Source organism: Acomys minous (assembly GCF_964271855.1).
Source record: "Acomys minous genome assembly, chromosome: 17".
Classification (NCBI taxonomy): Eukaryota; Metazoa; Chordata; class Mammalia; order Rodentia; family Muridae; genus Acomys; species Acomys minous.
In genome coordinates, this window is record NC_140500.1 from 4152229 (window position 1) to 4296407 (window position 144179).

At 48.4% G+C, this 144179-nt stretch overlaps 1 protein-coding gene and 1 pseudogene across 6 annotated transcripts; both read right to left on the reverse strand.

Moving 5' to 3' along the window:
- Positions 1–9441: 9441 nt before the first annotated feature.
- On the reverse strand, positions 9442–80812 carry RASSF8 (Ras association domain family member 8). 5 transcript variants are annotated; one of them, XM_084765823.1, is made up of 6 exons: positions 80566–80812; positions 50675–50769; positions 20521–20702; positions 14587–15476; positions 13749–13893; positions 9442–13356 (listed from the first exon to the last, which is right to left on the reverse strand). In XM_084765823.1, exons 3-6 carry the CDS (start codon positions 20621–20623, stop codon positions 13235–13237), a joined length of 1260 nt encoding a protein of 419 aa, XP_084621949.1. In that variant the 5' UTR covers positions 20624–20702; positions 50675–50769; positions 80566–80812; the 3' UTR covers positions 9442–13234. The 5 variants fall into 5 exon arrangements, with proteins under 5 accessions (XP_084621949.1, XP_084621947.1, XP_084621946.1 ...); XM_084765821.1 differs by lacking the exons at positions 50675–50769; positions 80566–80812 and adding exons at positions 70485–70587; positions 70704–70788; XM_084765820.1 differs by lacking the exon at positions 50675–50769 and having other exon boundaries at positions 80566–80811.
- Positions 80562–90050, reverse strand: LOC311588865 (large ribosomal subunit protein eL21-like; annotated as a pseudogene). The gene is made up of 2 exons: positions 89567–90050; positions 80562–81022 (listed from the first exon to the last, which is right to left on the reverse strand). The product of its transcript is annotated as a large ribosomal subunit protein eL21-like (transcript).
- Between the last annotated feature and the right edge of the window lie 54129 nt (positions 90051–144179).

Here is a 144179-nt window from a genome sequence, read left to right on the forward strand (position 1 = left end):
AAGTGCTCCTTCTGAGTTATGCTCCAGCAGTGCCCACGTGAAGCATCTCTGGTGTACTCACACTTATTCATGCTTGTGAAATTACATTAATACACAGCAACCAAGCTATTGGGTTTGGGCTAACAGTATTAATCTGAATATCCATAGTACCTCTTGGGATCATGCCTAGAATTCAGTAAGCATTTAAGAGGGTGTGTGTGTGTGTGTGTGTGTGTGTGTGTGTGTGTGTGTGTGTGTAGCACCTTGTGGGAGGAGTGTGGTAGAGTAAGTGACAGTGACAGTGACAGTGACAGTGACAGGCCCCAGAAACCCTCTTCTTCATGTAGCAGCTGTGGCCTCTGAGTGACTGCAGACACGAGATGGATCTTCACTGCCTCCTCCAGGCACGCTGTGGTAATGCACGCTGTGATAATGCACGCTGTGGTAATGCACGCTGTGGTAATGCATGCCGTGATAATGCACGCTGTGATAATGCACGCTGTGATAATGCACGCTGTGATAATACCACGAGGATCTTAGGGCACGCCAGGAAAGTGATTCTATACTATATAATGTATATATGCATATGCATATATATATATTCCCTAATTTAAATATGTAAGAAAGGGCCTGGGATATGGCTCCATAGCCTTAGGTTGCAACCTTAGAACTTCCTAAAAAGCAGAAAGCTGGGCCCAGCCTGGTGGTGCAGGATCAGCATCCAGTTTTCCTAGGAGGCTGAGGCAGGATGTCAGGAGCTGCCTGGGCTAGAGTAAGTTCAAAGCCAACCTGGGAAGCTTAGCAAAATCCTGTCTCTTTCCTTTCCTTCCTTCCTTCCTTCCTTTCTCTCTCTCTCTCTCTCTCTCTCTCTCTCTCTCTCTCTCTTTTTGTTGTTGTTGTTGTTTTTGTTTTTTGAGACAGGGTTTCAGGGTTTCTCTGTGTAGCCTTGGCTGTTGTAGACTCACTTTGAAGATCAGGCTGCCCTCGAATTCACAGAGATCTGCCTGCCTCTGCCTCCCAGAGTGCTGGGACTAAAGTCTTGTGTCACCAGGCTGGCTGTGAAACTCTGTCTCAAAAATAAAAGTACGAAGAGATCTGGAGACGCAGCTAGCTCCGTGCAGCTCCAAGAGCATCTGCTGAGCATCCACAAACTCCAAGTTCCATCTTCCCGCATCATAGAGTTAAACAAACAGAAAAACAAACAGAAACCACAAATAAAGAAGAAATAAAAGCGAAGAGGATCATGTTGGAACACAAACCACAGTGGCATTCTCCAGAGGAGACAGCGAGGACATGTTGGAGTTTAAGAGACACAGGAATGGGGCCTGGAGAGGTGGCTCAGAGGTTAAAAGCACTGACTTCCAGAGGTCCTGAGTTCAATTCCCAGCAACCACATGGTGGCTCATAACCATCTAGAATGAGATCTGGTGCTCTCTTCTGGCCTGTAGGTGTACATGCAGGCAGAGCACTATATACATAATAATAAATACATAAATCTTAAAGAGGGGGAAAAAGACCCAGGAATCTTCTCCCTGATTCCTATTGACTGCTGCTCTGCTCCAGGTGACAACTGCCAACTGCCCCAGCTGTGGTGATGTGTTTTCTGAGAATCTCTGGGAATCCAGAACTGACCTGCTGGCTCAGTTCCACAAGCTGAGCCACGGCTGGTGACAGAAGCATCCAGGACACTGGCATAGTGGAATGCACTGGAAATGCCAGCACTTCAAGGGCTGAGACTGGAGGGCACAGCTCTGAAACCTACCCAGGAGGCCGAGTGTGGCACTGTCCCCAGAATCCAAGGACTAAATGTGAAAGTAGTTTGGTGGTAGATGTGCGTGCGCGTGCGCTAACAGCCCAATGTTGCATGCTCTCCTTAACTCACTCCATAGTGCTATTCCTGAACTCAATTTTATTCAATCATCCTAAAAATATTTTGTGCTTATATGTATAGTAAGGTGGTATTTTTAAAAGTCTGAAGACTTAGAACAATAGCTTTCTCTTGGTTTTTGAGACAGGGTCCCATGTAGCCCAGGCTAGCCTTCAGCTCCACCCCCTACACCTCCCCTTGGTCAGATTGGCAGTCATCACCAGCTACTGCTAGGCTTTACTGAAACACAAATCTTTTACATTTAAAGATCCTACAAGATGTGACTTCGTGGCCTATGACGACCTATGACACATTCGCTTCTTAAAACATGCTCACTGATATTTCTTCACTGGTAATGGACCGACTTAAGTCCTTGGCATAAGCAGACCATCAACACATCAGGAGAATTCTTGCAAACAGCATCCTTTGTGGGTATGGAGGCCGCCTGTGCTCAGACTGGTTCACTGGCTTTGGAGCCCTGACCAGTTGACTGTCGATAGCTGCTGCCCCCTAGTGTAGGATTATTGGCTACTGCGGGCACTGAGTTCTTGAGCCACCTAGGGAGCCTTACTGAGGAAAGAAAATAAAGGAAATAATAAAAATAATCGAGGCATTTCCAATGTATTAGTCTTTCTGAATGAGTGCTTAGATTTCCTGGAGGAATGGCTGTTAAGTGCTTTTCTATAATTTAAGTCTGCCTGTCTCTGTCTCATCCCAGCTTTTTGTTTTTGTTTTTGTTTTTAAGCTAGGCCAGCCATGAATTTTGCAGGACTCATAGCTGATGGAAAAGGAAATGGTGCCACTGACAGTGTAAAGCACCCTGGCTTCTCTCTGCACTCTCGGCATAGTGTTTTAAAATCAGCAGTTTCAAATGTGAATCTAGAAAAAATTTAAAATATTGAATCAATCTACTCACCTTACATAGTGCCAGTCCGTGTGAACAGAAGAGCAAGTGACCTCTCATGACAAGCAGGAAGGGTCACAGGAAGCCCTATCCAATTCCATTTTGGTCTCTCTCTTCAGCATAACTGGCTGGCAAAGCCATGAGAGTGAAGGGGCCGTGACAGGGCTCCTCATCTTTGTGTCTCTTGGGCTAGAGTGTTGTGTTGTGTGCAAGTTCTGGTTCTATAGGGGCCGGTGGCTTTCCCACAGTGACCTCATGCCTGAAGCCTACTGTCCGTGATACTGGGACATCAAGAATTCGATATGTTGACAAGAGGTAAGGGGTGGCAGATGCGTGGGTCACGTAGGTTGCCTCTTGCTGGTGTCCCTCTGCCCCAAGAGGCTTCCCTTATACAGCACAGATGACGGTGACAGGCTAATGGTGAAGCAATTGCAGGGTCCTTCTGAGGGCCTTGGATATGTGTAGAGGTTGTGTGGCTGCAAACCTGATCTCAGGTGACTAAGTCAGCTCCGTAAAATACAATCGGAATCTGACGTGAGGGCTGATTGTGTCTGGCTAGAACAATGCGGGGAGTGTTTTCTTCCTGACCAGCTGGTAGTCACAGGCCTGGGCAGGAATGGGGACCCACTCCATGGCCGGAGCCACAGGATTGTGTCCTGACCTCCATGACGCCCTGCCTGTGTTCGGGCTCAAGTACAGCACCCACCATTTTGAGGTGGGAATAGAGAAGGCAAAGTGGAGGAATAGTGAGTGAATGCATGCTCACCACAGTTTCATTTATTTCTTATTTTTGGGGTTTTGAGACAGAATCTCACGGTGTAGCTCTGGCTAGCCTGGAACTCACTGTTAGACAAGGCTCACCGACTCAGAGATCTGCCTGTCTCTGCCGGCTGGGTGCCAGGATTTGAAAGCACACACCACCATGGCTGCATTTCAGTGCAGTTTTAAAGGACTAGAAAACAGAAAGCTCCCTACCGCACAGAAGCCAAACACACACACACACACACACACACACACACACACACACACACACACACACACACACACGTCTATCGTCTATTTACCATCTTTAATTTCTCTTTTGTCTACCATCTATCAGTCTATCAATTATCTATCTGTATATCGTCTGTCTACCATCTATAGTCTTCTGCCTAACACCTGTCACTCACCTGTTTAGCCATCCCCTGTTTTCTAGTCACCTGGATGTATATTACATTGTGTCTGTTTTTTAGAATGCGCCCTCTAGTAACGGCCCACCCCCCTCCTTAGTGCAGATTGGCAGCTGCTCCCTCTCAGGTGATCAGTGTCTCTGCCTTACCAGATCCTCTGTCTCTTCCTTGTTTGCTGCCCCTGGTCTGTAGTGAACTCTGTGTCTGGGTGGCTTGCATTTCTGGAGCTCTTTCTTCTTTGATGTGGGTCTGTATTTCCAAGTGGTGTCTCCTTCCGTCTGAACATTTTCTTGTAGTGCAGGTCTCACAGCGACAAAGTTCTTTCAGCTTTGTTTAGTCCTTGGTTGTGTTTTGAAAGACAGTGATGACCTTTACAGTCGGCCGGAAGTCAGATCCAGCGTCAGCGCCCTGCCCGGGAAGAAAAGGTCTATTTTGGTTTACAGTTCACAGGGACGCGGTTCATCACAGTGGGAAGCCCATGTGCAGGGAAGGGGCATGACTGTACCCCAAGGTCACACTGTACCCCAAGTCTAGAAGCAGAGAAAGGACAGGAAGTGAAACCGGATGTAAAATCTCAGGGCCCTCCCCCAGTGACACACTTCCTTCAGTGAGGCTCCAAACCTTCCAGAGCAGTCGCACCAGCCGGGAGCCACTTACTCAAACACATGAGCCCGTGGGGGACATTTTACAGTCAAACTGCAACATGAACACAGACCATCGTCCTCTGCAGGGGGTGTTGGTTGGGTAAGTTTTAAAGGAAATCAAGGATGAGGCAGAGAGGACAGAGAAGGAAACAGGGTTTTGTTTTAAAGTGTGATCGTAACACCGTCGTCTTTCACGGAAGACCTGTGTGTACAGTAACTGATCTCTGTGGAGATGTGGGGAAGGACACATCATCACAGATCAGGAAGCTCAGCTAGTCACACACCTTTAAAACAACAACACGTGCTAACAGGGACAGGTGCCTTGGGGTGAGGACAGGACTACTTTTCAGGCCTGGGAGATTCTTAACTCGATGACTATGCCAAATCTGTCCCAGGTGCTGTCAGCAGCAGGCGTCATCCTAGACCCTGGTACTGTTCATACCCCAGCTTTATTCATCTTATTTTCTTTTGCCATCTTCATGGGTAAGCATGTGTGTGTGTGTGTGTGTGTGTGTGTGTGTGTGTGTGTGTGTGTGTGAGCACTTGTGTATGTTCATGTGTGTGTGGTGTACATGTGTGCATGTGTACCTGTGTGTGTGTGTGAGCACATGTTGTGTATGTGCACATGTGAGTGCTTGTGTATGTATGTGGCGCACATGTTTGTGAGTATGTGTGAGTGAGTGTGTGTGTGTGTGTGTGTGTGTGTGTGTGTGTGTGTGTGTACATGCATGCACAGATAGGTTCTTGTGGTGGTCCAGGTCCAATGATTCTGTCAGAAGTCTTAACTAAAAATGAAGACTTGAGGTACTAATTCACAATGAAAAAGGAAGAAGGCAACATGTTGGATACAGTTAAGGTTTTTAAAGATATATAAGTTAAAATCAGAATACTTACATTTATAGCATAACTTCTCCCAATATGATTCGTGATGTAAATTAAAAAGAAGAAAGCTTTTAAGTGAAATTCAGAGTCTGAAGACAAATCCTGCACTTTAAGAGAGTGGGAATCTGTGGGCGATTGTGTCACTGGACTCAGGGAGACAGCCTGAGCCCTGACAAGCCAGGTCAGCTATTGGTCCCGTGGCCACACTGGGAAGAGGGATCTGGTGGCTCCCACCCCACGCCATCTCCAGGGTCTTAATGTAACGTTAGGTTTTGACTAGAGGAGCAGGCTTGTGCACATACAGGCAGCCCTGGCTCAGGTGCACGCTGCCGCCCTGGCCTTTATTCTCCTCTCTGTAAGGCAGTCTAAACAACGTGACTCTTTTTTCGGAAGAAAAGCTTACCGCTCCCAGCCCCCGCTGGCCCAGGCTTCAGGCTTTCTCTCCTTCCAGTTTGAGATTTCTAGGGGAGTTCTAATTTCTTGGGGTCCCCTGCTTCAATAGTCCCATAGCCAAAGCAAGGGGCACAAGTGTGTCTTTAGAACATTTCTACCGGGCCAGGCAGGTTGAGCCACAAGATAGAGCATTGGTCCCATGTAAAACCCAGAGGATTTCTAGGTCCAAAGATAGTCAGTCTCCCTGCAGAGGGCACCAGATGACCAGACACCAGAACCTGCTGCCCTGCGGCGGGAAGTCCTGGGAGGGAGCCTCTGTGAACAGATTCCTGGAGGACGGTGGCAGCTGGGGATCTGGGGGGCACTGACTCAGTGTCTGCCTTTCCCTGTGAGGTCCATGCAGACAAAGTCCTAGCTCTCTCTGTACACAATCTCCATGCGTCAGCAACCGAGGGCTTCCAGATAGAGGGCTGATGACAGAGGTTGAGGAGAGGGTATCAGGAGTAGAGGTGGCAGACAGAAAAGGCGTGACGTCACATAGAAGAGGAACGTAGACATTTATTTGGACAAGCGTATCTATTCTTACTTTATGACACTGCCCTCAGGTCGTAGCTCCATGTCTCTAGGCCAAAGGCAGAAGCCCATATTAGGAATGAGAGCCGATTCTGAAGAGTCTACCGAGAAATGCAAACTCACCCATCTCCAACCTGAGCGTCTGCGCCTGAGAGTCCCAGCAGAGAAGTAGGTAAAAGCAGAGAGGACGGTCTTCGAATACGCTGTGAGGCAAGGCCACAGGGTCATAGGCAGAGCAGGACCTTCTGTAGTCAGGCAGACTGCTTGCAAGTAGGTGGGGTGAGTGAGCACCAGAAAACATGTAACAGGAGTTAAAGGGCCCGGGCCTCAGTCGGCCGTTGTCCTCTGTGTGCCTCGCCTCCTTGTGTCCTCCACCACCGGGCTATTGCCAGAACACTGAAGATGGGGGAGAGGCCAGCTGGAGTGTGCCATGGGACCAGTGAGAGCAAAAACCTGTTGTCTCATGTCAAGGGATGTGACGGGCGCGTTTCCTCATCTGCAGCCAACAGGACCCACTCATCCGTGTTAGTACATGTACATCTTTCTAAGGCACATGTATACACCAGTGCCTGGGACAGGGATGAGGAAAACAGCCTGAAGTCCACCCTGCTATTTCCCTGGCAACTCACAACCAGCTGTAACTACAGTTCCAGGGCATCTAGCTCCGTCTCTGGCCTCTTTGGGCACCAGGTACACATTTGGTGCATATACATATATGCAGGCACAACACTCATACACGTAATTTTTTAAAAAAGTTTTTGTTTTTTGTTTTTAAAAGGCTGTCTGATTTCACTTGGTACCAAGTGCCTTTACATGTAACCTTGGCATCCCTGACACAGGTTCTCAAGAGCTTGCGCTGAAGCCCTCACAGGGAGAGGCGCCCAGAGCCCTTGCTGAGGACGGCTGTCTGTCTGTTGAGCGCTCACCTCCCACTGACTCCTCGTTTCCTGGTACTGAGTAGGCACTCTGTGCAGCCTTTTTAATGCGCAAGCTCCTTCCTTAACTCACTCACCACTGGCTAGCTCTAGGCACCTTGTCACTTGACTCTCCCGCGTCTCCACGCTGGCAGCCAGAAGTACCTTCCTTAGCTATTAATCTGAGCATGCCGTCTCCGTGCCTGACGTGTCCGTGACAGTCAGGATATAGCCTGTATTTGTTACTTGAAGAAGGGTTTACTTGGGCCCAAGCTCACAGTGTGTGAGGGGCATCATGGTGCGTGAGTGGCCCTGCGGCAGTGGGAGCTGACTGCTCAAATCCCAGGGGACCAGGAAACAAAGACATAGTGACAAGTGTGCTATACTGTACCTTCCAGGCCCAACCCCCAGTGGCCATGTCTCCCAGCTCGACCCCCACATCCCTGAGTTCTACAGTCTTCTAAAACAAATGTTCACACATAAGAACCTGTGGGCACATTTCACATCCCAGCTCCTTAAATGACAACCAAGGCCTTCATGACCAGGTTGCCTGTCTACCCTGTTCCCTCCTGCCTATCACCATGTAGCCACAGCCACTTGGTCCCTCAGAGTTCTATCCCACCCACACAAGGCCCCACCCCACCCCACCCCACCCCACCCCAGCCAGTGCCAGAGGCCCGCCCGGTTCCTATCACCGTCCCCAGTGCCCTCTTGAGCTGATGGGGAAGCTCTTCCGGCCGTGGCTCCATGGCACTCGATCCTCACCCTTTGGAACTTAACGTGTGGCTGTGAGGTTCACCTTCCTCATGAGAGGGTAGACTCCTGGAGGTGGGGACGCCGTGCCAGGTGCAGTCCAGTCTGGCTGTAAGAGGGACTCACTACATCAACACTCCACGGCATCTCTAGGGCACCCTGCTTGAAGACTGTAAGCAGCCAGGGAGGAGCCGTGTGAACAGCGGCCACTGTTACACGTGCTCTAGAAGGGAACACGGGTCATCAAAAGTCTGAAGTCTCCCAACTGGGAGACAGAGCTCCTCCAACAAGCTGTTCATTTCTCTTTGCTTTTATATCACGCTGTGACTGAGGCATATTTTCTTAGCCTAGGCGTAGCCTCCGCTTAACAAAGCATTCCTATGAAGACAGACACACTCGCACATCAGAGGTGGGCGACATACAGGTGCTGTCCTCTGAGGGCCCCAGCAGCTTCACCGGGACACAGGGATGCACTGTCTGGAAGATCTGAATTCCAAGGTGGCCAGCTCCTCATCCACTGTGGCTTCTATGTAGTTTTTGGGATGACTTTACTCATGAGACACCCCCCTCATCCCTCCCTCAGTGAGCACTGTAGGGTTCCTGTCTTAAAGCCTTCTTACATGGGCTGGAGAGATGGCTCAGAGGTTAAGAGCACTGGCTGCTCTTCCAAAGGTCCTGAGTTCAATTCCCAGCAACCACATGGTGGCTCATAACCATCTAGAATGTGATCTGGTGCCCTCTTCTGGCCTGCAGGTGTACATGCAGGCAGAAGACTGTATACATAATAAATAAATAATTTTTAAAAAGCCTTCTCAGAGTTAGGGATACAAACCAACAGAATCTTGTTTGCATGTTGGAGATAAGGGGTGGGGTATTAGTTTCTTGTAAGTTTAATGAAGCAGCTACATTTTTTTCTTACTTTTTGTGTGTATAGTGTGTACCCATGTACACATCCATGTTTGGAGGCCAGAGGTCAATGCAGGTACCGTTCTCTGTCAATCTCCATCTCCCACTGAACTTGGAACTTGTTTTGGCTCAGCTGGTTGCCCAGTGAGCCCAACGGGTCCGCTTGTCTCTGACCTGAGGCCACTGGTGTGTGCCATGTTTGTTTCACAGAGGCGCTGAGGACCTGACGCCAACTGCCATTTGTGCAGCAGGTATTTTACCCACCAAGCATTCCTGGGCCGACCTGCTATCTTCTGAGCAATAGATAATCCTTCAGGTTAATGCAACATTTAGAGAAATGGCCCTTTACAAAAAATCACTGATATATAAACCTACTTCATTTGACATCTTTCAAAGGAAACGAAGTTATATCTTAAAGCATGAAGTATATAAGAAAGCAACAATTGTACTGCCCCAATGAATCTCGAAAATTTATTATTTGGGAGAATATCAGATATTGATCTTTTGCTTTATAACTCATAATAACCAGAAAATATACATTTTGAAACGAAGTCAAAAGAAAATAATTACATATAGTACATATTACAGATTTCTTATTTATACATCAGCAAAGCAGTACTAAAAGCATCTTTATGGCCCACAATCAGCAAATGTGGACATTTTTCTGTCTAACGCTGAAGCAACTCAAATCCTTCTAGGTCAGTGAGGAGACACTGTGCAACACCCTGAAGGGCTATCGCCACGCCTGGCTGTAACCCTGTATTTTTCATTCTTTCCCTCCCCCTTATGTATGCACATATTTATTGCCTTTAGAGTTCTGCTGGTTTAATAGTATACTAAATAGCCATCTACAGCCATTTGGTTTCTAAAAATATATATATATATAAAACGCATGGAAAGGTGCTGTCCTGGCATTGAAGGAGCGCTGGGGAAGTGCGGAGCAGCAACACTGAGTAAATACTGATGGCCGCGCTGTGCCTTGACACGGCTGACAGCCTCCTCCTGGGCCTTAACACCATGGCAGACAGTACGAACATGAGACTTAAAAACACTGATGTGGTACAGAAGGAACACTCATGAGCTAGCTTCACCTCAGCATCCGCTAGTCAAGACAGGCTTGTGTCGGAGGAGGATATAAATTAAGGCCTAATCCATCGAAGGCAACGTCCAGTGCTAACTGTACTTCCCCGTGCGTGCCTGAAAGCGGCTGTTTGTCATTTCCTCAATCTACTAAAGTCCTAACTTGGAAGGGTGTTCTCAGAAACCATCGTAAGTCTGAGCTGTGTTGTCACAGGACTGCATTGCCCCTTTTGCTGTGGAGCAGTGCTCGCCTGCTGTCTACACCGCTACACCCCACATCTCATACCACGGGCTTTACCACGTCACCCTATGAACCATGCTGGGCGGGGCTCTTGCTTACGACTGACTGACTATAGGAGCTGCTGAGCTGCCCACCAATAACTGTGCATTCAGAGGGCAGCTTCTACCAACACCAGCTGAAGCCGCATATATAAAAACGTCCCTGTTCACTGAGACAAAAAGGAACGTTAACAGCCAAAACATAAAGGAAATGAAAAAACAAAACACACAAAAAACTGAGGTAACCCACTGTGGGTGATTCTCTGAGAGTGAAGAGGCTCCAGAGGTTAAATAGACCAATGATATTCAAATGATTCATTGGTAAGAAAAAAACTTGTAATATATTTTATCTGTAGAAAAACCACATAATATAGTCTGCAGTAGTAATTTAAAAGACATAAAAATTTGTCATCTAATTTATTATTTAGAACCTGGATATTTTACATTTGGTATTTTTTTTTTAATACCATTGCCTGCACCCCTCTGAGATGTAACCAAAGATAGAGTTAGAAGCCAATTGATTTGTAGTCACAATAGGTAAAAACGGTCACAGTCGACTAAAATATTTTCAGATGTTCCTACAGAAATTAGTTGTTTTCTCTAGCTAAAAATTGATTTAGAAAACATTTGACAGTGGTGTGCTTGCAGAAGTCCTGTAACTGGTGACACGTCACAGCTGCTCAGCCTGTTTGTGAGTTTGCACAGCTGTGCCCCGCCCTCCCGCCCAGCCTCTAGGGAGGCAGTGGTTCTGTGTATGAGCAGGCCTAGATAGCAGCCCGTAGCTTCCAAGTTCTGACATTGTCAGAGAAGTTAACTGTGACGTGGTGGAAAGCCAGGACTGCTGGGAGGCAGTTCACAACCGTGCGAGCTGCGCACCGTGTGCTGGCAGAGCCTCACACTAGACCCATGCTATCCTGGAATTCCCCACGCAACTTAGGGTAGCATGGGTCTTGTGGCAAGTGTCCTGCCTCAGCCTCCTAGGGATGAGCTACAGGCGTGAGCCGCCATGTCCAGCTTCATCTTTCATTTCTTGTAGAGCGGAACCCACCTACAGCTAACATTTTGGTTTATATGGAAGACAATCCATCGTGCGTTGTTTGTGGTTAAGGTCTCAATTTAGCTGAACAACAAAATGACTCGGTATAGCAAAGAGTCTTTGATAAGGCATGTATGTTCGTGTGGAGTCACCACAGTCACAAAGAGCTACAAGTTACTTTGACTTTGAATTATTAGTTTTAAATATATAGATAGGTATGAAATACGTTACAAATCTTAAGCAAATGTGTACAGGCGGCGGTTATTTCAGTAAGACTAACTTACTCCTTAAGTCATCTGCAGAGCAGTGAGGGCAAGATTGACTGGCTAAGTCTGAGGACCCGAGGGCAGCATTGCAGCTGAGGTGCTGTTTATGTGGGCGAGAAGGCAGCGCTGCTTGGCTTTCAGCTCTCTAGAGGTGTCTGTTATGTCACAGCCGTTCCTCAATCTTTTCCCTGGATGCCAGCTTCATCAAACATTCATTAAACCCAAAGTAAGTTGGATGTGTTCACACACCCAGAGCTATCTTTAGTGTTATCACGGCATTGCCATATTAACTTGCTATTGTTTTATTGCATATAAATAATACAGAGGGCGCATTCTCTTTAGAATTAAAAACTACTTTAAGTTTCAGATGAAGCCTTAGTTACATTGTACCAAATTTACTCAGAGAGACAGGAAGGGCTGCAAGGCATCTGATAACCCCTGTCTAAATGTTACTGGTGAGTGTAGCTAGGTCACTGCTCAGGAGAAAAGCCCGGACTCGTTTTTTTGGCTTTACGCACAAATGATACAAATATAAAGGGAGACTAATATCCTATAGAATAAAATTTACAAATAAAAAAATACTCTGACTTTAGCTTTATCTCCTTGGTAAAAACTACCTGACTGCAGTGTCCTCTGCCTTCACCTCCACGACCAGAGACAACAGGCAGTCCATGTTTTGAATTAGGGCTAGAGGCAGTTACCCTGGCTCTGCGTGGCACGGGCTACACGGAGGAAGTGGGTTGTTCTGAAATGCATCACCTGGTGTGTGATCCCAAGTACACCAACCCAGTCCCCAGGGAACTCTCCTCCTCACACTATGCCGCTCACGAGGGAGGACCCGCGGGAGGAGCCAGCAAGGCAGGAGGACCTCACAGAGCGCACCAGGAAACTCACGGGCAGTCTCAACTCCACCGCCGACAATCTCGGATCACAAACCTCATTACAGGTATTTCTGTGACGCCACGCGGCAGTTTATGCTTGGAAATACTGTAAAGGAATGATTAACTTCCCGACTAGAAAGCAGGCTGACTTATCTTATGTAAGCGAGGGTGAGGAGAGGCTCCCGCGTGCAGCAGGGTCCGCTGAAGTCAGTCTGGGTGGTGCAGGGCCCCATGAGGCTTGCGTAGCTGTCCATGAGCAAAGCTCGGATGGAGTCTGCCAACATGCACACAGCCAGAATGCCACACTACTTAACATAATTAAGTCACTGGGTAGGTATTAATAAAATATTAAACAGTAACATTCATACTTTAATCAATTACATGGAATAAATTAAACTAAGCGGTCACATAACTACTCTTAATTCAGGGTTTATTCATGTATAAACATAGATTAATACTTTCTTAATGCTCTAAAAATGCTACAAATAAAAAACAAAGGCTTTGCATTCCAGCTGCTGGACGACATGTCAATACTGCGAAGTGTGAACAGGCTCCATGATCAGCATCAGGGCACAGGGCATGGCTCCGGGTGGTTTGGGACTGGGAGACAGGACACGCGGCTTGTGAACAGACCCTCTGTTCGGCTGGCACAAACTGAAGGATTTTCCCATCCACAGTGTCTTTGCGGATCCTTCCCCCAAGACAGAGTTATACATAGATGCCTTCAGGATTAAAGCCGGAGGAGACGGGGTTCTGCAGAATACGGAGATTACTGGGGAGCTGCCGGGATGAACCAGGTCGCTTCAGGGACCCAGACTGAAATGGCGCCTCTAAACAGGAAACAGACAGTCATCTGGTGACCTGGCTAACCAGAAAATGTGTCAGCTTCCTGCCCCAAAGAACTAGGGAGATCAGACTGCACTGGTAAGTGCAGCTGGAGGCCCGCCCAGAAAGGAGACAGCAGTTGCCAAAGGCCAGACAGAGCGCCTGGCCTGCTGCTTCTCCCAGCGTCTGAGGCCACAGTGCACAGGCTGGGAGTTTCAGCTACAGAACAGATGAGAAAGGAGACTTGGAGAGGAGGGGAAATCAGGAGAAGGGAAGATGCAAACTAACATAGCCCACATTTATACATTCACATTTGTGCCTGGGTAAACAGGTCCAGAAAGAAGCAGTTTAGAGTAAACAACGGGACCATGCGAGGGCAAACGAAGGCAGGCCTTACCTGGCTCTATGTCTGCCTGGGAGGCTTCTATTTCAGTGGGCTCGGCCGGCAGCACGGTGACCTTTGTCCCTGTCTGCTGGATGAACTGCTGGAGGTTGACTTGACGCAACTCTTTGGTCAACTGCTCCAATTCCTGTTCCTTGTCCTGGTTGGAAACAGTGGTTACTGTGTAACTGGGGCTGGGTAGGTAGGGCTGTCTCAGGGGAGGGAGATGAGGGGGGGGGCCTGCTTTCAGGACTCTAGACACACCTGGCTCACATGGCTCTAGTTGCCAAAGCGGGCACTGCGCCCTCCTCTGAGGCATGAGGCTTCCCTCTGATAGTACCACAGACTCATATATGTAAATGTATGTTCTTTTTGTTTGTTTGTTTGTTTGTTTTAAGACAGGGTTTCTGTGTGTAGCCTTGGCTGTCCTGGACTTGCTCTGTAGTCCAGGGTGGCCTCAGATTCACAGGGATCCGCTTGCCTCTGCCTCCCAAGTGCTGGGATTAAAGGCCGCGCCACCACGCCCAGCTAAATGCTAAATGTAACCTCTGTCACAAAGAAATACTGGTTTCCCTGCACACCGCTGCTGCAACAGTCTTGCTGATCTGGTCACATGTTTCCCTCTTAGACACTTTATAACTGACTGCAAATTAATAGCCACTTGGCTCACAAGAGTTAGAGCTCTTAAGTTTTGAGAAGATGTTGGGAGTTTTATCTACTGCCATTTATTTTATAGCACGAGGGAAGCTCGACTCTCATGGACTTCTCTTAAGCCTGTGACAGACAGGCCTGGGCCACAGAGCATCCCTGGGTCCTTTCGTGAAAGCTGCCTTCACACAGACGATGCCCTTACCTGTAGCCGCCTGGTGGCCTGCCCCAGAGACCGCTCTACGGCTCGGATGCCGTTCTCCAGCCTCAGGCTCTGCTGCCCCTGAAGGTCCATCTCCCCCTTGACCTTCTCAATCTTCCCTTTCACCTCGTCCTCGCTGACCTGCGCCTCCTGCACTTGGCGCTGCAGCCTCTCCACCTGGAGGCCGCCCTCCATGGCGCGGATCCGCAGCAGGTGTTCCTTCAGCTGCTGCTCGCAGTCCGCCACTTTCTGCCGCATCTCCTCAAGCTGGTCCTGCAGCTGCTTCTCGTTCTCCTGCTCGATCTGTAGCTCGTTCTCCCAAAACTCTTCCTCCTCGATCTCCACATCGTTTCTTTTGATCCTCTGCTCCAGGCGGACGATCTCCTCTTCCAGGCTGGAGCTGTACTTTTGCTCCCAGAACCGTATCTCTGCTTCGCTGGACTCGAGCTGCCTCTCGATGGCCTGCAGCTTCCCTGTCTGCAGCCGGACCAGCCTCCTGAGCTCCTCCGAGGTCGTCCTGCAGCCTCCCAGCACCTTCTGCCGAAACTCAGTCTCCTTACCTTTCCCGAAAATGTCCACCAAGCCCTTGGCGCCCCCCGTGAAGGTGAGGGACTTCCTTTTAGGCTCCCTCCGTTTGATTGACTTGTCCACCTGAGGCCGCAGCTTGGCCAACGGGGGCAGGCTTTGCCGGTACAACGTTCTTTCAGGAATCCGGGCCACACTGTCCGAGGTGGGTCTCTCACTGAGAGATGGCCCAGTCCGACGCAAGATGAGCTGTACGTCGCTGGCGTACTGTCCCCACTTGTTTAAGGATATGATGGGGTTTTCCTGAGGTGCCAAGTGCCTTTCAGTATCTCTCCATTTTTCTATAAGGGTGTACCTTCCGGTTCGACCTAGACAGGAAATAGGAGCGTACACAGTCACAGTGGAGCATATAATGACACAGAATGCAACAAGTGTACGTCTGGCAGATGTTGTCAGTCAGTACCAGAAGGTCCAGCCCAGCCTGCCTGTGGCAGCTTCAGACAGCACCAACCCCCCCCCCCCCCCAAAGCTGTGGAGCACACTTATAGATCTGATCCGTAAGCATCCTTTTCGCTTGCTCAGTAACTCGACTCTCTAGTTCCCTTGACTGAGATAACTTATATGTTATCTTATCTTATATTATATGGTCAAATGTCTAAGTGTTCAGAACTTCTGAGATACTGAACAAAGAAAACCATAGAGAAGGCCTCCCCTCACAGCAAAGATGGGCGGGTCCCAGGAGCTAACTAGAGCTTCTAAACTAGCAGATTTTCATTGTGTCAGCTTCCTCAGGAGAGAGCCAGAGTCAGGGGAGAACTGCTCCTGCTCCCTGCAGGGTCAGGCCTCAGAGCTCCCGGAAGGCTCTGCAGACCTATAGCTTCACGCCACTGGGAGCTGCCCAGTGAAGACGACTCTTTGAAATAACTTTCTGTGAAAAGGGTCTGAAGAATGTTGATAATAATAGTTTTAAAAGTTCTTTTTTAAAAAAGCAGATTTTTGTTTTGTTTTGTTTTGTTTTTCTAGATAGGGTTTCTCTGTGTGTAGCCCTGGCTGTTCTTGAACTCACTCTGCAGACCAGGCTGGCTTGAATTCAGAGATCCTGCTTGCCTCTGGCTCTCAAGAAGGCATGTGTCACCATGGCCTGGCTTATATTTTATATTTTATTATTAAAGACAAACCACAAAAATTATTTAAATAAAAATATGCTATACCTACTAATTAGAGAATTGAAATAAACTTTTCTAAGACAATATAGGGCCAGTAAGATGGCTCAGTGGGTAAAGATGCCTGCCACCAAGCCTGGTGACCTCTGGGACCCACATGGTAGAAACAAAAAACTGATTCCTGCAGAGTATTTCTGTAGCTTTGGCATATTTATTGCCCACATAAATAAATAAACAAGTAAATAAATAAATAAATAAATAAATAAATGTAATAAAAAAAAAAGAAAAAAGCAATATAACATTATAGGTATGAACACACTTCCTAGACATTTTAATTTAAGGTAGGTGCTGTTTTGCTTGTTAGACGTGTGCACTGGGGGCTGAAGAGAGGTGTGAGTTGGTGAAATAGCCGCCCATAAATGGAAGTGCCCGAGCTTGGGGCCCAGAACCCACAGTGAAGTCAAGGACAACAAGGATGCCTGTGGTCCCTGTGGGATCTGGCGCAAACAAGTGGAGAGTGTGTGAGAAACGGCATGCGAGGCTGTCCTCTGACCTCCGCACACAGAGGTAGTATGTGTGTGCACGTGTGGATCATCCCCCACTAGTTACTCTTGTGTAAGGGAAAGGCCAGCCCTGCCATCAGCAACTCGAGCTGCACGCAGAGCAGCATCAGCAGTGTTTTCTTCATCGCTGCAGCAGTGCTCGGGGCATCTGGAGGTGTGGCTCAGAGCACTCTCCTGGCAATCGGAGGCAGAACACGAAGAGTGCAGAGTGCCTAAACTAATGTGGCTCTATGTCTCTCGGTTGGTGTCTACCCATCCAGTTATCTAGCTCAGAACAACCAGTTTGTGCTGGTTGTTAAACCAGGGTGACGTAAGTGATGGCAGATGAAGCACTGGTCATAGCTCTGAGTAGGCGGAGCTGCTAGAGCAGCAGGGAGGAGCACAGCTGCAGGACAGCCACAGGCCGGTCACTTCTCAGATGAGCACTGCATTCAATTAAGTATTTATGATACAGAGTGACTTTTTAGGTCACATGTGAAGTCACATCATACAACATCTATTTTCAAGTTTTCAGCTTTTCAAAGCAGGCCTTGAAATGAGTTATTGGGAAAGGAAAGACAGGCCGGGCATGGTGGCGCACGCCTGTAATCCCAGCACTCGGGCAGCAGAGGCAGATGGATCTCTGTGAGTTCGAGGCCAGCCTGGTCTACAAAGTGAGTTCCAGGACAGACAAGGCTACACACACACACACACACACACACACACACACACACACACACACACAGAGAGAGAGAGAGAGAGAGAGAGAGAGAGAGAGAGAGACACAGAGAGAGAGAGAGAGAGAGACAGAGAGAGAGAGAGAGAGAGAGACAGAGAGAGAGAGAGAGACAGACACACACACACACACACACACACACACAGAGAGAGAGAGAGAGAGAGAGAGAGAGAGAGAGAGAGAGAGAGAGAGAGAGAGAATAGAGTGGTTGGCTCAGTTAAAACATGCATTCACAGGTTAAGTACATTCTTCATGTAAATGAAGAAATACACCTGGTGAATAGAACATGTTTTCTCCATGGAATTCCCTGAAGAAAGCATGGTTATCATATGAGATGATGCTGTCTAGAGTGCCTGCTCAGAGAGTTTGACCTATGTTGGTGCGTGCCTATCATGCACCTGTCTTGGGTGACCAAGTCAGGAGGACTATCACAGGTCAAGGCCACCAGCCTTGTCTTTAAAAACAACCAAAAAAATAATCCATTAAAAGATAGAAGAAAGTAAATTACTTTAAAAAATATTCAAGAGAAAGTTTGAGCTGCTCTCTTATTTTTCACTGAATTCTGGTTTGTTTCAATCTAACAGACAAGGGAGAATTAATACTGATTTCACTGGGAGAAAAGAAAATGCCTCAAGTTCCCCTTCCACAATTAAGCTCAAGTCTACAATAACAGCCTTGAATGAAAGGTGTTTCATTGGACTGGGAGGCTTAGTATTTCCAGCATTGCTTTAATATAGCGCAGTGCTACAGTGTCGATGGAAAAAAAGATGTCAGTATGAAAACAAAGTACCCTGGTCAACATTTAGCAGCTCTATTACAGTGCTGCAGTGTGCGGGCAACAACTGACCTATTTCAATCTTGAGCTGACTTGACGTGCTTGCAGTATAAACCAGCAAGAAATAAAGTAAACTAGTGACTAGGGGTCCAAGACAAAGAGGAGCGAACACCCAGGACGGAGCTGGCTGCAGGTGATTACTAAACAGATAACCGTTTACAATGCAGACCGAAACCCTGAACACACTGCATGGTTTCGTGGAGACAGAGGGTTTGCCCTTATGCTCCACCCTCTGATGGAGACAGCCTTAGCCAGGGCCGATAATCCCTGTAACTCTGGAGACTGAGGCAGGAGGACCGCAAGTTCACAACTCACCTGAGGTACAGAGTGAGTCCGCAGAGAGTCTGGGTCAGCTGGGGTCCCTGTCTCAGAACAGGAGTTACAAGCAGGTTGGGGACAGAGGGCACTCAGTGCTAAAACATTTGCTTGGCATTCCTGAGTCCTTAGGTTCAACCCCTACTACCACAGAAAAGCTTTTACATGGAGGTATGTATATATACAAACACACATATACTTACAAAAAAAGCTTGAAATAAACTAGAAGGAAAGTTCAACAACACAGGAGGGAAGTCAGACCCAGGAAATGCGGCTAGAAGCATGGACTTGGCAACTTCATCTTCACTGTATTAAAACAATTTTTATAAGTATACATTTCTGCTTAATGACAAACCATAGTATTTAATTTACTTTTTTCTTTTTAAAAAATATTTATTTATTTACTATTATCTATACAGTGCTCTGCCTGCATGTATACCCACAGGCCAGAATAGGGCACCAGGTATCATTACAGATGGTTGTGAGCCACCATGTGGGTGCTGGTAATTGAACTCAGGACCTCTGGAAGAGCAGTCAGTGCCCTTAACCTCTGAGCCATCTCTCCAGCCTCTAATTTACGTTGTTCTTCAACTTTAAATGTATTCAGAAATTGACAGTAAGAGTTTAACTTATGAGGGATTCTGGGAACTAGGAGTCTGCTCTGGCCTGAGCAAACATCTGGAATTAAACAAACAAACAAACAAACAAAAATCATTATTCAGGATAAACATAAGGGGAAGACAGCACAGACTGTCAAGATCAGTAACCCAGGGTACAGCATAGTGTACCACAGGCACAGAGACAAACAAGAGTGCACTGAGCGCTGAACTCTTTAGCACCATGCCTGCCTGCACGCCCCCATGCTCTGCCATGAGGACAACAGAATGAACTTCTGAAACTGTAAGCAGGCCCCAGTTGTTTATAAGAGTGTCTCTTAAAGCCAGGCGGTGATGGCACACACCTTTAATCCCAGCACGCAGGAGGCAGAGGCAGGCAGATCGCTGTGAGTTCAAGGCCAGCCTGGTCTACAAAGTGAGTCCAGGACAGCCAAGACTACACCTGTCTCGGAAACCCTGTCTCGGAAAAACCAAAAATAAATAAATAAAATAATAAAGAGTCTCTCTTGGAACAGTCGCCTTGCTCAGTGTCTTCTCAGCAACAGACACTAGGACAGCCACAAGAGCGAGCTCTGTCACCTCCTTCCCCACGATGACAGGCTGACACCTGGAACGGTGAGACAAAACAGTGTACTCACATGACGTTGTCTGTGTCAGGTGTGTGGCAACAACTAGGTAAAGGTAACTAACACAGAGAACTGGTGCCAATCATGGGGGCAGGCGCTAAATCAGACCGGGTGGCTTTCGCGGCCTTTGGAAGTAGTTTGTGGGACGAACTTGGAAGAGTTTGGAGAAACAGGCTAGAAAGATCTTAAAATGCTGTAAATAAGAGTTAGTGGGTGATTCTGGTAGGGGCTCAGCGGGAATGTGACAGTGGATCAAAGGAGCGAGACTCAGCTGGGAGTCTCTCCTTGGCATAATGTGCTGACTGTCAGGCTTTTGTAGTGTGGCTCCTCCCTCCTACCCCATGCACTCCTGCTACCTTAATGGTCTTTATACCCAGACATCTTAGGTCAAGAAACCTTAGCTGAACCCTCTGAAGCTATGAGCTAAAATATGCGTCCCCTTAAGTTATCTTTCAGGCACTTTCATCAGGACAGTGGGAAAGTGAGAGAACCAGCACCGGCGTGCCAGAGAAGTATCAAGCGCTATTTTTTGTTTGCTTGTTTTTGTTTTTTGTTTTGGCTTGCCAATTTTTACTTACCTATAGCTTGGGCTAAGGCTATTACAACCTCCTGGCAAGTTGTGACTTCAGTGACGCCACACACAATCCTCTGGACTCCGTCCACCCATACTTTAAGCTCCATGGCGCACTTGCCAGTCGCCCGGAGGCCCCGACAGCGGTCATCAGGGCTTCAGGTCATGACTTTGGCTTTGGAAACACAGCTAAAAAAGGTAAAACAGTGTTTTTTAAAATAAAGTAAACTTTCCCCTATATCCTGTGAACGAACTATAAAATGACACCAAATATCTCACTGTGGCTAAAGTCCACGCCTACTTATGGAGCAGAACTCAGCAGGGTAGGTGGCTCCTACTACACACCCCAACCCTGACTCGCACTTTCTTACTCTCAGAATAATGTTTCTGTTTTGTTTTGTTTTGTTGGTTTTCCAAGACAGGGTTTCGCTGTGTAGCCTTTGCTGTCCTGGACTCACTTTGTAGACCAGGCTGGCCTTGAACTCACAGAGATTCACCTGCCTCTGCCTCCCGAGTGCTGGGATTAAAGGGATTAAAATCGCTCATAACAACTTTTAAATTGTGTCCCAGATTTAAAGATTCTTATCTACTTCTTCAACATGCATACTTACGTTCTGTCTCTTTCTCCTGATTGTTTTGTTTGTTTTTTTGGGTTCCTATCATTTCAGAAACCATAAACAATTGAACCCTTTTTAAAATTTAAATAATTTATTCAGATTACATCCTAATTGTTATCCCCTCACTTGTATCTTCCTGTTCCCTCTCCCTTCCCCTTTCACCCTCTTCCCCTCCCCTGGGCCAATTGAACTTTTTTTTTTGTTTTGTTTTTTGTTTTTTGAGACAGGGTTTCCCTGTGTAGCCTTGCCTGTCCTGGACTCACTTTGTAGACCAGGCTGGCCTCGAACTCACAGCAACCCACCTGCCTCTGCCTCCCAAGTGCTGGGATCAAAGGCGTGCGTCACCACCACCCAGCCCATTTTTTTTAAAACATACTTCCTGTGCTATCCTGCTGACCACAGTCCATCCCTGTGTCACACCCCTGCCCTCCCCAGGCCCCTGCTGACCAGGGCTATGAGAGCCAGCTGAAGGATACCATTCCCTCATGTCTTTCTGTCCTTTTCCCACTGCTGGTCTGCTGTCAAAAAAGTCACCCCAACATATAAGACGCAGCCCTCAGCTGTTTACTGCTTACCACTCCCTTAAAAATGATATTACGCACCAACCATAGGTCTTTACTTAGTTAATCCATCCAAATGCACTGTGCTTTTCTATTATAGGCTGGGTGCCACCAGGTTGCTCAAAGTCAAACGCGCTAAGGCCCTAGAAGGAAGCGTCTGCTAAAGTGTCACTAACAGCTGTGCGTGTCTCCGTGTTTACTTGCATTCAGTTAATGATTAAAAGGTCAAAGTGAAACAATCCTTACTCAGACAGGAAAATATGTGGTGGTGTACCAAAAAAGTCTGAGCTGCTGCCAGAGATGGAGCCACGCGCTCTCCTCAAGTCCCAGCGGGCAGCGAGGACCCTCTTCTAGCACCTGCTGCCCTGCTGGTCTGTGCCTTGTGGAGCTGCCCCAGGCACAGCAATGACGGGCCGTCTAGCGTCTGCTGTGACTGAAAGATGCAGGAAATGGACGATGTTCAGATGCAAGCTGAGCGTTTCAACTACAGCATCTAAAACGAGCTACAAACTGTTGTGACAGAGGCTCACAGGACACTGAGCCTAGAAGAGTGGTCACACGGACTTTACAGAGGGCAGGCACTGCCAATAATGACAACTAGCTGTGCACTTACAGAGGCAGCATCTTTGTGAAGACTGTTGAGCAAATTTCACCTTGGGGAACAAGAAGCGAGCACACAAAGAGCTTGTGGCCAAGTGTGGGGCGTGATAACAGACAACAGAGAAACAGGGAGAACCTGTGTTGGATGTAAATCAACAGCTCCACGGTAGCTCACAGAGAAGCAGCCTGCCCACATCTCTGTGGATCATGACCTTCACCACTGAGGCTGGCACACAATCCTCACACCCCGCCCCCACGGCCCCACAGCTGCCTGCCAGGCCTCATATACCAGTGCTACCAGCTAAGGACCGAGTGTTCAGACACGGGCCTGTGGGCAACACTGCACATTTGACCCGCAGAAATGCCTCTGAAGCACCCTGCTGAGACACAGGGTGCAAGCAGTGGAGATGTGCAAGCGATGCCTGCATGTACAGTGGAGATGTGCAAGCGATGCCTGCATGTACAGTGGAGATGTGCAAGCGATGCCTGCATGTACAGTGGAGATGTGCAAGCGATGCCTGCATGTACAGGGGAGATGTGCAAGCGATGCCTGCATGTACAGGGGAGATGTGCAAGCGATGCCTGCATGTACAGGGGAGATGTGCAAGCGATGCCTGCATGTACAGGGGAGATGTGCAAGCGATGCCTGCATGTACAGCGGAGATGTGCAAGCGATGCCTGCATGTACAGCGGAGATGTGCAAGCGATGCCTGCATGTACAGCGGAGATGTGCAAGCGATGCCTGCATGTACAGTGGAGATGTGCAAGCGATGCCTGCATGTACAGGGGAGATGTGCAAGCGATGCCTGCATGTACAGCAGAGATGTGCAAGCGATGCCTCCATGTACAGTGGAGATGTGCAAGAGTGCAAGTTATTTCTATACATGGAAGTGAAAAGTCTTTCAAAAATTAGAAACTTCTGCTATATAGAAAGTCAATAGCAAAAAAAAAAAGCCATTGAATTAAGGGACATTCTAGGTTATGGATCCTGTATCGAAGGACAGCAACAATCTTAAATTTTTTAAAGGATTCAAAATTAAAATTTCTATCACACTTAATATAAAACATTCTGAGTCCAGATAAAGTTATTGGCATACAAATAAACCCTTCTATGAAGAAGGCCCCTTTTTCTTAAACTTTAACAAAGTTCCTATTACATTTAGTGTGTGTGTGTGTGTGTGTGTGTGTGTCTGTCTGTCTGTCTGTCTGTCTGTCTGTCTGTCTGCCTGAGCACTTATGTGTGGTTCTTTTTTACCATAAGTCCCAGGCTCAGGCTGGAAGCTGGCAGCAAGCTCCTTTACAGTAACTCCTTCCTTCAAGTTTTCTGACAAATGTAACTACAAACTTGTTTCTTTTTTTAAAAATTATATCTCTTACTTTAGCACTATGAAGGTCATTCATGTCTTCTCTTTTTTCCAAAGCTCATTCCAGATAGTGTACTTGACACGTCCATCTTCCTAAGCCACACGTGATGCTAACTTCACACCCATACTGAGATCAATTCCACACCTAGTGGGGTTAACAGCAGCCCCTCAACCAGCGTCAGAAGTCTCTGGGAGCCCAGTGCACCAGCCTGTGTTGGGAGCCCAGTGCACCAGCCTGTGTTGGGAGCCCAGTGCATCAGCCTGTGTTGGGAGCCCAGTGCACCAGCCTGTGTTGGGAGCCCAGTGCCTAAGTCTGTGTTGGGAGCCCAGTGCACCAGCCTGTGTTGGGAGCCCAGTGCATTAGTCTGTGTTGGGAGCCCAGTGCACCAGCCTGTGTTGGGAGCCCAGTGCATCAGCCTGTGTTGGGAGCCCAGTGCATTAGTCTGTGTTGGGAGCCCAGTGCACCAGCCTGTGTTGGGAGCCCAGTGCACCAGCCTGTGTTGGGAGCCCAGTGCACCAGCCTGTGTTGGGAGCCCAGTGCACCAGCCTGTGTTGGGAGCCCAGTGCACCAGCCTGTGTTGGGAGCCCAGTGCATTAGTCTGTGTTGGGAGCCCAGTGCACCAGCCTGTGTTGGGAGCCCAGTGCACCAGCCTGTGTTGGGAGCCCAGTGCACCAGCCTGTGTTGGGAGCCCAGTGCACCAGCCTGTGTTGGGAGCCCAGTGCATCAGCCTGTGTTGGGAGCCCAGTGCACCAGCCTGTGTTGGGAGCCCAGTGCATTAGTCTGTGTTGGGAGCCCAGTGCACCAGCCTGTGTTGGGAGCCCAGTGCACCAGCCTGTGTTGGGAGCCCAGTGCACCAGCCTATGTTGGGAGCCCAGTGCACCAGCCTGTGTTGGGAGCCTAGTGCACCAGCCTGTGTTGGGAGCCTAGTGCATTAGCCTGTGTTGGGTTGAAGACAGATGGCTTGGGGTTTACGAGGGGTGCTGCTCCACCATGAAGGCTGGAGTTTGGCTCCTTGCACCATGTTATACAGCTTGCAAACACCTGTAATCCAATGCCTTGGTCTGGCCCCCATGGGTAATCATATACATATGTGTGCATATATTCACTGTGACACACACATACACAAACACATGACAGACAGACACACACATTTTTTAAATGGGTAAGTTTTGCTTCTTGATTAGGGTCTAAGTACAAAGGATTTTCATGTAATAACTATAATTCAAGAATGAGCAAAATATATTTATCTATTTTTAGGAGACAGAAGATTCTAGTAACTGAGGCATGCCCCCAAGCACCTCTGCTTCAAAGTTGCTCTAGCTCCCAGCCCCTTTCTATATACAACTGACATACTAAGTTCATTACTTCTAACCGGCCCAGGTTACTTTCTGGAAGTTGTTCTAATAACCTAAAGGAAGGCGAGAACCACCATGAGATTAGACTCTTGACTCATGGCTGACAGCACCGTCAGAGCACCATCTTCTGGGGACCACGAGTCTGGCATCAAACCCTCAAGAAGGCAGCGGGAGAAGAAAATAGCACAGTGGGTGCTATGAGACAGGGCCACATCCCACCAAGCAATAAAGACAGTGTAATCCACGCTCAGAAACACACGATGGTCCCGGCCCACAGCCTGCAGTGCAAGCGCCTATGGCAAGCAGTTCTCCACGGTCCCCTCTCCCTAGGGGCCAGCGCTAACAGGAAAGCCACTGTTCCACAGAGTGCCACTGTTCTCAGCACATGCATCACCCCCCCTTTTCTCTCCACATCCCCCAACCCATGACATCACTACCTATCAATGAATACCCCAAACAGTTGGCTCTACCTAGTGAGGCCTAGGCTTGGGGAAAGCTAGAGGTTGTCACAGGGTTTTTCCTCTAGGCACGTGGAGAATACTATGGTAGCCTGATTTGTGAGTCCGTGACAAACCAGAGACAGGCCAACTTCCTACGTAAAAGAGGTTTATTTAGTACAAGGTCTGCCCTCTGGTGGGGTGACTATGCAAGGTGCCACCTCGTGGCAAGAGCCAAGCAGAAGGAAGTGACCACATGTCCAACCAGATGTGAAGCAAGGATGTGAGGGTGTTCTGGGGCCTGGTGAGAGTGCTTTAAACGATGCTTGTGCCAGAAATAACTAGGGTCCTTGGAGGAGTGCCTTGATTCCTTTGGAGGGCATCTCCCCTGGGCCCCACCTCTTAAAGGTGCATGGCCTCCCATCATGGCAACCCAGGAGCCATGCCCCCAACACACAAACCTTTGGGGGACACGCAAACCACATCCAAACCCATGGTGGCGTGGCATTCACTGAGACCAAGCAGCTAAGAATCGCAGCAACACATGGCATCAAGCGGCAGCGCTGTGTACTCTTACGGAACAGTGCCCAGTACAGAGATGTCAAGCGAGGCATTTCTGTGCGGAGTCGGCGATGGAGAGTGAGTACCAGTAAGAGAGCTACACATGGTCGCTGCTCACTTCCCTGTTAGCTTTTATTGGCACAAAAACTCTTAAATAAAAGCTAATGCGTTCTTGGGCCCCGTGTTCTGCGGCAGTATTACGGGAGGCCAGCCGTCGTGCAGGCGTTCTGTCAGGGCCAGGGCTCTCAGCCCTGGGAGACGGTGGAGCAGGCAGCCTCTCCCAGCACTACTTCAGAAATGAGATCCCCGTTAGAAGCCCAGAACTCAAGCATCAGTTGACCAGGGTTAGCACTGCACGTGCTACTGCGGGCTCTCTTTTACTACTCACTGTGACCTGCCGTGCGCAAATGTTATGATGCACTTCTGCAAAATCTGCTGGGAAGGCGGCTACGGCTGAAAGGCAGACTGAAGGGCAAAGTGAGTGCAGGACCGATCTGAACACTGCTGTCTTTGAGTGATGTCTAAAATCCCAATGCACTTTCCAAGCCAGACTGCACGCGTGAGAAGGAGGCAGATTCTGTTGGGGTGAACACACTTCCATTCCACTCTACCCAGAAGTGCTCCCCAGTGCTAGAGTTTTGAGGAAGGAACTCAGCAGAGCTGAGAGACCTGGCTTCTGGCAGTGCCCGAGAGCATCTCCACCCTGCCTCGGTGATTTGCAAATTGAACGGGGGTAAGGGCAGTGGGGTATCAGCAACTGTTTAGATGGGAGAACTCTGGAAACAGTTTACTAACAGTATACACACAGTTGATAACACTGAATTTTTAAAAAAAACCACTTTATTGACGTATAACATAATAGAGAAACCCCAAGAATATTAAGTGTGAATTTTGGCCTGTTCACCTCCAAGACCAGGAAGTGTCTTTCTTCTAGTGTCGTCTGTGAAGACGACTACATGACCCCAGTGAGCACACGGTCTGTTGCTGAGCACAGCTCACTCTGGCTGCAGCAGGGCAGTGCACGGTAAATGGACCACAGTGTGCAGGCTTTTCTTGCCACCGACGTGCACTTGGGCTCCTAGAGTAACACTACCACACACGCGCTGCTGTGGATGCCCGCCGGCCCTGCTCTGCCCCTCTGCTTCTACTGGCACTTCTACTTCGGGCTTTTTCAAATGCAAGGACATGTCAGGCCTGCTCAACTCGAGACTCTGCAGCGTCTCCAAACTGCATTTACTCTTTTCTTCCCCCAGGGAATGTTCCTGGCTCTCTGCCTCCAAATTTCACAAACTGAGTCCCTCACCACAGTGACTGACACAGGTGCACACACCATGCGCGTGTGTGGAACCTGGACACTAAGTGTAAGACACCGGGAGGAGGAGCACAGACGCACTGAGAGCTCCGTGTGAGCTCTGGGTAAAGCCAGCGCGAGGGCAGTTAGCATGTTTAGCACCAGAGTCTTTCCTTTGACTCAAACCCCTGGAACAGATGTTAAGCCACTGATGTTATGGTTAGATCCAAGGCAGCATCTAAGGAGCACAGGTCCGCCATGGCTTCCCCTGGAGCTTAAACAAATCAGTTCACCAACACAGGCCACAGGCGCCGCTTTGCTTCTTAAATATTAAGAGAAATGTACAAGCAAATCATGTTTACGGAAGGAATCAAAAAACAATGACAAAAGCTATGTCTTTCGCGTCACTTAGACGTGAAAACATTAACTAGTACTGTAACTGGTGCTACGGAGCTTGTCCTGACAGAGAGCTTCAGATTGTAAACACCAAGCAGCTTCTCCCCCAAGAGTCAGCGAGTCAGAGCTGGCATCAGCAGTGAAGGAGAGCAAGATGCACTCGGCTTTAGGTACAGATGCTCCCAGGACCAGCAGAGTCCTCAGCCACATGAGTAACTCGCCTGCCCAAGGCTCTGCCCTGCTGCTCCTGAGGGGACACAGACTTCACAAGCAAATCTCCTCTCAGTTTCCAGTTGACAAATGATTGTCTGGAATGTTCACATTATATGTGTACTGGTGTGTGCTGTGTGTGTGTGTGTGCATGTATGGCCACGCCTTACACAGGCAGCTACCACAGTCATGGAGCACTCAGGACAATTGGCGGGAAGCAGTTTTCCCTGGACTGCGTGCGCTGTGGGAACTGACCTCAGGCTCTCAGTCTTGGTGGGAGGAGCTTTTACCTGCTAAGCTGTCTCACCAGCCTTGACAGATTCTTATGTTTCCATCTGGCTCTTCTTTAACTAGAGAAAAGATAAATTAACATTCTTTGATTGATATTTATACTTTTCCAGAATAAAGGGAATACTCGCGGCATAGCCCAGGGGAAAGAGAACACATTCTTGTATTTTGGATGATAAACACTGTACACAGTGAGGTGCAAATCGTGGCCCAGTAGGGGCTGAAATGGTCATGCTAGTTGCCATAAAATATTCATTGCTCAGAAAACAATACAAACTCACAGTGCATAAACAAGCAGCCAGCATTGATTTTGTTTTTAAGATCAGTCACTAAAAATTTCAAGAGCTTTACAGTAGCCAGCAACTTACTTTCTCAGTAAGATTCTGCACTAAATAAAAATAGTAAATTAAATTTTGGACATTTTCAACTTCACAGGTATTTCTGTGGAGCCACGCAGCAAACTTAAGTAAGTACTTAAAGGAGAAAAACTGGACACCAAGCATCCAAGCTTCCCTGAGGAGGCAGGATGCTGTTAGACTTGCCATTTTACCCTGGAAGACTGCACTGCAGCCGCCCCCTCCATGCAGATTTGGCTGGACTCATCCCTGGACACATACTCCTTGCTTTCTTAGCTGCCACTTAAACTGGGTTTCCATTATTCCACAGGGATGAGACACTTGTACACACAACACACACTTGCGAACTGCATCATCCAAATGAAATACTGCTCAAGTTTATAAGGGCATCCAATTTAAAAAGACGCCACATTTCTGATCGCCTGGGTTTTCACATATTCACAGTAATAATAATCCACCCAAGATCCCAGGGAAAAGCACAGGCCTCTAGAAAGCAAATCAAATGAAAAAACAAACAAACAAAACAAAACAAAAAACCTTAGACGCTGTACATTTTCAAGGGAAAAGACACACACTGAACAATAAATCTCAGACTGTGGGGGAGAACTCATGCATGCGTATCAGCCATGTACAAGCACATTTGCCACTCGACAGCAGCAAGAAGAGTCAGAAAGTCCTCTCCTGTCCTGACCCCTGCCCCCTGACGCACTGGTAGAAGCTGCAGGTCTTCTGTGCTGCTTCCCCAACCCCGCAGGCAACACAAGGTCAGTAAATCCATTTCCTTCTGTCTGTTGCCCTGAGTTTCTTCCTCCAGGTAAGAGGTCACCTTACCACACCCTCTGCCGTCTCCTCAGCCAATAACCTCCACCACAGAGTGATTCTACCTGGTCACCTTGCAGTGGCACAGCATCTGAGAAAGTTAAGTTGCCTAAGTTTGGGCTCCAGTGCAAAGAACCAGTTATTTGTGCTTAGCTTTTGTTTGTTTGTTTGTTTTTTGTTTTTTTGAGACAGGATTTCTCTGTCTCAACTTCCCTTAAACTGGGTTTCCATTATTTCACAGGGATGAGACGCTTGTACACACAACACACACTTGTGAAATATATCATCCAAATGAAATACTGCTCAAGTTTATAAGGTCATCCAATTTAAAAAGACACCACGTTTCTGATCGCCTGGGTTTTCATATAGTCACAGTAATAATAATTCATCCAAGATCCCAGGGAAAAGCACAGGCCTCTAGAAAGCAAATTACTTGGCTGTCCTTGAACTCGCAGAGATCCGCCTGCCTCTGCCTCCCGAGTGCTGGGATTAAAGGCATGTGCCACCATACCTGGCCTTTGTGCTTAGCTTTTAATCCAGAAATGTTACATTAAGGACGTGACAATTTTCTGATTTCTTTTTTAAATATCAAGACTCCTGCAGCTGGAGAATGGCTGGGTGGGTGAGGGCTCTTGATGTGCAAACATGACAACCTGGGTTCGAATCCCTGGTGCCTTACATAGAAGCCGGTCATGGCCACAGGCGCCTGTGATTCTGGTGCGGTACGAGGACGGGTGGGGGTGGGGCTGCTGGGGCTTGCTTGTCACCAGCTGGCTTCAAGCTCAGTGACAGACTGTCCTGAAGAAGTGAGTGATAGAGCAGGACACACAGTTAATGCACAACCACACACGTGCAACATACCACACACATGAGCAACATACCAATACACACAACAAACATGAAATCAAGACTAATTATATATTTACATTATGAAAACAACTGCTAGCTTCCCACTGTATTACAGAATACTGTTGTTATTAAAAAAATGAAAACCCCAAACCATTCAATTTTACCAATAAAGACTCAGGAGCCAGATGCTGGGGTGAAAACGCAGCTCAGAGAGGCAAAGAAAGCGCCCGCTGACCTTCCTCCTCAGCTCAGAGGAAAAGGCCCCAAGGGCTCACCAGCTCAGCTGACAGCTCAAAGCCCCCAAAGCCCTTTCTTCTAATCCATGCTGTCCATCTTAAATGCCCTTAACTCAAAGCCCCGCCTACTTATTAATTCCAGTCAGCTGCTTTCTTGCTCTGCCTCTTGACCTAGGGTTAACTTTATTTAAAGTGTGTGCTAAGGCTGGCCTAACAACACCTTAACCACCTGTTTACAATAAACAGAAAGTCCTTGGATTAAAGGTGGGTGTTAGGGCTGAACTACGCCAAACAAAAGGTTTGTTTTTCGAGATAGGATCTCTCTGTGTAGCCTTGGCTGTTCTGATCTTTGTAGACCAGGCTGGCCTGGAACTTACAGTGATCCCCCTGCGTCTGCTTCCCAAGTGCTGGGATTAAAGGCGTGCGCCACCACAACTGACAAAAGGCAGGTTTTTACAGTTCACAATCTTGGAGTTCACAGTGGGATCAACTATCCTGCCACAGAATTCTGAGATAATTAACACACACACATATGGAGAGAGAGAGAGAGAGAGAGAGAGAGAGAGAGAGAGAGAGAGAGAGAGAGAGAGAGAAGGCTCATGACTCTGGCCATTCCAGACCCCAGGGAGGGAAACAGGGCCTCTGTACTGATGATGCTGAACGCAAGGGTGCAAGTGATGGAGCTCTCTGCTTACCTCGAGGCCCTCCCAGTAACCCCCCCCCCCCAGGATACTAGCACCACTCTGGGGATCAGCCTTTTTTAGTGGACTTTGGGGGTGCAGGCAGCCAACGTCTACCCTATAGCAAGAATCAAAAAAAGCCCAAAGATTAGAACAACAACAAAGTAAAGCACAGAGACTGTTCTAAAGCCACACTCCTCTATCTGCAGGCCACGGCTGCTTCCTCCAGTGTGACAGGGCTAGGGTGTTGAATCATAGTCTGTATTACTGAAAATGTCACGCCAACCATGGTGGTGTACTCACTTAGCACTGGCACTCAGGACACAGAAGCGGATAGATAGATCACTACAAGTTCCAGGCCAACCTGGTTTACACAGTGAGTTCTAGATCAAAGCCCTAGTATAGGGTCTCAGAACTACACAGTGAGACCCTGCATCAAAACAAACAAACAAACAAACAAATATGTCCGCAGAAGATTCCTTGGAAAGCATCAGCCACCAGTGCTAACTTAACACACTGGAGACCTAACACAGTGGGCACGGGGTTGTTTAACATGAGCATAATTACATCTCCCGCATGAAGTCCTTCCAAACCTGCAGCTTAAAAACTTCGAATGCACTGCCAAGAGCTTAGACAATTTATGTAACATCCACCCACATCCTCTTCAAACAAAAGCCTCCAAAGGACAAACCAAAGGTGCCTCACATGTTCCGTAATGGCCTGAAGGCTAGGCCACAGCATTTGGATATGGACTCTGTCTCTAGTTAGCAACGCTTAGTTCGTTACAGAGCATTTGGGTCACAAGAATGGGGCCTGGCTGTATCTAGACACGTCTAGATTAGGACAGCACACTCCTGAGTGTGCCTGTGAGGACGTAGAGGTGACTGGACAGTGGACAGCAAGAAGGGGTCAGGCCAGCCCTCAATGTGGACTGCATCAGCCAATGCGGGGACCTGGACAGGCCGGCTGGAGGCGGGGGAGCTCTGCCAACAGAGGTGTACACTCTGCTCCTCGGCCGCTTCAAGCTCCTGCCGCCCAGACGTTCTGCCTGGAAGGCCACAGCAACAGGCCACAGGACCAAGAACGAAACCTCTGAAGTTCTCACCCTGACTAAAGATTTCTTCTGGGTATTTTGCCACAGAACAAACAGCTGAGTAACACAGCATCTTTCCATTTCACCTTCGCAAAGTCACAGCTGGAGGACGGCTGACAACTTCACGCACTCACGTATGGCTTTAAAACAAGGCCATATACAAACAGTGCTCGTGTGGTGCGTCTTGGTGGCTTTTTTTCTTTTCTTTTCTTTTCTTTTTAAATGTAATGCTTTGGCTTTGGTAGTGCAAGAATCCAGATGTTTGCTCTGACAGCCTCTGCAGACACACAGGATTAGTGTTAGACATGTAATCTCTGGTTTTGGAGCGCGGCCAAAAAGCGCTCATGTGCTGTTTAATTATGCTGGCACGCCAGGCACTTCAGACATTAACAGGATTTCTCAGCTGATATTCCCATGTGGAGCCTGCTTGCAACAAGCAGGGAGAGCTGAGGAAACTGGACGCTGATGAATTCATTTAGCTCTACGTCTGAATTTTAGGGGCTAGAAGTTCCTCAGGCTGTGGCTAGCAGGAAAAGAGTTCACCGAGAACTGCCGGGAAGCCAGGAGTGGTGGCGCTCGCCCTCAACCTCAGCACCTGGGAGTCAGGAGAAGGTGAATATCTGAATTAAATGTTGGTTTGGTCTACACAGTGATTTCTAGGTCAGCCAGGGCTACACAGAGAGACCTTGGCTCAACAAAACAAAACAAAAATAAAAAATAAAACCTGCTAGGAAAGAAAATGTCTGACTCTTTGCTACACACAGTTGTAGAAATTTCCAATTTTAAAAAATTATATTTTTCCTTTCTCAAAAAATACATGTCTGAGACCATTTTGACAATCACAGAAGGCTCCCAAGAATTCCAGTCTCTGAGGCAGGCACGCTGTGCAAGCGCTGTGTTTTGTATGAGCACTTTGAGCCTCTTTGCCTGAAGGATCATCAAAAATCTCCTACAGATGCAGGAGATACAGACTTAGAGTGCTCGTGTGCATTAATTACCCCAATTTTTCTTACTTCCTTCTTTGAAAAAAAATTAGGTCTCTACATACACAATACCAAACTTGTTAAAAGACTTTTAGAAGTCAACACATGAAAACGAGCAAACCATCCCAAGGAAGGAGGCCCAGGCTGACGAGGAGGCAGAGGCTGTGTCCAAAGAAGAGCAATTCTAGACACAATGTCATCGAAAACCAGAACGCCCGCTGCTTCCTTCCCCAGGGACGTGGGAAGGCTCCACCACAAACGTCCCACGGCTGCTCACACCATAACACAGAAACGTGTCTCACTGAAGCCAACTTGCATGTGCTGCTGTACACGCGAGGTACATAGGGAGTGCTTGCAAGGAGAGCCTGTGTGTGGGCGGAGGGCCCAAAGCACGTCACAGGAATGCAGAGACCTTTTGATCTTAGGCAGCCGCCTTATGCATGTGGTTGAGGCCTCCCGACTACATAAGCTTTTCCATCACAAATCTGACCGCTCACCCCCACAGAGTAAACACCTGTGGACCGAGCCGTTAGGTTTACGGTGGCATCTCTGACTGCCAAGTGTTTGCCATCCTTCCTGCCAATAACAAAGGTTCCAATTTTCATTACCTGTACTTAATACTTGATAGCCGCGGATGCCTCGGCCACTCTCTCATGCTGGTGCTTTACAGATCATTTCTACAGCACTGAAATCTGTGCAGACGTTTGTAGGAGCTGGAGACACTGTACTTGCTGTTCTTCAGAGAATGCAAGTTGGTTCCCAGAACCCTTGCTCCCTGACTCACAATGGCTAGTACCTCCAGTACAGAGACTGGCGCCCTCTGCTGGCCTCCACCGGCAACTGCTGTCTCCCTCTGTGTTACCATGGTCACTGAAATACTGCATTTCTACAAAATAGTATTAACACACTGAAAGCACACTTGTGCAGTCAGTATGTCTTGGGTCGCCAGGAATGGCTAATGGTCCAATACCATGATGGTTAAGTGCTCTCTGGTTCTGGGTTTTTTGTTTGTTTGTTTTTGTGGTATTACACACAGGCTGCATGAGGAGGAAATGAATTCTTGAATCCTTCCAGGTACAATTCCAGAAATACTTACTGATTAGAACTGAATTTTGGAGAAAAATAAAATTCAGAATCACCAATAGCTTAAAAAAATATTTCTCATTCAAATGATAAGTGTTTCTATTGCTCTCGGGTACCGTGGGAGCCTCTGTTCCCTGAGAGCAGCCTGGACTCTTGCAGAGGGGCCAGTACTACACGTGAGCACCATGAGCTACACAGGCCGTTCAATGCAGCACCCCTCCTGGATGAGAGCCTGTAAGAAGCCACTTCCCAATCCTGCTGGAACGTCCTTAAAGCAGATGCACGCACTGGTCCGTTCATTTCAGGTTCCTACAATCCCCCACCCAGGACTGAGAAATAAAAACAATGTGGATTTGTATTTCCACAGAAATGCCTTTGGACCCCAAAACTCTCAATACAGGATGTTTTTCTTATCTCCTGAATAAAACATTATTTTAATCACAGGAAAAAGCTAAGAATAATTTATATTAAGTATATGCCACTACAATTTTATCACCCATAAAACATTTACACATGGGGGCTGGAGAGATGGCTCAGTGGCTACAAGTACTGTCTGCTCTTCCAGAGGTCCTGAGTTCAATTCCTGGCAACCACATGTTGGCTCATAACCATCTGTAATGAGATCTGTTGCCCTCTTCTGGCTTGCTGGCACACATGCAAGCACAATACTGTATATATAATAAATAAATCATTAAAAAAGACATTTATAGTATAATCTATAACCCACAGGAAACATCACTCCTTTACTTCACTTCTATTTAAATTTATTTTCATCTTTGTTTTCAGAAGTATAGGCCTCACTGCGCTTTACTTAACAGCCCCTCCCTTTTTTGTTTTTTGTTTTTTGTTTTTTTTTTTTTTACAAAGTGAGCCACAAGAAACTAAACTGTGAAAGACTGATATGAGACCAAAACTATCAGTCTGCATTTCTGGCAGTCTAAACAAGCTGAGGCCACCACCTTGTAGGACGCAGCCACACGGCAGAAACCCGGTGCAAACACAAGCAGCAGGCCAGGATGCGAGTCAGACAATGTAGTTAGTTCTTTAACCAACAGGGAAAACTGAACCTCTGCTCAGAATGGCGGAAACTGCGGCTGCAATGTTTATAGCTTTATTATTAAACAAGAGTGGCAGAGAGTCAGGCGGGAAGAAATCCTTGGGGTCTGGAATTCAGGCTAACTGTGAACGCAGGGCCCATGTGGCAGACCCAACCCACAGCAAGGGGACAAGAACAGGCCCCGTGTGATTTGCACAGAGGTGAGAGGAACTTTCGCATTAGTCTGTGGCTTGTGGTTTTAGCCACCAGAGGTCACTCTTCCCTAGAAAGATGCAAGACAGCACTGCCAAAGAAAGCCCTTCCAGTCTGAGGAGCTCCCCAACCCTAGCACAGGCATCAGAGAACAGGCAAGCTGAAGGCAGCTGCAGAAGCTGAGAGTCTATGCGGAGCAGGTTAAGCCCAAGCACTGAGGGCAGACGCCAGCGTGTGCAGCATTTCCCTGGCAGCAGAGGTCTGTGGAGCAGCTGCCGAGCCAGTAAGGTAGGACCAATCACAGGCAGTCTTCAGCTAAGGGCTGCAGTTTCTTCAAGACAGGGTTTCTCTGTGTAGCCTTGGCTGTCCTGGACTCTCTTTGTAGACCAGGCTGGCCTCGAACTCACAGAGATCCGCCTGCCTCTGCCTCCCGAGTGCTGGGATTACAGGTGTGCACCACTGCACCCGGCTAGTAATATTTTCTGTTGCTTCATGCAAGTGCCACTTAGCCAGGGCGGCTTCACAGCTCAGCGGGTGTATCTGGCCAAACAGAAGGATGAGGAGCCTGAGGTGGGGGGCGCCTCTAATCCTTAGCACAACTGTGGGGTGTGACTGAGGCAGCGAGTTCCCAGCTCTGAGAGCAGCCTAGGCTACTTATCAAAACCCTGTCTCAAAGCCAAGCCAAAGCCAAACAAAAGCTAGCCACGAGAGCCAAATCTATCAGTGTGCCTCGGCCAAATGTCCCCACCCACCTCACAGACAAAGGTGAGAGTCACCTGTGTTCCACTGTTTCGGGGAAGGTTTAATCTGGCCACAAGCAGGAAGTGCAAGGACTATGACGCCTTTCCAGGACTTAATACACATAACAGCCAGAGAACAATTCAGCTAAGACCCTTTGGTTAGCAAAGGGTTAAACACCACCACCACCACCACCACCACCACCACCACCACACAGTTCCGTGTTTCACCACAAAAAGCCACAAAGGAGCAGGTTCTCCCTGAAGCCCCTGTTTGGGGTGTGCTGCACCCAGCACATTGACAAAGCTTTTACACACCAATGCAACCTCGGCTACCTGGACCGACTTCCTCTACTGCAAACAGGCTGCCCGTTATAGTATCCGGAGGATAGGAAAGGCTTTGAGAAACAAACGCACAGTAACTCTGCTGGGCATGGGGAGGTGAATGAAGTGCATCCTGAAACACGTTGAAACACGCACCCCTGACACAGACAGCTTCAGCTGTGTAATTCACCTTGTTACCTTCAGATAGCACACGCAGCTCTGTCAGTATCTCAAGAACCTATCGCTGCAGGATGTGCCTCCAGCAATACCGGCTTCTCGTCACGTCCCCACAGCTCTGGCTCGCCCTTCGCCCTTCTGTCCTGACTGCCCTGGTCCTTCCCCAGGTACCACCACGTGAGGATGTTCCTTTTGGCTTGAGCACGATTAGTGAATGTCCACGCCCACCCTCCCCTGTCCTTCTCTCTGGTGGTGTCCACTACTGGGGTGTAGGCCATGTGCCCTATATACAATAAGTCCCCGAGAGCGAGGTGGCTGAGGTCTCTGATAAATGTTAGATTTTTATTAATGACTTAATGATTAATGACTTGCAAATCTAACTTCCAGGAAGTTCTCCGCTCCAAGGCCATCAGATCCACACAGCAGCAGCCTCTTTCTTATTTATGAAAGGTCTGAGCTCCCAACTGGCAGATTAGCCATTAAAGTGGCCTTGCTCGGTGAATTCTAGAAAATACAACTTGTGTATACCTACACCAGGCAGATGTTTGCTCATTTCCCAGGGTTCTTAGAGCCCATGCCTTCTCTTCAGGGGTCTACTGGCCCTTCTGTCTTTCTTGCTTAAAGCACAGCATGAGAAACTGCCTGCCCTATCCAGTTTGTTTGATCAACACATCTCCTGAGGTTCACTAGCAGTCCGTGTAAGGCACAGGGCTGGAGTCATTGCCATGATCAAGTTGGGGCTGCCCCCGCCCCAAGCCTCACGCCCGTTAGTATTTGCTTGCTGCTTCCCATTAAAGCCCTAGCCCAAGGCTTATCTAAACCCCCTGAATTTGGGGGTGGTGGAGTGAAGTAGGGATTAAAACACACACAATGACATTTACACCAGGCTTCAACTTCTTTATGTTGTAATTTATCTCTGCTTTAGCAACAACAGCTCAAAGGGCTACGGCGCCTCTGTTTCCTTTTTTTTTTCCCCCTGGTTTTTCGAGACAGGGTCTCTCTATGTATCCTTGGCTGTCCTTGACTCACTTTGTAGACCGGGCTGGCCTCAAATTCGCAGCAATCTGCTTGCCTCTACCTCCCGAGTGCTGGGATTAAAGGCATGTGCCACCGGCTTCTTAAGGGTCTGACGGAAATGAGAGCACCGGCCCGTGATTTCTGTGAGCAGCTTCTTTCACTTAGCACAGCATCGCCGGCTCATCTCAGAGTACCCTGCTTCCCCTTGTCCCCAGCACTTCACTTATCCACTGTCTTTTTGGCACTGAGTGGCTGTCAGGAGCATCTGTGTATAGCTTTCTGTGGAAGTGTGCTAGCCGCACGTAGGCACATACTCAGTAAAACTGCACGTAGGCACATACTCAGTAAAACTGCAGGACCACTTGACTCCATATTGAGGAACCGTCAGGCTGTTTTTCAAAGTGGCTGAGTCAATTTCACATCCCTAACAGTGGTTTTCATTTGTTTGTAGTTGTACCATAGTGACTGTCTGTATTGTATGATACAGGCAGCCTACTCTGCCTTTCGTTTTTATATTGGTTTGTTTTACACCAACTAGATTGTGGGAGTTCTTGCACTGTCTAGTAATAAGACAAATTATTGGCAAACATTTCCATTGCAGAAGGTTCTAGTCACTTTTCTGATGGCACCCTTTGAACCCAACCTTTACTTCTGATGTAGTTTACTCCTCCTCCTGCTGCCCTGGCATTTAGCACACAAGGAACTGCTGTCTGGTCCCCAAGGATTCACACTTTACCTTAAGACTTGTATTTTTCTTCTTTGCTTTAAATCTGTCATTACTTCCATTAGATGCATGAGGTGAGAATCAAGCCACCTTCTTTCTTCTACACACAAACACCTAGTGGGTCCACAACATGGACTGTCCTTATTAGGTCTTCTGCACACAAACACCTAGTGGGTCCACAACATGGACTGTCCTCATCAGGTCTTTAGTTTTTTAAAAATAACATTTAGTAGCATTTGGTGTCCAGCTTCTATAATTTTTGTGAAAATATGCCCCTAAGCACTTTATTCTTTCATAGTGCTATATAAATTTCATTTTGTGATGGTTCCTCACAGTGTACAGAAACACAACTGACTCCATACCTGACATGTAACAACAGTCTTGCAGTGGATCACTTAGGATTTTCTACAGATTGTTCTCCACAGAGGCAGCTCAAGCCTTCCTCTTCCTCTTTGCCTTTACCTCACGCATGTGAGGCCTAAGTCTGCCAGGGTGCAGGGCAAGCCTGGGAAAAGAAAGGCTTCTGGGGAAACTGGGACATGATAAATCAAGTCACTCATGAAGTCATATTCTAAATGACTCAACTGACTGCAAAAAGGCCACCAGCTAACTGGGCTGGGTTAAGCTTGCTAGCATATTGGAAGAGCCTTCTGGTAGGCAGGGCACCACCTGGGTTTGGCTGTGTCCGCCCAAGGTCCAGTTTCTTTAGAGAGTCATGGATGCCCAAAAGGGGCATCAGTAGGCCACAGCCACTTCCTGTGATTCTGAGTTTCACTAAGAAATTAAAGTCACATTTTTGTTTGACTTCTAAGGCTAATAAATAAGATATATATTTGATCTTATCAAACAGTTTTAGCGTTACTATATTTTAGTACATAACTTTTAGGGTTCTTTCCTATTTCTGTTGTTGTTGTTTTAAACTATGTGGATATGTGGTATATTGTGTACAGATGAGTGCATGTGAGTGCAGGTGCCTTAGGAAGCCACAGGCATTGAACCCCCTGGAGCTGCAGCTAACGGGGTGCTGGAAACTGAGCCTGGGTCCTCTAGAAGAATCCATGCTTCAGCAGCTGTGCCATCTCCCCTGCTTGATATTTACTTATTTTAATAAGAAATGCTATAGTACGATTCTTAAAATATCCATATCCTCATGTAATTTAATTAGTTTTAAATGAAAAGATTCTTCTAAAGGTGACCTAGCTCTAGAGCTGATTTCTGTGTCCGCAAGAATGAAGGCCCACTGTGGCCACACCACCCCTGAGGCTCGAGTGATATTTACACTTATGTTCTAGTGACTACAACAAAGAATAGGATGAAGTAATGTAACGCCTTTAAAACACAAAGTTAAAACAATAAAGTTTTATTTTAAAAAATAAAATAAAAAATTGAAAATAAGTGTCTTTTCTGTCAAATACTGTATGTAAACTTTTGCCTACGATAAGAATTCCAATCTTTTTTATCTCCTCCACCTTGAAAGACTTTTTTCTTTTTACAACCAGATCTCATTATAGATGGTTATGAGCCACCAAGTGGCTGCTGGGAACTGAACTCAGGATCTCTCCCACCACCACCTTGCAAACCCTTTATGCAAATATTTAAAGCACCCCACCCCCAAGCTGATAAACCTTTCGCTTATAGAGACACTTGAATGACTTACATGGCCGACTCCTTCTTTCTTCCCTTCATTTCCTTGGCTTGATTCATTATAAATTAGCTAATTGCAGCCGGTCACAGTGGTGCAGTGATCTGCAGTGGTGATCCCAGCACTCTCAGAGGCAAAGGCAGGGGAATCTTTGTGAGTTTGAGGCCAGCCTAGTCTACAAAGCAAGTCCAGAACATCCAAGGCTACAAAACACAACACAACAAAACAAGCAAACAAACAAACAAAAAACCTAGCTAATTGAAAGACTGTGGGTTTGGACCCCAGCCAATGGGGCAGGACAGTCACTACCTGTGTTAGGGTAAAACCCAGTGAACTTCCTGTCCTTGAGCCGGCTAGCAGCTTGGGTCTCGGTGGCTGTGCGCTTCTTGCTAAATAAAAGGAAACCACCTGGCTGAGCTACCTTGTCTTTGGACGCGTGTCTCTTGATCTGTTCCTTTCTAACGCGGCGACTCTCCAGGTCTACAGACACACTCCAACTACAAAACACTAATAAGTTTCCTTAGAACCAGAATAAACTACAGTGCCTAACAATTTGCAAACCACTTACAGACATTACAACAGAAATGAAACCAAGGTGAATGCCTCCGCATCATGAAGGGTCTTTTAGGCATTAGACGTTGCTTTTCTGTGCTCCAACTTAACCCTCTTGCCTATGCTATAGAAATAGGTCTGGACTCCTAAGTATTTTTTTTTGTGGATTGTCACACTGTGTGAAGTTTTGGCAAAGGAACACTGGTGAATGCAGGCCAGGTCCCTCCTTCTGCGGTGCTCACAGCTCAGGAAGCAGGGCGCTATCCCAGGCGTGTAAGCCTTGCAGCATGGCCGGTTATCTGGCACCCAGCTCCTATCTGTGCATGGAGTCTGCAGAGAGCACCTGGGGCGGTGTTCTCATGCGGTGTCTCTGGCAGATTCTGGTAAATTCCATCCAGTGAGCCACAGCTGGGATTTTCCTCTGTGATAGAGTCTTGCCCCAGGAGGCCTCTTCCTCAGCAAGATGACCTTTGCCTCAGTAGTGGTAACTGCTGAGATCAGTCACAGTCTCAGGAGCTCTGGGACCTCTCACTGATTTCCAAGTTCAAATCCCAGGTGATCAGTGGGTCACAGTCTCTCTCCAGTAGAGACTCAGGGAGATGTACCAGTCCTGCAAGTGAGTACATAACAGGAACCTCCAGCTCCTGACTCCTCCTCACGTGCAAAACTGTTAACATAACTATTTACAATTAGCAATAATGATATAAAAATAAAAGCAGCTTTGTGTGTTTTTTAAAAAAACGTTTTCCCTCACTATCCAGATTTTGGTTCTCTTATGAAAACCAGAGGAAAAGCCGGTAGAATGTTGCCTCATTCGGTATTATTAAAGTACAGGGGGAAATGTTCCCACTGAAACAATAAAAATGAAGCAAATTCACTCATAAAGTACATGTCTAGGAAAAAAAAGAGAACTAAGTTAACTTTATAAACCATTAGAAATGAAACTAGAAAAACAAAGGACTCAGCTAAGGAACGGACTTCAGACAGTAATGTCATTATGTCAGGACGATGATGCAAACGCGCGCATCAGTGTAACAGGGTAAACACTAACGCAGAAGGAAGTGGCTTCACGCCATGTCATGTGGACGGACACGGCCAACTGCTATCAAACAACTTAAACCTCTAGCCGGAAGCGAGTGTTGGTGGTTGTTAGAGATGTTAAACTTTTAATGCCCAAGAACTATGTGCTCACTCAACATATGCCTGCACACAACTTCCCAATTTATATGCTGTGGCTTTCCCAACGACAACCATGACATCTAAACAGATGCCCCTGCCATGTCCTAGGGTCCAAACCGGGACATTTAGGAACGGAAAGCAACAATGTTCAGATTAATTAAGATGGCATTGCAAGAAAACAATCTGGACCTGAGGATTATAGTCCAGGATTACTGGGAGATCCTGAAGTCTCGGACCGAACAGGAGCAAATCCTTACTCTACGGGGCCTTATCCTAGCACCTAAAGAGCAAAACAAAGCACCGGCTAGATTTCAGAATCAGAGCGCTTAGTTAGGTAATCCAAAACAAAGTAAAAACCCAACTATACAACAACGAAACTGAGACACCTTCCAGGTCTTCAAAAATTTGAGACAAGCAGTGAGTGAGCAGTCATTCCCCACGGTTCTCAAAGAAAGCACGATGCCCTTCAACTAAAAACGTGGAGTCCATCTTTGGAGAAGGGGCCGCCTGCCTGACAGGAAATCACATGAGTCAAAGGAGGATAATTAGTACTGAGCAAGAATTATAACGCCAGCTGGACACCAAGCCTTGCAAATCCACATTACGCCGAGCCGGTGGCATATGTGGTCAGAGCCCCGGCCCCTGGTTGTGAAGCACTGACAGGCAGGTGCTTATCGATAGAGGAAAAGCTGAAATACGACTGGGAACAGGCAGAGGAAAACTGAAGAACACCACTAACAAGTTATTCCTTTTACTTTCATTTATTTTTACAAAGATATTCAAACAATAATTTCAATTATTTTACAGGTCAGCGTTTCTTTTAATTAAATTTATATCACATGCACATGTGTGTGTGTACGCATGTGCACACACACATACACAAAGCAACATGAAGAAACTGTCCATGTCTTTGCAAACTGAGATGCGTAACAACACAGTGAGGGCAAATCCGAGGGTGACGGGACAGCCAGCTTCCAGGGCCGTGTGTAGTTATTTGGGTTGCATTTCATTTCAGTGTCTTTGTGGCCAAGTGGCCTAACAATGCGAACTTGTTTTGATATCAATTATTTTCTATTTCTAAGTTTCTCTGTCCCTGACGTCAGAAAGTAAAATTGAAGAGTATCTTCTAAACGTTTAAACACCGAGCAATGGACAGGAGCGAGACATTTTCCTGTGGCTATTCCTGTCTCTGGACCCCAACTCTGGCCTTGAGCCCTGCACTGATCCCACAGGGGCGCAGGCCCTTAGATCAAGGGGTCAGAGGAGAGGTTGTGGAGTCTTTCTGACTAAGCATGAAATTTTTTTTTCATTTAATGATTTTTGTTTGTTTGTTTGTTTTGGTTTTTGAGACAGGGTTTCTCTGTGTGGCCCTGGCTGCCCTGGACTCACTTTGTAGACCAGGCTGGCCTCGAACTCACAGCGATCCGCCTGCCTCTGCTTCCCAAGTGCTGGGATTAAAGGGGTGCATCACCACTGCCCAGCAGGTGTTTTTTCATTTAAAATTTGAAAATACTACCTGTAATGAGTAGAGCAACCAAAGCAGTGATATTAATCCTAACAAGATTTCTTTCTTTCTTTTCTTTTTTTTTTTTTTTAACAAGAAAACAATTTTATTTTCATTCACACAAGCCATCCAATCATTTTGGAATTCCATGATAGTCTATGCTTCCTAGCTAACAAGATTTTATATCTTACTTTTATTATTTTTATTTTATCTTGCAGGCTTATGGCCAGTTACTGCTGGCTATATAAAATTATTTTTAAATATCTACTTGAAAAATAAATTTCAAATACATATAAATATAATTTGAAGTAATTTAATTACATATTTATAGCCAAATAAAATATTTTCCACACAGAAGTGACTTTTGAATGCTATTAAAATGGAAATAACTTATATTACTCCCAACTGTCCACCCAGTCAAGGTTTACATAGGAAATGATGTGTTCATTCTCCCTCTACGCCAGAGCAATGATTTGTCTCATTTATTATTTCCCAAACACATTGGCTCAATTTAATGCTCCAGGAGAATCCAAGAGAAAGTTAAATATAGACATATTTACAGCCAAGCATGCCACATGTTTTATATGGCCTACTAAGCCTGACTGTTGAGCTACAGATGTCAAAATTGATGTAGAGAAGGCCCACCATATAACACCATTGATTAGTGCTGTCTGCAAGGGCAGAGCAAGCGCACCTATGGAACGTTTTTTTTACCATCCCTGGTGTACTTGACCCTGCTGCTCACTGGCTGGGTGGCTTCAGACTGTAGGACAGAAATAATAATCCTTAAATTTGTCAACAGCAAATAACAATAAGCATGCATGCTTAAAGCAGGGCTTCTCGTGTCGCCTAAGGGGCAGCCCTTGTCAGTGTTCTCACTGCCAGTTTCATTTCTCGGAGCTGATTAGGGATCGTTCACTGAGACGCCTTGGGACAGAGGTCTCTGCCGAGGCCTCACAGGAAGCCACAGGCAGCTACACCATAGCAGTGTGGTGCACTGCTGCCCTGCGCAGGGCCACAACTGCGCAGAGCCGCAGGGCCACAACTGCATAGAGCCACAGGGCCACAACTGCACAGAGCCACAGGGCCACAACCGCACAGAGCCACAGGGCCACAACCGCACAGAGCCACAGGGCCACAACTGCACAGAGCCGCAGGGCCACAACCGCACAGAGCCACAGGGCCACAACCGCACAGAGCCACAGGGCCACAACCGCACAGAGCCACAGGGCCGCAACCGCACAGAGCCACAGGGCCACAACCGCACAGAGCCACAGGGCCGCAACCGCACAGAGCCACAGGGCCGCAACCGCACAGAGCCACAGGGCCGCAACCGCACAGAGCCACAGGGCCGCAACCGCACAGAGCCACAGGGCCGCAACCGCACAGAGCCACAGGGCCACAACCGCACAGAGCCACAGGGCCACAACCGCACAGAGCCACAGGGCCACAACCGCACAGAGCCACAGGGCCACAACCACACAGAGCCACAGGGCCACAACCGCACAGAGCCACAGGGCCACAACCGCACAGAGCCACAGGGCCACAACCGCACAGAGCCACAGGGCCGCAACCGCACAGAGCCACAGGGCCACAACTGCACAGAGCCACAGGGCCACAACTGCACAGAGCCTCAGGGCCACAACCGCACAGAGCCACAGGGCCACAACTGCACTCACCCAGCCCTCGTCTGAGCTCTTCAAGCAGCGCAGAGCCATGCCATTCACCCTGAGAACCGATGGCTACAGGAACAGAACCATTGTGCTGCTCCTAGGGCTACTTACCTACCTAGCAAGTACGGGATAACGACTGGCAATTACACTCCCTGAGAATTTCTGAGTGTCTCACTGTGGTTCTACTCAATGCCAGCTACGCTGACGGCTTCCAACGCACAAAGCTTGCTTTAGCAACGAAGTGTGTGTTGGAAAACTCTTTAAAAACCAAGATGTCCAGAAACGCTGTCACATGTCACAACCAGCAAGCATGAACATGGCTAAAGAGACACGTGCTTCTGTTATTAAAAGTAACAAGTGTGTCTCCACAGCCAGTGATACCACGGCTCCCCACGCTGTCAGGAGACGTCGCTGCGTGATTACCGACTCTGCTTAACAGAGCAGATCACCACTGCCTGCCTTTCTTCACTTTGAGTGTCCTGAGCTGGGGGAACTGATGGGGAAGCAGAAGGTTGGAAGGCGGGGACCGACAGTCGGCAGACCTGGCTCACGGTGTACTCCAATTGTGGGCTTGGAGTGACCTTGCACACTCACGTGGTGGCTCACTGCTTCATCTACAGGACACTGACACCACTTAAAAGTCTTGAAACTCTGTTCCCCCAGGTGGCAGCGGTACAGACGGAACTAGGAACTGCGAACATGAGAGGGCTGGGGGCGCAGTCTCCAGGCACACCATGCCACAGGAACCCTGCCCCTTCACTGACCTGTGAGAGCCCAAGATGACCGCAGGCCCTGTGGAAAACATGCCTTGACCTTAGGGAAATCTTCACTTTTCAGTCTACACTCCTGGGTCTCGGAGCAGAGACAGGTCAGACTGCACAGCTCTTAAACTCACGCGGAAAGAAACGTCACAAGCCCATGATGTCCAGGAGAAAGCAAGACAGGATGCTCATCACAGTCCATGGCTTTTTACATTTCAACTCACTAATACTATCATCTAAGACTTGCGTGAGCACCATTATGCCCAAGTGGCAGAGGCAGGAGGATGGAGACCATTCTTCAAAGGTCTCAGACCCAGTGCTCAAACACTGCACTCACGGCAGGGCCTGGAGCTTCTCAGTCTGCAGTACTGGGTGTCTGGCAGCTCTGTTAGAGTGCTCGCTGGCTGCCGTGCCAGGCCCTGTCCCGAGTGCTCCAAAGGTGCCGACTGACTTAACCCTCATGAGCACTGCTGCCTGTCTGAAGAGGCCTTCTCAAAGCAGATGCCCGCGGTCGCACTGCACTGCAAGAGAGCCGAGGCTCGAACCCAGACACTCCGGAGCCAGGCACTTAGCTAACGTGCTCCATTGTTCAAAAAAAGAATTAATGTGGCACCACAGGACTTCAAAGAGCCCTTACTCAGTGAGATGGCTCAGTGACGCTGCACACGCCTGGCAGCCTGCACATAATCCCCAGAACCCGTGTCAATTAGAGGAAAAGAATCAGTTCCACACAGCGGTCTCTGGACACGCCCTGCCTCCATCATGTGTGCACACACGCAAATAGTGAGTGAGTAGTAAAACAGGAGCGTTTATGACGGCCTCCTGTGCACTGAGCCTATGAGAAACTCTTTAAACCACCGCATGGAGGTTGATATGTTGGTGTGTTGAGCTACGTAACAAATCAACAACACAAACGCAGTGAGCTCCGAAGGCTGGCAGTCCAGCCCAGGCACTGTCAGCTGTGCTGTGTGTGGCGGACCTGCCTCCCGCTCACAGATGCTGGCAGAAGGGACATGTGACATTGTGTCCATTTCATAAGGGGACTAACTCCGCCCATGACCTCTTAGCATCTGATCACTTCCCGAAGGCCCTGCCTCCTGAGACGAGGAGAGCACGGGGAGTGGTGCAGAGGCCGACAAGCCAGGCTGTCTAGATCGCCTGATTAGATTAGCAGTCTCTCAGGAGAGTGGGCTAGAAGGCAGATAAGAAGGGAGGCCTGGCAGAACAGCCCACTGCTATCAGAAATAGGACTGCTTATCAGGGAAGGGAAAGTCTTCTGGGAAGCAGTTGACTAAGCTTTCTGGAAATTTCCTCAAAGGGTCTGGGCACACACACAGGCCAGAGCCAACATTCACTCTTCTCTCTCTCTCTCTTTTTTTTCCCCCAAGACAGGGTTTCTCTGTGTAGCCCTGGCTGTCCTGGACTCGCTTTGTAGACCAGGTTGGCCTCGAACTCACAGCGATCCGCCTGCCTCTGCCTCCTGAGCGCTGGGTTTAAAGGCGTGCGCCATCACTACCAGGCTAACATTCACTCTTTTCAATGGGGGATCTCTTCCTATGAGCATACAGAAATAGCTAGACATAGCTAAACCAAAGCTTCCAAAACAGTGGGCTATGACCCAATATTTCTAACTTAATGCTGTTAAATAAAGTCCATACAGTGCTGTGTAACTGAATGCAGGGTTCGTGAAAAGCCTGGCAGTAATAAAAGTCTGTGCGTGTGCTCCAAATCAGCTCCAAGTCCGCATGAGCATGAGTTGTTCCTGAAAGTGCTCGTTCATGCTGTGTCACGTGACTTCTCTGCAGCTGAAGCTCTGGACATACAACATGCACACGTGCACACGTAGCAATGCACACGTCACCATGCAATGCACATGTCACCATGCAATGACCTGACCACGAACACCGCCAGACGCACCTCACATGTTCCTACCACACACCAACACTTCTTCTCACTGAACATAATGGTTTAATCGTAGAAAACAATGCCGCTCCTACCTCCATCCCTCATCCCTACCTCTCATAAATCCTTAATTTTATTTTTGGCTCAAGCTCATGCCCTTGCTGCTGCCCGACCCAATCTTCCCCATGACAGAACAAGCCCTCGAGAGTGAAGTCTTCCAGCCTGAGGGCCCGAGAGTCACTGGTAGAGTGGCCCTGGGAGGTCCCGGCATACGGGTGGCCGGAGAAGCGAAGCACAGGCTGGGAGCCAGGACAGCATGCCCACTGCAGGGTCAGCACTGTCTCCACCGCTTTCCTTTCCTCCCTATGAGGTCAAAGGGCACCTACGCAGCTGGCTGGACCATCCCAGCAGGACAGCTTTCTCTTAGTCCCACTCTGCGCATGGGATTCTATTTCTTGTCCCTCTTTGTAGCAAAGCCTCTTGGGTTCTAAGTCAGCACCTGGCACTTTCTCTCAGGCTCGTTTCTGCCAAGCTTTTGCTCCTGATCCTCAATCCAAGTGACTTCCTGGAGCGCAGGTGGAGCTAAGGTGGCTGGTAGCATCTCGACACAACTTGAGGCCTTGGCTGCTGCTATGCAGATCCATTCGCAGCACAGAAGGAGACGAGGAAAGACAGCTACCCGGGAGAGCACTAGACTGAAGGAAAGCCGATGGATCTGTAAGGGAAGAGACGGTACCCACCCCACAGGCCCTTACTTACTCCTCACAGGAGGGCAGACGGTTCTGATCCAGAAGCAAAGTCTAGAAGGAATTCTCCAGTCCCAGACCAGGCTAATCTCAGTCTCAAAACTATCCTCAAGCAAAGAAAGTTCAGCTCCTATGTGGATGTGTCTCAGGGAGAAGACAGAGGGCTGCTGTGGTAGAAGGCCCTGCCTCTCTAAGACTGTGTGTGACAGTGCTGTATGAAATTCTACTTTCCTGGCTGTAGAAACCTCTGGAGATCATCCCAGTGCTCTTTGGAGCAAAACAGAATAGAAGTAACAATAATTAATTATTGCCTCATTTGTCCTTAAGGTGATAGTTATATTTTCTATAAAATTTCCTTTGTAATAAGACAAATTTTCAAATGGTTTGAGTATTAAAACTGCACAGCTGGACAGAATAACTCCTAGTGTGAAGTATCCACCTGCCATTTCAATGAAGAATAACTGAATTAGTAGGATCCTTTGAGAATGAGAAGTGCTAAATGTTTAATTTTAAGATTAAAAAAATTTCCCACACATGCACATACACACAGACAATATTAGTAAGCATAAAAAAGAAAATTAGATCTGGCATGCATGTCATCAATTATAACTTCTCAAAGTTTAGGCAGCTTGTGTGCAAAACAAGAGTCCCTGAGTCACACGAAGTCTCTTGATTAAATGCATGTAAACTTCATCCCTAAATCTTACAAAATAACACTTGACCCACTGAGACACCAATTTATCCACAGCATAGGGAGGCACAAAAGAAAGCACACTCCAAAAGAATATTTAAGGGGAAATAGAAGAAGACCTCGGTTCGTGCCTTTCAGCGTTGAGAGCGCTGCAGTGAACACAGGGCTCTCCCGTGCTGCCGGTTCCTGTGAGTGCTTGTCACACTTGCTGTCTGTCCTCAGAGCACACTGCAGTGCTACACAGAGAACCTAAGGAGCACCACGCAATCGCAGCAGGACGAGCTGCACACAGCTCAGCCATCAGTGCAGCCAAGGCGATCCGCAGAGGTGGAGGGGATTAGCAGCTGTCCACTTGGCAGAACTACACCATCCTGGAGATAAGTGCTATGAACCTCTATCACTGAGGAAGAATTAATGCTAAAAAATGAAGGCTACGGTCTGATTCCTGCACAGCGCCCAACAGTCCCTGTTTTCCCAGCATACTTTTGAGTCAGTCACTAGGGTTGTGCCAAGAGTAACTGAGAATCCTGGTTTGCCTGGAAGAGCAATGTTTATACTTCTTTCTTCCTACCTACCTAGTGCTTGGTCTGAACAACCGCCTCTAGGATAAGAGAATGAAAGTCTTCTAGCATAAAAATATGCGCAGACTATGTCTGGAACAAGGATATGACTTGGGGATAAAGGCCACAATATTTTAATAAAAATAATAACAGTTCTCATTCATTGAATTTTATAAACCAAGCCATATGTTGTACGCATGCATGCACATGCATGCACACACATGCACGCACACACACATATATATAATTTAATTTTCAACGAAACATATTCTTATATCCAATATGTTGAGTGAGAAGACTTAAGGTCTGACAAACAAGGGCCGCTTCATTCTTTAATGAGGAATACTGCATAGTAAGCGATGTGACTTCACACAGGCTGATAATTCCATAGGATATGATACAATGGGCACTTCTTGAGACATCTTGAAGGCAAAGAACTTTTAAAAATGGGGAGGGGGATGGAGAGGGCAGAGAGAGAGAGAGAGAGACAGAGAGACAGAGAGAGACAGAGACAGAGACAGAGCGCACATGTACAAAGCACACATACACTGGGAAAACCGAACAGCACACTAGTGACATCAAAGACAAAGAGGTTCTGACTAACGATAGAGAAGCCTGGACTTAGCAAGGTCATGGAGAACTGTCCAAGTGTTGAAATGAGAGGTTTGTTGTTTGTTGAGGTTTTTTTGTTTGGGGCTTTTATTTTGTTTTGTTTTGTTTTGTTTTGTTTTGTTTTGAGGGAGGGGGGTTCAAGACAGGGTTTGTCTATGTAGCCTGGTTGTCCTGGACCTGCTTTGTAGACCAGGCTGGCCTCAAACTCACAGCAATCTACCTGCCTCTGCCTACCTGAGTGCTAGGATTTAAGATGTGTGCCATCACACCCAACTAAATAAGAGGTTTAAAACAAGTTTCTGTAATCTTTCCAAGTAGCAAGCACAACCTACCTGGGCTCGGAAAGAGAGGGAGTGTGACTGCGCGTTATACAGTCACCCTGGCAGCGCCTGTCTCCTGCATGTTGACAGCCGTGGAAAATGGTTCTCTGTGGATAATGGAAGAACAATAAGGCAACCATTTTTCACACTGTCCACTTTCTATAGGCTCTGACCTGCTGTATTAGTTCACACTGTCCACTTTCTATAGGCTCTGACCTGCTGTATTAGTTCCCACTGTCCACTTTCCATAGGCTCTGACCTGCTGTATTAGTTCCCACTGTCCACTTTCTATAGGCTCTGACCTGCTGTATTAGTTCACACTACACTTTTTATAGGCTCTGACCTGCTGTATTAGTTCACACTGTCACTTTCTATAGGCTCTGACCTGCTGTATTAGTTCACACTACACTTTCTATAGGCTCTGACCTGCTGTATTAGTTCACGCTGTAACGTTTCCATATGCTTGGAGCTACTGGGTCCACACTTTAGACTTTGTAGATACTTGAAACTATTATATCAGGTCACTCTTTACACTTCTTTTATACTTTGAACTACAGATTTACTTTTTTAAATTACAATTTTTAAAAATGTATGACTAATATTTGCCTTGGTGTGGGGGCTTGTTTTCCAGAGTTTAGGAAGAGTACGAAGCAGCCAGTGTGTTGGGACAGCTTCTCTCTGCAGTGACCAATCTTTGCCTTTAGAGGATATAATAAGCAAAACTAAAAAACCGTTTCAAGTGATATAAAATCAAGTTTTACTTAACTTAAAAGTGGTTCATTTGTAACTAACTTCATCTTTTGAAAGAGCAGCCAGGAGCTCTTCCTCCTAGGAACTCATCAGTCCAAGGCTGTGTCCAAGATCAGGACAGATTCTGACACCCCACAAAGACCATAGTTAACCCCAGCCACAAAAGGATAAAGGTCTCTAATCCATTTGTACACTTAGAAAACAGAGCAGCGTGACAGCCGTGTTCAGGAAGAGCACCACAGATAAGGAATTACTCAGGCTTCAAAGGCTCAGAACACTTCCTGAGCCTCTCCTCCAGGGCAAGCCCAGGTGGGTGTGCTCATCCAGACAATGGACTCTGGGGTTGGAGAGGGGAGGACAAGGGACCAGTAAAACAGCCGTCACAATTCACACGCAATCCATGAAGACTGTTTCATTCAGCCCAACGGCAATACCTGAGCACTTAAACACCGGTGACACTGGATACAGCAGGTACAGGGAGAGGGGCAGAGCGGGAGACAGACATCTCTAGCATCTCAATGCCTGTCCCCTCCAAAACGCCTTCAGTCCAGTTCAATGCACTGAAACTAAAGTGCCCTTTAAACAGCACCCAGAGGTGGGGTCCTTAGGAGGTGATCAGGCCTAGAGCACTGCCCTCATGTGTGGATTCGTCTCAGAAGTGGGGTCCCATACAAGGTCCTCCTTTCTGTTTTTCTGTCCTTCTGCCTCCTAGTTAGCATGTGCTTGTGCAGACAGAAGATCCCTACAGGGGCCAGCACCTTGAATTAGAATGCCAAGTCTTAAGTGCTACATTACAGAAACACAAGACAGACTATGCCAGGAGCACTGCTTGGGCACTGGGTCCCTGCCCCTCTCCCCTCACACACAGGCATGCATCACAATGTTAAGATGAACAACATGCAAATCCACATTAGTCTGCCCTCAGGAGCTCAGTCTGTTTGGTCCCATACAAAGTCTGATAGAGTCTCATGTTCAGTTTTGGTAAGTAGCCCATCTCAATAAAATTTATCTCCTTGAAAAAAGAAATGGTTCTTAAAAAAAAAATCATATAATAAAATTTGGGACATCTGGTCAACCTTATGCTTTGTGCCCTTTTAAAAACACCAGTGAACATACATAAGGAGTACAGTGTGGCGTTTCAACATAGGTTCTTCTTATAAAATACTATTAATAGCTCTACATGGCCAGGTGATAAGTGAACTTTACTTCCCCAGCAATGGATTTCTATATACAATTTAAATGAATTCTCCTAGCCATGGATTCTTATGGTTTTAATTATGGGTACATCAGTTATACCAGTTACTAGGTTTTCCTGTGACACTTCAATGCATCCATGTAATGTTGGCTGAGCACGTTCACCCTTGTACACCCTTCTTTGACCTCTCTGTCCTTCCCTCCTCTCCATCCCCAGGGAAGAGTCCTTCTCCTGTCTCTCCTTCATGTCTTTCTTCCCCTAAATTCCACAGGAGAGAAAAATGTTAGAGTCTCTGGGAGTCTGGTTTATTTTACTTACCACGATGATCTTCACTTCTACATATTTTCCTGAAAATGACATAACTTCATTCTTCTTTATGGTATAAAAAACTCCACTGGCACGTGTCCCGGCATGTGGGGTGTGTGTGTTTGTGTGTGTGTCATTTTCTTTATCTATCCATCCACTGATAGACTAATAGCCACCTGGACTGGTTTCTTAACTCTGATATTTGTGAACAGTAAGGCCAAGGGCTCTTCCTCTCCACACATTCTAAAATAAGTGAGCATGTGGCGTGTGGGGTTCACACACCTGCACACCCATAAACTCCACGTTTCTTCTAAGGCATCTATGTTTTTACTCAAAATAATGTTGCTAATGATCTTCATGTTGTAGGGTGCAGTACAGAAGAAAAGAGAAAGGAAAAAAAATCACCTCTTCTGAAGCTATATCCTCCTTTGCACGAACACCTGAAAATGGTGTCTGTCTACATACAGGGTCAAATTACCCTCACTGTACAAGTAAGAACTCCATCCTCCCTGCTCCCATACACCTGTGGCTAAGGAAGACTACAGCACAGCATGCCAGGAATGAAAAACACTAACAAGCTGACAGTAAGTAATTGTCTTTCCTAAACCAGTGGTCCATGAAAACCAAAGTCCAGTATTTTAATATTAGAAATGCACATTAACAAACTGACGACAAACCCTTCATTTCTCATCAAGTCTTCTTTCTTTCACATTTCGTTAAGTAGCAGTTACACTGACATCTCCAAGTCTGAACTCGGGAACTTATCCTATCTTCTCAGCTTTACTCAATGAATGAAGTTTCAAAATGCTAAAACAGACAAACTGTTCTCAGATTTCTAAAACCAGCAATAAAATAATTGGGTCACAAAAGCTTGCTTCTTGGGAAAAGTAAAGATGATGAATGCAATTGAGATGTTTATTGTTGCTGAAATTTTCTAGGCCTGGACGCCAAGCCAAGCGTGTCTTGATGCAAGTTAGTGTGGCAACTTGACCTCCAGAAAACACCTGTTCTACCACATTGTTTCCTATGGAACATCACCTCCAGCCTGTTGGTACAAACTGTAACAGCAAACACTTCTTTACAAACTTTATTCAGAAATACTTTCACCTAACCCTTTAAACCAAATACAAGAATACAAGATATTCTCCACTAAAGCAACATGGAACAGAAAGTGAAACTGAACATGCATGTATGTGCATGTACACAGACACACATACAGACAGACACACAGACTATTCCAAAACCATCTCTCACTACCAGAGGCACAGGACATCACCGCCACACCTTTACCCAGAGATGTCCTGCAGGACGGCTCTGAAGGTTGAGAGGTGACTCCGATACCTTTCTAACACTGTTTACAGGAAGGGGCAAGAGACAGGCCTGTTCGATTCAGAACAGAAAGGAAGATGGGCCCTGTTTTACCAGATCTGTCTCTTCACAGAAATGATCTGCTGGGGGCTGGAGATGGCCTGGCGGCTGAGTCCACACGGTTCTCACAGAGGAGCTGAGCTCAGTTCCCAGTACCCATGTCAGCAGCTTCCAACCACCTGTAGTTGTAGTTCCGGGAGATCCAACACCCTCTTCTGACCCCTACAGGCGCTGTACACGTGTGGTACACATAGATAGACTCGGGCACAGACAAATGCACTAAAATAAAAAGTATATTTTTCTCTTAAAAAAGAAAATATAGGAATTAAAGTTTGTTTTCACTATTTCAAATATATGAACCTGCAAGCTGACTTGAGACAAAGTGAAAATTATTCTCTATCATCACCCTCTAAAAGAGAAATGACTTGAGAAATTATGTCTTCATGGAGAAAATATGATTTAATCGTTATGCTGACTGCAAGACATTAACATTTTTTTAAAAGCCCCATGAAAACATAAACAGTGTTACAGCAAGTGTGACACTGCAGGACTAGTCTGTTGTCCCTCAGAGTTAACAGTAAAACTGGATGCTTCTACACCCAGAAGGCACAGAGACTCTGTGTGCTGCACTACCATGCCATCCACCAGACAGCCTGACAAGGTTTCCGTGTTCAGCTACACCCCGGCTCTGTAGAACCTTCATGAACTAATAGGCAATGCTACATTTTATAAAGAAGGGGGGGAAAGGCAGAAGATAAAGGATTCTTTGTGTTTAACGAAAAATTAAAGAAAACAACACATGGGAAAGGTCTTTAGCAGTTAATTCCAAGTCAGCCATCTAACCCTCATCTGTGCAACCTGAGGTACCCAAAGTGACCCAAACCTAAACCGCTCGAGCCCCTGTGCACACAGCTGGCCACAGTCTTCAGGACAGAACCCACAGGCAAGTGCCGCCACACAGAAAGCAGCTGCCATAGGAAAGGCCTCTGGTCTGATTGCAGAGGCACTGGCTGGGCTGCAGAGTGCTGTCCTCTGGTCCCTTTCCTTCCTACACCCCGGACACACAGCAGGACACATGAACAGGACTTTACAGGCCTTTTGAGCTGGGCTCACCACAATCACTGTCCCCTCTCAACACTTGTCGCCATGTAGGGTTTGCTCCAGTGTTGTAGCAGGTTCTGAGGGGAACTGACCCAGTAAGGAGAGTCAGGAGTTCTACTAGAGGGCTCTGAGGCTGTGTCATTCTAGGGGAAGACTAATTTATGTGAGACCTCTGAGGGTCAGGCAATCGCATAATCTTTGCAAATGAAGGGCTAAGGAATTTATGCCATGGCACGCTGGTTGGTGTCCTTAGAGAGTTCATTCACCTGTAAAATGTGAACAGCTTGGTCCTCAGTGAGTGACTCACTTGCCACAAACAAGGTCAGGCTGCTCTCCCTCCGGAGACTGGTAAGTCACTTACAGGTTTGGGAGACTTAGAAGAGGTGACGGGGCGGGCACACAGAAAGCAAGCTAATAACTTGTGCATAACTTGGTTGTGCACACTAAGGAGTGCTGTGCTCTTCAACTTAACAAAGCTCACAGGACAATTTAGCGTCACCAAGGATAGCACAGGTAACTGTGGAGAAGGACACGGAGCCTTTTGTGCTCTGTGGTAACTCCTCTGCCAGAGCTGCCAGTCAGGCACAGCCATGCTCAGAAGACCCAGGAGTAGCAGTGTCACTCACAAGAGCTAACTTGTTTAGAGACAGATTGGTCAACACAAGCTTGGCCTAAGCATCTTAACACAGTGGCATGGTACCAAGTCACATTGTAGCTCTCATGGTCAGCACATGGCAAAGGACGATCCCTGAGTCCCCAGTGAACCTAGCTATACATGTCTCCCCAGACCTTGAAAGATTTCTCAAAGTCACTGTCCTGGGTGCTAGGCTTCTAGGATGCACAGCAAGCACCAGCTCTGTGACTCACATGGGGCAGGGAACCTAAGCAGGGCCAACCGTGTGAGGTAGTGTGCAGGGCCAACCAGTGCGAGGTAGTGTGCAGGGCCAACTGTGTGAGGTAGTGTGCAGGGCCAGCCAGTGCGAGGTAGTGTGCAGGGCCAGCCAGTGTGAGGTAGTGTGCAGGGCCAGCCAGTGTGAGGTAGTGTGCAGGGCCAACTGTGTGAGGTAGTGTGCAGGGCCAGCCAGTGCGAGGTAGTGTGCAGGGCCAGCCAGTGTGAGGTAGTGTGCAGGGCCAACCAGTGTGAGGTAGTGTGCAGGACCAGCCAGTGTGAGGTAGTGTGCAGGGCCAGCCAGTGCGAGGTAGTGTGCAGGGCCAGCCAGTGTGAGGTAGTGTGCAGGGCCAACCAGTGTGAGGTAGTGTGCAGGACCAACCAGTGTGAGGTAGTGTGCAGGACCAGCCAGTGTGAGGTAGTGTGCAGGGCCAGCAGAGTCACATTGCTATGGGGGGGGGGGGAGCGTGTCGACACAGGCACCTGAAGGTAAACACCTTTGTTAAGAGTAGCAGCCAATTTCTATCTTTAAAATAATAAATTCCCCCATTTTAACGTACAGCCTAAAAAAGCAAGACACACAAGCTATCTTCCCAAGTTCGCCCTTCAGTTAGCTACCTCTCACCTTCTCGGTTATCTGGGTGGGTTTGCATGGCGTCCACCTAACACTCTGCATCTTTGGGAAAGGGATTCAGCTGTTTCTTTAAAGACCACCTACTGGCCCAGAGCTCTTCAGGAAAGGCTTCTCGCCCTCTTTTTCTCAAGCCCAAAGCTCCTTGCAACAGCACAGAGACAGCTTGCACACTACAGAGATGGCTTGCACGGTTACTAGTTAGGCATTTAGAAAACTGCCAGAAGCAAGACCTAAGAATATTGGAGAGGCCTGGAGGGTTAGTTCTAGAGGACAGAAAGGAGACCACGCCATGCTTTCCCTTGGCTAGAATGAATGACCCCCATGGCCTCCCTCGGAAGTGGGGCCCCCTGGCAGCACTCCCTCTGCCCACCCCACTGCCTGGCAGCACTCCCTCTGCCCACCGCACTGCCTGGCAGCACTCCCTCTGCCCACCCCACTGCCTGGCAGCACTCCCTCTGCCCACCGCACTGCCTGGCAGCACTCCCTCTGCCCACCCCACTGCATGGCAGCACTCCCTCTGCCCACCCCACTGCATGGCAGCACTCCCTCTGCCCACCGCACTGCCTGGCAGCACTCCCTCTGCCCACTGCACTGCCTGGCAGCACTCCCTCTGCCCACTGCACTGCCTGGCAGCACTCCCTCTGCCCACCGCACTGCCTGGCAGCCCTCCCTCTGCCCACCCCACTGCCTGGCAGCAATCCCTCTGCCCACCCCACTGCATGGCAGCACTCCCTCTGCCCACCCCACTGCATGGCAGCACTCCCTCTGCCCACCCCACTGCATGGCAGCACTCCCTCTGCCCACCCCACTGCATGGCAGCACTCCCTCTGCCCACCCCACTGCATGGCAGCACTCCCTCTGCCCACCCCACTGCATGGCAGCACTCCCTCTGCCCACTGCACTGCCTGGCAGCACTCCCTCTGACCACCGTACTGCCTGGCAGCACTCCCTCTGACCACCGCACTGCCTGGCAGCACTCCCTCTGACCACCCCACTGCCTGGCAGCAATCCCTCTGCCCACCGCACTGCCTGGCAGCACTCCCTCTGCCCACTGCACTGCCTGGCAGCACTCCCTCTGCCCACCCCACTGCATGGCAGCACTCCCTCTGCCCACCCCACTGCATGGCAGCACTCCCTCTGCCCACCCCACTGCATGGCAGCACTCCCTCTGCCCACCCCACTGCATGGCAGCACTCCCTCTGCCCACCCCACTGCATGGCAGCACTCCCTCTGCCCACCCCACTGCATGGCAGCACTCCCTCTGCCCACCCCACTGCCTGGCAGCACTCCCTCTGCCCACCCCACTGCCTGGCAGCACTCCCTCTGCCCACCGCACTGCCTGGCAGCACTCCCTCTGCCCACCGCACTGCCTGGCAGGACTCCCTCTGCCCACCGCACTGCCTGGCAGCACTCCCTCTGCCCACCGCACTGCCTGGCAGCACTCCCTCTGACCACTGTACTGCCTGGCAGCACTCCCTCTGACCACCGCACTGCCTGGCAGCACTCCCTCTGACCGGTGCACTGCCTGGCAGCACTCCCTCTGCCCACTGCACTGCCTGGCAGCACTCTCTCTGCCCACTGCACTGCCTGGCAGCACTCCCTCTGACCACTGCACTGCCTGGCAGCACTCCCTCTGACCACTGCACTGCCTGGCAGCACTCCCTCTGACCACTGCACTGCCTGGCAGCACTCCCTCTGACCACTGCACTGCCTAAGGCTTCAAGAATGTGAACTGTGAAGGAGTCTCAGCAATCTTGGCAAGAGGACGGGAGCTGACATGATCCACCTCTGCCATATTCACAGATGTCTCTTCATCTATTTATAGAAAGTTAGAGAAAGGCCAGATACTGCCAACCGTTTTTTTTTTTTTTTACCATTTCAAAATATACTCAGACATTAATTACTTTTCTTATGAATAAAAGATACCCTCACCCCACCCCCCAAAAAAGCTAAGAAACAAACCAAAAAACAAAAACTTTAGTTTTTAAAGCCTTAGTCACAAAATCACATGAAATAGCACATGAGGAAGAACTAGACCCCAGTGCAAAACATGTGTATGTGTGCATTCCAGCAGCGGGCGAGGACACGTGAGTCCACGGGTGCCTTCCTGTGGCCGGCTCCAGCCATAGGCTGCTGTCTCCTCAAACCAGTGCCTGACTAAAACTTCACAGCTGGCTCACAAATGTCACTGATTGGCTGGTTTTTTAAAAAGGCATTAATTACATTTACTTCTTCTTTACTCTGTGGGGGGCCAGGGGGCATGAGGCTGAGTGGAATACTCAGGACAACTAAGAGGAGTTGGATCTCTCCATCTAAAACGCGGGCCTCAGGGTGCCAGGCCTGGTGACAAGCACCTTTACCCACTGAGCCATCTCACTAGCCCCTGATTATCCTCTCAAACACTGTTATTATTACAATACAAAGGTATGTTACTGTCTGCTTCCAGTTTTTAAAGAAAAATCACAGGCTACAAAGCATCACAGAGTTTCTGCTTCATGGATGATGTAAGGTGATGTGCCTTTGGCATCCACTAGCCCTACTTACACTTTCCTTCAGGAGACAGTGACACCTGGGATGAAGTGATTTCATGGCCTCAAAATGCAAAGAAAGGAGAGAAAGCTGGGCAGCCAATTAGAATCAACTGGGAAGAGTCTAAGTACCCAGACTAATGTCCACCCTCAGTCAGGCCAGGCTTGGAAGCTCCCTGGAACACAGCCCTGGAACACAGCCCCAGGACACAGCTCCCCAGGACACAGCTCCCCAGGACACAGCTCCCCGGGACACAGCTCCCCAGGACACAGCTCCCCAGGACACAGCTCCCCAGGACACAGCTCCCTGGGACACAGCTCCCTGGGACATAGCTTTCTGACCTAGAGCAAACATGTCCCACTCACCTCTGTTTAAAGCTTCATCTCTTTGTGGCTTTGTTTGCAGGAGAATTTGCCCAGGTGGGAAGTGAACAGTTGAGGAGTTTCTAAAACTTAAGTCACATGCTCTTTGTTTACAAAGTCAGCTCATTACCAGAGCCAGGCATTTCAAATCCAAAGAGATCTCCCAACTCACACATCATCCAGAGCACACTAATGCCCACACAGGCGGGGATTAGCACTGCTTGTTTTTAAACGTCTAGAACTGTGAAACTCTGACCAAGTCCAGGCTGTTTGGGATGGAGCTGGTGCCGTGGGAAGGTGCTTTAGCAGGGCCCTGGGGCAGGCAGAGGATCTCAGAGTTCCTGGGGCATCAGCCACGCCTGTGGACACTATAGCTGCCCTGCCTGCCCAGCCCCCTGCTCCCCCTTCAGCCAGCCCACTTCCCAGACACAAACAGAAAGATAAAATCCTGTTGCTGCACTGCTTTTCAATCTTTCTGCGACTTCCCTTGCAGAAGGCCTGGCAACTGTGAGACTGAATGGAGGCAGTAAGAAATAAGAAACGTAAGCAGGGATGCACAGCACACTGTGTGCTCCCCAAGTCCTTTGTGGCAGGACACGTGCTAAGCTCCCCCCACCTCCTTTCCTGGAGCCACCACCCATTAGGAGAGGAATGGAGGTCAGTAGAAGGTGCCTGCTGGAGACACTGCCCCGCCCCTCCCCCACCATCAGCACTGCGACAGGTGCTCACATGGGGGCTCTGGGGTAAAAGCAAAGAGATAAGCATAAAGGCAGGAGACAGATAAAAGATATCCCACTGGTGAACCCAACATTACCTTAGGGTGCTGGCATGTTCCACCGTGTTCTAAACAATTAACTAGTTTCCTACACTGGCTGCGTGGCACATGCTAATCTTGAACCAATGCCTGATTTCTGATTGGGGGAGGGGGGCATGCTCAGTAAAGCAGCCAGCTTGAAGAGCAGAGTATCTTGAGGTTTAATGCCATTTAAGCCAAGGATCTGTATGTGGCCTGTCTCTGAAAGCTTATCGACTGTCACAGCGCCTGAAGGAGCAAAGGCGGCTCATTAGGTCCTTTCTGGAATTACAACATGCAGCAATTTGGGGTTCTGTTTTGGGGGGTATTCTGTTTTAGCTCTGCTTGAAAGCATACGATGCTATCTGTAATACTGGGGTGTCCCCAGGCTCAGAAGAAAGCTGCTACAGCTCTTTCTTTGCGGCAAGCGACAAAGTGATTCATCTACTGATGAACTTATCCTGTGACACAGGCTTCTCCTCACTTTCTGGTGAGAACAGGTGTGGAGCGGTCACGTTCATAAGGGAGAGTTTCCCAGAAAGTAACAGCCTGTGTCTAAGTAGCCAGCCATGTCTACGTCAGCTGCACCCCTAACAACTCAACAACACAGCATCTAGCCAGGACGCCAGAGTCCAGCAAGGGAGCCAGAGGAAAACGTACTCTCCTGCCCTGTCTCTCCAGGCTGTCAGAGGTGGGTGGCCATGGCCATAGCTGCTATTTTAAATGTGGTTCTGGCCTGGTATAGTCTTTTTAATGTTTAGAACATTGTCTCACACTGCTTAGGAATTCTTAATCTCTTGTTAACTATTGTCCATATCTCCCATTGTGGACTGACTATTGAGTGGATTGACTATTAGCTCAAGTGTTTGAACACATGGTCCCCAGCTGCTATTTATGGCGGTTGTGGGACTTTTAAGGGCACAGCCCTGCTGGAGCGAGCACATCACCGAGGGCCAGTATGAGGGTCCACTTCCTGTTGTTTCTGCTCCCTCTGTACAGAGGAAGTGCTCTTTCTTGTCCTGCCTCCATGCCCTCCCACCAATGTGGACCCCATCCTTCTCTACCCATAAGCCCAAATAAACTCTTCCTTCCTTCAGCTGCTTGTGGTTATATATCACTTTATCACAGCCACAAAGAAGTAAGGACATTTTCAATAAAAACCTCTTCTCCTGCTCAGCGTGGAAAAGACCCACTACACCATATGATCCAGCTTGTCATTTCAGAAGATGGTTCTTCCCCTCCAAAGCAGTGAATACCTGTACAAAGTGGTACTTGCTACTTTCAATTTCATACAATAAAAGATATTTGCCAGGAAACATGTTATTTTTTAAAACCAGTGTTATGCCAGGTGTTGTAGCACACACTTCTAATCCCAGCCCTAAGGAGGCAGAGGCAAGTGAATCTCTGTGAGTTCAAAACCAACCTGGTCTACATAGCGAGTTCCAGGACAGCCAGGGCTGCATAAAGAGACCCTGCCTCAAAAGAAGAAAAAGGGGAAAAAAAGTTATATTACCTTAACCTAGGAATTATTATGGATGCTTAAGAGATTTCTAGTGTATATCCTTGAAACTAGGATTGCTCTACTGCCCACACACACCACAAATCAAATCCAGGAGACACAACCATAGGCTGAAGTTAACAGAAAGATGGCTTTGAAAATTACACCTCCAATATAACCATGGCTCAAGCAGTTCAGGCAGCAACAGCAGACACTCCGGGAAGGCCAGGGTGGTCCCGAGGGTCAGCCTCTGCTTCAGAGACAGATTTCCAAGAAGCAGGGTCCTTCAGCCCATCTGCCTCACTCCGCCTCAATGAGACGGACACCTGCAACTCAAAGTTATAGAGAGAAGCCGTGCAATTTATCACCCAGACAACAGGTGCACACCTGCGGGCGGCTCTCTGCTTTTCCGCATAAGGCCAGATTGATTCCCCCACACCAGTTTTTCCCACCAGGTGCCCCTTTAAGATTGTGTAGCTTGCTGGATGTGGTGGCACACGCCTTTAATCCCAGCACTCGGGAGGCAGAGGCAGGTGGACCGCTGTGAGTTCGAGGCCAGCCTGGTCTATAAAGTAAATCCAGGACAGCCAAGGCTAACAGAAAGACCCTGTCTCAGGGAGAGAAAAAGAAAAGAAAAGATTGTGTAGCTTAAAAAAATGTCCCCAAGCCTCGGAAGCTTAGAGCTCTGACAGCCTAACAAAACGCGCCCGGCACAACCTGGCACGTTTCACCTCCACTCAACTCAGGGTTCTATTATTTAAGTCAACAAACCTGGCTCCTCTGCTGCCTCCACCTAACCAAGCTCAGAGGGATGATGAGGCAAGCTTCGCTGCCCACTCCAGTCAGCCACAGCGCCCACTTTTTAAATGAAATGTTTCGTTAACCGAAGATGACAATCACGCTGCAGTCGGACCTTTTATTTAATGTTGCCTGTAAAGGTCTTGGTTTCCGGCTCTGAAGAAAACGTGTAATTACAGGTGTAACAGCACAATGGTCCAGCTAGCCAAGTGCAGGTTTTTGAGCAGGACACTGTCATCTGCTCAAAAACCTCTCTAAACAAACCCGCTGGGGACGTTCAAGGACACACTCTCTAAGCTTCAGAAAATATGATGAAAATACAAGAACCTAAAGTTGAAATCCCAGATTTCACACCTAAATTTCAGAATGCATCAACCTGCTTTTCCCACGGTGAACCTTAGCCACGGGGTCACCTCTTCCAAGAGAATTTTCCTAATTCCTCTGCCTGCCTGTCTCCCACGCTGCCTATCTGCCCTCTCCCCGGCCAGTCAGCCAAGGCATCTCACCTGGGTGCTGGCCCAGGCACGGTCTATGCCCATCACCCACACGGTGCCCAGGGCACTCGGTGCTCAGCCTCTGTGGCAGAGATGCTGCAGCAGGGAGCAGTGCTCACGACTAATGCTGATGATGAGCTAGCCTTGAGTTAGAACCGTGGTTCTGCCCCACCTCTGCCTATCACTATGGGCAAATTACTGTGGGTCTGGTTTTACAGAAGTTGTTGTAACTTAATATATAAGATACTTAGCACCTGACACGCTGTAAGTATTCAGATGGCATTATAAAAAAAAATGGCCATTTATTGAAGAAAAACATACCAGGGGCTAAAGAGATGGCTCGGTGGTTACAACCTTCAGTTCAGTTGTGAGCATCAGAACTCAGATCCCAGCACCCATGCTGAGCGACTCACAGACCACAATTACCTCTAACTCCAGCTCCAAGGATCAAATGCCTCTTCTGGCCTTCTTGGGCATGCACACACACACACAAGTGTACACACAGACAACACACATGCATACACATACTCATATGTAAATAAACTAAAAATGAATTTAAAATAAAAAGTCTCCATTAGTTACACCCTTCATTTTCTCTGGGTGCTAATTTGTTTGTCACCGGAGCCCCGCGCCTTTATCTTGGGTGCTCTCCTCTGGGCTGCTAGGGCTGTGTTTGTGCTCTTAGGACTCTTCTCACTGTTTCTAGGAGGCACCAATTCTCCTTCTGGTTTCTCTCCTAGCTGGGCCAAGTGCGAGAGCTCCCTGCTGTTGCAGTCTCCTCTCACCCACGCGCTGCAGGACAGCTCATTGGTCCTCAGCCGCCACAGATGTGAGGTCGGCCAAGAGATAACGCTGAGTGAATGCGCTCATTGGTCCTCAGCCGCCACAGATGTGAGGTCAGCCAACAGAAAATGCTGAGTGAATGCGTGGAAGCGCGGCTGAGCTCTCTGTGTGCTGCTGCCCAAACCTGTCCTCCTTCCTTCTAACCACTTTCTAGCGAATCCCCATTAGGACTGAGACAGCACCATCTCTTTTCTGTTCTCCCAAATGGGCTTTGGTTAAACAACATGATACACTGACTGATTCTGTCTCTCCTCAGCCCTGGTGTCCCATTAGGTATAAAACCCTTCCTTGCACCGGGCGTGGTGGCGCGCACCTGTAATCTTAGCACTCAGTAGGCAAAGGCAGGCATATATCTCTGTGACTTCGAGGCCAGCCTGGTCTACAGAGCTGGTTTACAAAGTTCCAAGACAGCCAAGGCTACACAGAGAAACCGTGTCTCAAAAACCAAACAAACAAACAAATCTCCTTCCTTACAGACCCTGAAACATATGCCATTTACAGCACCTGTGACTCCCAGGCCTTCCAGACCGAGGGGAGAGTTGGGACCTTGTCACCAAGGCCACCACAGTGCCAAGCCTGCACAGAGCTGATCCTTTATTTCCTTTAAAGAACTTCTGAGCTTTAGCTGGTGACAACTTGTCATGACTCCCAGAGCCCTCGGAGGCCAGTGGTCCTGACTGCAAAGCCAGGAACGTGCCATACCCCAGCTGCTCCCCAGACAATCTGCGATGGGCCAGCTATGTGACTTCTGAAAAGAGCAGGAAATGCTTGTAAAGCAAGAGTTTCTTTTTTTTCTTTTTTTCTTTTTGTCATACAAATATTTTCATTTGTGGACTTAAGTTGGCAAGTCACGATGCCAAATTAAATTCACTAAGACAACACACCTACTTTGCTAGCTAGCGTTCAGCAAAACACCATCCTGCAAGTTAGGAATGTCACCAACATGAACCACAGTTGTACTGCTGTATTTTCCCAGGAAGTAAAACCAAATGACCAGCTCAGCGACAGAGGTAGACTAGGAACTTAGGCTTCCCTAGCACGGAGGGAAGGTGAATCACAGCTGCTCCCTTGTGTAGCAGGCGGCGTGGCCCTAACTGCAGCCCTTTCCAAACCCTCAAGTGACATCCAGCAGGAATGAACCCACGCGGCTGTCTCACAGATGCCCAGTACCAGGGCTGCTCTGCTTGCTCACTGGTGGGGACTGAGAGTCACTGCCGTGAAAGGCCCCGAGGAAAGAAAAGATCTCTTGGTCCCGCCTCCAACATTGGTGTGGGCTGCTCACTTCAGCTTTGAGCTATTTCTCTAACTGTGAGCAGGCAGATCTCATGAAATGAAAGGCAAGAGCCAGTGGGTAAAGAGCTAACATGCAGAAGAGCCCAAGTGAGGAAAGCCAGCTGGGCAAGAGTGCCAAGCAGGAAACCACGCAGCGGTCTGGAAATCAGTTCTCCTGGTCACCGCTGCAAAGCCAGGCCACTTCCAGGTGTGCACCACCGGAAGGAGGTACAGCGCACCCAGCCTGTGCCACCCACAACGGAGGATTGCATTAGAATTAACATGAGAGGTAATGGAGACCGCCTGGGCCGAGGAGGAAACCGGTGGGACAAAGCCCACACTCCTCAGGATACCGCACAAGACCCTCCACACCTGGCCTGGTCACACCAGCACCCCAAACCCTGAGTGCACGATGCTGTCTCCTGATGCTTCTCCACACGTGCAGTCTTGCGTCTGTGTCTTCGCTGATCCCTAACTGCCCTGGCCAATCAACAGACCTGGCCTGTACAGTCAGGGAAATAAGTTCGGAAAGCGGAAGTGACAGGTCAAGACTATGATCTCCAGGGATGCGCACTGGAGATGAGCTTAGAGACCGGTCACAGCCAGGACCAGCCTGTTCCGTCTCCTCGAGGACGAGACTGGAGGCAGGTCCTCGGGCTGCGGGGGTCTCTCCCCAGCATCCTGCGCATCCACCTTTATACCACGCCCTGACATTGCCACTCCTCTTGTGCCTTTGGCCTCCCACATGTGCTGACTTCTAAGGCACTTCTCTACTCCTTAAGTGTGTAAGTAACACTTACTTAAGTATTTCCTCTACTTTATGGAACTGAAGCAGAGCTTTGCACACGCCACCTAAGCAAATGTTCTACCACTGAGCTGCGCACCCAGCCCAAGCCTCCTGTTTTGGGCAGGGTCTTACTTGGTAGCCGAGGCTGGACACGAACACAGTATGTAGTCCAGGTTGGCAAGCTCAGAGAAGCACTAACCTCCACCCCTGGCTCAGCCTCTGGAATGATGGAATTACTGGTAAACAGCACCCAGCTCGGCTGAGGGCTTTTTGTGTAAGGTGCAGCAGCATTTGCTAAGTGGTATGCTTTCTAAGATGCCGAGGTCCTTCTCTTTGTCAAAACAACTAAGTACAAAAATAGCTTCCTTACCATAGCACGTGTGCCATAAATGTGCACTGAGTAAGCACAACCAAGCTGAGCTCCATACACTGTAGTGACACACTGAGCAGTGCTCCATACACTGTAGTGACACACTGAGCAATGCTCCATACACTGTAGTGACACACTGAGCAGTGCTCCATACACTGTAGTGACACACTGAGCAGTGCTCCATACACTGTAGTGACACACTGAGCAGTGCTCCATACACTGTAGTGACACACTGAGCAGTGCTCCATACACTGTAGTGACACACTGAGCAGTGCTCCATACACTGTAGTGACACACTGAGCAGTGCTCCATACACTGTAGTGACATGCTGAGCAGTGCTACACTGTAGTGACACGCTGAGCAGTGCTCCACTGTAGTGACATACTGAGCAGTGCTCCATACACTGTAGTGACACACTGAGCAATGCTCCATACACTGTAGTGACACACTGAGCAGTGCTCCGATGCCAAGTTAATTCTAATTCAATCTCAACACTTCTCAGGGCACAACTTAAATCAGTAGAAACTTAGCTTTAAACAATGCCAGGAAAAACAACAACCACCCATGGTCTTCATAAATAAGCTTGCTAGTAAACAACATTTAGAAGGTTGCCCTTTGCCTTGGGGCTGGACTATGCCTCTCTGTGCCTGCCACTTTCCCAGGTCCCCAGGCACATGGAACCAGACCACACAGCGCCTGTAGTTTTCCACAGACCCCGTGCCTTCATCCTGTTGCTCTACCTGATGAGAGTCCTCCCAGAAATGTCTTTTCTCCCATCAGGCCTAGCCTGAGTGGCCTTTCCTTTTAAACTTAAGAGGGAACTCTCAAATTTCTCCAGGCTGACTTATTTTTCTAAAGCATTTAGTTCCAGCTCCATGATCCCAGAATCGCTCAGTGGTCTGGCCCCTCCCCCTGGCAGAGCTCCTGGGAGATAAGACGGTTTTCACGATGAGCTAGGGCAGTGCCTGGTGCACCATCAACAGCACACTGTACTGTGAGGCAGAGGCAACCAAGCCCAGGGTACACAGCTGGCCCAGCCAAGTAGCTTGTGCTGTCCATGACTTCTAACGTGCGGACTTTACATGAGGGAAGTGAAGACTGCTTTAGAATTAGCGTGGGTGCAAAGGACTGTCTCGTGTCTTCTGGTACAGCGCATCCTTAGGAAGTACAATTGGTAGAAATGTGGGTGGGAGCAGCTCCCTGTCTTTTAGACTACGGACTACATTTAAACTCCAGGCCCCTCTTGTAGGGAAAATGCTTCAGAGAAAACACCCCACGTTACTACAGCACACCACATCTCAAGCCAGGCTTCCTTCCAGCAGGCACTCCCCTGTGGGCTGACAGGGCACTGCCCACCTCACGGCTGCGCTTTCTCCCTCCCTGTTCTTTCAGTTACTCACCTTCCCACCTGTACCATCGGGGAGGGGGCGGGAAAAGAGTTTAAAAGCAGCTCAAATAAGGCAGAGAATCCGGGAGAGCACAGGGCACACGGATGCTCAGCAGGCATGCTTGCCTTCATGCTTCCTGCCCCACAAGCGCGCTGACCACTCGGGGGCTGTTTGCCACAAATGTATTCAAAGGCAGACCCTGGCATCATCACATGGTTTCACTTTCAGAAGACACAGCTCCTCACCCTCATATGCAGAAGCTGAGCAAATGGAAGGCTGGGCCTGTTTTAGCCCCTTAGTGCTCCTGTGGGTAGGTGGGGGCTGGGGGGTGGGCACTGTAAGCTGCTGGCTTGTGAGCAACAGAAAGTTACGGTTTTGTGGTTTTACTACTTTCTGGCTCACACCATTCAAGTCCTAAGAGGCCACGTCCCCTCCAGCAGCCACATTGTAGAACACAGTCAAGTTCAGGTCTCACCGAGGGCAGGTCATCTCCTGAAGTCAATCCGCAGTCGGTGTACTCGGAAGATAGCATTGTACTTAGCTGACCCTGGAATACGTGAATCTGGGGATCAAAGGGCACATCCTGTCCCTCTGGCCCCAGCAGACATGGCCCACGGCACACTGGGTTTGGTACAGCCCCATCTGTTTTCCAATTCCCTTTTGTATGCCTCATGGCCTAGTCTAACTGGCAACTGCATCTCCAAGCATGTCTAAACTTGCCTCTGTCTCTTGAGGAACAATGCTCGGCCAGGTGGTAGAGCGAGCACACGTGGTCATCAGTCGTGAGGCCCTAGGTTCAGTCCCCAGCACATAAAAATAAACACAGCCAACCAACCAATAAAACAATGCGACAAGTAGCATCTTTCTTCAATTATAAAATATACATTCATTACAGAAAAAAAAAAAGGAAAACAAAGAATAAAAGAACAGGATTAAAAGTCACCAATAACATGAATGTGCAATCTATAATCACACCTGAGTAAGTCGCGTGACCCTGAGTGTGCGAGATCAGGCACTAAGGAATGCAGTAAGATCTTTTTGGTTTTGATTTTGTTTTTCAAAACAGGGTTTCTCTGTGTGTAGCCCTGGCCGTCCTGGACTTAACTTCGTAAACCAGGCTAGCCTTGAACTCACAATGATTTGCCTGCCTCTGCCTCCTAATGCTGGGGTTAAAGGCCTGTGCCTAGCCAGCTACAGCAAGATTGTTTAGAAGTTAAGATTTTTTAGGTCTACATAGATGTCTTAAGTTGATAAAGATGAGATATAATAGATATTGATTTACATTCAGAATCAAGATAGGAAAGATGTTTTCTTCGAGATTGCCAAATACAAATAGCCAAAACACTATGAATGTACCATTTATATAATTCCTGATTGTTTTGTGGTTCTTCATGCTGTTGGCAGTTTACCCTATATGTGTGTGATAATATAAATATATGTGTAAAAAATAAAAATAAAATAAAATGGCAAACAAACAAACAAACAACTATAGCAAGACTCCTGTGAGAACTAAACAGCTGCTGGCCATGGATGTGTGTTCCGGGCAGACATGCAGCATGGTGGGACGATGCTTTCTCGAAGGCGCGTGACCTGCTAGCAGGGAAAACGACATCACGCAGACCTGGAAGCCTCAATCCTGAGCTCTCACGTCTCCACTGCAGACAGAACAGATGCCACTTTGCGAACACGAGGGCTCCCTGGGCGAGCCTCCATGCCCACTAGTCTACAGGTGAGAGTCTGCTGCAGTCAAAGCATCGTTTTGACCAGTTTTACAACCACTGTCGACCCATCATCTGTAACTACAATAAGCTTGCTGCTAAAACAGACACAACATTACAGAAACAAAAGAACTGAGAGACAGCTGAGTAGTGAAACGTGGTTTCGTCCTTCTTCTCCCCTCAGTCTCCCTCCTCTCATAGGAAGGAAGGACCAGGTGACCCTTCTAGGGCCAGGGATGAACTCCACACAGTAGTGATGGACTAGGGCACAAAAGGACAGACAAAGAAACTCTTTCACTCGGGACGTGTGGGCTGATGGTCATCGACAAACATGGAAACGCGGCTCATGTGAGTCTGGGGGCCAGGAAACTAACTGCCCAAGAACAGAAAGACTGGACACAGATGAACACAGCAAAGCCCTCGACGCGCAGCGGGCCAGGAGCAGACCTGGAATCGAGACCACCTAGGGGCTCTGCCAGGCCACAAAAATCAAAACAAAACAAACATGAAGAAGTCTCTGGCCTCAAGAGACTTTCATGCAGACAAAGCTGCTCCACTTTAGGAAAAGGCGCCCCGCAGAACACGCACAGCGAGGGCATCACCGGCTACGAAGCCTCACAGAGCCTACTTACACTCCTTGAACTGCAACGGGGGACTGCGAGCTTACAGCCCGCTTAGTCACTTTGAACTCATGAACAAATGAGCCAAGAGCCCCTCAGAAGTTCACCTGTTTGAAGTGGAGCGCCTCCAAAATTACCGCACGAAGAGTATGAGACGTAGGCACGCATGTGACGCGGTAGGAAGACTGGCTCCCAGGGAACCGGGCGCTCCTGCAAGGGCAAAGCACAGCCAGGCTGGTTTACGGCCACTGAGCAGAAGAGAGGCAGAACCTTTTATTTACATGAACAAACAGCACCGTCTCATTAGCCACCACTGCAAAAGTCACCTTAATTTGGTCCTGCTCCAACTATTAGGCACACAGGATGGATGATGAGGGGCGAGAAGACAGGAAGGTGGGACACCTGCCCACGCTGGGGCAGGCCACGGCCAGCCGTAACCGGTCCTATGTGAAGTACAGAAATGGCGCCGGTAAGTTCTGACTGAGGCCAGCTGGTGAGGAGCTGCCCGCGTCAGTGCCCGGGTGCCCCTTGCTTCCTTACCAGTCAGGCTCCATGCACTGTCATTCTCAACTGAAGGACACTGTCTAACAGGAAGGGGACGGTGGTGCACATCACCGGGCGCCAGCCATGTGGGGCTGTGCTCTCTATATTGTGCATTTACAGAGTACACAGTGTTACTGCTGGAGTGGTGACATTAAATATGCTGGCTTAAAAGTGGAGGAGGGGGAAGAGGGGGAAGTGAAGAAAGGGGAGGAAGAGGAAGAGAGGAGGGGGAGGGGGAGGAGAGGAGGATGAGGAACAGGGGAAGGGAACGGGGAGGGAGAGGAGGGGAGGGGAGGGGGAGGGGAGGGGAGGGGAGGGGAGGGGGAGGGGAGGGGAGGTCCTATGTACATTCCAGAGTTTGAAGGGGCCCTGCAGACACTGGCAGTGCCGTTTTCACAGGTCTGTAAGGCAGGATGAGTGTCAGGTGAGGAGAGTGGGTAGGAGATGATAAATTAGGGTGATGGGGAGGAAAGTTCCTCTGCTGTTCAGGAGCACTGGACGGCTTAGGGTGAGGCTGCAGAGACAAGGAAGCACGCACAGGATGTACCACGCGCTGTGGTGGACGCAGGTAGGAAGGAAGAAGTGCCCCAGGCCGACCCTGAAGAGCTGCCATGAGGCTGGGCAGGCTGGGCTGGGATCTGCTTGCAGAGCACTGGAGAACAGACCAGAGAAAACGGAATGCAGGGTGTGGACCTTCCAGAATCTGATGAATTCTGTACCTCTCCGGACAAAGCAAAGAGAAAAGGCTTGTGGAGAGGCAGGCTCCTGATAGAGGAGACCGCGGCCCATGGACCGCCGTCTCGGTGGCTTACTTGCTGTCTGCGGTCCCCGGCCTAGTCCTGGAAGCTTCTTGCCTCCTTACAGTCTAATCTAGGCCTACAATGTTTTAGCCTCTGACACTTACTGCTGAATAAGCTCACCCTTTCTTGTTCTTCCTGAGCTCTGGGCTAGCTGGTTCACCTCAGCTGTTCTGACTCAAGCTCTTCTCCCAGCTGACTTATTTAATCTGGATTCTCTCAGCCTCAAACTAACTCAGCCATCTGCTCTAATCTCCTGGCTCTGGCTCATCTGATCTTCATCTGAGTTCTCTCTCTGCAATCAGTCTCTCTATTACTGTCCCGGTAAAACTCATTCTCTCCCCGCTCTCCTCCCCTCCCCCCTCCCCTCTCTGCATTGCCCCTTAAGTAGCTTCCCTGTTGGGTGTATCCTACTCTGTCAAATCTTTCTCTGATCTGCCAATTTTTCTGCCACTCAACTAAACATCATTTTCAAACATGGTGCTTCCTTCTACAAACCATTTTTACCTTCATTGTCTGGGATTAAAGGCATGTACCACCATGGCTTTAAGCTTTTCTTTACCTGAAACTTGTTCTATATCAGGCTGGCCTTGAACTCAGATCTGCTTGCCTCTGTCTCCTGGGTTAAAGGTGTGTTTGTAGCCAGGCTCAATGGCGCACACTTGCAATCCAAGCACTCAGGAGACAGAGGCAGGTGGATCTCTGTGAGTTCGAGGCCAGCCTGGTCTACAAAGTGAGTCCAGGACAGTCAAGGCTACACAGAGAAACCCTGTCTCAAAAAAAAAAAAAAGGTGTTTATATTCCATCCAGATCATACAGACCGAGGTGGTCTTTGGATGTGATCTCTTGCCACAGCAGCCATGTTCTGAACTAAAATTCCCCTACAGAAATATGTAAAAGTCTGTCTCCCTTCCCTACCACCTCCCTCTAGCAGTCTGCGCCAACAGAAGCTCTTCGCATTTCTACATCCCCGCTTCGGAAGGGTGTGGGGTTCGGTTCTGACAAATGAACAAATGAAGAAAGGGTGGTACCTAGAAAGAACTTTTTGATGCTTGTTTGTTGAGACATGGTCTTGCTGTGTATGTAGCCCTGGCTGGTCTGAAACTTGCTAGGTACACTGGGCTGGCCTCAAACTCCCAGAGACCCACCTGCCTCAGCCCTGGCTGGTCTGAAACTTGCTAGGTACACTGGGCTGGCCTCAAACTCCTAGAGACCCACCTGCCTCTGCCTCTGACTACAGGCGGGCAGAATAGCACCAGCTAGGAAGAGGTACTTTAAGACAGAAGGCAGGTCAGACTGAAGGCTGCCAACAGCTGGCCGCACGTGGGCTGATGGAGACTTCACGGATCCTGGTGCCCAGGCAGGACATGATTCTCCATGAGAGTGCAAGACTCTTCACAGCTGAGCCCTCTCTCTAGCACTGTCCTGGGCTTCCAACCCAAGTGGACACTTTCTCTAGCACCTGCCTTGAACTATCACACAGTAAACTACAACAGAGGAAAGATAAAACTAAAAAAAGAAAGAAAGAAAGAAAGAAAGAAAGAAAGAAAGAAAGAAAAGAAAATGAAGGCAACAAGGATGGGCAAACTGTGCACCGGTGCACAGCTCTCCCTGACAAGCAGCAAGTGTGTGCGTGACTGGTGTGGTCATCCTCGCTCTCCCTGACAAGAAGCAGCAAGTGTGTGGACTGGTGTGACCATCCTTGCTCTCCCTGACAAGAAGCAGCAAGCGCGTGGACTGGCATGACCGTCCTTGCAACAACAGAGCTTCCCATTCAACAACAATTTTAAAAATAAAATAAAATAAAAAAGGAAGCTTTGAGAAGGGAGGGTTTCCATAAGGTCACGGTGTTATTAAACATGCCCTAAAAACATTATCAAGAACTGAATGAACAGCCAGTGACTAGTAGACAACTGATTGTAGAGGTGGGGCAAGGGAAATGCATCAGACAGGAAACACTCTAGTAAGCAGCGTTAGGGCAACTGGGTTTCTGTATGTAGAAAATGAACCTAGACCCCAACGTACACCGTATAAAAATTAGCTCAAAATAGACCTATGGCGGTCTAAATCTAAAACCCTGGTGCCTTAAAACTTGGAAGAAAACACGGTTGTTACTTTCCATTAACAAGGATGTCTTGAGTGCTACATTATAGAAGCACACTCAGTAAAAGAAAAAATTCACAGGTTAGATTTCACAGAAATGTAGAGCTCTTGCTCTTCAGAAGTCCCTGTTCACAGAGTAAAAGGCAGGCTGCAGCCTGAGGCGCCTCTGTAGAGTATCTACTCAATGAAAAACTGGACCCAAATACACGAAACTTCTCAAAATCCAATCTCAGAACCCGGTAAGACCGTGAACAGGGCTGGGGAGATGGCTCAGCACTGAAGAATACTTCCTACTCTCACAGAGGACCTGGGTTCAGTTCCCAGCACCCGCATGGTGTCTCAGAACCAAGTGTCACTCCAGTGTCAGGGGATACAACACCCTTCTGACCTCAGAGGGCACCAGGCATGCAGGTTGTGCAGACTTACATGCAAGGAGAACACCCATATGTATAAAATAAAATAAAAATACATTTAGAGATGTTCAAGTCAATCATTAGACAACTGTCAATGAAAACTACCAATGAATACCCCAAATACCTAATGAAAAAGCCTAGTTATACCAAGTGCAACAAGACACGTGTGCGCTCACACTGCTCAGAAGGTAAAATGGTGGTGCGCACCTGCTTATAAGCACTGGCTCAACTCTAAGGTGGGAGGGTCAGTTCAAGGCCGGCCAAACACTGCAAAGCAGAAGCAAAACAGATGTGAAAAGGTAGAATCTGCTTGAAAAATATTTTGACAGTTTCTTAAGAAGCCAAGCTCACCGGGAGTGGTGGCGCACGCCTTTAATCCCAGCACTCGGGAGGTAGAAGCAAGTGGATCGCTGTGAGTTTGAGGCCAGCCTGGTCTACAAAGCGATCGCAACACAGCCAAGGCTACACAGAGAAACCCTGTATGGGGCAGGGGGTGGGGGAGGAGCTAAGCTCACATAAGCAGAGGCAATGGCCCAGACGTCTATCAAGAGATGAACAGATAGCAAACTGCAATACAGTTGAACAGTTGGTATGTACTGGAATGTACGTATGTTGTTTGTTTGGGGGCCTGAACTCACTAAATAACTGAGCACGGCCTTGAGTTTCTAATCTTGCAGCTTACACAGAGCTGGAGACGGAGCCAGGGTTGTGCACACTAGGCCAGCGCTCCACCAGCTGAGCCCCACCCCAGCCTTCTTGCTACGCTCACCAATAGGAGCAAACCACCGGACAGTTACTCAGAGGGAGAGGACACAGTCACAGTTCCCATCATCCCAAGTTCCAGAAACGGCAGCTTCTGTACTGACAGGAAGCAGAGGAGGCTGGGAAAGGGATGCACTGTGGGAGAGACACCAGGGAGGACAGTGGACAAGCCCTGCTGCATGTGATAGCGAGGACTTCACACACTACATCAGAGCCTGGAAAACTGCAGTCAGGCACATGCAGGCTGGTTCATGACAACTTTACCCAAGTAAAATTTTGTCTAAAAAGTAAATATAAGGCTGGCAAGATGGCTCAGTGAGTACAGCTGCTTGCACCAAGTTTGATGACCGGGGTTCAATGCCTGGGACTCACATGATAGAAGAACAAGGACTCTTACAAATTGTCCTCTGATGGCCACATATGAGGTTGCCTTGGCCACTCCAAGCAAGCAAGCAAGCAACCAAGCAAGCAAGCATGCATGCAAGTGAACAAAGTGGCAACATAGTTAAAATAAGTAAATGAATGTAACAGAAGTTACTGTGTACTTAAAAATAAGGAAAGTAAAATACAAATAAGCTACTTTGTTTCCTGACAGATTTTAATGCATCTAGTAGTGCAGAAATGGCTACATTTTGACTAAGAATTAGGCAATAAGCCTTATTCCCCAAAGGCATTTCTATTGCAGAGATGCATATAATATACATCTATTCAACTCTCTTAAACAAAAATAAAAAATAAATTCTTGCTTTTCTGACTGATGTCTATCCAATAAAAGGAATCTAATTTTTCAGAATATATATTTTATTTGAAGTATCATTCTATTTTAACTGGTTTTCCAATAATAAAATTACTGCAGTTAAGGATAAATTTAATTTAGCACCTTGGAGCCAATACGAAAGACATTACAATATATATATATCCAGATGTATAAAATATGGAAAAAATTGACTACAACTTCCCTCTTGTTACTATATATATATTTTTCCCCCAAAACAGAGAGTAAAAACTAAGTGCTATTGAGTAAAAGTAAGCTATAATGCATAAAACTTGGGTAGCTATGAAGTTAATTATGTTGAGCTTGGTGGTAATATCTGAATGTATAAAACAACTTAAAAAAATCAATCTACATCTGACATTGGATCTGGGAAATAAATGGTAATAAATAGGATGATGCCAAGACCCTCCAGGCGCTTGTCCAAGTTCCTCTAGGTCGCCAGTGGGGATACACACTCAAGACACCCAAAACCAACCAGGGCACCCAACCACAATAAAGGTGATGTAAATGCCTATGCCGGAGATGTCACTGGTGATGCAAAGGTCCTGGGCCACAGAGCTCCTGCACCAAGCAAGCTACATGCCAGACCCCCTGCCCTAACCGTCCCTGGTTTTTTTCCTGCAGGTTGGTCTGGCTCCTGATGAGCACTAAGACAAAGCTGCACACGGCCCTTCAGAAGGCAGAGCTCACCTTTAGTGGGAAGAGAGAACAAAGGGACTAGTTTCTCCCAGTAAAGCGAAATATGAAAACCTCAGTGTCCTTTTCCTGACCACGCCCTCCTCTTGAGCCAGCGTGGGGCTGCCATGCTGCAGGAGCTCAAAGGCGTCTGAAATTGTCCTCCTCCTCCATCCCAAGGGTGCCCAGAGGAGGCTGTGGAGGCTGTGTGCGGAGTCACTTCCAAAGTCCTCGGTGCACGCCCTGACCAACAAGACAGAAGCTGGGTCACAGCTGCTCCAAGGGCTGAGGAGTGACTCTGAAGGGGAAACCAGACCTTAAGAAGAAGTCGAGAGGCCGTGCAGAAGGGTCTGTGAGAAGAACGTAGCACCAACACAGACGGCACAGGCATCTCGGGGCCACGGACCGAGTCAGGGTCTCCTCCGGAGCAGCAATCCCAACAACGCTTTAAGCTTCCTTGGCCATGGAAGGCCGTGCCTACTTTGGCTAAAATAGGATTCAGTGAGAAAGGAAGACAGAACTTCCCCACCTCCAGGTGGCTCCTGTTGCTCCTCTCCACGACATGCTGGGACACTACTGGGCACCCTTAGGCCCTTCCCTCCTTTTTCTACAGCAGTTTCCGCAGCCTCCTTGGACACCTGGCAGTGAAGAGTCAGTCACACCATCTGTCTGGCACACAACCACGTGGCGCTGTGTAAAACACCAGGCATCGTAGAGTTCTTATTTCCATCCCATAAGCCTGCGCTAATAAAACGTACTTGTTTTAATGCTGTAGTTACAGATGAAGACTGCACACCACAGAGCACGCCAATTCAACGGTGTCTCAATTATATTACTATGCATTTTCCACAAGCCTCAAACACATTGTTTTTACCTCACACCTAGAGGCTGTTTCAGATCATTCACAAAACTGGAACGCAGTAGGGCTGGCTTCACTTTTCTGTCACGAAATACAAATATCGTGGAAACAAGGGCTATTAAGATGTAAACACGCTGGGTGTGGTGGCCGCGCCCACATGCTTTAGTCCCAGCACTCAGCAGGCAGATCTCTGTGAGTTCGAGGCCAGTCATGACTACAGAGCGAGATGCTGTTTCAAAGACGTACATGGAAAGTGGACACTGCACCAGCAGATAGCTACTGAGCACCTCTGTGAACACTAGGGACTGACTGAGAGCAAAGCAGGCGCCACTGCCCTCAAGGCAGGGGCATCAAACAATAAAGCACTGAGTGGTTATAAACTGTGGTAAATTAAGAAGGGTGACTGTCCGTGTGGAAGGAAACACGTTGGGTCTATCAGACATGATAAGGGTGGCCTTCTTCAGGGAAGACTTCCACTAGCTCTCAACGATGAGGTTATTCAAGGAGATGGCAGCTAGGACAACGGCCCTGAAGCCACTCTGCTGGGTAATGGCCAAACGCTGGGAGATATGGGTGAGCAGTGGGACCTTAAGAAACAGGGCGGGAAGGCGGGCTCGGGACTTTATCTCTTACTCCAGGATTCTTGGGAATCTTGAAGGCCACAAAAAAGTGACTTTTTCCTGGTTATTGGTAGAAAACAAGCAGGAGGAGTCAGGGCAGAGCAAGAAAGGCAAGAATGGCTTGAAGCAAATGACAAGACGGCAGAGACTGGAAATCAGACAGGTTTGAAAGAGACGTCGCAGGAAAACTCGACAATACTTTGTGGTCAACTGTTCTGGAGCGCTGATGCACAGAAGAGTGTGGTAAACACGACTCCTTGCTTGGGCGGATGAGTGCAGAAGCGTCTGCAAGGCTGGACGGCCATCAACTAAGTTCTAGAGAAAGTGTGTCCGTTGTTGACTGAGATGTGCTAGGCACTCCTGAGGTACTTGCTCACCGTAGCTTTCTTGTTAACAGTAGAATCCCCGTTTTAAAGGCCGTGAATGTGGATCACAGAGCAGGAGGACCATTGCTGACTTTAATTCCCTGGGTGGCTGCTACAAGGCCTTGCTCCCAAGTCTACAGAACACTAGGGACTGTTTCCACACTCTGAATTCTAAAACCAATTTAGGATTGGAACAAAGTAACAGCCAGGGAGAGTGAGTAGTTGGTACCTTTTTTTTTTTTTTTCTTTTTCTTTTTTGGCTTTTTGAGACAGGGTTTCTGTGTAACAGCTGTCCTGGAACTCTCTCTGTAGAACAAACTGGCCTCGAACTCACAGAGATCCGCCTGCCTCCGCCTCCCAAGTGCTGGGATTAAAGGCATGTGCCACCACCACCGGGCTTTTTTTTTTTTTTTTTTTTTTGGTTTTTCAAGACAGGGTTTCTATATAACCCTGGCTGTCCTGGAGTAGCCTGGAATTCATAGAGATTTGCAAGCCTCTACCTCCCAGACTGCTGGGATTAAAGGTATGCACCACCAACGCCTGGCTAAAAGTCACAAGCTTTAAAAAATGTGAAAACAAAGATGAAAAGAAAAATGCCACAACCATCCAGTAGGATTTTAATTCTGCAATTTCCAAATAAGTCTTTAAAAATGCAGAATTCAGGAACTGTGATTCCTGAAATGACTTGGACACCTCTGTAACTGCTTTTCTCTCCAGGTCACGGACACTAATGGGAAAGCCTTTCCTGTCTTCACCATCCCATGCCTTGGCTTGGCTCTCTACCCACCCCCCAAGCTCTTATGGCCCGGGAAACAGGGCTTGATTGCCTACAGCGATCCCAGTCCACTATGGCCAATCAAGTCTAGAACGGGAAGCACCATCTTGACACTCCTGACGAGAGGACTAAATGACTGAGATTTCGGAAAAGACTTCATTACCTACATCGCAAATTATTGAATGTGCTTCTTTGGTGGAAGAATCATCAAACTGTGCCTAGGCTTACATGGGGTATTGGTCACGTGTAATTTTGCGTTTTAGGGAAAGTTCCCTGTGGAAATACATAAGATCACAAGAATCATATGACCACTAAAAGATAAGGCACAAACCACTTCCCAAACTGATAGTGCAGCTGCCCGGATCCTGGATACCAGCACCTTCCCCTGCAGACATTCGGGACTGACTGCCTCAAGCAAAGAACAGGGTGTTTTGTTTGTTTGTTTGTTTTAAGAAAAAAACACAAGGAAAGCTACCGGGTTTTTCTGCTTCCATAGCACTATAGTATGATCACAACCCCTAGCAACCACAGATGAAAAAAGACTTCTAAAAGAGAAAGAAAAACTACCTAACACCTCCCCCCACACACACACACACACACACACACACACACACACACACACACACACAGAGCAAACATGCACCCCAAAACTGGGCAGAAAAGCAGAGATTGTTACATATTTCGGATACTTCCCCAGGACAAAACAGATCTCAAGAAAAATTGCTGAGCCCCAACCAACCCTAAATCTCTAAGTACTCCGTCTCCGCTATAGGCGGGTTAAAGGGATTTTTTTTTTAACGCAAGGCTTTGATGTGTTGGCAGGGCTGACCTGACAAGCTGGAGTCAGGTAGGAAACGTGCCCTGCATATTTCCTTCTACGCCTCCAAAGATTAGGACCAGTACCGACCAGCGACAACACCCTACGATCGAAGGGCTCAAGATGCCATCCGATGCTGGCAAAGTAGTGGTCCGGCCACCCCGGGCGGCTAGGCGATGCTAGGACAAGGCAACCAGCCACAAGCCGGTCTCCGCCGCCCACCGCCGGGCCGCAGCGGCCTCGCACGCCAAGCCCACCACCCTTAAAGTTGAACCTCCCTGCGACTCGCCCTCCGCAAGTTTCCAGGGTGCAGAACGCAGCCGACTTTGCAAGCCCCCTCTCTTGGCGGCTCGGTTCCCCGGAGGGGCTGGCCACCCGGGAGGCTGAGCGAGGAGGCAAGGCGGCCACGGTTCAAACAAAATGCAAAGCCCTACCAACGGCCACTTTTCCTTTTCCAGAGGAAAAGCTCTCCCTCCAGGCGAGCATCCGATTTCCATCTGGAGAGGGGGCCGGCCAAGGGCCGGCCGTGCATTTCCCTTCCCTACAAAAGTGGCCTCTAAACTCGCTCGCCAAGGACACCGGGAGGGAGGCGACCCCGGGCAGCACCAACTTTCGGGCGGCGGGGCGAGGGCGCGGGGTGACAGCGGGGCCGCGGTGGGCGCGGGCCGGGAAAGTTCTACTTACTGCGCGTCGCAGCCCGTCCTCGGCGTCCCGGTGCGCGGCCCGCGGCGGAGGCCGGGCCCTGGCTGAGCGGCGGCAGCGGCGGCGGCTGGGCGGCCGCGCGGCGACCCTGCGGCGGAGGGAGAGCGAGCGGCGGGGCCGGGGCTGAGGAGGCCGGGCCGCAGGGCGGCGCGCGGAGGGCGAGCCGGCGGAGGAGACGCGCGCAGGGAGGGCGCACGCCGGCCTGGCCGGGGCAGGGAGGGCGGTGCACAGCGGCGCAGAGGAGGAAGGGCGGAGGGAGGGCGGGACCAAGAAGGCCGCGCGGAGCCCCGCAGAGGGGCGGGAGGAGGGCCGCCGGCTCGAGCCGCGGAGGCCGCCCTGGTACTGGGAGGACCAGGCCTGGGAGGCGGGCCGAGGGCCAAGGAGGCGGGACGGAGGGCCAGGAAGGGCGGGCCGAGGGCCAAGGAGGCGGGGCGGAGGGCTGGGGAGGGAGGGCGGAGGGCCCGGGAGGGCGGGGCGGAGGACCGAGGAGGGCGGGCATAGGGCCTTGGAGGCAGGGCGGGGGGGGGGGGTGGGCGAGGGCAAAGGAGGCGGGCTAAGAAGGCAGGTTGGAGAAGAGCCTGAGAGAGTAGATGGTGTGCTGGCTAAGGGCCAGCAGGCTGGCCAAGGGCCGAGGAGGTGGGCCTATGGCCAGAGAGGGCGGGCCGAGGGCCGGGAAAGGCGGGGCGGAGGGACGAGGAGGGCGGGGACGAGGGCGGAGCACACCAGGTGTGGGTGGTCTGTAGGCGGGCCAAGGGTGGAGGAGGCAGCCCCAGAGTGCAGAGTAGAGAGCCAGGGATAGTAGGATAGTGTGCTGGCCAGGGCTGGGAAGGAGAGCCTAGGGGCGAGGAGGGTGGGCTGAGGGCCCGGAAGGAGGGCCTGAATGGCCGGGGAGGCGGGACGAGGGCCAGTGGCTCTGCCCTCTATGGGTCACATGCTGAGGATTGTGGAGTGGTTTTATCCCAGCTCGGATTTCAGATGCAGTAAAGGCAGAGCTAGGTTGTGGGTGGCACTGGGGCCTGTGTGTCCTAGCCTGGCTAAGGTAGCCTTGCCTCCAATCTCACTGGCATAGGGGTCTCCGGGCTTGAGACCCTGCGCCCTCTGTGTCCAGGCCTTCTCAGAGGACTGGTTTGAATAGCTTTTCTTGGGGAGTAGCTGTGACTAGATGTCCACAGACTACGATGACTGTCGCAAGTGAGGAGAAATAAAGATGAGGCGAAGGAATCAGATGTAATAAAGGTTTTGGTTTTGGTTTTGTTTTTTTTAAAGCTGGACTCACTGGAAAGGCCGAGGCAGGAGGATTGTCACAAGTTTGCGACCAGTGTTAGGCTACGTGTCCATACTTAGCGACAGGCAATATCAGACTCCAAAGAGTGAATCAGATGCTGAGAGAGCTGGGCAGAAATTGGAGGGAGTAGGACAGGAATATTGCCAGAAGTTCAAGGCCAGCCTGGGCCACATAGTTTGGTTGCAGGACAGCCTAGGTTACAGAATGACACTGTCAAAAAGGAAAAGGAGCTCTTGCATTCTCCAAGGATTGTTTGAATCGCTGTTCCTCTGAGTCTGTGACTCACGCCAGCACACCATGCCCCCCTTAGCAGCAGGCAATGAAACAAGCAACACACAAGAAAAAGAGAGGGGGGTGGGGAACTGCCAATGAATCAGAGGTGAGTAACGAAAGTTTAGAAAGAGCTGGGCTCAGATTCAAACTACGCACCCACACACCTTTAAAAATAGCCTTTAATCGGCGAAGGCCATCAGGACATTGACCTGGAAATGCAGATTTGTGTGTTGTTTTCACCAATTTTGGGCCCTGCAGTGACTGAAATGGACAAAATTCAGCCTTTTGGCCAGGGTGATACTCACTCACGCTTGCAGAAGATCAGCAGTAGTTATTAATTTGGAAGGTTATTAAACTGGAAAGGGGTTGCATACAGTGGGTGAGATGTGGGAATGCATCACAGTTGTAAAATGTCCCCTTTAGTGTTCTGGCACTCGTGTCTTAACATCACATCGGCATGGCGACCGGTTTCTCGTGGTTTGGGGGACCGCCTTCTTTCTTAAAAGTTTGTTTCCTCTTGGGCTTTGAGCTGTCGTTATTCCCCACCTGGTTGGTTCCTCCACCGCCCATGTAGAATCAAGTGCTAGCTAAGTCTTAAATGGAAGGAGGCATCATTGGAAGATGCTGGTGAGATGCTTAGTCAAATGCAAAATACGAGGAGATAGGATTTAGTGACCCTGTGGGACTGGGGTATCCCCTTGACCCTGCTAGAATCTTTTCACAGGAGTTTCCTGGCCTTAAGGTAAACAGACGCTACCATCTCTTTCCCTTGTCAGTCATCCCCTCACGGGACAGTCCCAGCCGCCTGGCTGATCGCCAAAGCTGAAGAAAAACTCTGACGCCAGTCTGTGCCCACTGCAGCATTTGCAGGGCTTGACCTCTTCTCCTTTGACTGATAACTCTCTCATGGAGGTCTGAAAATGAGTGGGTGACAATGACCTCAGTTTTACCTTGAGTCCAGAGGTGAACAAGTTAACTTACCTGTGACAGCTCACGGGTGTGACCAGAACTGAAGAGAATTAAATGTAAGATGGGTAACAAGCCCACCACTTATAGAACCCTTTCCTAAGACCCAGGCACCCAGTGAGGCGTCTCATCCCCAAACTGGAACACAGATTTATTGACAGCTGCAAAGTCAGTGAGTTTCTTCCCAGTGTGGATAAACAGAGAGATGAGTTCCCAACCATTTAGTTGATGCACACCCCCCCCCACCACCACCTCCCGTGTATGATCCAAATTGTTTTAAGCTTTCTTAGCCCTCTGTACCTGTCAGGCCTTCTTGAGCTGATGCCAAATGCCTTTGGTAGGATTGATAAACAGTTCATACTTCCTGTTTCTGATTCTATTCCTGGAAAAGCACCCAGCTAGACAGAGAACACTTGACACTCTTGTGACGCAATCAGATTGTAGAAAACAACTTGAGGGGAAGGCTTCAGAAGAGAGGCAACTCCGCAGGGAGCTGTGGGAAGGAGAGAGGCACGTTACCAGGTAAGTCAGTCATTCTCAAGCAAGGGAGCAAGAAAAGGTATGGGCCAGGGGAGCGAAGGAGCCCCACACTCTGGTGTCTGTACGGCCTCTCAACAGCTGAGAATCAAGAATTCGGGCACAACCGATATTTTCCGTGAGTGCTGCTGACATAGGGCCTATATTTCTTCTACATAAAATTACAAATAAAAATACTAAAATACCAATAAATCAGGCGGCAGGCTTGGATCATGTCTTGTGACCTTGGACAGTACTTCACTTTTCTCCTGGATATTTTCTGGGACTCTCGAGAACAAAACTGCTAACTTTAGTTCACCGTGAAGATTGACATCCAGCATGTGGCTAAGTGTCAGCCTGTCAGGGTCACCTTAGGAACCACACTGGGATCCTCATTTAACTTTGTTAGCATCCCTTTGCTGACGGAGACCTCAGAGTTCACAAAGCTCCACATCCCATTGCGCAGACAAGGGATTACAGCTCTCCTTTGACAGGGTCCACGCCCATGCAGTCCCATGTAGGCCTTAGCTTTTTTTTCCTGGATGCCTCTCTGCTAACCGCCCCCTTCATGTCTGAAATCTATGTTAAAGTGTGTTTTAATAAACCCTCCATCTCTGCTTTGTATTAGTGTGTCCTGACGTTCTTTCTTGCATCAAGGTCAAGGTTATGGCGTTACCTGAGTGGAGTCCCCAATCCCTCCAGCCGTTGCTGGTTGGTAGCCAGAAAACAATAGCCCTGCCTTCACCACTGCAGACAGTTTCCTATGGCTACTACAGGAAACAGTCACAAACATGATGGCTTAAAACAAGAATTTAGCCAGGTAGTAGTGGCAGCGCACGCCTGTAATCCCAGCACTCAGGGAGGCAGAGGCAGGGGGATCTCTGTGAGTTCGAGGCCAGCCTGGTCTATAAAGTGAATCCAGGACAGCCAGGGCTACACAGAGAAACCCTGTCTCGGGGGTGGGTGGAGAATGTCAGACCTTACAGTCCTGAAGCCTAGAAGTCTAGAGCCAGGGACGGTCCCTGTGTCCCTTCTAAGGTGGGAGAGGGGGACTTGTACACACATGTCAGCAGAACACACATCACTAGAGATCCCTGGCAACTCTCATGTGTCCAGTAGAGTCATTTTGCCAAGTTTACACAGTATGTGCCTAACCCAGCATTTCCCAGACTAGCCCACCAGAGACCATCAACCTGTAAGACCACATTCTGGGGAGTCACTCGGCCATGCTTGGTGTCCCAGATACTCCTCTGTTGCTAGGATGAAATACTCTAACCAAAAGGAACCTAGAGGAGAAACAGGCTTATCTGACTCACACTTGCAAGTCTATCATTGAGGGAAGTCAGGCAGCAACTAACGCACAAACTTGAAAGTAGGCACACTTACAGGCTGAAGTGTGGTTGGCTTTCATTCTTTCTTTCTTTCTTTTTTTTTTTTGGTTTTTTTGTTTGTTTGTTTGTTTTTGTTTTGTTTTTTTGAGACAGGGTTTCTCTGTGTAGCCTTGGCCATCCTGGACTCACTTCCTAGACCAGGCTGGTGCCACCACACCCGGCTCATTCTTTCTTTCTTTCTCTCTTTCTTTCTTTCTTTCTTTCTTTTTTTTTTTTTTTGTTTGTTTTCTCAAGACAGGGTTTCTCTGTGTAGCCTTGGCTATCCTGGACTCCATTTGTAGACCAGTAGACCAGGCTGGCCTCGAATGCACAGAGATTCGCCTGCCTCTGCCTCCTGAGTACTAGGATCACAGATAAAGGCAGCTTTATCATCTGGCTTTCTTATACAGCTCAGGAACAGCCCAGGGGATGGTGCCACCCACAGTGGACTGAGTCCTCCTGTATCAGTTAACTCAGACATGCACACAGACTTATCTGCTCTAGGCAATTCCTCATTCCCCCACACATACCCTCTACCTCCACCCCAGCCCCGCCCTCCACCAGATAACTCCAGCCTATGTCAAACTGGCAAAGCTAAGCAAGACACTCAATGAGGTGACACAGTTGTGAACCATTCTAAACCGGCAGATGCACTCAGACCCAGAAACAGGGCCAGCCAATGGGTCAGAATCCACTAGGGGCAAAGTCCTAGGAACCTGCTTAGTGAAGAAGTCTGGGAAGCAATCCTACAAATGAAAATTGTGTATCATCCTGTCAGGAATCAGTTACGTGATTGACCGTAAGTAACAGGGTTCTTCCCTCCTTTCCCTCAACTTTTACTCCCCTCTATTTCACCTACGATAAACTTCCAACTTCCCAGTCACAGGTGATGGTTCAGTCATGCCCCTGAAATTGTTTGCCTGAACAGTCCCAGTGTCCCCTGGCACCCCGAGTCTGGCCCTTCTTAAAGCCAGGCTCTTGCTGTGTTCTTCTGTCGTACCTGCTGCCAACTCCAACTAGGACCCCAGCTACTGACAAGTGAGTGGTTGGTGACATAATCTGAATAACAGTACTGTATCCTCCTTTTGCTCCTTTCTTTGCTCTTCCTCCTAATGTGTGAGGTATACATTCTTTCAATTAATGAATAAATCACAGTACTGGGATTACAAAATGAACACGATATAGTGTCAAGCTTTCATGAACCCATAGTCCACCAAAGGAAACATAATTTTTAAAAGAGGGATTTGGGAGCCGAGGAGATGGCTCAGCAGTTAAGAGGATATATTGCTCTTTTAGGGAGCCCAAATTCTGTTCCCAGCTCCAACACACTTGGCTCACAAGTGCCTTTAACTACAGATCCTGGAGACCTTCTGCCTTCTGCTGGTCTCCATGGGCACTGCACATAATTAAAAATAAAATCTTTAAAATACATATTTTAGCCGGGCATGGTGGCACACGCCTTTAATTCCAGCATTCAGGAGGCAGAGGCAGGTGGACTGCTGTGACTTCAAGGCCAGCTTGGTCTACAAAGCAAGTCCAGAACTTCTAGGCAGGGATATACACAGAGAAACCCTATCTCAAAATACCCAAAATAAAACCCTTAAAAATATATTTTAAGGAAAATAAGGCAATTGATGGTGGCTGCCCATCCCATTCTGCTTTTCACCTTCTTTCTTGATAACAGAAACCTGGTTTTGTACTCAGCGGAAATATTTCATTTTTATACCCTTCTTTACAGACCTGCATTGCTAGTTAGGCCTAAGATGTGCAGACAAAAGTTGTGTAGGAGGATAACCCCTTTGTTTGCTGGTAGTGGTCTACTGGCTGCATCAAGCCTTATTACCCCCTAAAGCACGGGTGTGATAGCTGTAGCTACCCAACAGTATTGTGGCATCACAGGGGCTCAAAGCCCTGCTAAAGAAAATAACAGGTCAAAAAGAAGAGCCGATCAAATAACCCCCAAACGACTTATCTTTGGATTTCCTTTATGTAAGAGAGAAGTAGCAGGTCTCTTATTATCAGCCAAAGATGTGTCCGAACTAGACAGTTTCAGAAGGATGGGCTGTTCCCTGGAGAAGGGGTGCTGGGAAGGGCTTCCTGGAGACCATAACTGAACATCTAAGTGACGCTCCAGAGGCTGGGAAAGGCGGGCTTTAGAGCTGATGTTCTGCGAATGCCTGAGGTACATCTGAGGAGTCTGGGAAGATGGATATTGACTTAAAGAGTTCCTGGCTTTGATTTAGAAGGGTAGTTTGATATTAAGCATAGGAAATTATGGAAACCTTAGAAATTTGAAGAACTATTAAAAATCCCCTTTCAGGGTTTCATGTAGCCTCAGCTGTGTTGCTAAGGGTGACCCTTCAGGCCCTACCTCCCAAGTGCGGGATACAGATATGCATCATATGCAGTGCTTTTATGTGCAGCTCAGCTTCAAGCCCAGGGTCTTACGCATGTTAGAGCCGCACTCTACCCGGGGAGCCAGGTACTATAAATTTTTGCCTTCATATGCGCTCTTCCTGCTTTGAAAAGAAAACAATAGCCTTTCCTGTATTAATTTTATTAGTTCAAATGTTCAGTCAAAATCAGCAAGAAGAAACCTTAAGAGAATGGTGCCCCACTTTCCTTAAGAGGGGTTGAGTAGGTTTTTTGGTTGATTTCTTGGGCTATAGATGTTTATTTTCATTGGGAATTGGTTATAAGTTACTACTGGTGTTATTCAGAGAGAAAACAAGGTTGGACTCAGGGATGTCTCTCTTTTCCTTTATCTTTCATTCTTAGGTTTGGAGATAGGGGTTAAAAGGAAAGAAGGGAGAATATAGAAATGTATAGGGATGATAGAACAAAAAGTAGATTATTGAATCTACTCCTCAACTTAATGCTTTAACTGCTACTCACAAAGTTATTTTTAATTCATTGGTATAGAATTTTGTATATTGATGCAAAATAATTTTAATTTTGATATATTGGTACAGAATTCAAATTTAAGATTATTTTCACACACATTATATATAATACATATAATATATATACGTTTCTACTCTAATATGAAGTACTATACCCATACAATTCAATTATAACACAAGGTTTACTTCCAATACTTTGAAAGTGCTATTTCAGGCTGCTTAGGATAATTAAGTAGTAAAAGTTAATTGTTAGTTGGTCAAGTCATGGTTACGTCAATTACCAGTCTATTTTTATCACATGAATATATACTCTAGATTTAACAGATAGATAGGACTCTATAGAAAGACAAGGTAAAATAGTTAGGTAATGTCTTCAAAACCTCAGAGATTTAAAGATGTTTTTATTATTCTAAAGATTCATTGACAATAAGACGGGTTGACTCCTGGCGACATCCAGCCTACCTCAAAGAAGATGATGAGCATCAATAAACCTCCTTATGGAGATGGCTTCAAATGTGGCAAACAAGCCACTGGGCAAAATGTCCCCCTTTTGGCTACTGACAGAATTCTGCCTAACAATGGGCAAGCTTGGTTGCAGGCAGAGTTAACAGTCAAACTCTGCCAAGACAGGGTAAGCAAGTCCTCAATAGATCCTGCCTCACAAATATGTCTGTCAGATATGATGGGCCAGAAGGCTGAAGATGATGCTCCAATGTTATAAAGAGTGTTAGGTGACTGCTCAGGCAGTAAGCTGTTCCCTGTCATCTTCTCATTTTGGAAGCTGCTAACCTGCACTCCATGTATACTCAGGTTAATTAATTTTATTCCTTCTCAAATCTCTCATAGTGTTGAAGACCAGATAGTTTAGTTTTACAATTAGGCTTAGTTGTTTAGGGGTTAAGATGTTTTTAGGTCTAGATAGATGTTTTACATTGGTAATGATGAGATATGATAGATATTGATTTACATTCAGAATTTTATATGCACCAAGATAGAAAAAATGTTTTCTTCAAGGTTGCCAAATACAAATAGCCAAAACACTAAGAATATAATATTTATAAAATTCCTAATTGTTTCATTGTTCTTCTTGCTATAGGTAGTTTATTGTATATATGCGTAATAATGTAAATGTATATGTAAAAAAAGAAAAATAAAAAAATAAAAAGTTCAGTCATTTCGTTCAGAGTGTGTAAACAGAGACATTCAGAGATCCTCCATCCTCAGCCAGGGTTGTCATGCCTTCCACTGTAACCATAGTTGTAAGTTAGAAGGAAAAGAAATATCTCCTACCCTTGTCAGTGTGCGTGTTAAACAAGTAAGCGTGGCAGGTCCCAGCCCTTGGGAAAGCCCTCCTGACCCGCCGAAGGCTGGGGCAACCTCTGGATGTTGAGGTGTACTTAACCAATGTAAAGTCTGTGGAGAAAAATCAATATCTCTTATACCTAGGACTTTAACACTGACAAATAGTTTCTTCTTAAAAATCAAAGTTCATTGCGGGGCATGATGGCAAACGCCATTGATCCCGGCACTCAGGAGGCTGAGGCAGGCAGATCTCTAAGAGTTTAAGGCCAGGCTGGTCTATATAGTGAGTTCTAGGCCAGTGATACACAGTGAGACTCCGCCTCAGAAGAATTTTTGTCACAGTGCAGGTCCTTGCTTTCTGTCTGTACCTGAGGCCCTGAGTTCACATGGAACCGGCTCCAGCAGCTCAGGTGCCTCCGTGTCAGTCCTCACACAGTGGGCTGCTCTGGGTGGAGCAGGCTGGAGCTTCAGCTGAACCCAAGTGCCCTTCTCCTTGGCTTCTTTCACCTTCTGGCCATTTCCCTCACCCGCCTCAGGAAGCCGTCGCTGCTCTTAGCAGGCTTCATGTGCCTGTACGCACGTTAATGCTCTTGGCAAGAATCCTGCCCTTAACCTGCTTGCTCACAATGACGCCCACAGCATGCTGGGTGACGCTGTAGACTCTTCCGGTTTTGCCGTGGTAACCCTTATGGGGCATTCCTTTTTGAACAATGTCCATTCCCTTGATGCCTACGATATTACCCTTTTTGTAGATTCGCATGTGTGAAGCCAAAGGAACAACTCCATGTTTCCTAAAAGGCTTAGAGAAAAGGTAGAGCGAGCGCCCCTCCTCTTCCCCTTTGTGTTTGTCATTTTGGCGAATTACAAGTAGATGGCTGCCCTGGCCAAAAGAAAAGGAAAAAAAATTAAATTACTAACAACAGCTTTTGTAGTGGAAGTTTTAGTGTCATTAAAAACTCAGCCGGGGCGTGGTTGTGCACGCCTGTAATCCCAGCACTCGGGAAGCTGAGGCAGACAGACTGCTGTGAGTTCGAGGCCAGCCTGGTCTACAAAGTGAGTCCAGGACAGCCAGGGCTACACAGAGAAACCCTGTCTCGAAAAAAAAAAAACCAAAAAACAACTCAGTTATGCTATGTAAAAATGTCTTTGTTTTAATCCCAGGTGTGGGATATGGGGCCCACGATTCAGACTGTCCGCAACAGCAGAGTATTTGCCTCCTGCTGGCTCAAGAGGGGCTCTCTGTCAGCTGCAAATAGTTTAACTCTGAGAGAGAATAAATGCCGGAGCTCAGAGCATGTGTGTATGTATGTGTGTGTGTGTGTGTGTCTGAGGAAGGATGCTGGTGCTCCCCACTGCTGCTCCTGCCAAGAAGAAGCTGGAAATCTCCTGAGCAGAAGCTTGCGCTTGTCCCAAGGAACCCAAGGACCCTAGCCAGCAGGAAGTAGCTAAGGAGAGCTCCGCCCCCTCTCCCCTCTAACCTTCTTTCTCACCTTCCTGGTGTTGGGGTATTGGAAGGGGTTGGGGTAGAAAAGGGGGAAAGAGACATAAGAAACAGCAATAGATTAAAATCAAGTTAAAGAAATAGCGCCAACGGGCACTAACCATCCCCCAGGAATAATAGGTCAGGAAGACAAAAGTCGATGTGTGTTTGTCAAGCTGTGAAGTACACATGGAAAAATAAAATAAAACATAAGCTACAAATAGAAACTGTAACAGCTTAAACCAAAAGGAACCTGTCCAAATGTATTTAAAAAATGGGATTTAAAAACACAGGGCCCTTCTTTAGGTGGAAGTTACTTAAGACAATAATCCCATGGAAATGAAAGGGCCTTGGGTCTTTCATTATGAGCTGGGGACGGATTTGGGATTAAGATGGGGCCTTCCACAAGGACCTATTTTAGGATCTGAATACCGTGGGGAGACAGTAAAAGGGACCAGATGTCTCTGAAGATGCACCCCGGTAAACACAGACAGTCCAGTCAGCTCCGCAGCACCCTTTCCAGCCTGATGCTGCTCTCCAATCTCCCCACACCACCTCTGCAATACTGGAGCTGAGTTTCGTAATCATGACCCTGGTGTGACTTCTGAGTCACGGCAGGAAGACTGAATTACGTCCTGCTTTGCCTTCGTGTAGTTAATTATAGTTTTATTAGTTGCAAGCTAGGAAATCCATCTGTCTGACAGCACTGCTGGACTGACCAGCGCCTTCTCATCAGAAGCCCAGCTGTCACCAACAGCCAAGTTTACAGGTCATGGAGGGAAAGCCTGAAAAGCCAGGACAGCACAACAGATTTTAAACTGGGGGGGGGGGGGTGGCTATCAGGACACGAGTCATTATCGGGGCATAGTGTAATCATCCCGTCATGTTTTTAAAGAACTGTCACAGATGTGCTTGTTACTAATAAACGGTGGATAGCTGATTCCTTTAATAACTATCACACCTCATGTGTTGTCATGAGAGACAGCAGGAGCATGTTTAAAAACACTCTTAAGAGCACGTTTCACATGCACTCACACAGACATAGGCACGTGCCTTAATAAAGGGAGAAAGAGAGAGAGAGAGAGAGAGAGAGAGAGAGAGAGAGAGAGAGAGGGAGGGAGGGAGGTGGGGGAGAGGGAGGGAGTAGAACAGTCAACTGGGAAGGTGAGCTGCAGTGGCATGTGGAAAGCGGTGCCTGGCGCATGCGCTTTCTGGACCTAGGATTCACTACTCTCTGGATGCTCTCACGGTGAGGGAAAGTTGTCATCAGAGAAAGTGACTGAAGTTTCTATTCCAGTATACTCTGTGCTTGGCCCTGATAACAAAGCTTTGGCCCGAGCTGGGGCGGGGGAGGGGGGAGAGGGGACTTTTCGGCGATGCAGCAGCTTTCTTGTCATCCCTGCTCCTGTAAGTAACCCCACACAAATGCAGTGGTTTGTCATGTTGGACTGTGGTGCAGTCATTACGTTGGTCAGCCCCAGGTTCCCTTTCTGGGGTGAGTAGAGCTGTGTGCTGTGTCTCCCCAGAAGTCTCTCATGGTCAAAGAGAGAAATTCACCCGAACGCACGGTAGAATTTAGGTAAGGTTTTAGGACAGCCCTGCCCTAGGCACATGATATTAATAGTTTCTGATTCTATTATGCACTTCATTAACTTCCTGGAGAGAGTGGGTGAGTTTCCTGTGTTTCCTGTTTCACTTTTGGGGAAATCTGTCATACTTGCATACACATAACGATGTATTTCTGGGTGGGGCCACATGTTAACATGAAGCTCGCTGGCCTCACATACAGTGTCTACACAGAATCTGGAGATGACCAAAGACAGTACTGTGAGCAGCTTCCACCAGGAGACAGCCTGCATAGCTGACGGATCAGACAATACCAGTTGTGAAACCTCACTGACGACCGCGAGAAGCTCTGGACTCAGGCTCTTCTCAGATCGGAGGTTCTTGGGTTCAGGATGGTTAATCTGTGTTAACTCCCAAGCATTGTTTTCCAACGACATCATTAGCTTGTGTGTTCTGTCGGCTGCTGGAGCTTTACGGCAAATGCATGGACAGAGCTGGGAGCCCAAGACGAGGTAGCCTTATGTTGCTGGTTGCCTTGCAGCTGGAGAGGCGGCTCAGACCGGAAGAGAACCCGTTGCTCTTGCAGAGGTCCTGACTTTGATCCTCAGCACCAGCAAGACAGCTCAGATCAGTCTGCAACTCTAGTTCCCGGGGATTGGATACCCTCTTCTTCGCCGCCTCGAGCAACGCACACATCCGGCACAAATACACACATTCAGGTGAATATTCAAACACATAAAATAAAAATAAACACTCTTTTTAAAAGCCTGGGACATTCACACAGGTCACGGGCATATAAAGTCAGGGAAGAACAGAGCACCACTTGCTGCTTGGCTCTCCATGGGAAGCAAGTCATTTCTGCCCAGCGGGATTTCAGGAAGGAAGCCAAGCAAAGGAAACACTTTTCTTCTCAAGGCAAAGAAAAATGTTTTTCATTTTTGCCTTTAAAATTGTTGCCATTTGATAGTCTCCGGGGATGTCTTAGTTCAAACAAACCCACTATTTATGAGGATGCAAGTGTCCAGAATCAAAGACAGAGTAAGATGGGTGCCACCCTCCTCATTTGTAATGAGAGCGCACTAGTGACCGGGCTGTGGAGATCTCTACAAGTCAGATCAAATCCTGACCAACTGGCCACACTATGCAGATGCAAATAATGGGATAAGTAGTAGCTTTTAGAAAAATGCTTTAAGTTAAAAAAACAAAACAAAACAAAACAAACCAGCCTGGTCTACAAAGTGAGTCTAGGACAGCCAAGGCTACACAGAGAAACCCTGTCAGGGGGTGAGGGGAGGAGGGAACCAAATCAAACCAAACCAAACCAAAACATAAATTCCAGCACGAGAGCTGAAATTTCAGGAATGAATACTGGCAGTCAACACTGGAGCCTGGAGCTGCACAGGGGAAAACCTGGGAGGTCAATGGTGGTACTGGTCAAGGGGGAGGGGGGGTTAATTAAGGTATTTCTGGGACACTGGAATCGGAAAAAGGAAAGGTTTTTTTTCCCCTTCACATAGGCATTCTATTACATGAACTCATGAATGCATTTAGAATGTATTTTAGACATATTGTATGATTAATATGGATGAATAAAACATAAACCTCTGGCCGTGAGGGAAAACAGATTGCATTTGATCCCCTAACTTGCTAGCACAAGCAGTTATGAAGATAGGGAGGTAATGTGAGGAGGGCACATGGGCTTAGAAGAGGTGGAAGGCCGTGGGTGCTGGACTGACATCCATCTGGAGCACGGACACCCCACTGGCCTTTTCGGTTATTCCAACCTACTTTCTAGTAGCCAGAGGGATGCTAAGTATGAACGGCGCCTGAGTAAGATTTTTAGCTAAATAGATAAAAAGCAAATTCATGAATATTTCAGAGCTCTCTCTAGAAACCAGGGCCTGAGTGAGATGAACATCGGGAGGCAGAACATCTGAGGACGAAGACTTGCTTTTTTTTTTTTTTAAGGATTTATTTATTATGTATACAGTGTTCTGCTTGTATGTGCGCCTGCATGCCAGAAGGGGGCACCAGAGCACATTACGGATGGTTGCTGGGAACTGAACTCAGGACTTCCAGAAGAGCAGTCAGTGCTCTTAACTGCTGAGCCATCTCTCCAGCCCCTTCACCCCTCCCAGCTACCCAAAGTGCGTCCTTGAAGGAGGAAGGGGAAACAGCAGACTGGAAAGTGCGTGCTTATCCTGGAAGGCTTGGTGCCGACTTTGAGCAATTTGACCTGTTTGGGCCTCCTTGGCCTCTGCAACTGTAACAGCAGGATGGAAGTGAGACAGGGTGGTTGAGGGTGAGCTGCTTCACACGGCGTGTGCTCTCTAGGCATGCGCATCACTCGCTTCTCTTTCCCGAAACCAAACACCTGACACTGAGCAGTCTTCGAAGGGATGGTCTTCTTTGTCTCCGAGTGTGAGCAGATGAGTCCACCGTGGGAAGGAAGCGTGGGGGTGGGGGACGTGCATGGCAGCTGCTTGGGGTTAGGCTCTGAAGTCAGGGAGAGAGCACCTACTGCTCATGCGCCGCCTGCCCACAAAGATGAACAGGCCAGCTTGCTAGCCTCGGGCTACCTACTGCAGCCAGTGACGTCTGGTTGGAAGCAGCGCTTTTGTTGAGGTACTATCCCTTACTCAGCGATGGGATGATGGGATGGGGGTAAGTCCAGAAACCAAGCATCTTAGTTAGGACCAAGGGAAGAACAGGCTTCTGCCCAGGTGATGATTCACAGAGGCACAGAGGCAAAGGAGCAGCAGATATCCGCCGGGTCCCGGCCTCCTCCGCCCCACCCTCCCTCAGCCAGGCTGTGTCAATGAGACAGAACCATTTCTTCTGTCTGTGTGTGTTTGGGTTCTTTTTCTTTTTTGTTCATTACAATGAGAAGTGAAAGACCAGCAACCTAGCTCTGCAGCGCGTCATTGTCATTATTGCAAAAAAGAACACTTTAGGAAGAATCTGAGCACAGATGCGTCCCCACTGTGCGGAGTGAGAGCTCTGTGTGGTGGGACAGTTGCTGGACAAGGATGATGATGATGATGATGACGACGATGATGATGATGATGATGATGACGACGATGATGTGGGGGGGACAGTGGGTTCCTCTGTTAACTGAGAAGGCCCGTTTCTCCTTATGCTGGGTTGGCTAAGGGTGTCAGACCATATGGGGAAACTTTGAAAGTCATACTGAAGACTTTTAAAAAATTATTTACAGCTGGTATGTGTGTATGCGAGGGAGCACAGTAAAGAAATTGCTGATGTGGTTGCTTCATTATTGGGGAAAGGTTTTTATTGTTAATAAGAAAGAGAAAATATTCAGGACCATCGGAAGAGTGTGGAATAGAGAAAAAGGGAAGTGATCTGGACATGGCCGGGGCTCTCTGCAAGAGGGCATCATGGGGGAGGAGAGCAGAGATAGTGAGGTAGAGAGCAGAGGAGAGAGATGTCAGGAAGAAGCAAGAATAGCAAGAGGGTCATAGGAGACTGAGCAGCTGGGGGAGGGGAGGATCAGCAGGCTAGTGGTAGATTTTGAAATCTATAACATATAAACAGGTACTTGTGAGTAGGGACGGAGGGAGCCTAGGGGCCAGCACAGGCCTTGATATATTGACAGGCACCACACGTAGCCCCGTGTCCCTTCTCCAGAGGTAAGAGGAACTGCCCCTTTGGCAGATGGGAAACGGTTTCACAGGCCCTAAGAAATGCTGGCTTTTATACCCCACCATCAGCCCTTCCCTAGCCCAGCTGGCTCACTCCCTGATACATGGACACCTTGAAGCCTGGCTGTGTGGAATGTTGAAGGCTGACCCAGCTAGCCATGCCCGCAAAGTGCAGCAGCTATGTGAGGGAGCAGCACAGCACCACGCAGACATGGCCCGTGGGCCCTGCTCCTGAGGAACCAGAGGCTGGAAAACTCAGAATCAAACACTATTGTCCCGGGGAGACATTGGGAAGCCATGGTGTCCATGCCTTCTTTCTCTAGGGAAGAGAGCGCTCCACAGATAAACGTTCTCACTCATGTCCTTCCAGCAAATGTCAGTAGCCTGCTCAGCATAATCTGAATTTCCCTCAAATAGAATGGAAATAAACACAAAACAGTCTGGGGCTGGAAAGACAGCTCAGCAACTAATGAGTACTGGCTGCTCTTGCAGAGGACCCAGGTTCTGTTCCGAGCACTCCCATGGTGGCTCACACCTTCCAAAACTTCAGTTCCCAGGAACCTGACACTGTCTTCTAAACTCCTCAGGCACCAGGCATGTACCTGGTGTACACACACACACACACACACACACACACACACACACACACACACACAGCACTCATACACAAAATTTTTAAAAATTTAAAATCCCTTCTTTACTCGTGTTTTCTCTCTGTACGTGTCTCTCACTGACTTAATTCACAGCACTTTATGCCTTATCTTACTAATTTATTTTTTTTTTGTAAAATAATAATACAATAGCTCAAATGAGAACTCTTGCTGGGAGGATCTGGGCTTGTCTTAGCTGTCTCTATAGTCACAGAGAGCAAGAGCATAAGATTATGGAGTTTGCAGGCAGCCAACGGGAGAGTCCCTGTTTATTTTCACAAGTAAAGGGGTCTTTGTTCCGTGCTCGCGCTTCAGAGGCGGCCTGTCGCTGACCTTGAGGACACGTTATGGATTTCCACGCACAGTTAGATCGAGCTCAGCTTTGACAGCCACTGGAGGCCATTTCTGAGGGGCTGCCGGTGTCCCTGACTATAGAAGGCTCAATTGTCAGGAGAGAAGTTCAGAGTCTTTGCAGCCAGACGCAGAGGGCACTCCTCCAGAGCGCAGTATTTAAGGCAGGACTTTCCTCAAGAACAGGGATCTTCAGAAGCCATGTTGAGAGCAGTATGGGGTTTACCACAAGAAAAAAGGGTGCGAACGTAAGTGAAATATGCGAAGACATTTGGTCCATTTGCTTGGGCCTCTGGAAGAGCAGCTTTGTTTTCCTGGAGCTTTGTTTTAAACTACTACAGTGAGACCCTTTTGTGTTCGAGTGTTGAGCTATTTCCTTTTCCCTACTGTTAGTCTACGGCTGTTCTGGGAGCTGACAGGAAAACGAAAGCTGTCCTCTCTCTGAGTTGCTTTTGCCGATGGCCACCCCCTCTCTACACCCCTTGCATGCTGCCTCTTTAATCTGACCCAGGCAGTGTAGGCAGTCATCAGATTCCCCTGTGGTCCCAGACCAGGAGCGCTCAACTCAGCCCTCGGCTCTCTGTGAGGGACGGACACGGGACTTCACAGACATGGCTCGCATGCCCAGCCCCACAGCTCTCGTCTTTTCCTGCCCACTCCTGGCTCGCTGGCTCCGCTCTCAACTCTGTCCTTCTTTCTTCTCCGGGAAGTGTAGAAGAGGCCCACAGGAGGCTTTCCAATCCTCTCCTGCATTCGCTTCCCCAACTCAACTGTTGCACAGGGTTCTAAGAGGCAATCGCATTAAACAAACAAACAACAAACAAACAAACAAACAAACAAAACCCAAAACAGCCTTTGGCAATTTCATACACAGTATACGTTCAGATCAGGTCAGATCTACCCAACCATCCTTCTGCCTTCAACTCCTCTGCACCTGGTCCAACTCCCAACTTCATGCCCCACCCCCTTTGAATCCAATTAGCTCTGCCTAGCTCAGGACCCTCCTTTGGAGCCAGGGGGACCTAGGAGGGAGCTATACCATTGAAGAAAACAGCTAATGGCCGCTCAGCTAGGGCGGGGCCTCAGGCACCTGTTTCCGCTCCCCTACCTGGCCTGTTGCCCAATGTGCCTGTCCTTGTCAACAACCACAGCTACTGTGCATCCACTGGTGCAACGGGCCTGACCAGAAAACATCTCACAACAATCGTCCCCCACCTCTGCCTCTCACATTCTTCTAGTATGTTCCCTGAGCCTTGTGGGAGGGGTTGGGGTGATATAGATGCGACTTTAGGGCAGAGCTCTCCATGGTGGCTTACGCTGTGAGCCCCGGCACTAACCACTACCGTCCCACAAAGAAGCCCCTCTGATGAGGGGTGAAGGGTCCCCGCTCTGTGGTTGGGTATAGGATAAATATCTAGGAGGGGGTCTAATATAGAAACAACCACACTTGACTTGTGATAAACCTTGAAGGAGAGAGCCATATGTTCTGGTGCTTTTGAACTAAAGAGCTCTGCCTAAGCTCTCTGAAAATTCACTCTTGTTCGCTGTTTATTTCCTCCCCGAAGCCCTCTGTGCCTTCCCTAATTGTCACCTATTAAGAAATGCAGTACAAATGATTTCTACTTAACTGCTTTTCCATTTGGGGCACTAAAGTACAACACTGTCTTTTATTTTGTATTGAGGATGAACCACATGAGGTAAAGGAGTCTGTTTGAAACAACTTTGGTACACAGCCAGCTTTCTATGAGAAGATGAATTCCCAGCTTTTAGAACGTGGTTCATTTTAGCATGGCTATGTCCTCTGAGCTTTTGGTAACTAAAATCTTTTGATGTAGTGATGTTAAGTCAGAGACGACTGCCTCGGGAGTGGACCGGCTTGTTTCTCGTATCTCACTGTGTGGGCACGGCTTCTCAGATACTTGGCCATATGCAAGGCTGGTTATTGTTAGTTTCTTGCAGCCAAGCAGCACACAATCACCTCAACTTTCTACTCTGTCTGTCCTCTCTTGTGTGAGCATAGAGAGCGACCTTCTGGATTCTCTTTTGAGGCCTGGCGTGGTCATGTGAGCAGATATTGGTCATTAGATTTGAGGAGCTGGTGGATTTGTGCCTCATCTTTGTGCGAGGTGAGCCCGGGCCAGGAACTCATGTGTGCCAGTCAGCCCTCATGGTGACTGGCCAACAGAGCCGAGTCAGCTACGGTAAGGCAGAGGAGCCGCCAGCCTGGGCCGCTTGACTGAAGCCGCCACAGACCTATCTGAGGCTGTTACCAAGGAGACAAATAAACTTCATTGTTTAGAAAAGGTTCTATTTTTAATCTATATGTAATAATTACCCACACTCCTGGGGTACGGTGTGGCATTTTAATGCCTGTATAAAATATGCAGTGGTCAAATTGTCGTAATACCATATGTGATGCCTCAAACACGCACCAGCTCTCTGTGGTGAGATGTCTGTCACCCCTGTCCAGCTGTTGTGAGATGCCCAGTGAATTGCTACTGGCCTGAGTCAGCTGCCAGACCTCATCTCCCTCTCTCTGGATGCACCAGTGTCCCCTGGCCCCTCCCCACTATCCTCCCTCTCTGCTGAGACCTATTTTACTCTCTAGTTTGATGACATCACTATTTTTGTGCCTACATGTGATACTTGTTTGACTTTGTGAGTTTTTTGGACCAGTAGCATTTGGGATGCTCTTACAGAACCTTGGCCTAGTGCACTACTATGAAAATAGTTAATGAAATATCCTGTTGTGTTTTATCTCAGTAAGAATGGCCAATGAGCTCAGGGGTCAAACTGTGTAAGCAAAAGTCAATTTCCAGAAAGCAGGACTCCCTAGGGGACTGGAGAGAGGCCCTGGGGCACCACAAGGAGACCAACAGAGGGCTCAGAGGGGCCTAATGAGATTGAAGTATCTCCCAAGCACCATGCATGGACTGGACCTAGCCTCCCCCGCCTCCCCCGATGTAGCGATGGGCAGCTCAGGCTTCATATGGGTCCTCTAGTAAGGGGAGTGGGGGTGTCTCTGACAGGGACTCCATTACCGGCTTTTTTTTATCTCACTGCCCCATGGTGTGACTGCCTTGCTGGGCCACAGGGAAAGAGGGCACACACAGTCCTCATGTGACTTGGTGATCTGGGGTAGGCTGGAAGTGGGGCTCCCCTTTTCTCAGAATAAGGGAGAGGGGTGGGGAAGAGGGAGGGGAGGGTAGGGCTGGGAGGTGAGGAGAGATGGAGCTATGACCAGGATGTATGTAAAGTGAATAAATAAATTAATTAAATTAAAAAGAAAAGAGTTCTTATCACTCTTTCAGAGGACTTGATTCAGTCAAGTGGCTACAGCTGCCTGTAACTCCCACTGCAGGTGACCTAACACCCTGTTCTGGCCATCTCAGGCACTGGCACACACATGCCATGGCACGCATACACACATGCCGTGGCACGCATGCACCCATGCACATGTGTATGCACGGGAGCACACACAGTGACAGTCTAAAAAAAGTCTTCAAATTAAAAATCTCACAGAGATTAGTTTTAAAATTAAGTTGGAATGAAGGTAAACTTGTGACTTTGTTCACACTCAGTCTTGGTCCTAGCTCATGGTACAGGTTAGAAACCATGGAATATTTTGCTTGTATAATTATTGGTTTGCTTTGTTTTTCTCACACATCAAAATAACATAAGTGATGACTTCCTGTGAAGTTTTTAAAAATTAAGATAGACGAGAACAAAACAACATAACAAACAAGAAAGAGAAAAATCTGCAAAGGAGGCCAAAGTGCCCTTCCTGTGAGGAAAACAAAAGTTAGAAATCAGTGCAAATGCTACCTAGTCATTAAACACCTGACAAGAAGGAGCTTAAAGGTTAACTTGGGCTCTCAGTTTTTTGGAATACAGTCCACTGAGGTGGGAAAGCTATGGCCGCCAAAGGCCTGTGCTGGGTAGAGCACAGATGGAGCTCCTTACCACTCCTCAGATCAGGAAACTGAGGGGGATGAAAGCCACTGCTCTGCTGGGGTTTTCCTTTGCTCCTTTAATCCAGTCCAAAATTCTAACCGCTTCAGTTCATCCTCTTTGGAAATGATCTCTCTGAGGTTTGCCTCACTACTGTCCTAGGTACTTGTTAATCCTGTCGATTGGCATTCAGACTTAAGCTTCACAGAACTAGAGACCAGGGCACCTGTCATCACCCACGCTCAAGATTAAAGTGTTAGAGCATTAGTACAGCAAGGGACCAGTCAGTCTTCAGGGCAGGTATCGCGGAGGCTGTCAGAGAACAGAGGAGCTGTATCTGACTGTGGTCGCTGGGGACAGACCACAAAGGGGAAGCCTCCCCCGATGGGCAGAGCTGAAACCCAGCAAACCTAAACAGTGACTCATCTCACTGGCTTTAGCTCACCAGGTCCCTGTCCCTCCCTCTCAGAGAAACAGACTGAATGCATAATAGCTCTGAAACACTCCCTTGAGAACTCGCCTCCGACTAACTCATAAAAACTAAGAGCTTTTCATTACAACTTGAGTGAGTGACTTGTTCTGCCTCCTCCTGTAGTGCTCACCCTGAATGGCAAAGGGTGACACTGCCCCAAACTTCACCCGTTTGATGTTAGGTCATAGTTGACCCAGGAATGTCTACACATTTTTTCTGGTTTAAAGATTAATTTTTAGTGTTTTGAGAACAATGGAAAGTGTCTAATAAATACCCAAACTATTTAATTATCAGAGATATCTAGGCATTAGATAACATTACTTAAGTACGAACAGATGGGAAAATACGTTGAGTAAGTTAAATACAAAAGCTTGTATTATTGGATTTATTTCAGAGGATTAAAAAATATCTTTGTTTTTGCAGATTCCATTTCATCTTGCCTCCTGCCTCTCACCCCCTGCCGCCCTCTCACTGTTACCACCCCTAAACATTTGTTTCAGATATTAGGCAAAAAATAGGAAGGAAAATCCACATATTCCAGAAAGTAACTAATTCCCTGATCTTCATGACAAGAGTGCTCACTCTCTTACTGAGAAACAAATTGGGTGACAATTTTAGGGTAATTAAGTCAGTAGATACTTTTCAAGTTGAAAACCATTTTTTTTAAATTAATGTGACCTATAGTATCTTGTGATGAAATATCGTCTACTTATTCATTAAGAACAAAACACTAAGACTTACAGAACCATGAATGGCTCTGTACAAGAGCTGCTAGGGCTGTAACAACAACAACAACAACAACAACAACAACAACAACAACAACAACAAAACCCTGATAAACTAAATTAAAACAAAGTTACAAAGTTGCCAAATTATCATGACATCACACCATAATTAGGGAGTACTAAAGACCTACAAAAGAGAAACATAGAGTTTCATTTTAAGTCCTTTAAGGGTCTAAGCGTTACTCTCTTGTCTGGCCAGGGAGGCATAGGACCTGGAGGCGTTAGGCAACTGAGGATGCTTTTAGTAATGGGCTGGTCCTCACAGAAGAGGGTGAGCATCAGAGCAGCCAGGAGCCCTGGAGCTGGATGAGTCAGGCAACAGTTATCCAAGTTGCCTGTGCGTCTGCGTACCCCGAGGGCTCGGAACCTCAGGTTCCTGGCTTCGGCCTCCAGAGTTCCTGACTCAGTGGGTCTTCTGTGTGTCTATCGCTTGCTCAGAAGTCACTGACGCTATTGACACCGTGAGCACCTGAGGAGTCACTCATTTGGGGCAATTTCTGGAGCTGGAAGTGTGAGTAAGAGAGTGCTGATGAAGCGAGGCAGAGGACGCCGCTGCCCTGGTGTCACTCCTGTTGCTCTGATGAAGTGCCCTGACACGAGGAGAAAGGTCACAGCTCCAGATCCCAGGCTGTCACCGTGGGGAAGTCAAGGCGGTGGCAGGAGTGGGAAACAGCTGGTCGCATCGTGTGCACAGTCAAGGCCAGAGAGAGAAGGGATGTGTACATACCACGCCCATAAAGCAGCAACACCAGGAGGAGAAACTTGACGATGCTGAAAAAAGTGCCAGATGGGAGTAGAGGTGAGGGCAGCAGTGAAGCACGCCAGGAAAGAGTCCCCGAGCTGTAAGCTGCTTATGGGAGACAGGCAGCCAGACAGCTGGAAAGGGAGTTGCCCCGCTTGTGGCTGATTGTGCCTTGGGGGGGATAATGTGGCTTAGGACACTGCGGCTATGAGCTTGTTAGCAGTGCCTCTCAGAAGGAGGCACAGTCCTCCCTTGGTCCTGGCCAGGTGGACACAGGCCTCTTGCCTCAGAGGCCTGCTTCTCCCATGTGTGAGACAACAGGAATATGTGCTCTCCTGTCAGGCACGAAAGGTCGGGCTCCACGGACTCTGCAAAGGGGCGAAGAGTCCAAGAGCGTTGCACGGAAGCATCCAGAGAAAGGAGACACACGCAGGACGGGGAACGAGAGTCCTCTCCTCATAGACGGGTTAAAAGCACATTGTCCCATTCTAAAGTCTGCTGTCTTTGACTGATTCTAGAAAGAAAGGCCGCCACAGACCGAGGAGTAGGAGATGATGTGTGCTGGCGTAGTATGCATGTGATCTAGGCACTCGGGAAGCTGAGGCAGGAGGATTGCTCTTTTTCTAGACCCAAAGCAGATAAAGACAGCGAGCCAAGCTCCTCTGCAAGGAAGATGCCAATGAAGAACCTTCCTGTGTATGAGCATGGTGGCTTGAAGAACAGGTGTCTGCTGCCTCTGAGACCTCAGCAGTGGCCTAGCAAGTGGTTGGGGCACTATCCCAAGGAGAGGTTTCTTGGTGTAAAATTCGTACATGTTTCCCTGATAATTTCACTTTAATTATAAACATGTGGTAGCAGAGTGCATAATAACAGATTCTTTCCTCTGTGTGCATTTGTGTGTGTGTGTGTGTGTGTGTGTGTATGTGTGCGTGTGTGTGTGTGTGTGTGTGTGTGTGTGTGTGTGAGAGAGAGAGAGAGAGAGAGAGAGAGAGAGAGAGAGAGAGAGAGAGAGAGAGAGAGTGCAGTATATGGAGGCAGAATCAACAGAGAGCATCATTCCTCAGAAGGGATCCAACTTGCCTTTTTGTCAGGCAGGGTCTCTGGCTGAGCCCCGGGGCCCACGTCCCTGGGCTACGCTGGGCTGGCTTGCTAGCCAGCTACAGGGAACTCTCAGGCTCTGGCTCCCTAGTGCTGGGACTGAACTCAGGTTGTCACACTTCCAGGATGAGCATTTTATGTACTGAGCCGACTTCCCAGCACGGTCATTTTAATTTTCATATACCCATGTCTATTATTTAGCCTTTAGAAAATGGTTCAGGTTGAAATTCAGACGCACTCTGAAGGAAAAACAATAAACTAACAAACAAAATCATCGTACTGAAATAGAACATGTGGCCAGACATGAACTGCTAACAGTTGCTCACATGAGGTCATCAAAGGTTTGGATTCCAGTCCCCAAAGTTGTCAGAGCCATTCAAAAGTCCATGGTGGTACAGCTGTTTTCTGAGGAGCACCAGGGCCTGGCAGCTCCCCCTCATCACTTGTTACCTGGAGAGACCACCTACACACAGCATGAGATCACCTATACACACAGTGTGAGATCACCCACACACAGTGTGATCACCCACACGCACAGTATGAGGTCACCTCCATACACAGTGTGAGATCACCCACACACAGTGTGAGATCACCCACACACACAGTGTGAGGTCACCCACATACACAGTGTGAGATCACTGCATGCACAGTGTGAGATCACCCACACACAGTGTGAGATCACCTACACACACACACAGTGTGAGATCACCCACACACACACAGTGTGAGATCACCCCCACACACACAGTGTGAGATCACCCACACACACAGTGTGAGATCACCCACACACACACAGTGTGAGATCACCCACACACACAGTGTGAGATCACCTACACACACACAGTGTGAGATCACCCACACACACAGTGTGAGATCACCCACACACACAGTGTGAGATCACCCACACACACACAGTGTGAGATCACCCACACACACAGCGTGAGATCACCCACACACACACAGCGTGAGATCACCCACACACACACAGTGTGAGATCACCCACACACACACAGTGTGAGATCACCCACACACACAGTGTGAGATCACCCACACACACAGTGTGAGGTCACCCACATACACAGTGTGAGATCACTACATGCACAGTGTGAGATCACCTACACACACACAGTGTGAGATCACCCACACACACAGTGTGAGATCACCCACACACACAGTGTGAGGTCACCCACATACACAGTGTGAGATCACTACATGCACAGTGTGAGATCACCCACACACACAGTGTGAGATCACCCACACACACAGTGTGAGATCACCCACACACACACAGTGTGAGATCACCCACACATACAGTGTGAGATCACCCACACACACACAGTGTGAGATCACCCACACACACACAGTGTGAGATCACCCACACACACACAGTGTGAGATCACCCACACACACAGTGTGAGATCACACACACACACAGCGTGAGATCACCCACACACACACAGCGTGAGATCACCCCCACACACACAGTGTGAGATCACCCACACACACACAGTGTGAGATCACCCACACACACAGTGTGAGATCACCCACACACACAGTGTGAGATCACCCACACACACAGCGTGAGATCACCCACACACACACAGTGTGAGATCACCCACACACACACAGTGTGAGATCACCCACACACACAGTGTGAGATCACCCACACACACAGTGTGAGATCACCCACACACACAGTGTGAGATCACCCACACACACACAGTGTGAGATCACCCACACACACAGCGTGAGATCACCCACACACACACAGTGTGAGATCACCCACACACACACAGTGTGAGATCACCCCCCCACACAGTGTGAGATCACCCACACACACAGCGTGAGATCACCCACACACACACAGCGTGAGATCACCCACACACACACAGTGTGAGATCACCCACACACACAGTGTGAGATCACCCACACACACAGTGTGAGATCACCCACACACACAGTGTGAGATCACCCACATACACAGTGTGAGATCACCCACACACACACAGTGTGAGATCACCCACACACACAGTGTGAGATCACCCACACACACAGTGTGAGATCACCCACACACACACAGTGTGAGATCACTCACACACACAGTGTGAGATCACCTACACACACACAGTGTGAGATCACCCCCACACACACAGTGTGAGATCACCTACACACACAGTGTGAGATCACCCACACACAGTGAATGAATGGCCTTTAGTTGGTCGTTGTGGAATCCCCCTGGAAGCACACATGAAACTGGTGTTTAGCCTGCGCTGTTACCTGTTACCACTGACTCCGAGTGCTTTGTGCTAAGGTCCAGGCCCACAGACTTCACCCCAGCGGGTGGCGTTTTATACACCTGCCAGACTCTGTGATTTTGATATCATTTAAAGCGAAATGTTTGAAGTCTGGCCACCCTTGCTAGGAGCTCGGAAGGGAAACAAAGCTTCCCAGGAGTTAAATTTGTGGAAGTGGACGCAGAGCACTATCTTCCTTACCATTGCCACTGCTGGGAAGAAATCCTCTGACAAGAGCCTCATCGGGAAAGAGAGGGCTGGCTTTGGCTTTCAGGGCCAGGCAGGGCGTGGTGGCAAGGAGGTCACAGAGCTGGAGGGCACTGTTCACTCGGGAGCCACGTTAAATGGGGAGGGCTCCCTCTGCTCAGCTGGCTCTGTCCTGAGCACTCTGCCCACTACACACGCACAGGGGACAGCTCCACCCGTGTTCACCGCGGGCCTCCTGTTTTAGTGAACCTCATGATGACACGGGAACACGGGCGCAGCCAGGACTTGTGTCCTGTTTGACTGAGGCCTGATCCCAGTGGCCTGCCTGCCCCCAGGACCCACCTGTTAAAGGCTCCGTCCGTGACCTTCTCCCAGCACGAAACTGAGGACCAAACCTCACACATAGGCCACTTCCAGGGACCTAATCTAACCAGGGCATCGCCGTGTTTGCCAGACACTGTTAGGACCACATGCTGCACCCCTGACCTTGTGAGGGTGAGATGTTGCTTCACCTTCCTCACAGTGTGGTTTGGAAAACATGTTAGTTTAGTTTATGTGTGTGGGTGGTGTGTTTTGTGTGCATCGGTTTACACCGCGTTGAGGCCAGAAGAGGTCGTCAAACCCCTAAAATTGGAGTTAGGGACACTAGTTAGTGCCTGCATGGGTGCTGGGAGCTGACCTCATCACCAGGAAGAGCGGCAAGTGCCCCTAACCACTGAGCAATCGCCTCAGTTTCAAGTATACTTGAAAAAACTTTAAAAAAAATGTATGTATGTATGCATGTTTCTATGTGTGTGTGTACTATGTGTACATGTGCTGTGTGTGCGTATGCTATGTGCATGTGTATGCTTTGTGTGTGTGTATGCCCTGTGTGAGTGTATACTATGTGTGAGTATATGCCACATGTGTATGTTTGTGTGTGTGTATGCTACGTATGGGTGTGTGTGTATGCTATGTGTGTGTGTATGCTATGTGAGTGTATGCTATCTGTGTGAGTGTGTATGCTATGTGTGTGTATGCTAGCTATGTGTATGTGTGTGGCCCAAGGCCAGAAGACAGCATTTGATCCTTTGGCTCCCCCGGGACTGGAATTTCAGGCCTTTTTGAGTGCTGGGAACTGAACTCAATTCTTCTGGAAGCTGGACCAGTGCTCGTCAGTTGCTGAGCCGCCTCTTCATCCCCAGGAGGTTCCTTCTGACTCTTTTTCAAAACTCTAGGAGAGCAGCTGGCTGCGTCCTCACACCCCAGCCCGTCCGTCATGAGTCCAGTGGCAGTCTCTGTGGTAACCTGGGCTGTGTGCCCTGTTGTAAGCAACTCAAGCCCTTTGAAAAAGACGTATTATGACAAACAATAATGTCGATACGTTAACTGGCTCTGTTGCTTTTAATTACAGACCTAGGGGAACAGGACTGACTTGCAATGCTGTGAGCTGAGTACCCAACTCATGCCTGTGTGACGTGACTTTAACTGCCCTGCCTTAAGTGCGGGTGAAATCTTTCTGTGTTTCTTTTTCATGTAGGGTTATGGTAGCACAACAGTAAGTTCAACCTTCCATAAGCTGAATCTAAGGACATCTACGTTTACAGGTATATTGCTGTGATAAAGCAGTGTGATCAAGGTAGAAGGGTTAATTTGTTGGGGCTTATGGTCGCAGAGGGACAGGAGTCTATGATCCTTGTGACGGGGACGCTTGGTAAGCGCAGCAGCAGGAGCACAGCTGGGAGCTTATACCGCAAACACACAGGAAGTACACACTAGAAATGGTGGAGGGTTTTGAAAGTTTAAACCCTCCCCAGGGGTAGTCTCCCTCCAGCAAGGCCTCCTATGCCTCTCGGAGCAAGGCCAGTGACGGGGCACCAAGAGGTCAACTGTCTGAGACTATGGGGACAGCTCACTCTAACTGCCACAGTAATTTTCTTTAGCTGCCCTATCCCTATGAAATTGTTGTTACCTTTGTCTATGTGCTGTGTTTTTATTTAAGTTGTGTGTGTGTGTGTGTGTGTGTGTGTGTGTGTGTGTGTGTGTGTTATGTGGTGAGTATGTGTGAGATGTGGTCCTTGGGCTGTGGTCCTGGAGATTAGAACTCGGGTCCTGAGACCTGCAGAATAACCGACCTTACGCACTGAGCATCACTTCGCCCTGTATTATAGGCCGGGTTTTCTTTTAATTCCATGAAATATTTTTTAAACATTGTCAGTGCAAGGCTTACAAGAGACTGCTTGACATTACTTAAAAATTTAATATTTCCAGCCATGTACACTTACACACACCTGTAATCCCAGCACTCTAGGAGGCAGAGGCAGGCGGATCTCTGTGAGTTCAAGGCCAGCCTGGTCTACAAAATGAATCCAGGACAGGCAAGGCTACACAGAGAAACCCTGTCTCAAGAAAAAGAAAGAAAGAAAGAAAACAGATAAACAAAAAGTTCAATATTTCCAGACAGATCACTGGCAAGCATGCCTGAGACATGAGGCTATTATGCGCCCCACTTGTCTCGCTTGCTGCCTGATCAAGTCTGTGGGTTAGTTTTATGACTAATATTTTTAAGTATCATTGCCAATTTCCTTGTGATATCTTAACTTTTTGTCTCTTAGTATCTTCTAGAGATTTTACAAAAAGTATTCACATGAATTCTAATGGTTGTTTTATTTTTATTATTTATTTATTTTTGTTTTCTTCAAGACAGGGTTTCTCTGTGTATCCTTGCCTGTGCTGAACTCACTTTGTAGACCAGGCTAGTTTCAAACTCACAGTGATCCACCTGCCTCTGCTGGGATTAAAGGCATGTGCTACCATGCCTGGCACTAATGTTTTTTTTTTCTTGAGACAGGGTTTCTCTGTGTAGCCTTGGCAATCCTGGACTCACTTTGTAGACCAGGCTGGCCTCGAACTCACAGCGATCCACCTGCCTCTGCCTCCCGAGTGCTGGGATTAAAGGCGTGCGCCACCACACCCGGCTTAATGGTTGTTTTTTAAACCAAACTTTAGATAAGTTCATTTTTTTTTTCATTAACTGAGTTGACTCTTCTTGGTGATATGAAGACACAAAGCCAGGAAAATATCATAACTAGTTTTGAATGTATCTTGATTTTATTCTAACTGCACACTTTTAAATTTATATTTCTAAAGGAAAAAAACCTGCCTTTTATAACTAGATGCTTTAAGAATAAGTAAATAATCTTGTTTTCCATTAAATTTTTACCCATAAAGTTTTATCCATTGATAGTTTTCCTTTTTTCCCCTATTTTCTAAAATGTTATTTATTTGGGCTGGAGAGATGTCCCGGTGGTTAAGAGCACTTGCTGCACTTGCAGAGGACAAAGTTCAATGCCACAATTCAATTGTGGAGTCTCACAACCATCAGCAGCTCCAGCTGCAGGGACCCCTGTGCCCTCCTCGCCCTCCTCTGGTGTCGGTGGTGTCAGGCATGCAAGTGGTGCACACACACACAGGAGGCAAAATACTCACACATATAAAAAATAATAACAACGTTTTACTTTTTAATTTGTGTGATTTATGTGCACGGGTGTGCCTGTGTGAGTTATGTGCTACAAGTTTCTGACTCAGGTATGTGCTGGTGTGATTACAGACATGAGGATTCTTTTTCATTTCATGAAGGTTGAAGTTTGCTGATAAAATGTTCAGATTGCCCTGGCCCCGCCCCCTTGGAAAGGATCCATCTGTGCCCTGCTCATCCTCATCCTTTGCTTGGGCAGTTCTTCATTGAGAGATAGGATGCCTCACTCTGCGCACATCCCTAACCCATTTCTTCAGGCACCTACATTTCCTGTTATTATGTTTTATAACTCCCCCATTTTTGTGTATGGGTGTGTTACACATGCATGTGTACACATGGGTGAGCACACGTGTGTGTGGAGCACATACATGGGTGTGCTCACACATGTGGAGGACCAGTGCTGATTTCAGGGATTGTCCATCCCCCAAGGTCTCTCAGTCAACCCCAGAGGCCTCTGACATGGCTTCGTCTTCCTGGCCACCTGGTCCTGGGGAGTCTCTGTCTCTGCCTTTGGGGCTTTAATTACAGTCAGGCCGCCATGCTTACCTGGTGTTTATGTGTGTCCCAGGCAGCTAAACTGTCCTCACACTTGCGAGGTAAGTCCTTCAAGCACTGAGCTCTCTCCCCAGTCCCACATCAATCCTCTTAATGTAGCATGTCGCCAATGGTGTGGCCAGTGAGCGTGCCTGGAGCTGCCTTTCTCAAAGTATTTCTAGATCCTTCCAGAATAGATAGATGAGTGGGTGTATGACAGACAGACAGACAGACAGATTATGGATCAACCATATCGATGGCCTCCATTTCTAGACTATTACTAAGGACACAAGATGATCAGGCCTTTCCAGTGAGTACATATGAGCCGCACACACACACTCATTTCCACATTTAAAAAAGGAGAACACTTGAAGTATTCTTATCACGTATCCACATCATTTCAGCACGTAGCCCATGTAAAGAGTCACGAGATGTATTGCTGAGGTGGATCGCTGTGAGTTCGAGGCCAGCCTGGTCTACAAAGTGAGTCCAGGACAGCCAAGGTGACACAGAGAAACCCTGTCTCAAAAAAGAAACAAACAAACAACAACAAAAAAGAGTCACGAGACATTATACCTCCCTCTACATGTCACACTAAACAGCACATGCTTAGTTTGGTGCAGTCACATGGCAAGTTTTGAGCAGCTGCACATGGCTCTTGGCCCCCACGTCGGACAGCACGGTCCTGTCTTTATGTTTTTTGAATATTTCCCTTCTTTCCTCAACAGCAAACAACTTGGGATGAGTTTTCTGCGGGCCCAAAATACACAGGCTGTGGCCTCGCATGGCTGGTCCATATAACTGAAAAGCAAACCTGTGGTTTAGCGTCTACCATGGAGTTTTACCGTTTTAGGCCAGAAACATGCTGTGACCGCCACCAGTCTTGAGCACACAGCTCCGTGAGCTTTAATGCTGCACACACCTAGAGCCTACATCTCTTTCCCTTCCCTCACCCGGGCCACCTACCCGGTCCTCTTCCGGGGCCCGCTCTGGGTCACTGGTAAATCATCAACTCACCTTCTCCTTGTCTCGGTGCAGAGGGTGTTTTTCCTCAAGCCTTACATAAAAGTAACCACACTTCCCTTCTTTGTAGGCGTGTCAATCTGCTTTTAAGTTTTATTTGGTTTTGATTATTTTTGTATTCATGTGTGTGCATGTGAGTGCAGGGCCCATGCAGGCAAGAGGAGGGGCTTGGATTCCCCTGGAGCTGGGGTCACAGGTGGTTTGTGAGCCACCTGATGTGGGTGCTGGGAGCCAAACTCGGGGCCTCTGCAAGATCTGCCTTTAACCACGAGGCACCTCTCCAGTCCCTAGCTCCTTTCTCTCAGTGGAAGGTTGTGAGACTTGTCCATATTGCATGTATTGATAACGTATTCCTCTGCCATTGGGAGGAAACTGGCATCAATACACGCAGTTTGCTCACCCAGATCCCTGTGAATAACGCTGAGCTCTATACAGTTGGGTTACCATGCCTATCCCTCTAACAGCAGTCAGGATTTGGTTGTGAAACGGCCCCCACTGGCTCACGGGTTTGGACACTGGGTCCCCAGCGGGGGTGCTGCTGTTTGGGGGAAGATGTAGAGTGAGGAGAAATAGGTCACTGGACCCTGAAGGTAACAGCACAGGCCTGCTTCTGGCTTCAGTCTTTCACTCCCTGGTCTGCCAAGATGTGAGCAGGCAGCTGCCACAGGCTCCCAGCTGCCCACAGCTGTCTGCTACCTGCCTCCCACCACACGGTGGGATAGCACCTCTCAAACTGTGAGCCGACACAAATCCTGAGAGTCATGTACCTGTCAGGAATGTGTGCACAGAGACAAGAAAAGCCATGTAGACAGGCACCTTCACCGTAGACTTTGCATGGGTACATGCATGTTTGCATTTATTTGGGGCAAAATCCTGGGAAAACAATTAGTCATAGGCTAGATACAACACTTTTAATATATTTGACTAAACTTTATTGATCTTTAAATATTTGCAGCAACGTTTTATCTGCAGTGTAACTAGCAGAACATCTAAATGTTATTTGTTTTATTATTGAAAAGCTGGAGGAAGGAAGGACACACAACAGATTAATCTGAACGAATCTGCTGAAGGTCATTTTCTAGGCTGGGAAACCAGAGTGTTCAGTGTTGCTCCCAGACTGCAGATTATTATGGAGCAGAGGAAATGGGGGTGGGGAGGACAGAGGATGTGGGTCAAAAGTTTTCATTTTGGCCCAAGATTGGCCATTGCTAGGAGTGACCAAAGAGCATTTTGGAGTGATAAATACAGGATGACTGGCAAGCATCATGGGGGCCCCCAGAGGGGAGGAATGGAGAAAAACGACTTCCAGAATGCTAATTACTGTGGTTTGGGGGAAATTGTCACTATTTAATTAAAATGGAGAATTCTTCAAAATGCTGTGGCCCTGGCCAACAACTTAGGATAGTTCTTCTGTGGGCAAAGTGCCTCGCTAGGATGGCATATTCTTCCTTCCATGTCCATAGCCTTGTCCCCCACGTCTCTCCCTCTCTGTGCTCAGCTTGGTCACATCCTTCTGCTGTGTCACTGCCCAGCACTGTGACCTAGGGCCCAGTCCCTGAAGAGCACCAGAAGCCTTCTCACTCTCCTCTTATGTACTTGCTTGTCAGTGATGACAGACATGGGCAGGTTTGGTTGAATGGATAATGGTTGGCAACATGTGCAAGGTCCACAGAGAGCTAAACTAAGGAGTCCAGTTGTCTTATATTTAAATTCACCGGAACTCATTTTCTGGGGCAAACACTTTGCTTAAGCTAAAAACAAAAGTCACATTCAATCTGGATGAAGAGAGAAATTAATTAGGCCGTAGGAGTCAGAGTGAGTATGGTTGAGATGAGCAGTGGGCGTCTGTGGGGGGATCCCCAGGATCTACAGTGGATGGACAGTGGAGTCTGTGGGGGATCCCCAGGATCTACAGTGGATGGACAGTGGAGTCTGTGGGGGATCCCCAGGATCTACAGTGGATGGACAGTGGAGTCTGTGGGGGATCCCCAGGTCTACAGTGGATGGACAGTGGAGTCTGTGGGGGATCCCCGGGGTCTACAGTGGATGGACAGTGGAGTCTGTGGGGGATCCCCGGGGTCTACAGTGGATGGACAGTGGAGTCTGTGGGGGATCCCCAGGATCTACAGTGGATGGACAGTGGAGTCTGTGGGGGATCCCCAGGATCTGCAGTGGATGGACAGTGGAGTCTGTGGGGGATCCCCAGGATCTACAGTGGATGGACAGTGGAGTCTGTGGGGGATCCCCGGGGTCTACAGTGGATGGACAGTGGAGTCTGTGGGGGATCCCCAGGATCTGCAGTGGATGGACAGTGGAGTCTGTGGGGGATCCCCAGGATCTGCAGTGGATGGACAGTGGAGTCTGTGGGGGATCCCCGGGATCTACAGTGGATGGACAGTGGAGTCTGTGGGGGATCCCCAGGATCTACAGTGGAAGGACAGTGGAGTCTGTGGGGGATCCCCGGGATCTACAGTGGATGGACAGTGGAGTCTGTGGGGGATCCCCGGGGTCTGCAGTGGATGGACAGTGGAGTCTGTGGGGGATCCCCAGGGTCTGCAGTGGATGGACAGTGGAGTCTGTGGGGGATCCCCGGGGTCTACAGTGGATGGACAGTGGAGTCTGTGGGGGATCCCCGGGGTCTACAGTGGATGGACAGTGGAGTCTGTGGGGGATCCCCAGGATCTACAGTGGATGGACAGTGGAGTCTGTGGGGGATCCCCAGGGTCTGCAGTGGATGGACAGTGGAGTCTGTGGGGGATCCCCAGGTCTACAGTGGATGGACAGTGGAGTCTGTGGGGGATCCCCAGGTCTACAGTGGATGGACAGTGGAGTCTGTGGGGGATCCCTGGGGTCTACAGTGGATGGACAGTGGAGTCTGTGGGGGATCCCTGGGGTCTACAGTGGATGGACAGTGGAGTCTGTGGGGGATCCCCAGGATCTACAGTGGATGGACAGTGGAGTCTGTGGGGGATCCCCGGCATCTACAGTGGATGGACAGTGGAGTCTGTGGGGGATCCCCGGGATCTACAGTGGATGGACAGTGGAGTCTGTGGGGGATCCCCGGGGTCTACAGTGGATGGACAGTGGAGTCTGTTGGGGATCCCCAGGACCTACAGTGGATGGACAGTGGAGTCTGTGGGGGATCCCCAGGATCTACAGTGGATGGACAGTGGAGTCTGTGGGGGATCCCCGGGGTCTACAGTGGATGGACAGTGGAGTCTGTGGGGGATCCCCGGCATCTGCAGTGGATGGACAGTGGAGTCTGTGGGGGATCCCCAGGATCTACAGTGGATGGACAGTGGAGTCTGTGGGGGATCCCCGGCATCTACAGTGGATGGACAGTGGAGTCTGTGGGGGATCCCCGGGATCTACAGTGGATGGACAGTGGAGTCTGTGGGGGATCCCCAGGGTCTACAGTGGATGGACAGTGGAGTCTGTGGGGGATCCCCGGGGTCTACAGTGGATGGACAGTGGAGTCTGTGGGGGATCCCCGGGATCTACAGTGGATGGACAGTGGAGTCTGTGGTTTCAGAACCCAAACACAGTGCCCAGGCACCTAAATGAAAGAGCTGGACCAGTGAACAAGGGGACAGGGGTCAGCAGGTGCTGTGCCCCTTCCCAGGGGTGTCTCTACCCAAGGAGAATGCCAGAGTACTAGGTCAGATGGAGCCATGATTTAGACATAAATTTAATCATTTGGCCATGTTTTTAAGTATCCATGGTAACTGGCTAATCTCTTCCCATGTCTGGGTTAGTCTTAAGGGGAAAAGGCTGCTAGAAGCACAGCAGGACTACAGGCTTGCACACAGGAATGAGAGTGCCATGGCAGCATTGTCAGGCAAGACAGCTTTATTGCCTGTGTTCCCGGCTGCTGCCCTAAAACGTGTCCTAAGCCCTCACTTGCAGGGCTGAGATGCTATGGAGCTCAGTCTTCACCTGTTCCTGTGGGATTGTAATTGCTAGGCCATGGGAGACAGAACGCAACAGTTACCACAGCCAAGATGCCCCACAGGCCTGCTGGAGGCTCAGGATGACTCGTCCTGTCTGGCCGGGTGTGCCTCACTTCTGTCACCTCAGACAGTGCGTTCCTGAAGTGTCATAAGCAGCAAACACCACATTCCCACGACAGCTCTGGGACAGACCTTCGTCTGGAGCACCAAAACACAGGGAGAGCAGGTGCCAGCAAGGCAAAGTTGTGGGTTTTTGTTTTTTCCCAAATTCATTCCTGCTGCCTTTTTTATTATAAACAACCTTGAGTTTTGATTCTAGGACATTTTATTCCTCGTAAAAGTTAAACCACAGCCTGTCCCCTCTGCTGGTCTCCGTCCCCCCTTTTCCTTCTCTGGCCTAGACACATTTCTAATCAATCTGATTATGAACCAGCAGTTTTTAATCTCAAGAATAATATAGCTTAGGATGAAAAAAGCATTTAAAAATCTCAAAAAACCAAAACACAAAACCTGAATGTCGGGCCGGGCATGGTGGTGCACGCCTTTAATCCCAGCACTCGGGAGGCAGAGGCAGGTGGATCGCTGTGAGTTCGAGGCCACCCTGGTCTACAAAGTGAGTCCAGGACAGCCAAGGCTACACAGAGAAACCCTGTCTTGAAAAACAAAAACAAACAAACAAACAAACAAACAAAAAACCCTGTACGTCCATACATTCATTATGAATCAATGTTCTTCCAAAAGAAAGCTTTTTTTAAGCTCTAATAAGGACAAGTATTTTAAGCTGAAGTAAAGCCGATGTGTCACGTTCACGGAGCACGAGCTCTTCTACTGGTCTGGAAAACCTGTGAGGAGAAGCGCAGCAGAGGAAACATCTGTGCCTTGTGCCACCGTCACCAAGCTGTGCCAATATGAACTGTCCTGGTCACCAAGCCAGCCGTGTGCACGTGGTGCTTTGTTCATATTAATATAGTCAGGGAATTAGAGACGTTGACATTAATCTTAGAAATGAGGAAGGCCCTGTTCCTTCCAACCCAGAGGTCTGCTTCTCAGTTTGCACATTCACATACAACCCGTGACCGCCCTGCCCAGCTGGTGCTCTGCCTTTCCTTCTCTGGGGCGAGGGGGTGGTAGTGGAGGAGGAGGTGGAAGAGGAGGAGAAATAGGTAGTGGTGGTGGTGGTGGAGGAGGTGGTGGTGAAGAGGAGGAGGAGGAGGAGGAGGTGGAGGAAGAGGAGGAGGAGGTGATGGAGGAGGAGGAGGAGGAGGAGGTGGAGGAAGAGGAGGAGGTGGTGATGGAGGAGGAGGAGGAGGTGGAGGAGGAGGAGGAGGAGGAGGTGGAGGAGGAGGAGGTGGAGGAGCCAGGGAGTACTGAATATCTAATGCCTTGAGCACTGGGTAAGTGCTTTCCACCAAAGTAACTCCTCAGCTCCACCTTTGACTTCTAAGTGACCCCTGTAAGCAGCACCTTGGGCTCCTGGTGGCCAGCGCTAGGCACTGACCAGGAAAATAGACTTACTGGACTTCCGTGGAGGTCACAGATGAGGAAGTCCTGTGAACTGGTCAGTCTATGCATCAGGAAATGACTTAGCTAAAGCCTCCATCTAGGGCTGGATGTGGTTTAGTAGGCAAAGCGCTTACCCAGCACGCACAGAGCCCGGGCTCCATCCCCAGCACTGCATAAGTGGGGTGAGTAGGAAAGCCTGCAGTCCCCGACCATGCATCTGTGGGGTGAGTGGGAAAGCCTGCAGTCCCCGATCATGCATAAGTGGGGTGAGTGGGAAAGCCTGCAGTCCCCGATCATGCATCTGTGGGGTGAGTGGGAAAGCCTGCAGTCCCCGATCATGCATAAGTGGGGTGAGTGGGAAGCCTGCAGTCCCCGATCATGAGTTCAAGTCATCCCCACTTATGCAACAGGTTTGAGGCCAGCGTAGGCTGTGTGAGTCCCTCTCTCAAAACAACAAACAACACAAGGAGACACAGATAAGAAGGCCGGCGCTTTTGAGCTCTCTGCCGTTCTTCAGTACCAACGACACCATCGTGCGCTGTTCACTCGACATTAATCAAAAGGTTTATTTATTTGTTTGTTGATGATGTCCGTCCGAATAAAGTGTATTGTCGCCATGGGCACAGCCTTCTTAAGACCCCAGTGCCTCTCACACATGGGAGTGACAAAGCCTTCCGTGGTGAGGCCCAGTGACTGAGACATCTTCTCCCTGTCCAGGTATGAGTGCTTGTGGGTGACTGACCAGTGCCACAGCTTTTTCTTCCTGCCGGCTGCAAGCCAGACTGACCACCCACAGAGACCACCCCCCCCAACCCCCCCCCATCCTGTGCTGCTCATCACAAACCAGCTGAGTTTCCAGGTGGTCCTAGGAGCCCTTCCTCAGGCAACGCAGCTTTTCTGTCCATGTGTCTGTCATTTCTTCATCACTGGGTCACCTCAGCCAGGCTTCCAGGACCAAAGCTGTGCAGGATGCATATACTCTTATCAATAAAGAAGTAACTAAAATTTTTTTTTAATTTTTATACGAATATCATTTCATCCACAGGTATTTTGGCATGTGTCTACAAAATTTTAAAACTTTCTTTTATTTTGACTCTCACATTTAAGTCACTAGTGGTGTGTCTTTAGGCTCTGAACCCCAGACAAGAGGTTGGGCTGTATTAAATATTAAACAGTGTTATTTGGATTCTGGGGACTGCCATGTCCATGACTGTGAGCATTGTTGAGGACAGAGCCAGGCTTCTGTGTAACACCCTGGTGACTCCACTGTCAGATCGACTATCGACTCACATAGCCCTTTTGCTGCCTGCCCTGGGAGGCAGGTGGAAAGACCCCTGCCCCAGGTCCACTCAGTGTATTATGCCAAGGTCTGAGATGCCTGCCGGCTAGGGTCTTGGCTCCCCACATTGAAGGGTCATTTTAGCACTTTGGGGTTGTGTCAGAGGAGAGATTGACAAACAACCTAGAGTTCTTCCATGCCATGTTTCTGCCGACCCTGTTAATTCTTAAATTGGACTAAAACCCTGTTATGTATTTTCAGTGCCTTATTCCTGAGCTAGGGAATTCAGCTGTGTGCATGATTTGACTGAACTCTGCTAAATCCGTACTTGAACGTTGTCAGTCTTTTAATCTCACAATCGAAAGTCCATTTGACTTCTTGTCAAGGTCACCATGGTCTGTGCTTCCTCTGTCGGATCAGGTAAACTATCCACGAAAAGGTGAGAGGTTGGGCAGTGAGGAAAGAGGGCACACAGCGAGGAAGCACATTTCAGGACTGGGAGACTAGTCACCAGCATGGCTGGCAAAGCGAGATCACAACCATGGCTTCAAACTCAGAACCAGCCAGACAGCAGGGACTGAGCGCATGTGTAGCCACTGGGGAAATCCTGCACGCTTGGTATTTAGCACAGACCAGATGATCCATGTGTCAAAGAAGAGACTGTGGGGAAATCAGCAAGTACTCTGTGTGAGAACCTAACTCATGGATGCACACAGGCCCACAAATAAAAAAAAAATAGGGCTTAAAAAAGAAAAATTCTGAGAGATAACGAGGCAGCAGAGATGGACCAGTTGGTAAGATGCTTGCCTTGCAAACAAGAGGACCTGAGTTCGGTCCCCAAAACTCAAGAAAAGTGAGAAAAGTGAGGTGCTGCAGTGCATACTGCGCTCCTGGGAAGGAGACCGGAGCATCTGCAGCTCACTGGTGAACCTAGCACAGTTGTCAAGCTCCAGGTGGTCAGGGTCTGAGGACGAGGGTACTGGATGTAAACATGTGTTTGTTTTGATCCCAAATGTGGGATGTGAAACAGACTTGTGTGATGGTTTGTGGTGTTTGTCTGCTGGAAACAGACGTGTGAGGGAACACGCGGTGTTTGTCCACTAGAAGAAAGAACCGTCTCTTGTGGGGGCATGGTCTTTACCAGCTGATAAACATCTCAGAACAGACCCTGAGAGCATATGTGGGGTGTGTGAGTGTGTGTGTGTGTGTGTGTGTGTGTGTGTGTGTGTGTGTGTGTGTATGAGCCCAAAACAAGGGGCTTTTGGTCTTGGCATCGTTTCCTATATCTTGGCTGTTCATCACTCCACTTCGAGATGTTCCTAGAGAGAAACGCTCCAGAGAACACTTTGAGGATCTGGGTTCTGGCTGCTGCTCTGGATCCAGCTGCTACGGTTGCGGTCACCCTTGCTAAACTGCTGGTTTGCTGTCTAACGGATCTGCTGAAATCCTGACTATGAAGACAGGAGTCGCTCCAAGGAACTGAGACTAAAAAGGTCTCTTCTGTTCCCATTAGCTTCTTTTCTCTCCTGTCTATGGTAGGTGGGATGGAAGGGAGGTGTAAACATTAACAAACCCCAAATAAAGTAGGTTTGTAAAGACTTGAGGCCTACAGAAGAATACCTGGCCGTCATATTATGTGCGCCCACCCATCAGGTTTAAAACATGTACACCCACACACATCATGAGAAGTAAGAATTAGCTGAGCTGAATTATACAGAACATCTTTAAACCAATGGGAGAGTCAAGAGAAAGCAGCTAAAATAAGCGAACCCTCTTTGAGAGGGTTGTAAACCTGATACAGTAGTTTTAGGGGGTGCGGTGGCCACCAGTGTCAAGACGAAACAGGACACACCTTGTGGGCAAGATACAGGAAGCCTGAATGATCCGAGTTCAATCTCTGGAATCCACATAAAGATAGAAGAAGAGAACTGGTCCTGCAACCACGTCCTCTGACCTCCACGTGTGTTTCTTAGTCACCCAGTGCGTCTCTGTGCTCCTCACTTTGATTTCCACTGGCACCACCAGAATGTCAAAGGTCATAACATACATGAAATCGACAAACTCCTGTGAACATGAACCACTAATGCTCCCTCAGGGAAAAAATCGAGGCACACCTTTAATCCCAGCAGTTGACAAGCACACAGGGAGGCAGATCTCTGAGTTTCAGGCCAGCCTGGGTCTCCACTTCCTCTCCACATAGTGCTGCGGAGGAGGTGTGTGTGTGTGTGGGGCGGGGGGCAAACCACCACAGCATACCAGGAGGAAAAGGGAATTAATGTTTCTCAGCCCTGCGCTGTGTTAGAACCCTCCTGACACATTTTCGGAGGGCCCTCCATGCACTGGGATGGATGTAGCGGGCACTGTTGGTGTTACATTGAGGTGCACACAGAGAGCGATGGAAGAGACTACGTAGACAGGCCCACACAGGCCCACACTGAATGTCAAGAAAGGGAATTCATACAGGACGGGATGGGTGTGGTTTCCTGTCCTCTAACAGATACATAAGCATTCAATCAGTAGGAGGGTTTTTGTTTGTTTGTCTGTTTGTTTGTGTGGGGCATGGGCTTTTGCTGCAGCTCGGCAAGCCCAGAACTCACAGAAAGCCACTGGCTCTTCCCTGGAGTGCTGGGACTAAAGCTGCGCATCGCCCACTCTTGGACTCACAGCAGCTGTGCTCTCCTCCAGTCCTCTACAAAGTCAAGCCAATCAATGTGCTGGCTGCAAGGGGGAGGGGCTCACAAGTTAGGCAGCCTTAGCTGTGAAGAGCTGGCAGACAGAGGCTGTTGGGTGGGTAGAGTCAGGTTTCTTTAAGGGTGTAGTCCCCTGGTAGGTCAACCACGCTGCAGTGTTGACTGGTATAGAGAAGAATAAGAACAGCACAAAAGCCCGGGGTGGTGGCGCACGCCTTTAATCCCAGCACTCAAGAGGCAGAGGCAGGCAGACCACTGTGAGTTCGAGGCCAGCCTGGTCTACAAAGTGAGTCCAGGACAGCCAGGGCTACACAGAGAAACCCTGTCTTGAAAATCCAAACCCTAACAAACAAAAAGAGCAGCACAAACTGGACTAAGTGGGTTAAAAACAAACAAACAAACAAACAAACAAACAACCCCCACCCCCTGCAGATTTAAAGGGATGGTGTAGGAGAGTTGGGGGTGGGTCTTGGAGGAGCTAGGGGACAGAGTGGGGGGACGAACATGCTCAAAATGCTTTGTGCACATGTATGAAATCCCCAAAGAATAATATAAAAATGCAGGAGTTAGCACAGATGATTCCATCTCTCTTTTAAAGGGGAAATGAAATGAACAAAATGAGATATAAAGAAAGATTTGTGCACGTGTGCACATGCATGTGTGTGTACACATGCGCACATGCATGTGTGTGTACACATGCACTTGTCTGTACAGATGCACTTTCTTGCAAGTTCCCATGATAAAAATTTAATCTCATTGGAAGACTTCCTCGGGCCCCAAGCAATGTCACCAGTCTTCATAAAAAACCAAAACCAAAAACAAAAACAAAAACAAAAGCCCAGAAAAACAAAAACCAAACGCACAGTGCTACATTTTACCCCCAATCCCATTAATTTACAACAGGAAGGAGTCATTATTTTAAGCACCCAGCAAAGGGTATCTTTCGGGATGGCAGTGACGAGGCACGGGCTGTAATTTGCCAGCACATCTGTGAGGACAGCCATGCCTCACTTCTTGATTTCAGCATGAAGTAATTATGTGTTCTAGAACAAAATGCACTCACAGTTCTCTTTAGAAACTCCATGCAGAGTTTCTTCTTTCTGAGAAGAATTGGCTCCTAACGTTACATCGGCCATGTGCGCTTCATAACGGCCTCCCTAGAGACCCGAATAACTGAGAGGCAGAACCACTTACGGGTCCCTCTCCGGCCGTGACGGCGCAAACGTGGGGCCCACACAGCAGCCGCTAAATGTCAGCGCGAGCTCTGGAGGTGCCCCACAAGCTCAGCTTTGGTTCTCCTTGTGGGTCCTAATAACACAGAGATAAAAAGTGAACATGGAGCCCGGCGTGGTGGCTCACGGGAGGCAGAGGCAGGTGGATCTCTGTGAGTTTGAGGCCAGCCTGGTCTACAAAGCGAGTCCAGGACAGCCAAGGCTACACAGAGAAACTCTGTCTTGAAAAAGTGAACATGGCAGTGGGCATGGTTATAATCCCAGCACTCTGGAGGGTGGAGGCAGGAGAATTGCTGTGAGTTTGAGGCCAGCTTGGGCTACATAGATCCAGGCCAGTCTAGAAACGCTAACTCAAAAATAAACAACCCAGCCACAGTGGCTCACCCCGTTAATCCCGGCACCTGGGAGACAGAGGCAGGCAGATCTCTATGTGTTTGAGGGTAGCCTGGTCAACATAGTAAATTCCAGGTCAGCCTGGCCTACATAGCGAGACAACACCTCAACAATCAGAATAAAGCAAAGTAAACAAACACTAACCAAACAAAACCCAGGTAAGAACACCAGCAAAGAGAAAACAACGGATTCCAGTGTTAACTGTGAAGTAGGCGGTCAGACAGAGGGAGCATTACAAGGAACACTTCCCTCAGCAAATACAGGAGCAGTAAGTAAATTGCCCCTGACTTCCGTCGCTACACTAGTTCTTTCGAAGCTGAGCTAATTTTCCCCAGCAGTCTGTACACCACGTGAGTGTGAAAACCTGCGATGTTACGGCAGCCACAGCACCCCCTTCAGATAGGACAACGGGGAGGGCTGGGTGCAAGGAGGCAGCACGTGGGCCACACAGGGACGCCAGCTGTCCTGTTCCTTACAGAGTTCTCGGAGACCTCCACTTGCTGCTCTGCACTTGCTACCGATTTCATCACCTTCAGGCGCTGGAGGTCTGCGCGCCTCCTGCCTTGGCAAAGTTCTTGAGGAGAGACTCTGGAAACAAAAGCCAAGTTTGTGAAGCATGCAAGCACAGTCTTCCTGGAGGTTCACTGAAGACTAGACGCTTCGAGACCTTCGGAGTCTCCAGAGAGGTGGTGGGTAAGGGTGCTTGCCACCAAGCCTGACGACCCGAGTTCAGTCCCCACACCCCACGTGGTGGAAGAAGACAGGCGGCTTCTGCAGGCTGTCCTGTGACCTCCATGTCTACCCTGTGGCACACGCACGCATGAGCCTCCTTCCCCACAGGAAACAAAATAAGTGTAAGGATCTCTGATGCTGGGCGAGTGTCCGGGTTCCGAGCAGAGCAGCGATCGCTCTGTAAGGCAGGAGTGACTCACGCTTCTGTGTTCGATCTTCAGCTTCTGTTCATCCTCGGTTGTGTGAGGTAGGCCAGCAGACAGCGTGGCCCTGAGTGGTTTTGAGTAGACAAATGGGCCCAGCGCATAGGGCGGGAAGAAATTCATAGGGTGGGAAGAAGGCAGAACCTCATAGGGCGGGAGGATGGCTCAGCTCATAAAGTGCTTGTCCTGAAGGACCTGAGTTCAGATCCCCAGCACCCTGCACAGGTCAGGAGTTCAAATCACAGAGCTGGAAGGTGGAGATCGCCTGCTCCCAGGGCTCACCTGCAGCAGCCAGGCTGACTAAAGGGGACCGCTTCAGGATCAGTGACACAGCCTGTCCCAGAAGACACAAACAAAATGGAGATAGTGTGTCAAATCTGGCTTCTGTCCTTGCATGCACACACGTACACACACACACACACACACACACACACACACACACACACACACACACGTTACTTCCTGGCTCAGGCAGGAGAGCACTGGAGATAGAAGCAGTAGCAACAGTTAGCCTCCTCAGCTGGAAGGTTTCCAACGTAAAGTGAGAAGGGCAGAGGTTGAAAGAAGCTAAGTGGCACCGAGCCTGCTGCCGTCCTTACTGTCCCGTCCTTTGGACTGGGTGGCCTGCGTGTGCCTTCTTCGTTCTCTGGGCAGTTCTCCAGCGACCCCGCCCTACAGATGGCTTCTGCATTGTTTGAAGAAGACAATGGCTGGCCTTTTCTCCTCTCTGCTTTCTACGCACAAGCAGTCTAGAAATGCGGGGTGCAAAGTGCGCGGTGCCTGTCCAGTCATCGTTGTGAGAACTTTGGGCAGTTTCTCTCTTGCAGATTGCAGAGTCATGTGAGCTCAGACCCCTTTTTAAGAGCATACGTCCTCACATGTCCTTCAAGGGCTTCTCCAACTTTAAATTTGTTTGACACCATATTAACTCCCAGATGGTGAAAAAAAATCAAAATTCAATATATAATTGAGATTATTTTTTAAACAGACATTTTGTAGACACTGAACTCGGGTTCATCTGTCAAATACTTGACTTCAAGTACTTTATTCAAATTTAACATTAAAGGAAGGTTAAGTGTTCACACTCAGCAGGCACGATCACCTCTGTCTCAATTCTTTCGTGAACTGAACTTGTCAGACTTACTGCCCTAGAGAGACAAAAGGGTGTTTCCTTTTCATTTTCTCTAGAAAAAAGATATCTAGAGGGCTAGAGGGCACGGGTGGGTAGGTCACTGGAGAGCTGAACAGGACTCAACTTTCCCTCTCTAGCTCTGTGCCGGGGTCACTATCTGATTCTGTCTCTGGGGTGTCCTGACACAAATGGTTTCCGATATAACCATTTACTGTATGTGGAAGTAAGACGCATGACTGACTGACACTTGGACACTGTGTTCTTCCGCAGCTGCCTGGTGTGGTTTATTTATAGCCACTGTTGTGTTTCACCCCGACCCAGTGTTTTAGGGTGGGAGTTTGGGGCAGGAAAGGAAGGGTTTATATTAGGTAGTCCATCACTAAGGGACGGCAGGGCACAAGCCCAAACAATGAAACAAACAAAACCTAAACCCAGGCAATGAAACAAAGATGCTTTCTGACTCACTGACAGGGTCACATCTGCCCAGATTTCTTATACAACCCAGGACCACCTGCCCAGGGAACGGTGACGCCCATGGTGGGCTGCCCCATGGACACGCATAGGTCAATCTCATAAAGACGATTACTTTTTGAGGCTTTCTTGTCAGGGCTTCTAGGTCCGGTCAAGTTGACAGTTAACGCTAACCAGGGTGTCGCCCGAGATCCATGTGTTGCAGGGTTGGCCTCCGGGAAGTGGTAGAGGTGCTGTGAATCTTTAAGAGGTAAGGCCTTGGGAGGCTCTTAGGTCACTGGGGACAGTGGGCTGACCATGTTGGAAAGGTGACATTCTCCTGTGTCTTCTCAGCCAATATACAGCAACCATACTTTGTTCTCCCCACAGGCCACGCCAATAAAGACACTGAGCAACTTGAAAGCTTCAGTACAACGAGCTAAATAAACTCTTTTTCAGTGTAAGTTGTCTCCTTTGGGAGTGTTGTTACGGCATCAAAAGAGCCTGACTGAACACACAGACCGGATTACCCAAGTTGTCATCACTTAAGTGTTATCTTAGGAGCTAAAACTGAGCTGAGTGCAGTAAACACGTCAAGTCAGTTTATTATCCGAACACATTTATGTGACAGATAGATTCTCCTCAATGTGTGGAGGAAGATAAGTCACACAGAAATTGAGAGACTTGCCGTGGGTCAGACAGGCAGCAAGTAGCAGAGGGGCAGGGTTCCTCAGAGGCCGTCAGCTGGAGTCCAGGAGCTTTGCGTCTCCACCAGGATATTCCTGCGGCTAACGGGTTTTCAGCCAACCTCCGGGGAGCAGGCACTCCCCCCCACCCTCTCTGAGGTTCCTGCTCAGTTCTCCTGGCAGATGTGCACACAGTTCGTGGGCCGTGCAAGCTCCTTCAGTCTCCTCATCCTCCCTGAGTTTTCCATTTTTGTTCAAGGCCTTATCTCAGGAACCCGTAAGGTAATCAGGACCGGGAAAATGCCAGAGTCTGGAGCAGAGACCTGAACAGATTCCAGGAGGATTCTCCAGGCAGAATGAACCTTTCTGAATAGAGGGAGAGGTGCAGAGCCATTTTCCCCATCTCCAATACTGAGTACTGGATGCCCTAGGACACAGAGCCAGCTCCCTCTGACTGCGGGAAAAGACTGAGGAATGGGCCAGCTGTGAGGCAACAGACAGTTCTTCCGGCCAAAGTGGGAGGAACCCAGGCAGGGCTCCACAAGCTCACACCATGTCCCGCGGCAGATCCCAAGTGACGGTGGCAGAGGAGCGTCAGACTGTTTTAAGAAAGGGTCAGAAAAGCTGCTGTTAGGGCCATGGTGTATAAGCAGGAATGAGGGAGCAACACTTGCCTGCTATGCATCCCAAGAAAATGGCTTGTCCATTGTCTGAGAAATTAAAGTCGTAAGTCCCTCTGAGTGGTAGCTGACGCTGGGTGAGTTCAGTGTTATAGACTATAGTATTTCCTGTAACAAAGAGATGACATGGCGTTGAAAACAGGCTTCTGTGGACTTCCTCTAACAATGAAATGATGCAACTTCTCCATCCTTCTCTCCCTCCTGCTCCCCTCTTTCCTCTCCACCTTCTCCCTGCTGTGTGTGTGTATATGTATGTGTACATATATATGTATACGTATGTACATATGTGCATATGTGTGTATGCTTTGTGTGTGCACATATGTGATACAATGTGTATGTGTGTGCACATGCATGTATGCATAGATTAGTATGCATGTGTATACATTTGTATGTGTACATGTGTGTATGCATGTATATATGATGTATGTATATGTAAGTGTGGTGTATATGCATATATACATGTATATATGCCTGTATATATTTATGTGTATGCATGTATATGCATATATATATATGTTTGTTCAAGTGTGTAGAATCACTTTGATTTCTTACGTTTATAGCAAGATTGATAACATAGCAACAGCCTCCCAGACGCCAGATGTTTGTAGGAATTCTTGCTAGCGTTCACAAGACCCCTGCACGGTTGGCTCTGTCTTCCCTGTTTCACAGATGAAGGCTGTTGCTCCCTCACAGGGCTGCTTTGAATCCCTGAGACCTACAGCTAGCAAGAGCCAAACTACTGTCCACATCCCAAACCCACACAACTTCCCATAATGCTTTTTTTTTTTTTTTTTGGTTTTTCGAGACAGGGTTTCTCTGTGTAGCCTTGGCTGTCCTGGACTCACTTTGTAGACCAGGCTGGCCTCAAACTCACAGCGATCCACCTGCCTCTGCCTCCCGAGTGCTGGGATTAAAGGCGTGCGCCACCACGCCCGGCTCCCATAATGCTTTTCTAAGAGAGTTTGGAGCTGCCCAGTCTCATGTGGAGCATCTTGGGGCAGATGTTAGTCTTGATCGAGGAGAACTTGAGTCTAGGCCTGGCTACGCGGGGCTTTGCCCGGGAGCCTGCCCACACTCCTCCTGCGGGCCCTCTGCAGCCTGGTGCGTGGTGGCACTAATTGCTTACACGTCCACAACAACACATGGAGTCTTTGTTTAGCTAGAAAACTTTAATGACTGGGTTTTGTCTTCTGAGGAACACCCTCTAATCTTCGCAGTGGAAAGTGGTTAATTTTCCCTTCACAGCTGGTAGGAACTTCAATTACAGCAGAGTGGGTAACTTTTTATTTGATGTAAGATCCTGACTATGTAGCATACAGCTGTGTCCAGAACCTCATAATCCAAATTCAAGAGGCCTTGCCTTTACACTTCCTGTGGCTCTTCTCTAGTCCGCCTGAAGTGGAGGTCCAAAGACTGAAGGCCTTTCTATACTGCAGAGTTTGTCAATTTTTTAAATAGATATATAAAATGGTACAAAGTAATGGGGACCAATTTGATATATATATATATATATATATCTTAATGTTTAATTCATGAGAATAAACATCTATCTTTAATCGTTTTACAGTGAAAACATTTTTTAAAAACTTTTTCTAGCATTTTGAAATATACAACGTTATCGCTTGCCTTCATTTTGTTTTAAGATGGGCTCTCCTGTATCCTTGGCTAGCCTCAAGCTCGCTAGGTAGCTGAGCATGCCCTTGAACCTGACCTTCCAGATCCCACTCCCCGAGTGCTGAGATCACAGGTGTGCATCGCCAGGCTTATTCCACACTAGAGATCAAATCCCACAGCTTCCTGCAGCGAGGTAAGCACTCTACCAATCGGCCTACATCCTCGGCTCCCCGTTACTGCGATCCACAGTGTTTGTATTATGCAGTAGCACCCCAAAAATGCTCCCTCCCACGTGTAACAATGCCCGCTGACCAACCTTCCCCACCTGTCCCTCCTCTGTACCTGGAAGCCTCTAGGAATCAGAGCCCCGCCCTCAGCTTCTGCAAGGCCTACCTTTCTCGTTTTCCACACAGTGAGATAGATCGTTTCTTTCTCTGTACCTGGACTTTTCATCATGTTGTTCCAAAAGGCAGGATAACATTCCTTATATGTCTGAACACTATTCCAGAAAACAGACCACATTTTCCTTAGCAGTCAGTGGAGTCAGGCTGCGTCTAGTTATTGGCTATTGTGAATTAATGTCAGAAACTTCATGTGGGGGCAGCTGTTTCACTAACACACTGACTTTTATCTCCCTTGGATGCACACACAAGCGTGGAGACATTGGTTCACACAGTAATTCTGTCTTTTGGGTCCTCTCCGCCGTTGCTATATTGTTCTATTAATGTACACTCCCACCAAGGTGTGCAAAGACTTCATTTCTCTACCCTCTGGTCAGCACCTGTTGTTTTTAATCCTTCTGATAATGGTGCTTTGTTTTTGTTTTTGTTCGTTTTTTTTATCAGAGTGAGCTATCGTCTCGTGCTTTTAATCTCCATTTCTTCTACGGCTGTTGATAGAGAGCATTCCTTCGTGATGTGCTTTTTGGTCATTTGTTTGTCTGCTTTTGAGAAATCTCTAAGGCTGTTGCCCGTATTTAAACTACGCTCTCTGTTTGCGACTGAGGTTTAGGGGTTCTGGCTCGGAGCCTCTTTTCGGGTGTATGGTGTACACATAGTTTTCCCATTTTAAGTGGTGTCTGTCCATTGCTTCCTGTGCTGCTCAGGAGCCTTGGCTTTTGGTCAACTATGTTATTTGCTCGCTTTGTTTTGACTTGTGATCTTAGGTGTCCCGGGCTGGCCTCAGCTCACAGGGTGGTTCGTCTCCTGCTCCATTGGCTGGTTATGCTGTGCGTGCTGGCTTTTCAGTGGGCTCCATGACTTATTCAGTCCTTCACAGCCAAAATGCTTAGCTTCAGGTGCCTTCAAGGCAGACAAGGACCCCAGTCTTCGTCCTAGGCGCCAGGCTGGGGCAAGAAAAAATAGACACAAGCTTCTCTCAGAGCGCGATGGGTAGAGTCTTGTCTGTCTGTGGGTACACGCTGAGGAGTGGGGACCCTGGCTCCCCCATTCCACCCACCTCTGTTTTTTGCTTTTAAACAGTTCAAGGGTTTTGACTAGGTAAGTTAGGCTGTCAGAATCAAAACAGGCCAAGTGCTTGTGCAGGTTGAGGCCTTCCCTCAAGGAATCATGTTACTGAGAGATTAGCTTTATGCCAAAGTTCTAAATGGCTGTAGAAGAAACGTGAGTAAACAATCTAATGTTATTAAGGGCCCGGCCAGGAACTGAGTCGTGGGAACAGAGGTTTTGAGAAGGGCCAGTTAGCTGAAGGCTTTGAGGCAAGTCAGGATCTGTGCTGCTGACAAAGAGGAGAAAGAAGAAAAGCATTCATTTTTATTGCAGCCACTATTTTTTTTTCTTCACCAGCCACATACAGATGACTAAATACTGCCCGTGGGTGACAAGTGACTGAACAGCCAGTGTGGCTTTTGGAGCTGGGGCCATGGGAAGATCAGTGTGTCCCACTTATGACGTTATTTAATTAAACATCACAATAGAACCTTCTGTGATGAGTTGACAGCAAAGCAGGACAAAGCACGGTGGTGAGGCGGTCACGAGGCAGAGGCAGACACGGGTGCCTTGCCACCAAGCTCAGGGAAACCCGATGTCATACATTAGGAAGAGTGACTCCACATGCTCTCATGTCGCAAATGCCTCCAGGCAGCACGGGGTGGGAGTGAGGACAGAGGCCTGTGAGATGTGGCTTCAGCATCCTTACAAAGGAGGGCTAATGCATAGCAAAAAGAAAACCCCAGTCCGACAGATGATGTGGGTGGCTTTCAGCTGATCTTGAAACCTGGCCTGAACACACGGGGTGTTTTTCAGAGGACAATCTGCAGACTAGGGACATGACTGTCCTCCATCAGAGTGACGTCAGCCAGCCTGAGGTCGTTAGCGTCCCACTCCCATGCAGTTGTGTTATTTATTTTCTTCTCTGACCCCTCCCAGCAGGAGTCCCACCAAACTGCTCTTGCTTGCCAGTCCTACTCAAGCCTTGTCTTGTCTTCATTGGGTACCGCATCCCGCCTTTTGTCTCTGGCGGCTTTGATGGCTACTGTGAATAATACTGCCTACAGTTTATAGTGCAACTGAAACAGTAGTCAGGGACCTCTGCAAAGGCCACCATCAAGTTTGACTGACGAGGTGGGGACTTAGGTATACTATAAAATTTTCTAATTCTTAGTTGACTTTTAAAACTCCAACTCCTAACGCAATGTTGGCTTCAGAAGAGGAAGGCAGCAAACCCGTGACAGAGAGCAGATGAGGCCCTGTGCCTGTCAGGAATCCCCAAATGGTTAGTAACAATGAATGGCCTGACAACAGTAAAGTAAAGAAAGAGACTTAGTTCTTTCACATGAAACAAGGGTTGTGTAGCGACTGTGTGACATTGTCAACACCCAGAGCTCTTTTCAGTTTCTGGCCACTGTCCTCTACACACATTCCTGCTGATGCGCATGACTCCAGGAGAAAGCCCCCTGGGGAGCCCACGCACCTGACCACTGTGTAATAACTTTTCTTACCACCATCCCCAAATACCTAACAGGAAGCTCCTTAGAGGAGGAAGGGTTTGTTTGGGCTCACAGTTTGAAGGGATACAGTCTGTCACAGCACAGAAGGCAAGACACCAGGGGTTCGGGGCTGGGGGTCACATTGTGTCAGCCTTCAGGAAGCAGAGAGAAATGAGAGGAGAGGCTAGACAGGCCCCTCCCACCAGCGATCCACTTCCTCCAGGACAGCTACCCCTCCTGAGCCCCGCCTTCCTCCCTGCCTGAAAACTTGCACAACTTTTCAAAGCAGTTCTACCGCTGGAGACCAAGTGTACAAACGCATGTGCCTGCAAGGAACGGTTCATATTCAAACCCTACACCAAGCGTATCTCTTTGGTGATCTCTTTTTGAAAGGGAGTCCGGCAAGTGCAGCCACCGAAAGACTGTTGTATTCAGTGAGTGAGAAAGAGGCAAGAGAAGAGAGGGGAAACTGCCAGGCTCTGCTGTAAGCTGTGTCCAAAGCTGCCTTCTAGTCACCTTCAAGGTTGAACCTTTAGAGGAAAAAGCCCAGTGGTTAGGAGTCCAGAGAAGGAAATACGTGTCAGTCATTGTTGACAAGACTGTGACGGTCTGGAGCTGTCAAGGAAGGATTAAGAGTACAGCCTAGAAAAAAAAATGAAACTGAAGGGATTGGGCTGAGTGGGAAGGGAGGCCTGCGGCAAGAGAAGCAGCTGCGAGCTCTGAGGATGGAGAAAGGCTGTGAGACTCCACATGCTCAGCTGTCCCAGGCACGGGGAGCCTGGGCTCGTGGCTTTGAGAGTGGAGCAGGACAGAGGCCATTAGAGTGAAAAGACAGCAAAGCCTCCTGGGCCTCGAGTCTCAGCCTTTGAACGCGGTTCCCGGCAGCGCCATGGCCAGATGGGCTCTCATCTTGTTGAAAAACAGTGTGGCTGCGTTTTGAGAAACAGAGCGGGAGAGAGTGACTCACATTCCCGCCTCCCACACCACAGAGTTCTCAATTAGTGGTGTTGCTTTCTATGTGATACACAGTTGTAGCCATGAATTGTTTATTTTTCCATGTGTATCTGCACACACATACACACACAAGAAAGAGAGAGAAAGACAGAGAGACACAGAGACACAGAGAGACATGAGAGACAGAGAGATGAGAGAGACAGACAGACAAAGACACACACACACACACACACACACACACACACACGGGGGGGGGGGGGAGAGAGAGGGAGAGGGAGAGCGCGTGCACTTGAACCTGTGCACAGGCCTTGCCATGTAACCCAGCGACACCTGGAACCCATGGATCTTCTCTGCTCAGCTGTCCTCTCAATTGCTAGGATTCTAGGTAGAGGTGCTACCACATTTACCTTATTTCTTTTAAGTTTATTTTATTTAAATTATGTGCATGTATGTGTGGTGTGTGCGCACAGTTAGTGCAGATGCCCAAGGAGGCCAGGAGAGGGCACTGGATCATCTGAGACGGGGTTAAAGGTGGCTGTGAGCTTCCAGACTTGGGTATTGGGAACCAAACTCAGGGCCTCCAAGTGAGACCTGGGTATCAAATCACGTCGTGCCTTGCTTGGTGGCAAGGTGCTGAGTGCTAACCACCTTACCAGACCAAGATTTCTTTCTTTTTTCTTTCTTGTTTTGTTTGTTTGTTTTTGAGACAGGGTCTCCTCTGTGTAGCCTTGGCTATCCTGGAACTCACTCAGTAGACCAGGCTGGCCTCAAACTCAGAGATCCTCCTGCCTCTGCCTCCTGAGTGCTGGGATTAAAGGCCTGTGCCACCACCGCCACCACCTAGGGTGATTTTTAAAAAATGAGCCTTTGTATTTATTCTTTCCAGAAAAACCTGCAAACATTTATGAATATAATGAAATGAACGATTACTCCAGTAAATTAACGTTTTAGCACACTTAGAATGAGCCATTTCTAAGCTAGGGAAAGACCAGCAATGCCAGCTGGGCCAGCTAGAGAAATGAGAACGTCTGAGATGACACTATAGCTTTCTAGCTTATATGTACGGCAGTACATATATAATGTATAATATATACACACATATATAATGTTTTATACACACACACACACACACACACACACACACACACACACACAGAGCCTGTACTGCCTAGCAAGGTCCTCATATGAGAGAAATAAAGGACAAGGGAAAGGGAGAGAAGAGGAGAAGAGAGGAGGGGAGGGAGGGAGGGGAGGGAGGGAGGGGGAGGGAGGGGGAGGGAGGGGGAGGGAGGGAGGGGGAGGGAGGGGGAGGGAGGGAGAGGGAGGGAGGGGGAGGGAGGGGGAGGGAGGGAGAGGGAGGGAGGGGGAGGGAGGGAGGGGGAGGGAGGGGGAGGGAGGGAGGGGAAGGGAGGGAGGGGGAGAGACATGTATCGTCAATATAATCAGAAGCTCGTGGTCTCTGCCATGAACAATAATGCGATCCACGGCCCTTGTGGATTTGATGGAGTCTCACACTCTTCCTGGCTTCACAAAGACGCGGACCTTGATCTCAGTTCAAAACACCTCAAAATTGTTATTTGAAACACTTAATAAATAATTGCACTAGTTACTTATAAAACGTACATTATTACATAGAAATGCTTACGCTACAATGTTGGAAGGACAGATGATCGTACGTGAGCCCCGCTGACACTCGATGCACTGCAGCTTACCCTGAGCAAGCCCTGTGTGGGAGGCGGGAATGTGAGTCACTCTCTCCCGCTCTGTTTCTCAAAACGCAGCCACACTGTTTTTCAACAAGATGAGAGCCCATCTGGCCATGGCGCTGCCGGGAACCGCGTTCAAAGGCTGAGACTCGAGGCCCAGGAGGCTTTGCTGTCTTTTCACTCTAATGGCCTCTGTCCTGCTCCACTCTCAAAGCCACGAGCCCAGGCTCCCCGTGCCTGGGACAGCTGAGCGTGTGGAGTCGCACAGCCTTCCTCCATCCTCAGAGCTCGCAGCTGCTTCTCTATCCCACTGGCCCTTTCCTGCCTTCACCCCAATACTTAGATTTCTACATGAAGCCATTTCAGTTCTTCTGGTCCCCATTCTCAAGCTGTTTCTAGAACATTCCAATTTTCCCATTTTGACACCTTTCTTTATGCAATCTGAGCTCAACCTTATTTTCACCAGCATCTCAAATTTGTCTATATTATTATTATTATTATTATTATTATTATTATTATTATTATTATCATTATCATGTGTGTATATCTATGACACATGCATGAGTACAGACATGCACTCTTAGGGAAGTCAGAGGACAACTTTCAGGAGTTGTGTTTCCCCTTCCGCAAGGGGTCGCAGGGACTGAACTCACAATGTCAGTCCGTCTCACACAGCAATCGCTCTTACCTGCGAAGGCATCATGCCCCCCTCCTTTTCCCCTAACACCCCTTAAGCCACATGACCTTGCTTCCTCCTGAGTTGTGTGTGCCATGAACTCCCACACCGTCCACCTAGCCGTGCCAGGCAGAGTCGAGTGGCCTTTCCTCGCTGACAGGAGCCTTCACAAGCGCCTCCCCTCCCCCCGCCCCCCAGGCCAGATCCCTTGTCATCTAACACCCCTGAAGTCTCCACTGGGCTGTTCTCCCTGTCGTCTCCCACGTTGGTCATTTCAAATACTTTTTGATTCTACGACCCTTGGCATGTGCACTCACCAAGGCCGTGTCGGGTCCAGGCTGCCTGCGTTCATGCTATTTGAATTATGGGCTCATAGCACAACGGAATCCATAGTCTCAACGGATCCCACTGCTAAACTCTACCCCTGCCCTGACCAGACTCAGAGATAAGCTCATAATATTCTAACCAGGAAACCGTCAGGCCGAGATTGCTCAGTGTAGGCTTTTGTCCCCAGGCCTGATGATCTGAGTGTGATTCTTGGAACCCACATCATGGAAGGAAGGAGACCTGAGTCCTAAAGTTGTCCTCTGACCCCTGAATGCAGGCTGTGGTGTGCATGCGCATCCCAAGTAAGGTTTTCAACTAATAAGGGGACATTAGGGAACAGTGAAGCGAGTTAGCAGATAAGGCTGACTGTTGCCACAAAGCTGACATCCTGGGTTCAATCCCTGGGACCCACATGGTTGAAGGCGAGAACTGACAAGTTGTCTTCTGCCATCTACATATGTGTTGTGGGACACACAGACACACACTCACACACACAGACACACACTCACACACACAGACACACTCACACACACTCACATACTCACACACACACAGACACACACAGACACACAGACACACAGACACACTCATACACACACTCACACACACTCACACACTCACACACACACTCACACACACCGACACACTCATACACACAGACACACTCACACACACCAACACACTCACATACTCACACACACACAGACACACACAGACACACAGACACACATACACACTCATACACACACTCACACACACACTCACACACACACTCACACACACCGACACACTCATACACACAGACACACTCACACACACCAACACACTCACATACTCACACACACAGACACACATACACACTCATACACACACACACTCACACACTCACACACACACATACACACACACACACACACACTGAATAAATGTAAAAAGAAGACTTCAAGAGCATTCTTCCATAGAACCTATTTTTCAACTAACCCACCAGCGTCTGTATGAGATTGTGTTCCTTTTGTTTGAACTAGAGACTTAATAGAATACACACGTCCAGATGCCACCCATCCCTTGCCTAGTGACAGTCTGCTCTGGTCCTCTTCACTGTCCCCCATCTTCTCTAGGTTTCTCTGTAATTTTCCCTCCTCCTCGTCTATCCCTGCTGTCCCAGTTTCTCTGGTTAAGTCACATGTGGCAGCAGCGTGCCCTCACACACAGTCTGGAGTCACTTACTTCAAGCTGGTTTCTCTTCTCTTAACTTAGAAAGCACGAGTGTTGTGCTGGGCCAGGGGTACAGTCTTGTAGTCTCAGCTGCTGAGATGGGTAGATCGATCACAAGTTCAAGGCCAGGCTGGGCAACTTAGAGAGACCCTATCTATCAAAGTAAGAAACTGAGTGGGGGATGGGATGTAGCTGAAAGGGAAGATGGCTGCTGACACGTGTCCCCCGGCCAACCCCGGCACCGAAAACAACCAACACAATGCTGCTGGCGACATAGTTCCCGACAAATGGCTCACTTAAAACTCCCTTGGGTGTTATCAGAAAGAACTCGGATCCTGTGATGTGGCAGGGGGAGCTTTGAACTCAGCTCTGCCTTTTCGGGGCCTTCTTTGTTGGCCCTGGGTCCGTGCATTCAGCCACACACTCGTGTGTCTTTCATGGCCTGCCCGCTGTCTGCCCACAGCTGTTCTGTCTCTGCTGATTTCAGACCATAAGACCCACTTCCCCCCCAAAGTGGAGGGAAATTAGGGTGTGCCTTATGGTCTGATTGCTGTCCATCAGGCATCAACAAAGTAGTCACTTACCGATGTCTTCAGTGTGCCAGCTGAGGAACGCACGCAGGGTTCAGTGTGTCCTCGTGAACAGGAAGAGGTGTGGGTAGTATTGTTGGAATAATCCCTTCTCACACAGAGCTTGGTCTCTGCCCCCGCCCCCACTACAGTCCTGATCTGAGCTGAATGCTAATCTTAGCCTGCTGGGTTTGCTGCAGGGAGCTGGGCAGGGGGAGTGCAGTAAAATGTGTAGAATAAGGAAGCATTAGCTACCATGTGTCCCGCCTTGACTCCAGTGGGGCCACATTGCTATGCAGAAGTCGTTACTGGGCATATGGGAGAAGACGGCATTGTTCATTCTGCATATGTGAGAAGACAGATGGATTGAAAAAGTGTGGCCCAAATGTCCTGGAGGGCCTCTGAAAAAAAAATCCGCTTTACTAGTGGTTGGCCAGTTCAGAGTACATATTAGTGAAAGAAGAAAAAAACAGATTTAAAGAGGTGAAGCCTCATCTAGCTGCAATTCCTGGAGGTCTACCAGCCAGTTGCAACCTCTTGATGTTTCGATCAACAAACCACTTAAAGTCTTTGTGAGAGAAGAGTGGAACAAGTGGATGGCGGCTGGGAACCATGATCTGACTCCAACAGGAAGGACGAAGAGGCCCACTGCCACTCAAGTCTGAGCATGGGTTAAAACGTCATGACCGTCAGTGAAGGAGGAAATCGTTGTACATCATTCAAAGAATGTGGCATTAGCAATGCCTTGGATGGAACTGAAGATGATATCATATGTGAAGACAGCGAAGACAGTGGTACGGGTGATTGTCAGCAGCTGAGCTTCCTAAATTCTGACACTAGTGATGATGAGTGTTTGGGGTCTCTAGAAAACTAGAAAAGTGCTTGAGTCTCTAAGTCTTTCCTCCTGTTTAGTTAACACGGTAACATTACCGTATTTTGTGAGCATATACAGGGGGAGGTAATCGCCCTCAGGAACAGTCATAGGGGAGGGGAATAAGGGGAAAATGGGAGGGAGGGAAGAATGGGAGGATACAAGGGATGGGATAATCATTGAGATGTAACAAGAATAAATTAATAGTAATAAAAACAAACAAACAAACAAACAAAACCAATGACATCCCAGCGGGGGGGGGGAATATTTTATTATATTAGTACTAATTTGGTTCAGAATATTCTTTTTCTTGTTTTACTGCACTAAGAACTGGGTGTGTCTTATGGTCTGAAAAATATGGTATCTGGTCCAAAGTCACCAGCTTCCCTGCCCCTTCTGCTCCTTCAGGAACCTTCTCCTTTCCCATGGCTGTCTGTTGTCTGCTGTGTCTGCTCTCAGCAGTTTTACTGCGACACTGCTTCCATCTCTGCAGTGGACTGTGAGTGCCTGGGAAGCCAGGGCTGACTTGCATCTTTTGACATCCATCCATTGTCCAGGAAGCACTAAAGGACAAGCCGGCAGCCGCATGCGACTCCGCTGCATCGTCCACTGTGGTGCCCATTTTGCTCTTTCCCTTCAGACCTTCCCACTGAATTCTGAGCACCTCTCTTGGACTTCCAACTCACCTTTTCAACTCAGGGTCATTGGGTTCTCACCCTTCTCAGGGCTAAGAGGTGACGGAGCAAGGTCAGCCATGACTCACATTTTACCACTCCAGAAACGCTTTTCAGGAATGAAGCACACCCTGTCTCCCCTCGGCCTTTCCTATCTGTATTCTGCCACAGCCTTCCCTCACCAAAGGCTACTCTGGAATTCCATAAATTTTTTTAAATTTTTGTCTATTTATTATTGTGCATGGGGTATGTGTAAATTCGGGTGTACACATGGCATGCATATGGAGGTCATGGATTCTGGGGCTCCAGGGACACAGCTCGGGTCATCGGGTTTCCATGGCAGGCTAGTCCACTCACTGAGCCATCTTGCTGGCCCTGGACTTCTTATATAAGTCACTACAAGCTTGCGTTCTCTCCACGGTAGAATGAGGATAAAAATAGGACTTAATTGATGGTTGGTGCAGTTAGAAGATGAAATGAGACACACTCAGCTAGCACATTCATCTCGTAGGTTCTCTAACATGGCTGTTCTCTGTTCTATGCCACAGCCGTTGACCTCTCACAGGAGTTAAGCACGCCTTGTTCCGCGGGGCCACTCAATGAGGGGCCACTCAACAGGGGCCACTCAATGAGGGGCCACTCAATGGGGAGGCCACTCAACACAGCAGTTGTGTTGAATCAAGTCAAATGAATTTGTGAACTAGAGAATGGTTAGGCATGTTTACATATTTGGGGGGTATTTTCCTGGAAGGAAGGGAAGGAGGGGAGCTGGGGAGAAAATAAAAACAAAGCCTAATGATGTGTGTGTATGAAACAGTCACTGTAGAGATCATTTCTTTGTACAGCAACCAAATAATAATAATAATAATAGTAATAGAAGAACATAGGACGATGAATGTGTGTGTGAGTGTGAGTGTGTGTGTGAGAGTGTGTGTGAGTGTGTGTGAGTGTGTGAGTGTGTGTGAGTGTGTGTGTGTGTGAGTGTGTGTGAGTGTGTGTGTGTGTGAGAGACGGGGGAAAAAGAGGGGGGAGAGAGAGGGGTGTGGAAGGAGGAGGAGAAGGAGGGGAGGAATGAAGGAGGAAGGGAGAAAAGTGAAAGAAAATAACCAGAATATATGAAAAACAGAGGGAGGATGTTGAAATTGATGCACAAAAGCTATAGAAAATAATCTTTTAAAAAAGAGCACAGGACGGCAGAGGTATCTATCTTAGAGGGAATTATAATTCTAAAACAGAAGGAACTCTGCCATAAGCACGTGCTAGGAAAATATTCATTAAATGCCAGGACTTACAAAGCTGGAGAGTCACAAGCTTGCTGAAGCTACAAAGTTCCTAACTTAAAAGGCAGACCTTGGAATCACATGCTATATTTTTGGAAGGGGATAGAAGAATTTTTTTTTTTTTGTTTTAAGCAAAAGCAAAGGAAGCAGTCCAGTGTGGTAGCTCCTTGGGGAAAGGCAGTGGCCTGCAAGCCTGGCGACTCCCCTTCAAGCCTGCACACTCTCTGTGGCATGCACGTGTGCACAGCAATCTTAGATTTGGGGTCTGTCTGTTTTCTGGAGAAAGCAGTCTGCAGTATTTGGTGAGAGTGTGAGTTTGGGGTGTGTGTGGGGGGGAGTGGACTTGAAACCATGTGTGTGTGATTCACAGAGAATGGCCCTGCCCAGCGCCCGCGAGCTCCCGTCCGCCACAGCTAGAATTCCCAGTTGAACTGGACCTCGCGCTTTGTCAGCTGGAGTCTCTCAGGGTTTCCACTCACCCCTGTATGTTGTCTTTTACTGGTGTCTTGTGGAATTCAAGCACAGAGTGATGGACACCCTCAGTTTCTGCACTGGATCCTTTGTGGTCCAGCAATCCCTGCACTGGAACCACAGTCCCCCTGCTGACCGTGATTGAGCCCTTACGGGTCTTTATGGATGTCCTTGTCACACTGGAGTTCCACTTTAGGGTAGTTTGCTCAGGAGGAAGACCTTTTGTATAACCAGAAGTAGGAAACTTTAGTAACTAAACTTGCAATAGAGATACGGCAGGCCATGATTCGGTTCTCAGCACAGATGCCTTGAACAGTTTTAAAAAGCATGTTAAAATTACCCAGCCCAAGAGCGCCCTCCAGAAGGAGCTATGCTGAGGGAATTAAAGACTCCTGGCCACTGGCAGCCACGATGCCTGGGGCTGGGAGAGCAGGAGTTAGTCACTGCAGTACAGACTATTCAGTGACGTCTCAAGGAAGAGAGAGCAGTCAGCTACAGAGGCTCCAGCTGCCAGCAGCCTTTGTAAAAGGATGCTCCCTGAATTGTAATTCCTACCATTAAAACAAGACAGGCTTCCATGCGGTGGCTGTTTGGACACAGTAGCTGTTACAGCTTGTTTTTGACAATGTTTCACACAGTTGACCAGGCCCAGTGCAACACCAGCACATGAGGAAACCTTACCCTGCCCAGAGCACTGCCCTACACCCATCAGCACAGCCAGCGGGCACCTGGGACAGTCACAACAAACCAGGCCGCAGCTGTCCCCAACCCAAGCATGACATCGATGTTCTGCTGGAAACTTCTGGCACCTGTGAGGCAGACAGCTAAAAGTGAGGGATTCTAAAGCAATCCAGGAGAGGGGCTAATAAATGTTACAGGATTAACAAGCAAATCTCACGCAGATTAATTTAATCCCCCTGGTATTTGGGGAGCAATCTGAGCCAGCTAATTGAATATGAGAGTGTCTGGTTGCAACCCTCTCTCTCTGGTAGCCTAAGCTTATGTTGTCTTTGCTGCAGAGCTGCTCTTGCACCAGGCCCCCTACCAAGTGCTGCTGGTTTAGCATTCAGTTTTGCTTTTGGCTTCTTGAGACAGGGTTTCTCTTGTGTACCAGCCCTGGCTGTCCTGGAACTCCCTCTGTAGTCCAGGCTGGCCTCGAACTCATGGAGATCCACCTGCCTCTGCCTCCCAATGCTGGGATTAAACACGTGCGCCACTACTGCCTGGCTTGCTTAGCACTCGGATGCTCAGCACATTGATTGGTTTTTATGATCATGAACTCTCCCAAAGTGCTAATCTTAGAAAATAGACAACAATTTGGTCTATGTGCTTGTTGGTAATGGTCCCCTTAAAATACACGCTTGCTTCCTTTTTTTTTTCTGCTATAACCATATTGAGAGTTTTCTCTACCATCTTAGAGAATAAATTGGAGGTAAGATTTTTATTTGGTTTTTTTTTCTTTTGTTTTTGTTTTGTTTGGTTTTTCGAAGCAGGGTTTCTCTGTGTAGCCTTGGCTGTCCTGGACTCACTTTGTAGGCCAGGTTGGCCTCGAACTCACAGCGATTCACCTGCCTCTGCCTCCTGAGTACTGGGATTAAAGGCGTGCACCACCACGACTGGCTGGCAAGATTTTTAATACAAAATAAAAACGGACCTTGGACAAAAATCCTAGCCTGGAGGGAGGTGGACACAAAGTCCCTTTCAGAGAATCAGCTGGGGGAGAGAACATGTTTTCCTTAGTGATGTGACTCCTGGCACTTCTGTCACCTGCAAGGAATGGTCTCACACCCAAGAATATTTGGGCAACACAAATTGACCTCAGAGGATCTAAAACAACAACAAAAACCCACAAAGCAGTAGGGGGACGCTATAGGAAAAGTTGGTGGTTTTGACCAAAATACATTGCATGAAATTCTCAAAGAATTAATAAGGATATTATTATAAATAAATTAACAAAAAATGATTAGTATTTTTATAGTCAAGTATTTTTGATATTTCAATTTTGGAGTTTCTTGGGGGGGGCTGTTCACTTGTCCTTTTGCTAATTTGGGTTTTTGTTTTGTTTTGTTTTGTTGAAACAAGAGTTTCTCTGTGTAGCCCTGGCTGTCCTGGAACTCACTCTGTAGACCAGGCTGGTCTCAAACTCACAGAGATCCACCTGCCTCTGCCTCCTTGGTGCTGGGATTACAGGCGTGCGGTGTCACTGAAGGGCAATATTTCACAATGTGTAAACATCCCACTCATAAGGACACATAAGTTTCATTTATTCCCGCTCTGATGGGTTATGCACTTCGTGCTACCCTTTGCCCTGGAAGTCAGGAAAAGCTTAAGGAAAAGCTAAGCTGGTTTTTATGAACTTGCCCTGGAGTCATGTGCATTCGTCTTTGATTCTCATGCTGTCTGAGCTGGGAGCAGAAGTCTTGGTTTTGTGATGCAGCTGAGGTAAGGGCGGGGTGCACCACCATGCACTTGTTAACAACACCCGTGCTTTTTATTATAGCACTTCCAGGCTTAGCTGTATCCTCAAATTAAATCTCTTAATTGGAGTTCACGGAGATTGTTAGCTGGAAATGTTAATGGAAAACTATAGGATAGGATATTTCCAGGGTGTATATGAATGCACCGTACAGGACATGGCGTGGAGCTACTGTGGTGAGATGCCGCAGCCCTCAGGGTCGGGGTTAGGCTAGGAAAGCACAGCTCCCTCCGCCTGCTGCGCTCATCTGAGCCTGGGTAGCCTCAGTCCCTGCTTTGTTAACATCCCAAGCCTTACTTGACTGTTCTTTGAATCTCAATGAATCATATTTCTAAAGAAAAGGTCATATTTAGGAAGAAAACAAGAAACAGTCTTCTCAGCTCAATAATACAAATGAAATATTATTTTCCCATGCCCTCCAAGTGGCAAACAACACCCGTTAGAGCTCAGCGCCTTGGTCTCCTTGTCTCAGGTCCAACTGTTAAACAACCTCAGCAGCAACAGGTGCTGGCGACAAATCAGGGCTTGGGCGTCAAGATGAAGAAGGCATTGTCTCTTTACTCAGGGCACGACTGGGGACACAGGCCCACTAACAGACACTCTCAACCCTGTGGCAAGGGCTGTCCTCAATTGTCCCCAAGGCTCTATGAACCTGGAGGCAGGGCATGGGGGTTGGGGTTGGCCATGGATGGCTGCTCTGGGAAGGAGATACTTCCTGAGCTGTGCCATAAGTGAGAAAGCAGGGTTGCCGGCCAGGAGGAAGCGTGGTGTCTCCTGAGGCTTCGGAACACTTGGACTTAAGAGCTGTTGGCCAGTGTCCGGGTGGTACAGCCTCGCCAGAGGAAGTTCACCACCGCAGGTGGGCTGGAGATCATGTTGCCTGTCCTCCCTCCCTCCCTCTCTCCCTCCCTCCCTCCCTCCCTCCCTCCCTCCCCCCCCCCTCTCTCTCTCTCTTTCTCTCTCCCCCTTGCTTGCCACTGAAGACCTGAGCACCCAGGGTCCTGTTCCTGCCACCGTACCTGCGGCTTGCTGCCATGCCTCCCGCTATGTTGGACTCTTACCTGTCTGGAAGCTCAAGCCTTCTATAAGTCACTGTTGGGCCTGGTGTTGGGGCTAGGGGACAGGAGATGTGTGTGCTGAGAGGTCAGGGGACAACCCATGCATGAGCAAAGGCAGGAAGACATTGAACAGGATGTGGAGGGCTGTGATGCCTGAGTGAGCACTAAGGGAGGGGAGCACAGAGGGTTTAGCTCTGCAGAAAGGTTCAGTGGACCTGAGAGCTCGGGCTGCGCACGGAGACTTGAACCTACAAGGAACGGAAAGAGACAAGAAGGAAACACATGACAAGAATTAGGAAGAATCTGAGACTTTTGCCTTCTTACCTGATGACACGTTAGGCTTTTAGTTTCTCTGATGCTGCAGAAGACACAAGACTCCAAGACCAGAGAACGAAGACTTTGTTTCTTAAAAAACGTTGCAGGCAGCATGACTCACCGGGTTCTCTGTGTTCCATGGGGTGACGACGGGAAGGTAGTTCCAAGCGCGTGTTGAACACACAGTGAGCTTATAACACAGTGAAAGCATCATGAGGTTTGGCTTCAACAATATTTTGTTTTGATTACTTTTACATTTAATTATTTTTTTAACTTTGTGTGTATGGCTGTCTTGGCCTGCTTGTACGTGTGGCTGTGCACAGCCTGTGTGCCTGGTGCCTGTGGATGCCAGAAGAGGGTGCAAGATTCCCTGAAGTTAGAGGTTTTGTGAGTGGCCATGTGGGGGAGGGGAGGGCTGGGGATTGAACCTGGGTCCTCTGTAAGAGCAGCCAGTGCTCTTTAAGCTTGGAGCCATCTCTCCAGCTCCCTCAACAATCTTTTGTGAGGGATGCATCCGAGCCTGCCTAAGCTTTGCTCTGAGGGGACATGGTATCTTTATTACTCTG

Coding starts and splice junctions, on each gene's coding strand:
- RASSF8 (XM_084765823.1), bottom strand. CDS start 20,623: ATGGAGCTTAAAGTATGGGTGGACGGAGTCCAGAGGATTGTGTGTGGC. Junction 15,477..20,520: donor AGCCTTAGCCCAAGCTATAG/GTAAGTAAAAAT, acceptor TTTCCTGTCTAG/GTCGAACCGGAAGGTACACC. Junction 13,357..13,748: donor CCAGGCAGACATAGAGCCAG/GTAAGGCCTGCC, acceptor TTTCCTGTTTAG/AGGCGCCATTTCAGTCTGGG.